Source organism: Nuphar pumila, chromosome 11, assembly GCF_984573655.1.
Source record: "Nuphar pumila chromosome 11, dmNupPumi1.hap1.1, whole genome shotgun sequence".
Classification (NCBI taxonomy): Eukaryota; Viridiplantae; Streptophyta; class Magnoliopsida; order Nymphaeales; family Nymphaeaceae; genus Nuphar; species Nuphar pumila.
In genome coordinates, this window is record NC_143259.1 from 91,385,159 (window position 1) to 91,529,337 (window position 144,179).

General features: G+C 37.6%; 3 protein-coding genes and 1 pseudogene across 10 annotated transcripts; all 4 read right to left on the reverse strand.

Annotated features, from left to right (window-relative positions):
* Nucleotides 1–6,390: 6,390 nt before the first annotated feature.
* LOC149822497 (uncharacterized) lies at nucleotides 6,391–12,512 on the reverse strand. Its single transcript, XM_089981038.1, has 6 exons — nucleotides 12,049–12,512; nucleotides 9,346–10,377; nucleotides 8,961–9,155; nucleotides 8,719–8,870; nucleotides 6,917–7,027; nucleotides 6,391–6,787 (listed from the first exon to the last, which is right to left on the reverse strand). Exons 1-6 carry the CDS (start codon nucleotides 12,166–12,168, stop codon nucleotides 6,721–6,723), a joined length of 1,677 nt encoding a protein of 558 aa, XP_089837164.1. The 5' UTR covers nucleotides 12,169–12,512; the 3' UTR covers nucleotides 6,391–6,720.
* A 9,780-nt stretch (nucleotides 12,513–22,292) lies between these two features.
* Nucleotides 22,293–40,468, reverse strand: TRM9 (RNA-binding (RRM/RBD/RNP motifs) family protein). 3 transcript variants are annotated; one of them, XM_089981044.1, is made up of 7 exons: nucleotides 40,130–40,468; nucleotides 37,785–37,886; nucleotides 37,099–37,185; nucleotides 33,238–33,363; nucleotides 28,639–28,929; nucleotides 25,034–25,099; nucleotides 22,293–22,506 (listed from the first exon to the last, which is right to left on the reverse strand). In XM_089981044.1, exons 1-7 carry the CDS (start codon nucleotides 40,427–40,429, stop codon nucleotides 22,447–22,449), a joined length of 1,032 nt encoding a protein of 343 aa, XP_089837170.1. In that variant the 5' UTR covers nucleotides 40,430–40,468; the 3' UTR covers nucleotides 22,293–22,446. The 3 variants fall into 3 exon arrangements, with proteins under 3 accessions (XP_089837170.1, XP_089837171.1, XP_089837172.1); XM_089981045.1 differs by having other exon boundaries at nucleotides 22,336–22,506; nucleotides 25,034–25,080; nucleotides 40,130–40,467; XM_089981046.1 differs by lacking the exons at nucleotides 22,293–22,506; nucleotides 25,034–25,099 and adding an exon at nucleotides 31,628–31,844 and having other exon boundaries at nucleotides 28,809–28,929; nucleotides 40,130–40,466.
* Nucleotides 40,469–47,130: 6,662 nt separating this feature from the next.
* LOC149822499 (dual specificity protein kinase YAK1 homolog) lies at nucleotides 47,131–105,206 on the reverse strand. 6 transcript variants are annotated; one of them, XM_089981581.1, is made up of 17 exons: nucleotides 104,756–105,206; nucleotides 83,102–83,301; nucleotides 82,642–82,795; nucleotides 82,450–82,559; nucleotides 82,302–82,371; nucleotides 80,480–80,562; nucleotides 80,312–80,390; nucleotides 80,153–80,193; nucleotides 79,078–79,200; nucleotides 76,973–77,123; nucleotides 76,773–76,887; nucleotides 76,530–76,612; nucleotides 76,123–76,437; nucleotides 75,835–75,909; nucleotides 74,792–75,428; nucleotides 67,736–67,911; nucleotides 66,601–66,948 (listed from the first exon to the last, which is right to left on the reverse strand). In XM_089981581.1, exons 1-13 carry the CDS (start codon nucleotides 104,933–104,935, stop codon nucleotides 76,342–76,344), a joined length of 1,485 nt encoding a protein of 494 aa, XP_089837707.1. In that variant the 5' UTR covers nucleotides 104,936–105,206; the 3' UTR covers nucleotides 66,601–66,948; nucleotides 67,736–67,911; nucleotides 74,792–75,428; nucleotides 75,835–75,909; nucleotides 76,123–76,341. The 6 variants fall into 6 exon arrangements, with proteins under 6 accessions (XP_089837709.1, XP_089837707.1, XP_089837706.1 ...); XM_089981580.1 differs by having other exon boundaries at nucleotides 75,989–76,437; XM_089981582.1 differs by having other exon boundaries at nucleotides 67,736–67,876; nucleotides 75,835–76,437.
* On the reverse strand, nucleotides 64,284–64,697 carry LOC149822500 (zinc finger A20 and AN1 domain-containing stress-associated protein 7 pseudogene; annotated as a pseudogene).
* Nucleotides 105,207–144,179: the final 38,973 nt, after the last annotated feature.

Genomic DNA, 144,179 nt, shown 5'->3' on the forward strand with positions numbered 1-144,179 from the left:
AGATCTTCGATCATCAGGGTCTCCTGCCCAGTCTGCATCACAATATACAGTAAGTTCATGCTTATCCTTGCTGCCAGATGACTGTGGTGAATATATCAATCCGTCCCCAATGGTTCTTTTCAGATATCTAAGGATCCTCTTAACCGCTTCCATATGTCCAGTACGTGGTGCATGCATAAACTGAGACACTTAATTAACTGAATAAACAATATCAGGACGAGTGAATGTGAGATACTGTAACATCCCTATTAAACTGCGATATCTGGTGGGGTCCTCATATGGGTCTCCATCATGAATGCTAAGTTTTTGGTGAAGCACACTTGGAGTTCCTAGAGGCTTGCAGTATTTCATACCTGCCTTACTGAGAACATCTACTGTATACTTGTGCTGAGTGAGAGTAAAACCATGAGCCTGCCTGTCAACTTCTACACCGAGAAAGTAACGCAAGACACCAAGATCTTTCATTTTGAACCTCTGGCCTAGCAAGATTTTTACTTCTTTGATGTGAGCTTCAGAGTTTCCTGTGATGACAATATCGTCAACATAGATTAACAGTAGGGTGGTCACATTCTGACTTCTAAAAATGAATAATGAGTGGTCCAGTAGGGAATGTGAAAATCCATGCTTTTGAATCTCAAGCGAGAAGTTGTCAAACCAAGAACGAGATGCTTGTTTTAGACCATAAATAGCTCTCTTTAGCCTGCACACATGGGTTTTACAGTTTTGTTCTTGATATCCAGGAGGTTGTTCCATATAGACCTCCTCCTTCAAATCCCCATGCAAAAACGCATTTTTTACATCAAGTTGACTCAGTTTCCATCCATGTTCAACAGCCAAGGAAAGAATGATTCGAATCGTTCTCATTCTCACCACCGGGCTAAAGGTCTCATCATAATCTTGTCCTGCTTCTTGGGTGAACCCCTTTGCCACCAGTCTTGCCTTGTATCGTTCAATGGTTCCATCTGGTTTATACTTTATTTTGTAGACCCATTTGCATCCGACAACATTTTTATCAGGTGGTCTGAGAACAATTTCAGAGGTTCCACATTCATGTAAGGATTGCATTTCATCATTCATGGCTTCTACCCATTTGGTAGAAGTAGCTGCCTGACAGTACATAATAGGTTCATCTTCCTTATATAGGGCTGTTAAAAACAACTGAAAGTCCAAGGAAAAGTTGTTGTAGCTCACCCATCTATCAATAAGATGTCGTATGCGATTTGACCTCCTAACTTCAAGGGTATGAGAAGGAGTAGGGTCGATTGCTGAGACGGGATTTAGATGACTTGATGTTCTCATTCTCTGTCTAGAATAGGAAATGCCCTTATATCTGCCCGGTACGGATGATGATACTTCTTCCTCATTCTGTGATCTCGATGTCCCGGTGGTTTCAAACATTCCTTCTTTTTGCTGTACACAATCTGGAGGGCAGTCTTCATTGGAACTGGTAAAAAGTTCTGAATTCAACCAAGGATAATAAACTTCAGTTGGGTTAGATGGCATGTCCGTTGTGTTGACTCTGTGATCAAAATTTTGCTCATCAAAGACAACATCCCTTGAGATTCTGATGCGCCTGTTGGTTGGATCATAACACCTATATCCTTTGTAGTCGTCTGCGTATCCCACAAATCTACACTTTTGAGCCTTATCCTGAAATTTATTTCTCAAGGACCGATCAATGTGCACATAACAAACACATTCGAAGGTACGCAAATCATGATAATTAGGATGAGCTCCAAAAAGACAGTAATAAGGGGACTTATTTTCCAGAACAACCATAGGCAGTCTATTTATCACATGTACGGCAGAATGAAAAGCTTCTGTCCACAAATTGATGGGAAGATTACTGTCATGAAGCATACTCATGGCACTTTCAATGATATGCCTATGTTTTCGCTCAGCAATCCCATTTTGTTGAGGGGTGTGTGGACAGGACACCCTTCTTCCTATCCCATTATTTTAAAGGAAAGAAATAAAATCACTAGAGCTGAACTCCCCACCTCCATCACATTGGAAAAATTGGATAGACTCAGAGAATTGATTTTTTACCAAGGAAAGAAAATTTCGAAACAAAAGGAAAACTTCTGACTTATTTTTTATGAAATATATCCAGGAGTATCGAGAATAGCTGTCAACAAAGATTAGGTAGTATCTGCTTCCAGATCCAGAGACAATTGGGGCTGGTCCCCATACATCAGAATAAATTATCTCAAAAGGTTTTGAAGCTCTCTTATTAATAGAATGAAAGGGCAATACATGACTTTTGCATAAAAGACAACTGGAACACTTCTGACTTTTCTCATCCCCATTGAGACTTTCTTTTGGGATGAGATTATTCGAGACAAGTTTCTCAATAAAATGACTCCCACAATGTCCTAATCGACTATGCCATAAGAAAGGCTTATTACATTCAGAAATACTAAAAACATTTGCAGAAGAGGAATAACACGACTCTAATGAAGACTTCGAATCCAGATGAGCAGGGGGGACGAAATGACATGGAGCTTCTTCAAAGACATACATATTGCCTCGTCTCTTTCCTTCAGCGAATGTTTCCCTTGTGCGAAGGTCCTTGACCTGCACAGAGAAGGGAGTGAATTCAACTGAAGCATGATTATCATCAATAAGTTTAGAAACAGAGACAATATTTTTCTTGATGTTGGGAGCATGAAGAACATCAGAAAGTTCAAGGATGGAATGTGACATGGGAATGACAGTGTTTCCAACATGAGAAACAGGATGGTGGGATCCATCGCCAGTGACAATTTTACTTTCACCAAAATAAGGAATAGGGTTGGAAAGTTTACCTGCATCACCAGTCACATGAGTTGCTGCCCCTGAGTCAACGAACCAAGCGCCTTGATCATTCTTCTTCAATTTCAATTCTGACAAGGCGGATATCAACAGGTCTTTAATCTCTCCACTGTCTCTAATATTGGTGAAATTTCTTTTGGGTTCTGTTTGTGGAGCCTTTCCTTTATTTTCTGGATTGTGCCAACAATTCGCCTTAATATGCCCCCTTTTGTTACAAAGGAAGCAAGTGGGGATGGACCTTTGTCCCTGTGCATGAGTCATCATGTTCGGAGTGGGGAGCAAACCACGTCCCCCGTGTCCACTTCGCCCTTGCCCCCCTCGTCCTCTTCCTCGGCCGTAAGTCACTCCTGTGACAAGAATTTCTTGGGAATTTGTATGAACATGAGTTTCTTCAGAAAAACCCTTCAGAGTCATTTCGTACTAAATTAATTTAGCTCGTAACTCATCAAAGGTAGGAAGAGCATGTAGACACAATAGTGAAGTAACGATCATATGGTAGTCAAATCCCAATCCACTCAGAGTTTGTTGCACCATATCACTGTCACTTACCGCACATCCTATAACTGCTAGCTGGTCTGTGATAGTCTTCATCTTGTTCAGATATTCCATGATGGTCATGAAACCCTTTTTTAGCATCTGAAATTCCCTCTTGAGAAAAACCATCCTCGCCTGTGAAACTTGTGAATACGTCTGAACCAATCTCTCCCAGAGTTGCAGGGCTGTATAATTGTCAGGAATGGCAACAAGGACCTCTTGGGACAGGGTAGAAGTGATATATGCAACCACTGACTGATCTTTCCTTTCCCAGTTGAGATACTCCACATTTTTAACATACACAATTGAACTTACCCCTTTGTCATCTTTCTCTTCTCTCGTAACAAATTCTAGTGGTACTGGAGTGGTTCCATCCAGGTGACCTAAGAGTCCTTGGCTCCTTATAAAAGGGATAATTTGTCTCTTCCAGATCAAGAAGTTTGAGGTGTTTAGCTTTTCGGAAACAAGTTGATTGAGGAAATTCGAAGAAAGGCTCGATTGAGAGGAATGCGAATCCATGAAGAGAAAGAAAAAAAATAACAATAACAATCACGAAGTGAAATACTCAGTTTGTTGCCGAGAAGGGTATTGGTCCTTTTTTTTTTTTTTTTGCTCGGCTGTCACTTTTCAAGGGATTGGCGATCTGAGTCTGTCAGACCCAAAAAAATATTCTTTTCCCCCTTTTTTAAGACTTATGTTGAAGCAATACAAAAATTAAATGAATAACAGACAAAGCATAGGTAAAATAACATGGACTGTCAACTGTTTTCCTGAATACCAAATAAGACAGTGAGAAAAAAAAAATAAAAAATGAGGATAGAGACACGGGTTAGGAATGAATTGATATTTCAGTCAAAAAAGAGGAAAAGTGCCTCAGATCTGTTGCAAAGATGCAATCAGGTCTGGGTATATCAGACGAAGAAGGAGGATTAGGGATTTCACGCGAAAAAAGGAAAAGTGCCTCAGATCTGTTGCAAAGATGCAATCAGGTCTGGGTATATCAGACGAAGAAGGAGGAGGATTAGGGATTTCACGTGAAACGTGAATCCACATAGAGGAGATGAAGGAGAGAAGCGCGATTATGAAATTGGGGATTTCACGTGAAACGTGAATCCACAGAGAAGAGATTAAACACGAGAGAGTTAAAACCTCAAACCTCTAGTTCTGGTGAAACCCTTCTTTGAGGAAGCCTCTTCGATCCTGGATCTCGACTTTGATACCATGAAAGTTCGAGAGATACCTGTAGAATGAGAAAAGAGAAGAAGAAAACAGGAGAACAAAGGGTGCGGCTGTCACGATTTCAATAATGAAATCGTGACCTAAACATGGTATTAAGAAGTGTAAATGAACAGAGGGTCCGGGTCTGGTGTAATGTCCAGACCCGAAAGACCAAAAACAAGTAGAACATACAATGGACCATACTTAAGACTCGGGTCCTAATATTCAAACTGTATATACAATAGACCCGGGTCTTAATATATATCCAGAATACACTTTTTCAGTTTTTTGGTCCTATAAACGGTTTAATCAATTAAAAGGATTAAAATGGGGTAAACGTTTCCTATAATGGGTTGTATGTACAAACAACTGGACTCTTTTTTTTTAGTCAAACTGATCACATGGATGTAATATACATGGTCCATTTAGCAGGACCGGCACTTGGATCACCAGATTCCGACACCGAAGCAGGTTTTTCCGGCGATTGAAAAATCAATGACCACAAAATCATGAAAAAACTAAAACTCAAAAAACCATATTTTTCATAAAAAAAAACACAATCCTCACTGATTCAAGCATGCTGAACGCATCTTTGACATTAAATTGAGTCAAAACAACATGCATCATCAGATTCCAACTAAATAATACAAACAAACAATTGTACCAAAAGTATATCCTCTAAAATACTCAACATTTATTTTATTAATAATTTTTTCACCAATATAGGGCGAAAAAGCGCTAAACAGGCACATGAAACAGATTATGAAAACACAAATAGTTGAATAAGATAACCAATATGACAGTTTCTTGAGATTTATAATAGTTATTATTATTATTCTACGCCACTTATAAAGGAGCAATGAGGGGCAATGGTGCACAGAAATATTTTGCTTTAGAAACTTTTCAAAATGACACATAGGTTATGTTAGGGTTCAAATGCCCTTTTAAAATTGTCAATTTATTGTCTCATAATGACCCCGTCATGCATGAGAAAGAGAGATTAGAAAAGTTACTAAAATGGGATCGGGACCTCAGAGAGAGAGAGAGAGAGAGAGAGAGAGAGAGAGAGAGAGAGAGAGAGCTACTTACATGGAGATTTCATGGGAGAAAGATTAGGAAAGATGTTTACATGGCTCCTATGGCGACATGAATGAGAGAGAGTAGGAAAGTCTAACCCCGTTGAAAGTTACCAACATGGGGATGTTAGATTTGATTACCCTCTCTCTTGGATGTAAGAATGTATTAATTATTTATAAAAGTTAGCTAAATTATATATAAGCATTTTTATTTGACGCTAAGCATGTTTGATTTTTGCATGTATGTATGCATTTACTCATCATATTTGATCTGTGTGTGCGTGTACTTAGCATCAAACATGATTACACCCCCTTCTCTCTCTTGGATGTAAGAATATATTAATTATTTATAAAAGTTAGCTAAATTATATATAAGCATTGTTATTTGATGCTAAGCATGTTTGATTTTTGCATATGTATAAATTTACTCATCATATTTGATCTGTGTGCGTGCGTGCGTTCCTCATACACCATCATCGTCACCACTGTTAATGCCAGTTATGATAGTAGTAGTTAAAATTGTGCACAGTGATGTTACCACACACACTCATGTGAATGCAAATCCAAATCCAATACGATCTAGTTCACAGAGATTTCTGAGATGACAAAGGGGCAATGAAGCTCCAGTTCCATGAGTTTAGATCACCTGAGTTGTAGTAAACAATTGCCTGCACTATCAGTTTTATATGCATGATAACACTTCGCTCTTATTAGGCAATCAGAAACCCAAACAGATATAGCATGGTGACTGAAAATAATGCTCCTTGGCACAGCTTTTCAATAAGTGGAGACAGGATGCCAAACACATGCATCATAGGATCAAAGAAAAAGAAATGGTATCCCATGTTTACATATGAAGCTAACAGCAATAACCAAGAAAGAAGAAAGGTATGCCAGCGTAAAATAAAGAACATAAATTTGTCTAAAATGGAAAATTTGAATTCAACGATCAAGAAGAAAGCTTGAAGAACATTATGGTACATAACTTTGACCACATATAACCATCATAGACAGTATTCTTGATAGGCAGGGACACGGATGAGGTATAGAGAAGAATATCCACTGTATCATTTGTACTTCAATCAACTCTCTCCTTTGGCAAAGAATCTGGCTTACAAATATTTCCTCGACAAACGGGGCACACCCTGCAGAGACCAAGGATAGCAATAAACATCAAGCTAATGAAGGTCTATTTGTCAAAGAACAAAAAAAAAGTACAGTTTTTAAAGTGATCATCAATATAAAGGGGAAATAAAAAGCAGTATGAAGAATACCTATGTACTTCTTTCAGCCATTTATCTACACATGATTGGTGAAACTTGTGGTGGCACGGGAGTATTCTCAACCGGTCTCCCTCATCATACTCCATAAGGCAAATGTAGCATCTGCACATGAAACACAAGCAGAAGATGATTACACATTTCAAGACACTTGTGGATAAGGTTCTTAAAGAAATTAATTTGATTGGTTTCTGACACCCAGGTCCCATTGAGTTCGAAGATCTGCATCTAGCCTCTTTTGACCAGGGAGGCATCATAATTGCTCCTTGTTTCTGTTAGAAGTGAGACCATAGAGTTCCTCAAAGTGTGGGAAGTCATGGGAGCCGGCCATTGAGGTAGACCATGGGATAAGTAAATCGACTCATTCACGGATCATGAGTGTTTGAAATCCATATTATGCAAGGAGACAATGATTTTTATAATTCTAATGTAACGGTGATACCAAATTGGTCTATTTCGAGTATCCTATTGGGAGAAGAAAGTTTCCAGGAAATTCTTTTGGTTTATCCAAAAGCATTATAACCTTTGTGAGGTGGTCACATGGATGCAAAGGATACTGATAAGAATAACTTCTTTAGGATGTCCTAATGCCACCTATGCTTCAATGTGTTATCTCATCTTGTCAGCAATAATTTATTCTATGTATTCAAGTACTTAAAACAATATGCTGCTATGACCAGGTCACAAGTATATAGATTATAACAAAAGTCAACCCTATCCATCATTTAACAATGTCTTTCTTCATGATAATTTCATGTGCCAGTACTGCATATTATAATGTCTACCCGTCTATGGCACCAATATAGGCAGCAGCAAAAAGAAACTGGTACTCGGTGTGGTTGAACCGTTAAGATATATGTAGCCTTTTCTTGTGTAATCATTTTTGTCTTGTATATACCAAAGTACACCTAAGTGTACTTTAGGTATTTTCTTCTTTTTATGTAGTCTTGTACTCAAAGTATACTTCAGGTATACCTTTTCATGTATGTTAGGATAAGTATATTTCAGTATACTTGTATGCTAGCTTTAGGTTTCTTTTATTTTTATTCTTTTCATTTTATTTTTTTGTATATTTGGTAGCTAGTCCAACTAGCCGTTGGACTAACTGTTGGTGTCTACTAGCAGTTAGGATGCTCTAAGGGCTAGTCAAACTAGATGTTAGACCATCCTAAGTCCTAACTGATATTTTGCTTGGCCATTTATATGAGGCTTATGCCTCATCGTGAGTTTGAGAGAGGACGACTGTACATATTGTCTGTGAGTGTTTTGTAGTGAGGTTTATATGTAATTTTTGTTTATTTTATTATTATTAAAAATTATTATTTTATTTGTTGGTGTTCTTATGAATGTATAAACATGTTATTTCTTATCTATGATCAAATGAATTATGTTCATGCTTTTGTTCCTCTTTACTTGTCTTTCGTTTGTGCCTTGGGTTCTGTGCCACTTCGTGACATGAACTTCAAAAAAGACACACACAAACTCATTATCTATCCTTGTGATTAATTTTTTACAGATAACTACGCCCACAGATGGCATTCACTGGAAGCAGATAGAGGAAAAATATTATCATATGAAATGACAAAATCAGCTACTAAGATTGTGAAAGCTAAATAGAAAAACCAGAAGTATGCATCGGAAAATATTGATAGCCACATGGTACTGACTATCTAGGTAATAGAACCCATGAGACCAATCTACATATCACAATAGTAAAAGAGCTTTTTCTTTTTTCTTGGATGGCAATAATTAACAAATACACACAAGGAACACAGATATAGGCATTGATAACTTACTGGGCGGCTTCCTCATTCTTAAGGCCAGATTTAGAGTAGATCTTGACAGGGAGGTGCTCTACAACCTCCTTTGGTGCAGGTCCAGATCCATGAGAGGAGACAGAAGGCCAAGAAGACAATACCACGGATTGTTGGTGAATTTCGTCCAGAACCTAATTAAAATAACTCAAGTATTACACTCACATATAACACATGACAAGAAAGATGGTTCAGCCATAGAATTGTTCAACAAAGTCTCTTACATCAAACAATGCCTCTGCTAACATAACAATTCTTGATATGCTTGCCCTAGCATTTGCATCATCTCCAGCAGCATCTGTCCTCATATTTGTTCGGCACAGACAACGATCCCTACGATGGTGACCAGACAAGACACAAGACCTATCATGTCCAACTAAGTTATCAAATCGACTACCCAACCTCTGAAGTGCACGAACCTGTGAAACACATGTTAGTAAAATGCTTACATCAGGTAGTTTTTGCAGGAAAAAAAAGAATGCACGGGTTTATAGTTTTTACTAATTTCTTCACTAGTCTCGGTTCCGATTCTCTAATTCAAGATATTTGGATAACATATTAATATACCACCCTAGTAGAAGTGGAAACAAGCAGGACTGCATTACTTACCTGAGACCTCACTCTCTGTCTCCGTTCAAGGAATGTCATTTGATGTGCCAAAGGATTGTCATTGCTAACATTTACTGATTGCAGATTATCCACATCAAATTGGTGGCTGGAATTGGTGGACCTAACGGAACTGTCAACACTAGCAAGATCATAACTCGAGGAAGTTTGTGGAGTTTCAGCACTTAGGTTAATCACTTCTGTCACAGAGTCCATGAGATGTACCATATTACCCTGTCTAACACCCCTGGATGCATCATCCTCCACTATCTGATTAAATGGCCCAACACATGTCGCATTTCTTTGAATAACATCACAAAGTCTCTCAACACCCAATGTCTGGCTACACTGTATTCTCATTTGCAGAGGTTCCATAGTTCCTGTCTGTCTACAAACATGCCTTGGTTCATTTTGAGTTCCAGAAGAACTCCCTAGGGAAGATTCATTTCCAGCAGGTTCAAGCATTGTAACAGAACCATGGATTGTTGTATCCTCAAAAGAAGCCATAACCTGATCCTGTCGTTGAGCTTCAGCAGCAAAATAATTTATGCCTTGAGAGCCATTTGAAGAATCCTTGCAAGTTAGCATAGGTGAACACAAGTTGCCATCTTGAAGAATGTCACTGCCACTTTCCAAACCATCCAAACAAGTATGCTCATGACAAGCTGCAGTGGGCTCTGAAATCACAAGACAACTTGACAAAAGTGAGTAAGTCTCTGAGGACCCAAGATTCGTGGATCTATTCAGTCTGATGCCAATATGATCAGGGATCAGATTCAACTGAGGATGAGAATGGCTTGAGGGGTTCAATATTTGAGTATCTGTGATTGTCACAGAGCCGCAAACAGAATCAGACTCAATAGAAGATACATTTTCTTCAACCCATCCATCGAACTCTATGCTTGAGGAGATAGAAGGCACTTGAATAGTTCCCAAGCCTTCACCTTTTATACAACTTTCACGCTTGACTTTATCTGATTCCCTTTTAATCTGAACTCCACATGGCTCTTTTTCCATCCTACCACCTTGTTTGCTCTGAAAAACAAAAGCATTACGTGAACTTTCTCTTGACATGCTAGTAAAGCCAGTTCCACTTTCATTCATACAACACAAACAAGATCATGCATCAGGAACTTACATAGGAATGCCAATAGACACGTAAAGGCAATCCTAAACAGTAAACACTATTTTCTTATATCAAATAGAAAATTAAATGACCAAAATCACCAATAGAACAAACAAATTAACTTTGATTTTCAAATAGGTAAAGGACAGAGTTTTTTTCCAGAACGCTGGAAAAGTTCATGATAATCCAAGTATCAAAGATAAATTCCTTTTCTTTCCTTTATTTTACTTCTAAACCAAACTTGAATTGAGAAAAGGAGTTACTGAAAGAAACTCATGGAAAAGGCAACAAGTAGCCACTGCCGATTTAAAACCTAATAACCGCAAAGATGATCAAGCCGGTTCTCACCGCCAATCGACATGCTACCTTTCTTCACGAAAAAAAAAGGACTGAATTTCTGGTCATATATGAAATTCTTGGTCTAAAACCTTAGTCACCGATGTCGCTGAACAGATTTGTCCATCTGTAATGGGGATCACATTGGTGGGGATATAGGTCGACAAATCTCCTGCTTGCATTTCAATAAGGGGTAACGCGGTCAAGCTACCCACACCTGTCTAGTCTGATTGTTTAGCAGCTCCTTCTAATAGATGGGAATGTAAGTAGAAAACATCCCATGGGAAAATTTTGAAAATATCTTGATATTATCGATTTTCTCAATGTCCAATATTTTCAAAATATCACCAGAACCTAAAATATCGTGATATTTTCCCAAGAAACTCAAAAAATTATTTTTCTATATATTTTAAGTATCAGTTTTCCTTTAATATTTTAAAAACTTTTCTAATTGTTTCTTTATATTTTTGCAAGAAAAATACTATAAAACCTATTATTTCTTATCTTTCTTATTATTCATAACTTCCGAGATTTTCCCAAGATAAATCACTTTTTGAAAATACCGCCAAGAAATTACCTTGAATGATACAGGTGGCTACGGACTAAACTACTAAGAGTTTTTCCTATGGCACACAAGCATCCAAGCCTAGTCCATTACTTCAACTTCAACCTGTTCACATCCCTATGTGTGGGGTCAGATTGATCAAATAAAGCTGGGATCTGATATTAACATGAATGTGTCTACTTGACATTTTTCTTGTCACTAAACAATTCTGCTAACTTATTCATTTATCTCAGATGAACTCTAAAGTGAACGGGGTTGCCATGAAAGGCTTCATCTGTACTGAGTTCACAAGAAGTTCCATTGGGTATACACATGCACACCAGGCATACACAGAAGAAAGGAAAAAACAAAAACAATGGCACATCTCTATATTTTCCCCTTTTTTCTCTCTCTAACTTAACACTGTGATTACCAGTATGAAATGGTTTCAAAATGAACATGCCCAAATAATGCAGGAGTGAAAATTGCCAAAAATTGTCAATCAATGCCCCACAATTGCAAGGTATAACCGCAAACGAACTAGAAAGACAGATTCACCAATCGAAAAAGAAACCGACATTCATCAAAACAGACAATAGGCAAGCTAAACCAAATCAGTATTGATCGAAATACATCAGAAAGAACAACCAAAAGGCGCAATAAACATTAAAAAAAAAAAAGACGACAGAATCCACGAAACCTGATCGCGATCATCATGAAGATCCGAAGAATACGAGCAACCCCCCGAGCAGAAGAAACGCAACGATGAACCTCCTGGTCCACGCAAAGTCCGGGCCTCCTTGCTACACCCCGTCCCCATCTTCCCTTTCCCCAATAACAACTTCCACCTCACAACATCACAACCACCCCATTCCTTTCCCCACAAATCATCGCAAAAATATGAAATTGAGGAAGAAAGGAAAAAGACCAATCGACTGCCCTTTCGAAATAGGAAAAAACAGCCTTTAAACCTTGTCAGTAATCAGGAATTGGGCCCAACAACAGAGGGTATAATAGAAAGGAAATATGCAAACCCTACATGCAGCACGACCACTGAGGAAGACGACCAATTTTGCAGCGAAAAATGCCTAAAAAGACAGAATCAGAAGAACAGGAGAGAGAGAGAGAGAGGACGATTTACTTGAGAACGAATCAATCGATTTTGTTGGGTAATTGTTTTTCTGGCCCATTTTTAACAAAAATTTTGCCCCCTTTTGGGTTGACAAGGTCGGTGCCGCGTCATTTTGGATAGGAGGATCTGGTGGTGGTGGTGGTGGAAGGGGTTGGCTTTTTCTTCCCCAAATTTAAATTTAAGGTGCATCGCCACCGTCCGATATCAGACCCCACTGCGTTGAAGGTGAGTGGGATGTTTTAGGACGTACGGAAGCTACGGAAACTGTTGAGCTGTACATTCAGATCCATAGTGACAAAAGTTAAAACCGGCAAAATATCGCTCGCGAGAATTCATTTTTTTTTAGAATCTCGCATTTTTTTCTGCAAAATCTTGGCAATAAAAAACAAATTAAAATATAAAAAATATATTTTACAAGGAAATATAAATAAAAATTATTAAAAAATAAAATTCACAAATTTTCCCAATGGCTGATAAAACCATAAACGGCGCATTTAAAATGTGATATTTATGTTTTTGATGAAAAACTCACGAGAAATTACAGTTTTAACTTTCCGGTAATTTCTTGCAATGTTTTTGTGAGATTTTCATAAATCTCACGAGATTTGTCACTATGTTTTGATCCACTCGATCCTACAGAGCATGGTTTGTTTGCCAAGGATCAAGTCGGACAGAAATTGATACTAAACAATGCTGATTTGGCTTATTTTTAAATAATTTTAAATATTAAATATTATTTTAGTACTTTCATTTCATCTAATAATTAAAAATTGGTCGGTTCGGTTCAGGATCGGAATCGGTCAATCCCCTGATCGTCTTGAAAATTGGTCCAGGGCAAATACCAATTCTGACAACATTGGGTATCAGCACACACAAGGCCTAAAATGTTTTCAGTTCAAATTTGAAAAATATTGAAATGAATTTCTAATAAACAATGATACAGTTTATAAATAAATTGGTATGAATGTATGAAAAGTTGAGACAAAGTATATATCTTAATCCTAAATATTATAAAAGTAGAAGTAAGGGTATTAGGAGTAAAAAATTAGATGCTTCATTATGTTTTTTTAAAATGACATTCTTCTAATGTCTTTTGACTGTGTAATTAAAAATTTGTTTGCCCATGTAGCTTTCCAAAAAAAACTAAAGGCGTTAGTATATTGTATTTTTTAACAAATGTTTAGTTCCTATTATTATAACTCTGTTTCTCTTCTTAATTGCCATGATAAAATTACTATAAAATAATAAAATAGGAAACCATATCTCTCTCTCTCTCATAGAAACAATGAAAATCTTAATCTCTAAATCTTGATAAATAGTATTTGATGACAATTTTTTTTTTGTCAATTTTTGTTAAAGCGAGGACCATATTGGCTACCGATGTTTGTAGTTTCAAATGTTTTTTTTTTCATTTATATTTTTGTTGTTTTTCATTGAACTAATCTTAAAGATGTAATCTATATGTTTTTCTTTGTGGGAATCAGCTCCTAGATTTAATGCTGGCTTTTTTAAGGCTTGCAAAAATCAACAAAGTGCAATGTTTGATACTTTCTAGGGTCATAAAATCATGTTTTCACCAAAAAAAAACATTTCATTCATGAGGTCAGATTAGATCAAAACTGAAAAAGCTATAAACATGATGGATAATCTGGATAATCACTCTCTTGTCCACAGAGAGGATTGAGCATTTTATTATATAGAAGTTCTGATTATAATAGATCTAGCAACTTTTCAGATGATTACACGTTTTGATAAACATGACAATAATTATAAAAAATGATAATTTACATACATAGCAATAATTATAAAATATTATAATTGTTTTATGATCTCACGTTAACTTCTTTGACTTATCCAAACGGTGAGATTAATCAACCTAGAAAAAGTCCAACTTTCTTCAACATTTGACGCTGGAGTTACCTGATGAGAACGATCTCTTCTAGATTGCCTTATCAGTTTCAATTGCCTTATTGTTATCCTTATAAAAAGCAACCTGTGCCATAGAGATCCATAGGCATTTGTACCTACAAAAGTTTATAATAAACATTACCTCTTTCATAAGAATGCCTACAAATTATAAAAAAACCCAGCCCTAACCATGTTTTTATAACCCACGAACGATTACAAAAACGTGGAAGGGATCTGTTATGGAATTCGATGAGTCGAGACCCGTTAATGGACACGGACTATGAGAAGTCGTGACCCATTATCATTTCCCATAACCCATTAATGAATCCAAACAATCACAAAAATTTTGGGCAAAAAGGTACTTTGGTCTTGATTAGATATGGCCCTAAAAGGCCAATTACCTGACCCGGCGGGCGGCCACGTGTGTATGGTAGTCATCTCATCCTCTTGTTCTTAGGAACAAGTGTAAGAGTTTACATGTAGGTTATAAAGCCCACAACAAACTCAAACCTCTTCAATATGGGACTATTCCACATCATTAAGTCCAAACCTTTTTTTTTCTAAAAGAAAAACAGCCCACGTCTTTTTCATTTGAATTCTCTCACCTTTCCTTCCTACATCCAACATTTCTTAACCATTTGATACTTTCATTTATGGTTTTTTAAGTGAGTTTCCTACTAGTATTTAGTATGATACACTTAATATATGATATGCTATGGTTATCAAGTTTCATTGCAACTATGTCATGTCTTTCTAATAGGAAAAAAACATGATCTTTTCAATTATAAAGTTTTTGTATAGTTACAGGAAGTGCCTCCCTAAAAGGGAAGCATGCTTCTGATGCAGCAAACACTACTCTTTGGGGAAACTTGCTTCTTATTTGCGGAAAGTGTGCTTTCCACTCACTTCTCAAATCGTTTCTTTCTTGCATCCTTTTTGTTTTCCACTCAATTTTCACTTGTTTCTCCCTTTTTCATGTTAATATTTGTTTTTTCACTCCACCTCATTTCTCATTAGTTTTCCCTTTTTTTTCCTTCATGTTTCATTTTTTTTTTTGCTTCTTAGCAATTGCTTTCAAAACAAATGTAACACCCCAAAATTTCGAACCTTATAAATTCCTTGAAATAGTTGGAAAATTCCTTTTCTTTACAGAGTTTATTTCTAAAATCAGCGGAAACGATTTCTTTTAAAAGAAAAAGGACAGGTTTGACAACCTTGGGCACGTTAGCGAAAAAACAAAGATTTACCATGGACGATCTGCAATAATACTTAAGAAACCATTTCTTCTATTTAAAGAGAGTATCAAGTTTGTACAAAATTTGGGTTTCCTCAAGGGAAAACCGTATAAAAAATCAAAATGTCCAGGAGAAGAACTACGAGCAGAAACAGTGGATCCTTAAATCATCTCGCAGTCGCGCCATCGCCTGATGCACCTAATCGTCACCTGTACCCATGAAATGGGTTAGTTTTGCGAAAAACTAGCAGGAGAGTACAAAGACAGAAAAAACTAAATTAAGCATAGATAATTTATGCAGCAGGTAGTAACGAGCAAACTAAACAGATAGACTGGAGGAATAAGCTAAGTACAACAAACTGAAAAGGGTGTGCATGCTCAATTTAGTTATTACTTGATAACCGACCATGCGGGTACATACATGGCACGTGATTCAAAACAGTCGAGTCCAAGCCGAGTGTTCATTATGTTAAGTATTTTAATATACCTCGGTTGTCTAACTGAATCCTATTCCTATGGAGACGACCGATGGTCGAGAGAGTAAGTCCCCAAGGCCTGATAGGGATGCATCCAACTTCTGCAGAAGTGTTAGGCTAACTTATGTAGCCCCTATCCCTCCCCCTAACCTCCGATGACTGGGGAAAAACGGGTCTTTTGCCCTTTTTGAAAGCCATAAATGGACTGTCCATCGGAGTTGGTACCCTTCGTCCTCTCTTTTGACGAAGCCAGGATGAATTGAGCGCGACGGGTTTTTTTAGCCGTTGCCTCATTCTTCATGCTCTAGTCCATTAGACCGAAACGAGCATCTTGCCTATGAAGGCGATCCCACTCTTATATGTGTTTTCAACAACCTGCACTAAGCATTAATCGAGGTCATAAGACTCTCTCATCCAATCGTCGTAGTACTAACATGTCTCGCATGTTTAAGAAGTACACTTACGAGGAAAGTGATACATGTCCTTAATAGGAGCCTCGGGAGTGTGTTTCACAAAGATATAATGTTTTTAAAAGCTATTTTAACATTTTAAATCTTTCGAAATGACACACAACTTGCCAAACATATGGCATGTGATTTTCTCGAATCTGACAACCGATGACGCAGTGTCTGGGTGTTATGTAAGTCACGGCACTGGTTTTGGTAAATGGGTTTCACAAATGAATCTATCACCCAACAACTTGGTCTTGCCCCAGATCAAGGGTTTTCCCAAAACATATCAGGTAGAAAGAGGAATAGGTATTCCTCCCGAATACACTGAGTCTATGGCAAGGCAAAAACAAAAGACAATAATGCGAAAAGGAAGTGCCTGGGCTCGAAGCGCGACGGCAAACAGGAACTGTGAAAGCAAGGGACAAGGATCGCGAAACCACGTCCTTGAATTAAAAGACAGTAAGTAGTAAATATGAAAGCAAAAGCCTGGGCGCAAAGCGCGACGGCAACAGAAACAGGAAGTGCGCAAGCAAAGGACAAGGACCGCGAAACCGCGTCCTTGAATTAAAAGACAATAAGCAGTAAATACGAAAGTAAAAGCCTGGGCGCAAAGTGCGACTACAAACTGAAATAGGAAATGCGAAAGCAAAGGACAAGGATCGCGAAACCACATCTTTGATTTAAAAGTGTACTTATATACGTATAAGTATATAAATATATCATTAAGTCCTTTCGATCATTAATTAGTTAAGCTTGATTTAATCATTTAAGTCCTTATGCAACTTCTCCTACCTTGGGGTATTGCGAGAATGGAGTCGTCTACAAACGTAGGTGATTGTCGGTTTAGTTCGCGGGGCTCGAACGGGCTCCGTTGCGTAAACTGCAAAAATATGTGATTTTTAGAAGGCATAAACGAGCAAAGGTGGAGAGGAGACTCGGCTTCTCCAACCTCGAAGGGAAGGGGGGCTTCCCACCCCCTTCTGTTGGCCTGTCGGAAGGCAAAAAGCGAGAGAGACGTGGTCATAGGGGCTAAATGCACACCTGCGGCCCTCGGAAGATGAGGCAGGGGCCAAATGGCCCCTGCCGAGCTTTGCTTGACAGAAAAAAGAGGCAGGGGCCAAGGGCCCCTGTCGGGTCTTAAAAAGAAAAGGGCAAGGGCCTTAGGAGGCCCTTGCTGGAATTTTTTTTTTAAAGGAAAATGGAGGGGCAGGAGCCTTCGGCTCCTGCCAGGTTTTTAAAAGAGAAAGGGGCAGGGGCCGATGGCCCCTGCCAATGAAACGAGTAGGGAGGAGGGAGCGCAGGGGCCAAAGGCCCCCTGCGGCTCAATAGGAGAGGAGGTAGGGGAGTGCAGGGGCCAAAGGCCCCTGCCGAGCCCTTGCTCGACAGAAAAAGAGACAGGGGCCTCTGGCCCCTGTCGGTTAAAAGAGGGGCAGGGGTGAGCGCAGGGGCCAAAGGCCCCCCTGCGGTTATCTAAGAGGAGGCAGGGGCCAATGGCCCCTGTTGTTCGTGGAGAAGGGAAAAACAAGGGGGGGGGGGGGGGGGCAGGGGCCGATGGCCCCTGCCGGAAGGTGAACAGAAGGAAGGGGGGCAGGGGCCGAAGGCCCCTTGCCGAAAAGGTAAGCAGAGGGGGGGGGGGGGGGGAGGGGGAGTCGCAGGGGCCTTTGGCCCCTGCCTGCCGCTATCGAGAGAGAGACACAGAGAGGGAGGAGGGGGTTACCTGGGCTGCCGTGAAGGGGGGGTTCGCCGGAGAGGGTGGCGCCGTGAAGGGGGGTTGGCCGGTGTCGGCAAAGAGAGAGAGAGTCGGGAGGTCGGGGGAAAAGAGAGCAGAGGGGAGAGAGACGAGAGATGAGAGAGAGAGTCGGGGGTCGGGGGAGGCTCGTAGGCCCTCCCCTCTCCCCTCTCGTCTTTTAATAGGGAGGGGGCGCACACAGGGCCCGCTCCCTGTGTCACCAGAGAAGCCCCCTGCCGTGGGCTGCCAGTCCCCTCGAAAAGGTTTTTCGAGGGGCTGGCACGAGTTGGATCTTTTTTTAACTGGTTTTTACAACAAATCCTACTTTCCACTTCATACTATTTTTTAACACTCACTTTCCCGCTTCCCCTTCACGTATCTCTTTTTTTATCAATTTTGCTTCCTGACAACTATGAAGTTTTTTGCATGTTATGCATAGCTGGTTTTTTGAGGTCTTAAAATGTCTACTTACATATCACAAATTTTTTGACAAAGAAAGCTGGGGTTAGGTAGAGCCCTACCAGTTATACAAATGTATACCTTTGGGATTCGAACTTTCAACGTCCCAACTCAAGGTGACGTGCACTAACTGCTCCTGCCTGACAAGTGGAGCCCTAGTTGGTATATGTCTCAACTACATGTTTCAAAACTCATCATCTATTAAGCAAATCATGTAGATTGAGTTTGTAGGGTATAGGGTATGTTTGATGCACCGTTCCTAGCGGGATTCTGACCAAAATCTCGCTAGGAACCGAGATTTTCAACAAACTATGGATGCGGCAGACGTGTTTTGCGCATCTGCCGCATCCAAAAAGTCATATAATTTTCATAACACTCCATCCCCTGTTACAAAAAGAACTGGACTCGGGGAACAGGAGGGGGTGTTACGGAAAAAAAAAAGTAAGGGGGAAGGGGTCCCCCTGACTCTGTATCTCTCTCTTGTGCAAGCCAAGTGAGGCCATCGGCGTTCGGGCACGGTTCTCCCTCTCTCTCTCTCTCCTCTCATTTTCTTCTTCATTCTTCTTTTTCATTTTTATTCTCCTTCTTTGTTCTCTCTCTGTCTCCCCCTTCTTCTTTGTTTTTCTTTGTTATTCTTTTTCTTCTTCATTGTTCTTCTTGTTCTTGATTTTTATTATTTAGGGTTTTCATTGATTAGGTTAGTTCCGATTAAAGTATGAGGGTCTCTCTTCCTTTTTTATTATGTTAGATTTGATTAGGGTCTCTCTCCCTTTTTTATTTTCTTTGGACTTCTTCTTCTTCTTGATTAAAATCTTTATTAGGGTATCCTTCTTTTTCTCCTTTTTTTTATTTTCTTTTTATTTTCTTTTTTATTTTCTTCGATCTTTTTCTTTTTTTCTTCTTCTTGATTAAAATCTTGACTAGGGTATTCTTATTCTTCTCCCTTTTTTATTTTCTTTGATTTTCATTAAACATTTCTTTAGTGTGATGGCTTGTCCATGATGTCGGAATGAACAAAACCAATGTTCTGTTCCATTCTTTTTGTTCATTTCGTCCAACCCTGGACAAGCTATCAAACATACCTTTAATGTACAAAAAAAACTAAAAAGTATATGAAAATAAGTCATTTCTACTTGGTCGTTTTGAACCTCTATTTAAACCAGATATTTGCCCTATTGAATCTAACATGGGGCTCACGTTAAAGGGTTAAGATTGACCACCCTCATACTGTACCCTTCTTCATTCATTATCATCCAAACACCTATCAAAATCATACATCCAGTCTGTCACAAAGATTCATGGACTCGAGGATATAGGATGTGGATTCAAATTGAAAGTAACTTTCTTTCAAAAATGAGACATGCCCATATCAATAAAATCTATTTTTGATAGTTTAATATTTGAAAATATAATTTATTGAAATAATATTAAAAAATAATAAAAACTATTAAAATTATTAAAATATGGTCATACAAATCCATATCCAAATTCACATGTCTGTGCGTGTCACTAAGGACATGAGGTAAAATGGTGTGTCCATGTGACATAAGATTTAGTTTAAATACAGCGCCTTGGATTTGATAAAAAAATGGACTCTAAAACACTGGTTGAGAAAATGCACATTGTAGGATATATAAAAATAGCTATTTGAATTATTTGGTTTTGACTGATATAGATGCATTTTTTAAGCTTCGCAGGGCAATGCAAATATCAATTAAGCTTCTTTAAATAGAATATACATATAACATTCATAAAGATGTTAGTAATGAGAATGTTGTATTGGTGGACAAACTAAATGTAGATCAACAACTTGAACATAATATTTATGCTAGGTTACAATTGATTTTTTTTATGGCCCAGATGAAAAAAAAATACATTGCATCTTTATTGGTATTGTTACATCACAATCACTTGATCACAGCCTCATCTTACATCTCCAGCATGGTGAATACATTTTTTAGGTTTTCTTTTTTTGGTATCTGCATCTTTCGAACTTTATTTTGTTTATTTTATAAGTGGATTTTCCCAAAAAATCAAGATTTTTTTTTTAATTTCACAAGATAAATTGCCACTTTAAACTTTTGCCACTATGATTGATTTGAAGTCCTCATCAGTGTACCATATCCCTAAACAAGGTGACTGGGCTAAATGCTTGCAAGTAGATCATGCAACTATTTGACAAAAAGGATCCTTTGATAGGATGCAATTCATCCTATGTCGATCCTAGCCGTAAAGCTGAAGCATCTGGATGGTTAAAACTAGTCCACATCCAAGTCAAAATGTGGACCAATCCTAGCCATTGATTGAACGGCTTCTATTGAATGTAGGATGGAACCCATCAACCCATCCTATATCAATTGATGGGTTTGATATGAGACTGCAATCTTAACTAGATATGCTTTTGAAGCTTTACATAGATCACTACAATGTATTATGGGATGCTACCAAAGTTTTGGAGGCCAAACTGATTATTTTTGGAGTTTTTTGCTAAAATATGGCAGAAAGAAATAGTTCACAACGTAATTATGGTAAACAGTTAAAATACTAAATTTGTGACAAAATTTACAGGCACTAGACAATAAAAAATTCTTCTTTCAGTTGTCAAAGGAACTTATTATCTATATCATGTGCTAGTGTCATTCTCATTCTAAATAAATTACTTATAGAAACCAATAATGATGCGGATGACTTCGCCCAATTGATTAATTTCGTGTAGAATGTTAAAATTTTCATGAAAAGATAAATTATCACTGGATCTTGCCACTTTTACAAGGGGCGTGAGCATCGATTTGATCAAATATGCTAGAGACTTATTTTTGGTGATGAGGCTATTTTCCTCAGTTACGACAAGTTAGAGAATGAATACAAAAAAGCTTATTGCCATAAAGAATTTTGAACACTCATTCTATTCAAGGGAGTTCCTCATAATTTGTTGTTAACAAGAGATTGCCCTCTAAATCAGATGCACAATTATTTGTAATGCTTTCAGGCAGTAGTGATGATTGAGTCAAGCACTGGTGATAATGTCTTCCTTACATATTTCCATGCATTCCTTCAATAGAAAAAAAGTGAGGCATTCTCTTCACATGGACACAATTTCCAATAAAATTGGTTTTTCAACATGGCCAACATGTGGAATAGTTTTCCCTCATGATTTACTAATAAACCAATGTGCATGATCAATTCCCTGCTACATATTGCCATACAAGTCAGAGAATCGAATAGTGTCCTTGAGTTACAGAGTTGCCAACTCAGCCTAAGCCAAAGGCAAGGGTTGGATCAGAGTAGGTCGAGGGTGGATTGAGCTCCAACCAAACCTTGCTCCTACAGGGCTTGTTTTTCACCCTGGTCAGAGGTGACGAAGGAATTGCTACTTGAATTGTGTTAAAGGATATTTGATATTATAACTGAGCAGTAAATAACCTAAAAATTGAAACTTTAATTAGAACAAGAGATATCGAAGGATTGATCACCTAGTTTAGTCTTTGCAACGAGAATAATGAAGAGAAAAACAGCGAGCAGTCCTTGTGAAATCTCTGGATGCAACTTGGAAATATTGGCAAGGTAGGATATCATATTATTGTTGACAACATAATATCCCAGCTTAACCCAACTTTTCTTTCTAGTATCAGAATGCAAATATCCATAAAAAGAAAATTGAACAGTCATTTGAAGCTTTTGTTATATTAATTTGCTCTGTTGATGACATTAGCTCCCTTGAGAATCACAATATTGCTTGAAATCACATTGGCATGGCCCCACAAGAACCTATATCATACCAAACTAAATAGAGTTAGAATAAATATGTTTATTCATCCAACAGAAAAAATGAGTCACCTATAAATAAAATTATTTGAGTTTCGAAAAGAATCAAATGCTATCTATGTCATGCAGGAAGCCTTGGGACTTATATTCACAATATCAATTGCTTCACGAATGCCTGGCAGAACTATCCAATCAATGTGGATATAATTCAAAACCTTTACAGTTGATACTGCAAGTTTCACTTTACCAGAACAAATGGTTGAGGTGGAACAATTTTGTCATGAGTATCATTTCTCATATAAGAAGGTAACAAGAAAGTACAGTTCAGTTTATAACTCCGGAAATTTCAGAAGGAATTACATGTACACGTTTCAGTCTATACAATAAAGAAGGAAAAATATATTTTATGGCTGCACCTCTTCATTTGCATTTCTCAGCAAAACACAAGGTTTGTCCCTCCAAGATGGGTCAGCAAAAGATCTCTCATGTCAAACGATTGTTAGAAGCACATGAAACAGATATTCTAGGTAGCATAACCACGAGTTTCCAGGTTTAGGTTTTGAGTACCCTCAAAGGTCAATTTGAAGGGCGAAAAAGCTCCTATAACTATTCTGCAAACCCTTCAAGCATCTAATAAATCAAGATTATCATGAACTGAATATATAAAGTTTTAACTTTTAATATAAAAATAAGATCAGGCATTTTCGCAATATAATCAAATTCAAAAGTTCAAGAATATTTTTGAAAACGATCAAGGTGGATTTTCATTATATTCAATTTAGAAGTCTAATTGCACAAGTGAAATGACGATAACAGTAAAGAATCTATCATATATCAATCAAATAATAAAATATGTATTTCTTATTATAGTTTTCCACTTATATAAATTATTTATCATGTTTTTTCATATAAAAAAGTATTTGTATTGTAAGGACAGATCTGTAACTAAAGTTTTAACGCTTTATGTGGAACAAAGGCGATTTAAAGTTAGACGTGATATGATGAAAAGAAAAGGGAGATGACACTGAGTTTATAAATTATAATAAACAGGAACATGGTGCTCTTTTGCAAGTATTTTCAGTTCCAGCTAATTTTGTGAAACTTTTAAAGACTAATAGGGTTATTTTACCATATCATCGTACCAGAATACCAAGTTCAGATTATAGAAATGCTAACCAGTGCTGTATTTAACATATCATATCATACGATAGATCAACATATTATACATGATACTGTGTAAAACACCCTAGTGCATCAAAAAATAAGGTGCATGGTGTTGCATCTGTATGTATCATTCATGCAGAAGATTAGATATATGATTCCCTTTTTCTTTTTTTTGTGGAGTGGGGAATAGGGGAAGTGGGGGAGGATGCGAAAATTGTGAGGTAAGAAACTAGATCTATATAGTGTATATTTGATATGATCATAGAGCAAACAATACAAACAATCCAGAATGGCAGATTTGTTTTTTTGTTGACAAAGGCAAGGGATGGCTTTCTGTTAAACTGAAACTCATCTTGTTGAATTGTTATCATGCAGGTGGAGACCAATTTGTAAGGGATGGAGAGAAGGAAGATCATGAGACACACTTCTAGATAACACATGCAGAAATATTACCAATCTGTAAGAAATGATGAGAAGGAAGACGGGAATTGAGCAGCAAGCAAGCTCTCAAAAAACGCAGCTTGGCATACTGTTCAGAAGCTTTAGTACATGACAGTGGTGCCCCTATGACCAATACCAAAAGTCATATTATTATTAAAGCAAGAAATACTTTTTCTGGTCAACCTCCACAACATTTTGTGTAGGTTGTGCTCACATGTGATCTGGGAAGCTGTTAACTCCCACCATTTCTTCTTCATATTGTGACTTTTTTCCCTTAAGTTGTGCATCCTCCTCACTAAGGACCTTTCTTTCTAGAAAAATTCTCTCAAATTGTACTTCTGCGGGACATCCCAATTTGGCACTCAATCCTCTACATATTGATTATTGTCTGCCCTGCAGTGAGCAGTAAAGGAAAAAGTTGCATTTCTCTAGTGCATAACCATCATGCACGTCATTTTGAAGTCAAGAACCTTAAATTGCTTTCTCTATTGAAAAAAAAAGGACTTCAATCAAGTCTAATCAATAAAAGTTCAATTTTGGCTATAGACCTCATAAAATAAATAGAAACTGGTTGAAAATTGTATTGCTTTGACTTTATAACTGTTTGCATAAAGACATTCCAAAGATAAAAAAGACACCTAGTCATTTAGGTTACTTTAGTGAATATTCAACTTCAAATAAATTACAAATTTTTTTATTTGATAGTTGCCCATTAAAGGGAGACGTTCTCGATCTTTGTTATGGCTGTTGCAGCCACCGAAGCAGCTACTGGATGAGGTATTGTTTCTTTGAGGTATCATGGCACAAAATCAACTAGTAAGACAGATAATATATGATTGTTAGAATTTTGTTCCCTAATCTAGATTACAAAATGCCATTATTTCATTAGAATACTTAATAGATGGTAAAAGTTAATGCTACAAACCTTACGAAATGTAAATGAAACCCTCCTTCTGCCTCTTTGAATTATATCTGCGCCCACAACATCAACCTATAATCAAGAATGTTAACGAGGATTATGATTATCATCAGTAAATAGATAAATTAAATATACGGCAAATGACTTTTGTGGCCAATATAGAAAATGGCTGACAACATTCCATAATCCCACAGATGGACCAAAAAAAAGGGACTTTTCCATGATCGTTTTGCCCTTTTACATGTTATTGGCACGCGGATGCCAAAGGCTTTATGTCTGTAGAATGACACAGGTTGCAGGTCTTCTCTCCCTTCAAATGACTGCCTGAAGTGTCCGTCACTTGAGTTATATTTTCCGATCACCGCAGAATCCTGAAACTAGTGTGGGGCGCAACAACAGCGTAGATACCTAAAAATCAGGGAGAGTTGATGCGGTCTACAGAATTGGATGTGGCTGGTGAAGTCTTGGATTTCTTACGATGATGATTTTGTAGCATTCATGTACAAGATAACTGTAATTGCAACACAGGGAGAGATGGCAAGTGAGAATGAGGTTTAGTTGTTGAATTTTAGTTTGAAACAATACTTTGATCCACTCATCTCCAATGTGACCCCCTATGTTCAAACCCTTCTGAATCGGGTGCCCCTTCATTTTTATCAAATCTGACGTTCATAGATGGATTGATAACGGTTGATTTAATAAGAAAAGTGAATCTCCCTTGTGTGGTAGGTTTTTGTGAAGAGCGTGTTTTATTGTCAAAAAATACAAAGTATTGTGGTTTGTGAGACAGATTTTTGAATTGCCAAAAGATCGTGCAAAGTAGTGATATTTTGGTAGATCACAAATTTTCATCAGTGAAATCACAGTGTGTTACCAAGATAGGGATGAGTGGATCTGGTCATGGTTTGGTGCACTCAAAATAAGAAAAAGTATCTGTAGTGATAACGAGTTGACTTAGTAAATGAGCGGGGAGAGAAGGCCTGAGCTCAAACCTGACTTCGTTTGCAGACAAGCCAAGCAGCCAATAATTAGGTATTTGTAGTGGCAAAACATAGTCGCTTACATTTTAAGCGAGTACCATTCACAACTATCATGGTCTCTTACTAACTGGACTAAATCAACGCGCTTAGAGACATTGCTTAGTCAGTGCGCACAATCATTACCTGTGAACTGTGAAGACAACTGGATGTTATTGTGTACACATTTCTTGCTAGTAGGAATAAGTGTATCCATGTCAAATGTGTGTCTTTTCATATTCATAAGGGCATCTTTTGAAAAGACGAGAAAGTGAAATGACTACTTGTGGAAAACAAAATTATATTGCCCCTAACGACTGTTGTGTAAAGCAAGTGAAACAAAGAGATTTAAATAAAAACTACGGGTGAAAAAAGGTATTTGAGAGGACCATATTCTCGGTAGATTTACTAATTTGACCATTTAGTGTTATAAACTGCGGAAAGTAACGATGTGTCATAATGTAGAAAAGAAATTCTTACTCGACATATGGCGGACACAAAAGTCATTTGCTGTTAAATATAATGGAAGGAAATTGATTAAACATGAAAAATAAGTACACCCATGGGGAAAGCAAATATGGTGAAAGACAAATGGACCAAACACGAAGATTAGGAAGAAACCACTTCAATAAACTAAGATTAGCGTGCCACATTATGAAAGCCAGAGAACCGAGTATGATAATGAGAAAAAACAATAAGATGCCTTCGAAAGTCAACATGTTGCATAGTAAGCTAAGTACACACATAGAGGACTTCAACTAATACAACAATTAAAATTCACTGTAACAAACAAATGGAAAGTACTGTCTACATTAATTGCATGTACTGAAATAAAGACCATTAATTGCATAGGCTGAAAATCAATCTTATCGATACCCCTCAAACACAAAAACAATGGCCAAGAAAAAAACTTGAGGCAACACACACACACACACACAGTAGGAGCACTGTCCCTTGAACCTGATAAAATAAAGAACCACTTCAAAGTACAAATCATCTGGGTTAAACATAACACACATAAAGGGCAGTTCAATATGCTAGGGAGAGATACACTAATATTGTCAGCCTTAGTTGGAGGCTTCAGTTTGTTTAAACCATATATCTTGGCACAAGTTTTCCTCAGGAGAATTCATTAATAAATGTGTTTTCTAGGAAAGTCTCAGAGATTTTTTAATCATAACAGGAAGTTTTTTAAATTTTAAAATTATATATCTATCATGATTTTTGCAAATTGAAGTCCTTTTGAAAATATTATTATATTTCCCATTTTCAAAATATTGCCGACCAAGCAAAACTCTTCAATATTCCTGGGTGCTTGTAGAATTATGAAAACGAAGACAGATAGCCAAGTAAAAGATTGGGATGGCAGGTGCAAAACAAAACTTGAGTAGGAGAGAGTGGCGAATGTTACTTGAAAAAGACAAATAGTGATGGCGGATATTGTTTGGTTATGCCAGATATCACATGTTCATCTAAAGATTTCTGCTCTCTATGGAGTATGTTGCTTCAAAAGTAATGACAGCAGGTATTGTTCAGTTATGCCAGGTATGGATGCATCTAAAGATTTCTGCTCTCAGGAGAAATTGTTCAAAGAGTCAAAGAATGTGAAATAAAGAATTTCAGTTTTTCTGACCCTTTATTTCCTTCTCTTTTCCTTCCACTTTGAAAGAAGTAATTGACGAATTGTGTTACCCTATTGTTTGAATCTAAATATGAGAGTTCCCACTAAATACAGCAGAGATGTTTTTACTAAAAATATGCAGCAAAGACTTGTTACCTGATGTGTTCATCAAAAGTTTAATCAAGATAGTAAATCTTAAAAAAGATTATTAAGTGAATAGTAGATCATAGCAATAGAAGGCTGAAGCACACTGTCAGCTGAACAATACCAATATTTTTGCACAATATGAATCACATGGAATTGTGTTCTTTAAAACAAATCATAAGATGCTAAGCAACCATCTTCTGAAACACTTGAATCACTGCAAATTGTGCAAACAAACAAAACTGGGTGCTGGTACTCATGATTGTTAGTGTGCATGCATGCACGTGCATTTGTATTGAGTGTTACTGAGCATGTTTGTATGAAATAATGAAACATAACATGATTGCATCTAGAATGGCTGATAGAGACAGCAAGCAAAGGCCTAGGGCCCATATCACATAGTGAAAGGCTACTTTTTCGTTGGACAAGAGTCACCAAGACATCCTTCCAAGACACAATTATAATGACAAATATTGGCGATATTTTGAAAACATTTCTTACAAAAAAAGTGATATTTTGCTCACCATTTTAAATGGCTAAAATATCATGATAGTATCGTTTTGACAAAAAACATCATGATTATATTGTAATATTCATGTTTTCAACAGCTATTTCTCAGGGAAAAGATTATTTATTTTTGTGTATTTTTTTCCTTTGTTACTTTTTGTTCCTAAGAAATAACAAATAGCTCAACAGCACGTATATCATTAAAAAAATAATGGTACACAGACAACTTTTGTTTGAAAAAACTGCATTCAAGTTTAAATTATGCAACAAAAATTTGATAAAAAAACAACCAAGGCTTGGAAATCAGAAAATAAATGCACTACCTTGTGATGTGGAATGTAGTGATGCCATGCATAGCGAGCCTCATCAGACAACAAAAGCATTGACCTGGGAGGAAGAAAAAGTGCCTTTCTTATGAAACTTGATCCATGGTCTGTGTCCCTTCCTTCCAAACCATGACATGTTTCTGTTGAAGCAGCCCACGCACCTTCAGGATATTTCCTGAACTCCATGATGCAGGGGCCACCTAATGAAAGGCTAAAGATGAATCCATCAAAAGCTGAATGTGTATCTATGTGAGGAGACAAGCCAACACCTGCAGGATATTCATTAACCTGCAGCACAAGATTCAAATAATGAAAAAACAAAGGAATTATGTGAAACTATAAATGAATTGCCAAGACAAGACAACAAATAGCTAAGAAATCCTCAGGCAATCAACGTGAACTTTTAATCAGCTTCAATAAACAAGAGGTATCGATGGCATGCTATCACAACATTTCAGTTAGCTTTATCCTGAAAGTAAAATCACTCATATTTCTGGAATCAAGAAAGCATGTATACAGTTTGAGATCAATAATTGGCTCTACAACCATATCATGCGAGCTTTATGTATAAGACATGATCCTACCAAGGAGTACAGAATTAAATAACAGTGAATCAGAAAGTAAGACAGAGATCCCACTTCAACAGAAGCACATGATCTAATGCAGAACATTATTGACCAGATGAAATGAAAGTCCAGTTAGTTACCCTTCTATATGGGAGACACAGGAAAAGAAAAAAATGATTAAAATGCACATAAGCAGCTCAAGAAATGCTCTAGAAGGATCATAGTTTAAGACAAGGTAAAATTTTCTTCAGAAAAACTAAAAGATCAATTCTGTGTAGCTAAGGATATCAGGTAGAGGTGAAAAGAGGCTGAATCTAAAGCATTACATGCTTAAGTCATATTTGAGAAACAAAAAAGTGCACACAGATCTGGTTTGAAACTAAGTCACACGGACTCGGCTAGGGATACACCGCACCCGAGTCGACATGCCCCGACACGGGTGCAGCTTAGGACACGGCCTGGACTCGGTCAACGACGAGTCAGACTCGGTCAATGAATCGAGGCCGAGTCCGTCCTCGTTTTGGACTCGGTCAACGTTGACCGAGTCCAAAAATGTCCATTTTTAGGGCAAAAAACAAAAAAAAAGATCTTTATATATATATATATATATATATATATATATAGCATGAGTCTCAAACATAAGCCCCCCAAAAAAATTCCGGGGAGGCCCCTGGGACCCCCCTTTCTGCAAGGGCAAAAGTACAATTTGCAAAGTTTGTAAAAACACTCATGCTGGTGCCAAACTGTAGAGGACAATATCCACATATATGCACACACTGGATATATATATATATATATATATAGCCGTGTCCCCGTGTCCAAAATTTTTGAAATTGCGCCGCACCCGTGTTGCACCCGCACCCATGTGACATAGGTTTGAAACTTGGCAGTATAGTACAAAACCTCATAAAATGCATTTCGAAAAAATCATAACTTTTCTAATTGAAAAACTGAAAGGCGAGATGTAAGATAGATCCAAGACAGATTTTGCTCAAGTTTATGGATATGACTAGGTAGACCCCAGTTAAACCTGACTATGCGAATGGAACCCACTCTTTGGTCCACACACAAAGTGTATAGGTTGGGTTTAGTTCGGTGAACTGACTGGATCCAACCAGTTAACCCCTAGACTCATGTGAACTGTGAATGGGCAATGAGCTAGTCATAGAACAAAGCCCGCAAATATCATCATATCAGCATGTCCCCATCCAACTGGCGAATGTCACTCCCTTCTTTGAAACTGGATTATTAAAATGTAGAGAGTAAACATAATTTATTTTTTAGAACACACAATTATGTTATGGACCGCCTCGGATCCGTCCAGAGAAGCTGCCCAGCCTGGAGTCCTACTCAGGTTGGGACTGTGCGAAGAGCCCAGAGGACCCGCCCAGCCTAGAGTCCCACTCAAGCTGGGACTGTGCAGGGAAACCTGCCCAGCCCGAGAGTCCTAACCGGGCTAGGATTGTGCTAGACGTCCAACCTAGAGTCCCATCTAGGCTGGACGCCCTTGTGTATTTTATCATTTTGTCTTCATGTAAATCTATATATAGATGTGCCCTGCTTAGTTTATTTTTAATGAAGTTTATTCAAAGATTTTTTTAAACTTTGTTCTTGGTTCTTGTTCTTGTTCTTGTTCTTGTTCTTTGAAGGAACGTATTTTCCCTTGCCTCTCTTCCACGTCCGTCATCGGCTCGAAGCTGTCATCTAAGTATGGGTACGGAGGGTACGACACGACAAATCCAAAAAATGTGGGTACGAGGACACAGCTATATATATTGAATATAATATAAATATATATGTTATATCTAAAATATATATTATATACGGAGAGAGAGAAAGAGAGAGTTTGGGTCTGGATTATGTATGAATCTATATTAAAAATCTTCATTTATCTTAAAAAGAGAAAAAAAGACACTTTGGGTCTGGATTATGTTAAAAAAAAATAAAAAAATATATTATCTTAAAAATTCTTTTTTTATCCATATTAAAAAGCATCTATATTAATTTTTTTTTTAACGTCATTGACCAGGTTTGGACTTGTCCAAACCTGGTCAACGAAGCCCCTTATAAAAGGGGGAAGGGCGTAACCCTAGCCCTTCCCCTTTTGTGTTCTCTCTCAGCTCTCTCTCGGTTTGTTGCAGAAAGAAGAGGAGGAGGAGAAGGTACGCCCCGCTCTCTCTGGTCTCGCTCTTCCCCCATCTCTGACCCTTGTTTCCTCTCTTTGTCTCCCTCTCTCTCTCTCATCTTCCCCTTCTCTCTCTATTCCCTCTTTGTCTCCCTCTCTCTCTCGAGGGGGGGGAAGACGAGAGAGAGAAGGAGACAAAGGGGGGGGGGAGCGAGACCAGGAAGAGAGAGAGCTTCTTCTTTTTTTTTTGGGGGGGGGGGGGGGATTTTTTGTTTTTTTCGGGTACTAGGCATACCTACATTGCGCCTGGTACTTGTACCCGTGTCGACATGGGTACGACAACGCAATGACATGTTGTGGTAACTTAGACTCAGAGGGAACGCCTTTTCTCCCTCCATTGTCGTTGAACCCCCATCCAACTCACGCTTTCCCGCGCATACCTCTCTCTGGAGTCGTGCCTCACATCCAGCTCCCCAAAATCCGTAGGACCGTCCGCCGTAGGAGTTCGGGTCCTAACAAATTATGATACAGTCAGGTTTTAAGTTTATTTTTTCAATTCATGCCAAAAATTGAGCACTTTGATGTGCATAAATAATAAGTGCTTAATATGATCCTTGTAAACATATGCTCTCAATATGAATTAAAAATACAACATATTCACAAATATGTGCTTATGTAGACATAGAAATGCAACAATAACATAAGATACTTTTGCAGTCAGTGTTACGGAATGTTGTGACTTAACCATACACACATATACTATAACACAATTTATAAAGTTTTATAAATAACCAAAAGATTTGTTCTAGAAATAATAATTAGTGGAAGGCGTTGAAGCATGCTTGCTTCCAACATTAGAATGCTGATAGAAGGTCCATCCATATTTAAGAGGAATATCAGCTTTCCTCCTATGTGCATGAAATCACCACCCAAATTCTCCAGAACCTCCCAGTTTTCATAAAGGAAAATTTCATGTGAAAATCCCAAAGGCTGATGAAAGCCTGCCCAACAGCAATGTCCTCATTTTGAAGAGATTGAAAATTGATCTTTCCTGCAAAACGTCATTAAAGAAACTTTATGTTTGGATAGATCCTTAAGATGTTACAAGTCTTCTGTAATGGATTGGATCAGGTCATCACGATCTCGTGAGTTTGGACTTTAAACCAGATTTGGGACACAATTTAGGATTTGGAACTCAAAATATTGTAATTGGGGATTGTAATGGGTCATGGGATCCAATTTGTGTAATCCGGGGTGAATATGACCAACGGATCCTTTGGGATTAACCGGATATGGGAGAACTGATGTCCAGTTCGAAATATTCACAATTGTGTATTAACTGCTTATGTTGCATGTTAACAAGTTCCACAAACTTTGTTTGCTAGTGTATTAGATGCATGCTTATGTTGAATATTAACAAGTTCCGCAAACTATGATTGCCTTGACATATTCCAAAATTACATGGTAATTCTCTGTGAATGTCACTTGTAAGAGCACTTCACAAGTTTATAAAAAAGAATAAATATACATACTAAGCTACTAACTTGTTTTTCTCTGAACTAAGGACCCATTGTTACTTAAAAATTGATTACATATGATATAATTTTAAAAGCATAGCCCTGATGGTACTATGGAGGACAAAACAGTAAAGTAGAATTATGAAATTTGTTATGGCTAATGAAAACTAGCGAACTTGTTAATATCCACCATTACATGTTAACAATACCCACTACATTCATTAGCATATATGCTAAAGTGAAAGATGGAACATCCATTCCTAAGTAATCAAGCGTGACAGCCTACATCGAAACACCTAAGCATGACAATGAAGCTCCTACTAAAATGAGAATTTTATGCAATAAAAACAACCAAGTAGATTAAGGATGCACTTAGTAGATAACATACCGTCAATTGATCAACAGTAATTTTCCTGACCACATTAAGGCAAGAAATTGATGATATCTTCTCAAGTACAGATGCGACAAATGATGGCAGTTCGCCTAAGTATTGTCTTGCATCCACATTCCTTGTCTGCAGATATAGGGAAACAAGAATATAAGCAATATCAGCTTCAAACTGTATATATATATATATATTACAAATGCTAAGACAGAAGCAAAACCAGCCTAAAAATGTAAATAGTCGTTTTCCTTCAACTAATTAATGATTCTCAAGCAAGTGGGATATCTCCTTCACGCACACATATTTGAGATTTTTTAAAGATGACATTTATATCTATATGTTTATGCCCCATTCAAAAAAATATTATATGTTTATGTATTTATGTGTATGTGCGTGAACGATTTTGAAATATAGTCTACTTGATAATCCATTATTATTATGGACGAATCTAGTTAATTCTGTCATTATGGTCGGACTTTATTACGGATTTCTAGAAATAATAGTATTAAAAAAATAGTAACAGTAAACTGTTAAAATATATAAAATATGTATATGAGTCACTAGATTATGAGAACTGGAAATATGAGAACTAATGTGTGAACCACTATTTTCATGGTTTCTTTGTTTGCTGATGATATTGTTTTGATTGATGAGTCTAGAGCTGGGGTTAATGCCAAGTTAGAATTATGGAGACAGACATTGGAAGCAAGAGGTTTTAAGTTGAGTAAGAGTAAGACAGAATATATGAAATGTCGGTTTAGTAAGCAACGAAGTAGTGATGGGAGTGTAGTGAAGCTTGGTGAGCAAGAAATACCGGTGGATGATTGTTTCAAATATTTGGGATCTATCATTCAAAAGTATGGAGAAATTGATGGAGATGTAAATCATAGGATAAAGGTTGGGTGGATGAAATGGAAAAGTGCAACTGGAGTGTTGTGCGATCGTAAAATGTCATTGCGGTTGAAGGGAAAGTTTTATAGGACGACTATTAGGCCCGCTTTACTATATGGTACAGAATGTTGGGCTGCCAAGATAAATCATATTCAAAAAATGAGTGTAGCTGAGATGCGTATGCTTAGATGGATGTGTGGAAATACAATAAAAGATAAGATTCGGAACAAGGAGATACGTAAGAAGGTAGGCGTTGCACCCATTGAAAATAAGATAAGAGAGAATCGTTTACGGTGGTTTGGACATATTAGGCGAAGGCCTAATGATGCTCCAGTTAGAAGGATGGAGAAATGGGAAAATATATTAGTTAAAAGAGGTCGGGGTAGGCCTAGGAAGACTTGGAGGGAAATGATAGGAAAGGATATGAATGCTTTGAACCTCACCGAGGACATGGCATTTGATAGAAATGATTGGAGGAGAAGGATTCATGTGGAAGACCCAAAATGATTTTCTTTGTTGGTTCATATCGCCGACCCCAATTGTTTTGGGATGAAGGCGTAGTAGTAGTTGTTGTTGTTGTTGTTGTCTCTTGAATCCAACTGTACGGATGTGATCTACATGCTTGGTTTTATAAGAACAAGCTCTTGAATCATCCTATTTTGAAGCATAAACAAGAATTTTTTAAGGCTATAAAATCAATGGCTCATAATCTTCATAAATATTCAAGCATTCAAAAATCATATTTTTTTTCATCGAAAATACACAATCCAATGGTTGTTTCCTATCAAATTCACCATGCTAAGCACGTCCACATGGTTGGATTTGCAAAAAAAGTGTTGGAAATGCCCATATTTCTAGTTCTCATATTCTAATGATTCTTATGTATATATATATATATTCTGTTATATCTTTTTGTATTGCTCACTAAGGGCATTTTAGTCTTTTTATATCCCTGTAATTAGACTGTTGGGGAGCTCCCAATGGATCTATGGTTAAAGACCAAAGAGCCCTTGGTCAAATAATAAAAGAAAAAGAAAAAATACAAAAAACCAAAACTGTCCCTAGTGGACAGTTCTAATTACAGGGGTATAAAAAGACTAACTCTATGGGAGCCCCCCCTTAGTCCCAACTTTGTATAAATAGGGCCTGTTAGCCCCCTTTGTTTCTTAAGTTTTTCTTAAGCATTTAATATATAAATTTTTATTATTATTGTGTTCTTACTCCACTTTAAGTGAGTTGTGTGTAGCCCTTTGTGGCTTCTTGTATCTTGCCAATTAGTGGCTTTTTGCTTGTGTGTGCACTCTTTGTAGACATTTGTGGCATTTCTCTTGTGCACTCTTGTTTCATTACATAAACTAGTAGGACTATCGAGTATCGACACACAAACTAAATATAAGAATAGATAAGAAGAAATTCACCCCAATCCCTTATATATTTAACCCCTTATCTCATAAAGAAACTTGCAACACCAACCTATTCGTAGCTAGGTCAATTAATCATTGATCAAAAGAATGAGCTGGTTGAGCTAATCCTTCTACACCCATAATGAATACATTTGCCTAAATAGCTGCAATTATATGACCTTTACAGGAATGTGATATTAATGTCCATTACTTGTGTGGATCTTAATAAGTTCTTTAACTTTTTACCCAAATAATTATTTAAATATCACTGTTGTGACTTCTTTTTGTGGCACCACCAAGAGTGTTTTATTACAAGAACTACATCCAACTAGTCCAAAACAATTTCAATTGACAAATATAATGCTCTGATTAAACTTACTATGAAGCATAGACATCGAGCAACTATATCACAGGGACTCGGCATAGAGGCCGCCGCACCCGCATTGATGCGATGCGGGTGCAAGTGCGGCACCCGATGCGTTCAACGTGACCCTGGGTGCGGTCAACCCACACCCAAGATTATTTAAAAATATTTAAAATTTTGTCCCAGCATCAGCCACGTATTCGGCGAAGATAAGATTCGGAACGAGGAGATAAGTAAGAAAGTAGGTGTTGCACCCATTGAAAATAAGATGAGAGAGAATCGTTTACGGTGGTTTGGACATATTCGGCGAAGGCCTAATGATGCTCCAGTTAGAAGGATGGAGAAATGGGAAAATATATTAGTTAAAAGAGGTCGGGGTAGGCCTAGGAAGACATGGATGGAGGTGATAGGAAAGGATATGAATGCTTTGAACCTCACCGAGGACATGGCATTGGATAGAAATGATTGGAGGAGAAGGATTCATGTGGAAGACCCAGAATGATTTTCTTTTTTGGTTCATATCGCCGACCCCAATTGTTTTGGGATGAAGGCGTTGTTGTTGTTGCATCAGCCACGTATTTTACAAAGTTTTTGAAACGCTATGCATTAAATGCTTTGAGTCACGTACATTCTTTTATTGTTTTTACAAAGCTTTGTCATAAAAAACTGAGCCATGTACATTCTTTTATACTTTTTACAAAGAGTCATAAAAGATGCTTTGCTTTAAAAATATTTAAAAGTTTTGTCCAAAATGTTATGCATTAAATGCTGTGAGCCATGTATATTCTTTTGTTGTTTTTACACAGAGCTGAGCCATGTATATTCTTTTATACTTTTTACAGAGCTATGTCATAAATGCATTAATAAAAAAAATGAAAACTGCATTGGAATGGATTTTTGCATTAAATGAGGAGATGTTTGCTCTAATTTCAAGCAATTATTTTATTGTTGAATGGCTGAATCCACTAGTAAACCGATTAACTAATCGGATCCTGATTCGGTATGAATTTTCTGCATCTGAATTTGGATCCTACTTTTTATTGTTTCCGGTGAAAAATAGATTTTTTCATCGGGAGCTTACTTTATGAATAAGTTATATATATATATATACCCTCCCGCACCCCTGCACCCAAGCTTTTTTAAAGTGCCAAATCGCCCCACCCGCACCAATGTGACATAGCCGAGCAATGAGTAGAAGGCACTTACTTCATAAAGGAACTCATAACCATAATGCTGAACCCTTCGCTTTGCAAGACTCTTCCAATGCCTGACATCAACAGCCGCAAGAAGTTCCTAAAAAAGCAAATAAAAACACAAACTGCCTAGATATTCAAAGAAGTATCCTGAAATGAGACCTTATCAAGAAATTAGGAAAAAAAAGAGAGGAGGGCATCCTCAAGTACACTACAAAGATAAGTGAGTGCCAAACCAGCTCAAGAACATAGTTACTACTTAACAACAGCAGCTTTCTGGCACAACATTTCTTACAAGAAATTCAAATTGTTGTCTTTGTTTTCTACCAAGAGCAGGAAATAAGAAAATGGCAAGAAAAGAAAATAAAGTAATTTCTTTGAAGAACTAAAATTTCAAAATAGAAAAGGAAAAGTTAGTAGAATTGGAAAAAGATACATGAGACTTTCAACCTACAAAAAAATTGTGAACTTTTGTGATGACTTAAGGGAAAGTCTATTGTAGGTAAAAATCCAAAAACCCATAAAGCGGTAAGAGTTTTCCAGTTTTTCTGGGAAAAGGAAAAAAATGTGGCAATAATGCTGAGATGTTATCAGTGTTTATCAATGACCAATATATCACAATAATAAGACTATGTTGAAAACACTGTCAGTACCTATCGCTACCTTAGAATGTCTTTGGTGAGACAACAATCAGAATACCTTCTCTTCCTCTCTGCTTACAAACTCGTGCCACAAGTAAATGCCAGGAATTCTCAAATCAGAGGCCACCAATGATACTAGAACTGGAATCTCTGTTTTGACCTGAAACAAAATAAACATACTTGAACTTAAACTACGCAATGTACGGATGAGGAATGATAAAGACTGCACAGTTTGTGAAACTAAACCATAGAAGCATGGCTTTAGAGCAGCTGGTCTAGGATAGTGGCAGAAAACCAATAAAAGAATTTCACTTGAATTTGTAGTTTGCTCAAAATCCGCAAATACACATCCAGGGCTGATGCACATCTGCATCTTAATCGAGTATCCTCTGTCTGCAATATCTGCATCAAAGGATGCCTGTTCTAAATTCTAAAGACCATTTATGTTCTAAAGCATTTCATACAAGTACATACACAGACTATCCTTAAATATTAAACAAAAGAATATAAAAGAAAACAACAGAAAATCAAAGCTTGAGGATACAAAAGAATGGGAGCTTTGCCAAAAATATTCCTTTCTCTAGATTCTCTCAGAAGCAAAGTATCGTGTTAACTTAAAAGTGCTATGGATAAAAGAAATTCATAATCAGAAATGCTTTATTCCGATGTATTAATAATCCAATGTGGAGTTTGGATTCTTTGAATTCAGTGTTTGTAATGTATCAAGATTGTTGCATGATCAGTCAACAGTTTTTTTCCCCCTTGCTTATCAAGGTTCTATCACCACTTTCATAATTAAGAAAGTAAAACATCTTCTGCAAACTTCTCATGGACCACGGTTCATTAGGATGTAGAATTCATAGATAACGTTATTCCACACCCTATGAAAAATTGCACGAAGTTATGGGTTTTTCTTCCTTCGGTCACCTCAGGAAATGGAGGGAAAAGGCAAATATCCTACACGAGGCCAGCATTTACCTGGGGAAGAAATGAAGAAATTGATGAACTGCAATCTACAAGTCTCTTTTTGTTCTTTCAATTAGTTTATTTCAACCACAACTGGATGTGCTCTTGGGCCATAATTACCATGACAAATTTTCATCAGGCATACAGTTCCCCCTGCAACTAACTCTGACTCTTTCTAGTTGTTTTTTCTTGAGGCTCTAGTTGAGAGATGGCAATTGGGTTAGGGTCGAACTACTCTGGCACTGACTTTTCCCCAAAAAACAAAATGCCGATATTGAGCAGGCATTCAGAGAGTTGAGGAGATAGTTTCCCTTGTATATGCACCAACAAACAAAGTTCAATTCTAAGAATGGGAGGCCTAGAAGCAAGTGAGCGCTTTCGTGCCTATCTCCTCTCTGATGCATCCCATAGAAATGAAAGGCATAAAAGAAACAAAAATGGATGATGATTTCATTTTCTTAGGCTTGTTGGGCCTGGTTCTAACATTCTTAGAAAGGGTTCATGCTCCATTTGTGCTTTGTTTGGTTCTCGGTAACCCTAAAACGTCGGCCACTCTCCTTGGAACCCCTAGCTTCAAGTGGTCCTTATGAGCTTTCTAGTTGCAATAAGGGATGTCAAGGCTTCACCGGCGTTATATATTTGCCTACAGATCACACAACTGGGTGGGTTACCATTCGGGCAGATGAAATATCCAGGCATAGCAGCGTCGTGGTGTAAAATACTTGTTCATTATTCATCAAATTTTCCTGTTAGGTTCTGTTTGGGAGACTTGCATTGAAATGGAAACACCATTTCCAGGTGTTGCCAACATATGGTTTGGACAAAATGTGGTGTCGAGGATGGAGTTACCAAAAACATCCTCTTGTGAGTGGTGCTGGGGCTGGCAACTCCATTCCCTATGCAGCGTTTTTGGCAACACCATTGTTCCCAAATAACAGAGAGCATGAGAACAATGGGAGAAACCACGACGCACCTCCGATTCAAGGCTCCCAAACAGAGCTTTAGTGGTCCTCACTTCGTTTTCTTCGTCATTCTTTTTCCGTGATTCCATCGATTTTCAAAACTCTTTTTCTTTTTTCTTTTTCATGACAAACGGGGAAACCACTCTCAGGATTAGAGACCTAGTCGCGCTGACTATGCCTGCCGTACTTACAGTCGCTTTCTCGTCAGTGACGCACCCCTTGCCTCCAGGAAGTCATCTTACTTCAGCACCAGCAAGGGACATAATGATATTGCCCCTTCTTACATGCAAGGAGCTGATGGCATGATGCTAATGAAAACGAGAATGGAACCCTAACCACCCGTCTAGTGGCCAAGTCCACCAAACCCCCTTGGGGCTAACAAAACTCTTTCTCAAGAAAAAAAAAAAACAAGAGCATGGACAATAGGAAAAACGTCACAAAAGATGAAGAATTACTCAAGCTTTTTATGCCGCACCTTGCAAGGCACCTGTTCGGAGTAAGATACGTGCAGAACGCGTCCGCCAAGACGAGGGCAAGGCGATCCATTGAGTGCTTCCAGGGCAGCTCGAGCGGAGTCAACCTCCGAGAAAGAGACGATGACGCGGGCGCCGCTGTGGTCCGCGGCCCGGACGCCGGTGACCTCGCCGAAGGCCCCGAACGCCTGCGCGATCGCATCGAAGGGGATCCCAACCCTCGGTCCGCAATTGGCGACGAAGAGATGAGGGCTTCGATCGCCGACCAGAGCCCTCGGGCGGCCGAATCTTGGCTGGTCCATGAGGGTGAGACAGGTAACTCATAAAAATACCGTTTTATGAGTATTTCAAACCTACCCCATGGTTTTGTTGAGCGTGCGTGATTCTACGAAATCTTACGTACGTGTTTTTTTTTTCAGAGAAAGCTAGGGTTAGGCAGACCCCTGCACCATTTGGGGTTCGAACTTGCAACGTCCCAACACAAAGTGACGTGCACTAACTGCTCCTGCCAGACAAGCGGAACCCCCGTTGGTAAATCTTACATACGTGTTCAAATAACATAATCCACACATCGATTTTTATTAATCCAAACACGTAAATCGCATCTGAAAGGTTAGATGTGCACAAAGTAATCACGTTTGGAAACTTTTTCATCTATTCCAAACTGAGCATTTTTTTTTAAAACAAAATTTTTTCTAAAAACTTTGATTTTTTATAAGAAAAATTCTTCCACCTAAGGGTGCAGGAATTTTTTTCTATTCAAATGTTTTGTTTTTTTAGAAAATAACTGTATTATTCATGAAATTTGACACATTCGTCCAAATAACTAATTATTCACCAAATTTCTTGGTAAATCCAAAAACATCAATTCTTGACTTTTATTGGATTAGGTGTTTTGTGGAGACATGTGACATTCTTAGAAAAATACTTTGTATCTCCTACCCAAAGTGGATTCACACTTTTACGAGGAATACCAATATATGTCTTGTTGTCAACCTATCTTTAGTGTGCATCTCCTATACGAGATTCCCAGCTTGTTTCAACACTTATGGTCAAAGTATCTTTAGTGTGCATCTCCTATATGAGATTCACAGCTTGTTTCAAGACACTTAGTCTATCAGTTTTGAATGTTGATATTTAATAAGAGGTTAATAAAAATTATTGAATCATTCTAAATTCATTCACTCGTTCACAAAAGGTTAGCAGCTATTAAATGTGTAGCTAAAAAGACTGTACATCTATTAGTTTAGGATGTAGTTGTTTTTGTATATGAGGTTAGCACATTCATTAAATCCTTATGAATTCACTCGTTAGTTCATAGCAACTATTAAAAGCATAGTTGAGGAGATACACATTTATTAATCTTAAATATAATGGTATTTAATAAGATGTTAGCGGAATCATTGCATCATTGAAACATTTGCTCAAATATCACGCGAATGACTAACATACTTAAATTAAAGAATGAGATCCGTTCAAACCAAAAAAAAATTATAGTTACTTTAAGTGTATCTACCGACATTCACACTAATACCTTGACTTACAAAATTGACACAAGTACTAATGCATTATTTGTGCAACATATAACATTTGTTGAAACAAACTGACAATTTCTTAGGAGAGATGCATACTAAATGATATGCTCGAATTAAAGAATGAGATCATGTCTATTTGTAAAGGAGATTCACAGTTACTTTACGCGTACCTACTGGTATTAAAAGAGAAGAGACTTGCAAGTATTAAAACATTATCTACGCAACATCTAACATCAGCTGAAACAAGATGCAAACCTCATAGGAGGAAATGCACATTAAAAGATATGTTGACCGACATACTTGAATTAAAGAATGAGATCATGCATGTTTGTAAACGAGATTTGTAGTTACTTTGTGTATATCTACTAACATTCATGCTAATATCTTACAAAAAAGAGACCCCACAAGTACTAAAACATTGTAAGTGCAACATCTAACGTCAGCTTAAACAAGTTAATCTCATAGCACACTAAGGGGTTGTTTGATCGCACATCTCACACGTCACACGAGATGCTGCGACCACATAGATCACATTTTTTAACAAATGTGGGATGCGTCTGACCCGTGAAACATTATCCTCCGCATTCAGAAATTGGCTTAAACACCTTTCCACCCTTTGTTACAAAATGAACAAGGATGGGGGGGGGGCAAAGTTTTAAAAAAATGAGACCCACCTCAATGGGAGTGCCCTTCTCTCTTGTTCTCTCTCTCTCATGTGCAGCATTCAGAGAGGCTAACGGTGTTTTGGCCAGGCTTAAGGGCCCACGTGGGTGAGGCAGCAGCCAAGCGAAGAGGTCGGTGGAGGTGAGGGCTGTGACGAGGCTTCGTTCCTCTCTGTCTGTCTCTCCCCCTTCCTTCTTCCTCTTCTTCTTCTTCTTTTATTTTGTTTTTGAGGTTTATATTGGGTGGGTATTAACTTCAGGTTGATATTGGACACTTATTTGTTGATTTGAGTTTTTTAGTTTTCTTTAATTAAGATTTTTTTTTTATTTTCATTGATTATGATTTTTTCTTCGATTTTCATTGATTATGATTTTTTCTTCGATTTTCATTGATTAGGGATTTTTTTTTATTGATTAGGGTTTTAGATATTTAAATTATAGTTTATTTTTCTTGTAGTTTAGTTTTTTTTTTATTTATGATTTATTTTCTTGCATTTTAGGGTTTTATGATTTATTTATAAAAAAATCCGAATATGAATTCTTATTTTTATTTTTTTGGTTTTTGGTTTTTGGTTTTTGGTTTTTGGTTTGTATATAAATATGTTGCATTTTGGTTTTTGGTATGTTTTATGAATATGAATTCTTGCATTTTGGTTTTTGGTATAAACATATGAATATGATTCATTTTCTTGCATTTTTGGTTTTTGATTTTTATATAAAATGAATATGAATATGCATTTTAGGGTTTTTGGTTTATATATAAACAATTATTATTTGTTATTTTTTCTCAAATGATCCATTTCTAAAAAAAATGAATTTTAAATTAAAGTTTTTTATAGTTATTTTGATTAAGAGTTTTTATTTTTATTTTCTATGATTAAGGCTTTGAATTACATTTGTTTAACTAGGATGTTTTTTTATTTTTTGATATTTGGATTCAAGTCAAGATCTATATTCGAGGCAACAATTCATGATTTTAGACGTGCCTTCGTAATTGGATCAATATCCAGGCCAAAATTCCATAATAAACATATTAAAATATGTAAAATGATGGGTGGATCAAGCCATATGATCCAAAACAAAGTAATTTGACCCATTATTCATGACTCTTCAAGTTGTCTTGCACATCATCATCAAACAACAAATAATTGAAACACATCATCCATTACGATCTAAACAAACGCTCGATTAAAAAAAAATTACATAATGAACAGAACTAGTATCATTTCGTTTTGTTCTTTTGTTTCATAATTTAATGGACAAGTCATTAATAATGCCCTAAATATAGACATCCGTTGGTATTCCTCGTAAAAGTGCAAATCCACTTTAAGTACACAACATTTTTTTGTGACTGTCGCAAGTCTACGCAAAACACCTACAAAGGGTAAAATGGTTCAACAAAAGTTGAGAATCAACATTTTTGGATAAGCAAAGAATTTTGGTAAATTAGTAGTTATTTGCATAAACGCACCAAATTGAATAGATAGTGCTGTCATTTTCTATTTATTTTTGCACCTTCAAAACATGTCATTCTATTGGCTGCCTCCTATGGTTCACCTCTCTCTCTCTCTCTCTCTCTCTCTCTCTCTATATATATATATATATATATATATGTATATAGTGAAATGGGTTTGGGTTAAACCCAGCTAAAGCATGCTAACCATCCACCACGTGTATTGATGGACGGTCAATGCACAAAAAAAAATGCATTGAAAATCCTTTACTGGCAAAGCGCCAGTAAAGGCCGCAAAGTTCAAACCTTTTTAAAAAATGATAGTGGTCATCCATCACTGGGCGTGATGAACAACCACTGTCCAAAAAATGCAAAAAAGATGTTAAAACGTGTTATCTACGTGTTTTACAAAAGATGTGTATGTCCCCTAAACCCAAATAGGGATGCTTTAAAGTGTCACTAAAGGTCTTGGTTCAATTGAAACCTTTAGTGACACTTCAAAAGCACCAAAGCTTAAAACTCGCATGGCCCATGATGGACGACCATGCTCATTCCACTATAGTTGGGTACCCAAGGGTTGCACAAGTACTCTCTCTCTCTCTCTATATATATATATATATAGTAATGGATCTGTGCTAAACCTCGTTAATGTTATATCAGAGCTAAAGTGCGTTGACGGTCCATCATGCACTTTGATGGACAGTCAACGCACAAAAAATTTAAAAGTCGCACCAAAAACATGATATTTGGGCAAGGGGCCAATAGAGGTCCTTGCCAAAAAAATGACATTTTTGACATGTTTTTTGCATTCCATCAACATGCGCATGGATAGTCAGTACGCTTTAGCACCAATGTGGTTTAGCACAGACCCATATATATATATATATATATATATATATATATAGATAGATAGATAGAGAGAGAGAGAGATGTGCAACCCTTAGGTGCGCAACTGCAGTGGAACGAGCATGGCTGTCCATAACGCCTGTGATGGATGGACATCGCCCAAAAAAACTCTCAAAAATGCTGTTTTTGAGAGTTTTAAGCTTTAGCAGAGGTCTCGATTCCACCAGGACCTTTAGCGACGCTTTAAAGCATCATTATTCGGGCTTAGGGGACGTACACATCTTTTGTAAAAAGATGTTTAGCGCCGCTAAAGATGCTAAAATGCAAAAACGTGTTTTTTGGAAAGTGGTCATCCATCACACCTAGTGATGGACGACCACAATCATATATATATATATATAGTAATGTGCCAAATGAAATATACTAAGTGAAACATGTTAAATGAGTTTTTTCAGATTTTTTCTTTTATTTTAAAATTATGACCGTACATATGTCATCTATGTACTTGATTTTATTGGGATAAGCTCTTGAAGTGTTTGAAAAATCAATGGTCCAAAATCTTTTTGAGGCTCCAATTATTATTATTTTCATCGAAAACACATGATTCAGGTGTTGATTCCTCATAAATCATGCCTAGCACATTTATGGGGTCGAAACTGCGAAAAAATATTAGAAGTGCATAAAACCCATTTAGCATATTTCATTTAACACTTACCAATTTTTCTCTCTCTATATATGTGTGTGAAAAGAAGGTTCAATCAATTTCTTTCTCCCAATCTTTTTTTTTTTTTGAAAGGCAAGTTGGGGTTAGGTAGACCCCTACCAGTTATACATCGATACTACTGGGATTTGAACTTGCAACATCCCAACACAAGGTGACGCGCACTAGCTGCTCCTACCAGACAAGTGGAGCCCCAGTTGGTACTTTCTCTCCATCTTCCTCTAACAAAGAGAGAGAGAGATTCTAATTAGAATTTTCTTAAAAAAAAAAAGAAAGCAAATTTTTTTTCATTTGAAAAAGTTCTTATGTCAAAACTTCTTATAGGCAACATTTTCTTTTCTTATGAAATATTTTAACTTTTTTTTATGTTAGATGTGACCTAAAAAAAATATATTACAGATTTTAACCAGGAGTTCTTTACCCACGAGGGTAACAAACTTCAACCTTTCCAAGCAATTGCTCTGATGACCTGACAAAGGCTCAACCTTTCTAACTTGAGGCAACTATAGTTTGACATGGCACAACCATAGTATACTCTCCGATGCACGTAGGGTCTTATCAATTGAAAGCCTACCAATATACCCTTAGTAATAGGGGAAGAGATTCCCTGACCTAGCCCAAGAAAAACTAAGAAAAAATAAAAAATCATTTAGCTTAAACTAGTCAATAACTAGTGATCTAAGCCATGAACAACTCATTTAGCTTAAACTATTCAATAACCATTGCCAACTTGATCGTATTTGGTTTATATAACTAGTGATCTAAGCCATGAACAACTCATTTAGCTTAAACTAGTCAATAACCAACAAAGGGTGTTAAGCTCGTGTAGCTAAAATATACAACTTTCATGTATAATATATGACAAAAAATAGTGTGTAATAGCTTGTTTGAGTAGGTGGCTCTCTTAACCTAAAGGTTCAAGGTCCAAATTTTACTGTTTTATTCTATAACACATATCATTCTTTTTACATGAGCAAGTTCATGTTTGGCTGGTTCAACTCAAGCCTCTAGGACGAGCCAAGCTTGAGGCTCTGCTAGACACGAGCAGAAGAACAAGCCCAAGCTTGGTCCAGAGATAAAGGAGCCAAGAACAAGCACCAAGTGTTTTGGTTTGTTTGGCTCGTTGACCTACCATAATGTCGAGTATGACCTGAATTCAATCTAAATCAAGAACGATAAGTCAAGTTTTATAGCAACGACACAGGTTCGCTTAGTTAAACAAGTCTGACTTACAAAAATCGTATATCATATAGATTCAATTGGTTTAAAATTTTTCATAATAAACCCATATATGACTTGAGCCACGAGTAAGATCTACTATTTTTTAATGCACTGGCGCGAACCCAAGCCCGAGCTCGGTGCAATGATAAACAAGCCAAGCCCAAACACAAAGTGTTTGCACCACAACAAAGCAGTGGATTAGCGACGACCTCATTCCGTCGCTACTCCGTCGCTAACCGGCTTAGCGACGAAGAGGCGATGGACAACTTACGTCGCGAATTTTTCGACGCTAACTGGCGGTGGAAAAACTCCGTCGCCAGTTCCGTCGCTAATTGCGACGAAATAACGAACGACGTATTCCGTCGCAAATCTGCAGGTACTAAACGACGACCTCGGCTTGGCAACGAATTTACATCTGTCGCTAAGCCGTCGCTAAATTCTATGTATAGCGACGGATATATCCGTCGCAAACTTGAAAAAAAATAAAAAAAATAATTTGAAAATTAAATATCGAGAACGCTACAATTTATATTTCCTGTAAATAAAAAGCAAAGTACACATAAAATTTCATATAAAAGGAATCTACAACAATTAATCGTTCCACTTTAAAATTAACAAGTTTAATTATTTACAATTCAACAATTATAATTTCGAAACAAAAAAAAATAGAACTTCTTCAACACATTAATCTAATCATCGTCAAGATTTTGTGCGTCTTCTTGTTCATTGCCTTGATCTGTCCCTTCAGCTCCGCTACGCTGATTATCGCTAGCAACCTACACAAGAAAAGAACAGTCAGTATTGATAAACAAAATATATTGAAATAAATTATACACTATATGTGATTCTATCATGTGCTCATATGTGTTCTAAGGCAGTAAAAAATTTTTATATGTGATTCTATCATGCTCATATGTGCTCTAAGGTAGGCAAAAAACTCTATATGTGATTCTATCATGAATGATATGTGTTCCAAGGCAGTAAAAAAACTCTATAGGTGATTATATAATACTCATATATGTTCTAAGGCAGCTAGAAAAACTCTATATGTGATTCTACTATGCTCATATGTGCTCTAAGGCAGGCAAAAAGCTATATATGTGATTCAATCATGCTCATATGTGTTCTAAGCCAGTCAAAAAATTGAATATGTGATTATAGCATGCCCATATGTGTTCTAAGGCAGTCAAAAAAACTCTATATGTGATTCTATCATGCTCATATGTGCTCTAAGGCAGGCAAAGCAAAAAACTTTATATGTGATTCTATCATGAATTATATGTGTTCTAAGGCAGTAAAAAACTCTATATGCAATTCTAGCATGCTCATATGTGTTTTAAGACAGTCAAAAAACTGAATGTGTGATTATAGCATGCTCATATGTGTTCTAAGACAGTCAAAAAAACTTTATATGTGATTCTAGCATGCTCATATGTGTTCTAAGGCAGGCAGAAAAACTCTATATGTGATTCTATCATGCTCATATATGCTCTAAGGCATGCAAAAAACTCTATATGTGATTCTACTATGCTCATATGTGCTCTAAGGCAGGCAAAAAGTTATATATATGATTCGATCATGCTCATATGTGTTCTAAGGCAGTCAGAAAAACTCTATATGTGATTTTACCATGCTCATATGTGCTCTAAGGCAGTTAAAAAGCTTTATATATGATTCTAGCATGCTCATATGTATTATACGACAGTCAAAAAACTGAATATGTGATTATAACATGCCCATATGTGTTCTAAGGCAGTCAACAAAAACTGAATATGTTAAGGCAATCAAAGTTACATGAAATCTAACGACATGCAATATATTGCATGAAACTTTCATACCTGAGAGGGACCTACAATCAAAGTTCCTCTGTTCAGCAAAAAACTGTTGAACTCATCTCAGAGAATGTCGGCGACAGTTTCATGGAAGCAGTCACGCATTTTGTCCTTAACGATCTGACGTACATCATCACCAGAAAGAATAGTCTGTTGCTTGGAGCTTATGTCGGCGAAAGAAGTCTGTGAGCCGTAACTGGAAGAAGCAATAACAGGTGAAGTGTTCATATTACTCCCAAACCCGAACACACGACCCTTTTTGGGTTCACCTGTTACAGTCACCCATGCTGCAGGATCAAATGATGGATGCTGAGTAGCGTCATCGCCATATCGCTCTACCATCTGTTGCTCATATGTCTCCTACAAAATAATGTTTAAAGTATGTATTAATAATTAATGATAACATTATGATAACTTGCATATTGCAATGATTATTAATAGAATAAATACATACCGTTGTCATTCTCGCCTTCTCTGATACGAAGTCTCTCGTGGTCTTCCGTTTATATGTTTCAACAAACACATCCTTATATGGTACAATGCCTCATTTTTCTGCTTCCTGCGAAGTTAAATGATAAATGATTTAGTTAACAAGTTTGCAAAAATACTTATAAAATTAATATTATATATTGATGAGTTACCATTTTCTTCAGGTGGCTCCTAAATGTCTTAGATTCACCTGTGTGTAGATGGGCTTCAGGCATTTTCGCTCGATTTTGTGCAGCCTTCGCAGAGCGATTTCGAAATGCATCCCCCGCTCACTTATCACGCATTCCATCCCAATAATCTCTCCTGATAGTAATAGGGCCATGGCCCTTCCACTGTAGTGGATCATCTATTTCGCCAGATATTTTTTTTGCTGCAGTCTTTATATTGTGCAACATGTCTTCAAATCGATTGACAGTCACCTTCTGTCACACCTTCCTTGTATCATTTTCCTCCACCGTAGTTGTGAAGCGATTCGAAGCCTATAAATATTTTCAGAAAGTTAGTGGACATGACTAAAAAAAATTTAAATAGGAAACACATTAACTATGAGAAACAACTGTATACCGTAAATGAGAACCACAATCTATCTATCACCTATTTTGGGTACTCTTTCCATTGAGCGACTGGTCCTGGTAGATGTTGAAGAAGTGAATTCCTAATCTCGCGTACTACTTCTTGTGGCTCAAACCTCGTGCTGCACATGAATTGGTACACAATAAATATCAATATAAAATATTTATAAGATATGCAATAATTGAAAACGAAATACTTACGGTCGATTATCGATATACACTATTCGAATGAGTCTTCTTGTGCTAGACTGAGAAGACCCTGTTTCCTGTGTTGGCTCCTGACTTGTGTGATCAACTGGTGTAGGTGGGTCGTGTACAGACGAAACATCATCTGTAAAAAAATATGTTAGAAATTCTCAGAATGCACATTTCAACTAATCAAGCATCCAATTAGTTAAATGATATACCTATCACAGAAGCCCGTGAAGATGAAGGTTGGGCCTGGCTACTACTGGATGAACGACCACTGTAACCTCTAGGAACCATATTCTAACAAATAACATATGTCATACAATACATTCAAATAATTCGCATCAAGTATTACAATACATTCAAATCATTCACATCAAGTATTGCAATACATTCAAACGATTCGCAACAAGTATTACAATGCATTCAAATAATTCAAATCATTCACATCAAGTACAATACAACTCATTCATTCGCATCAAGTATTACAATACATTCAAGTCATTCACATCAAGTATTACAATAATTCAAGTCATTCACATCAAGTATTACAATAATTCAAGTCATTCACATCAAGTATTATAATACATTCAAGTCATTCACATCAAGTATTGCAATGCATTCAAATCATTCACATCAAGTATTATAATACATTCAAGTCATTCACATCAAGTATTGCAATGCATTCAAATCATTCACGTCAAGTATTACAATACATTCAAGTCATTCACATCAAGTATTGCAATGCATTCAAATCATTCACATCAAGTATTACAATACAACTCATTTATTCGCATCAAATATTACAATACACTCAAATCATTCAAATCATTCACATCAAGTATTACAATACATTCTAGTCATTCACATCAAGTATTGCAATGCATTCAAATCATTCACATCAAGTATTACAATACATTCAAATAATTCAAATCATTCATATCAAGTATTGCAATGCATTCAAATATGTCGTATCAAGTATTACAATATATTCAAATAATTCAAATCAATCATATCAAGTATTGCAATATAACTCATTCATTCGCATCAAGTATTACAATACATTCAAATAATTCAAATCATTCACATCAAGTATTGCAATGCATTCAAATAGAGGTTTCTCTTACATGATTTTGCTCACTAGCTTGAGAATTCTTCCTCGTAACTTGTTTGACTTTCATATTCTTCTTCTTCTTCTTCTTCATTGTTTACCCATCCACTTGATACATCATTTGGATCACATTCTTCTATGAATGTTTCATCGGCCAATGGAGATATGACATGCATATCATGCGCAACATCGTGACCATAAGCGAAGTCATAGATATCATCTGATTGATAGTAATCATTGTCTTCAGCTAACTTGTCTTCTTGTAACTGATCATACTCAAGGTATAGTTTGGACTTCACCTTGCAAACTGCCCACCATTCATTTCTATCTGACTTTTTTATACTCGGATATGAAGTATAATAAACCTGTTGAGCTTGCGAGGCTAATATGAATGGTTCATATGTTCCAAACCTTGATTTATGATTCACCTCCATAATGCCTGAAGCTTTGTCGAGTCTTATTGCAGTTGGATCAAACCAATAACACTTGAATAAAGTTACCCTATTATTTATGCCTAAGTAAGTCAACTCCATTATTTTCTCTATAACACCATAGTAATCATGTTCATTTTCACCGTAGCTGCTACCCTTGACACACATGCCACTATTCATAGTTGATTTGTTTATACCGTAATCTTTTGTATGGAATCGATAACCATTAACGATGTACCTGTTGTAGCATTGCACAACTTTGGTCGGACCATTTTCTAAATCACATATTCCTTTATCTTTAACATCATCATGGAGGACCTACGCACAGACATAAATAATGATTATGATCACGACCAATTAAGTAACTTAGTGTTGTTTACAAGTACAAAATTTATGTTAGCGTCTTTATCAATTGTTTCAACCACTCCACAAACTTAGTTTCACGTTCTTTTTGTACTTCTGCATCAGTGAGATGTGAAACTTCTCTTTGCAACTCCAGATCAAATCGTCTGCAAACCACAAATACTTATATTACCGAACCATGGATGCACGTATAGAACATAAAAGGATTTATAATTGTGTTGCATCTACATATACTTACTCGATGTATGGGTCGATCACTGAGCAATTAAAAAGAATATATATGTGTGTTGCATCTTGCTCTCGATCTGTCAAGAGCCTTGATCGACAACTACCAAATGCATGGCCAAGTGGTTGAAATATCGACAGCTTGTCAGCTACAGTTACTTGTTCTTCATCATCGTTACAGGACGAGCATGTGTAACGTGTTGGAATGTGAGGTTCAAAGTACATAGATGAGAAATTTGAAATCTCTTCTAAAGTGTATGCCTCACAAATAGAGTCTTTTACTCTTGCTTTATTACGAACCTTTTTTTTGAGGTCAGACATGCATCTGGCAAAAATATACATTTCAAATTTTAAATAGTTGTCATTAAAGAGACAAATATAAAAAAAACATATACATTTCAAATGAGTACATCCATCGATATTGCACAGGGCCACCAACCCTTAGTTCATATGGCAAATGTATGATCAAATGTTCCATAACATCGAAAAATGTTGGTAGAAATATCTTTTTTAGCAGACAAACAATGGTGATGATAGAGTCCTCGAGATTCTTTACATCAGATACTACGACTTCCGATGCGCACAATGTTCTAAAAAATCCACTCAACTCAGACAATACTCCCCATATAGGTTTGTCTAACATATCATGGAATGCCAGGGGTATCAATCGTTGCATAAAGATATGACAATCATGGCTCTTCAACCCATATAACTGTCCATCGTCAATCTTCACAGTCCGAGCAATGTTAGAGACATATCCATCTGGAAATCTCAATTGTCTCAACCATTGACATGCATGTTTTATTTGATCAGGTCCAAGCATGTACTTTGCCTTTGGTTTCAGTACTTTGACATTATACTCTTTGAGTTCCAATTCTGGTCTTTTACATATTACTTTTAAATCCATACAGGCCTTCGAATTATCCTTCGTTTTCCCTTTAACATTCATTATTGTATTGAACACATTACCAAACACATTTTTCTCCACATGCATCACATCCAAATTATGTCGTATCAATAGGGTCGGCCAATACGGTAGTTCCCAAAAAATAGATTTCTTCGTCCAATTGTGATCCTTCTCAAATCCACGGAAGGGTGTAGGACTGCGGGCATCTGTTAATACATCTGGAAAGTATCGCAATCTTCTTAGAATCTCTATGCCAGACAATCTTGTGGATGGACCTTCCATTTTAGTTGTGCCTGCTTTAAACACATTCTTTTGTCGTCGGAACGGATGGTCGTTGGGTAAAAATCGACGATGACACTCAAATTAGCAAGACTTCCTTCCATGCGTCAATCTAAAAGCTTTGAAATCCTCCATGCAGTACGGACATGCCAACCTCCCATGTGTGCTCCAACCAGATAGCATACCATATGCAAGGAAGTCACTGATTGTCCATAAAACGACGACCTTCATGTTGAAATTTTGTTTTTTGTGGGCATCATACGTGGTAACACCATCATCCTACAGTACTTTTAGTTCATCAATCAATGACCTTAAATATACATCAAGATTTTGGCCAGGTGAGGTCGAACCAGGGATCAACAAAGACAAGAAAAGATTTGGATGTTTCATACACAAGCTTGGTGAAAGGTTGTATGGAGTTACAAATACTGGCCAGCATGAGTATGAAGTTGATCTACCCCCAAATGGATTAAATCCATCTGTACATAGACTGAGTCTAACATTTCACACTTCCATTGCGAAGTTCTGATGAGTACGATCAAAGTGCTTCCAAGCTTCAGCGTCAAAAAGATGCGTGACTTGTTTTCATCGTGTCAAACTTTATTTGCATGCCATCTCATGTGTTTAGCTGTCCTTGAAGACATATACAATCGTTGCAATCTAGGAATGATAGGAAAGTAGCAGAGCGACTTGTATGAAACTTCCTTTGATCTCGTGCTACCATTGCCTCTTATCTTTGGCTTGAACCGAGGATGCCCACATGACAGGCATGATATGGTGTTTTCCTGCTCCTTGAAATACATGCAGTAATTTGGACAATCATCAATCTTTTTGTACCCCATACTTAGAGCGTTGACCATAACTTTTGCATTATAGAAATTTTGTGGCAATTTCTCATCTTTGGGCAACATACTCTTCACAATCATGCACAAACGGTCAAAATATGATTGACTCAGATTATACTCGGACTTCAAATTCATTAGTTGAAGAACTGCAGACAAGATAGTGTGACTCTCGCAACCGTTCAAAAGTGGCTCATCAGCATTTCTAAGTAAATCCTAAAATCTACTAGCTGCATCGTTTGGGATTCTTCATCTACGACAGTTCTTACATCACTAAGACTCATAGCAGAACCCAATTTTGTTCCTGCGGCATCAAATATCAAATCTATATATGGATTATCGTGCACTACATTCACCCGTGCATCAAAATTGTTTCTAAATTCTTCTCCATGAAACGTCCAATTCTGATAATCACTCACAAAACCCTTCCTTTATAGGTGATGTCTAACGCCATGAGGTTCTACAAATCGATTATTCTTACAAATCTTGCAGGGACACCTAATCCGACCTGTGGGATCCACTGTACTGATACTTGCCGTTGCAAATTCAATAAAACTTTCAACACCATCCATATATTCATGCGATAACTCATTGTCCACTATCCTACGGTACATCTATTCACGGTTTGCAGTCATTTTTTTATGATGTTACGAATAATAACCTAACCAATTAAAAGAGAACTATCAGAATGCTATGATGAAGAAAATATCAAACTTATCATGCAATATATGATGTCATACAATAACAAGAATTATGATGCATGCATTGATAACTTAATATTTTCACGTGCAAACTATTAATGACACGATACAATCATTTAAAGCATGCTTTCATTATACAATTTCACATGAAAGCCATAATCAAATTGAAAGTAACTACATGCAAACATGGATACAATTACACCAAACATTGCAATACATCGTAATCATTCATATCAAATAAATGTCAGACATGTACCTGCAGCAAACACACTTCAATATTCTACTAACTACTACCATGCCTAGCATGGACTCCGTACTCAAAAAATAAGAACACTTCCATATTCATACATTAAAATCATGCTTAGCATGATCTCCAAACTCCAACAAAGCAACCCTAAATATCAACAACTAAGTGAGTGTGTGAACAATAAAGTGTTACATCTAATAAATTAAATAACATGTGATACGCTTGCATCACTTACTCACCACGGGTATTTACCCGATTTGCATTCTTTTTGTCACGTACTTACCACGGGTGGCTGAGCACAAGCTGGTTCTGTTGCGAAATCTGCACAAAAAAACACTGTTTTAAAATAAAGTCAAAAAAAAAAAAACCCGAGGCAAATGAAAACATTTTGCATAGGCCTTGAGAAGCCCAATACCCAATGACCTACAGAAACCGCAGGTAGTCAACCCCTTGCAGGAACACAGGGGGTCAACCCCCTGCCAGAAACCGCAGGGGGTCGACCCCCTGCCGGAACAGCAGGGGGTTAACCCCTTGCCGGAAAACGCAATACAACTGACCCCCTTAATACCTGTCTTCGGGCGGCGGCGAACGGCGGGGCCGGCGGACGGTGGGGCCGGCAAACGGCGAACGGCGGGAGCGGGCGAACGACGAACGACGGGAGCGAGAGCAGCGAAAGAAGAAAAGGAAAAGGGTTCTGGGATTAGGTTTATCGACAATTAGCGACAGATTAATTCCGTCGCTAAGCCGTCGTAAATCAAATTCACGGACATTTCGTCGCTAGTTAGCGACAGATTTTGCGAGAAGATATATTTCATCGCTATTTTCATAAATTCCATTGATTATAGCGACAGATGTGTTTCTCTCGTTAATCTGTCGCTAACTAGCGACGAAATTATTCTGTCGCTAAATTCCATCGCTAATCACCTATTTTCTTGTAGTGTTGGTTTGTTCAGCTCATTCATCAACCCTAATGTATTTGATCCAACCCAGTTCTGGATTATTGAAATAGGTTTGATTAGTCTTACCATTTTTTTTTGGAATTCACCAAGGTGGACTTGGGGGATGGCTGTTGTACGAGCTTTTGATAGGATATTTGGATGAAGGATCAAGCTTTGAGGGTCTGCTTCCCTAACTTATTTCTTGTCGTAATAAACCCAGATTTGACTTGAGCCTCAAATAAGATCTACACTATTTTTCAATGATATGCACCAGCCTGAGCTTGGTCCAGTGGTAAATGAGCCAAGCCTGAACATAAAGTGCGGCTCATTTACCAACCCTAATGTCGAGTATGACCTGAATTTGATCCAAATTAGTTTGATAAAGTCGGGTTCTGGAGTAGTGATAAAAGTTCGGTTAGTTAATCAAGTTGGACCTATAAAAACCGTATATTATATAGATCCATTTGGTTCAAAAATTTCATAATAAACCTAGGTTTGACTTGAGCGTAAAGTAGGATGAAATATTTTTCTATGCACGAACATGAGCACGAGGCGGAGCTCGAGCCTGGTCCAGTGGTAAACGAGCCTTGTGTTCGGTTCGTTCAGCTTGTTTACCAGCGCTAATGCTGAGTGAGACCCGAATTTGATCCAAATCAGGGTTGATAAGATCCGTTTCTGGGGTCAGACCTACAAAAACTGTATATTATATAGATCTATTTGGTTTAAAAAAATTCATAATAAACCCATATTTGACTTTAGCCTCAAGCAAGATCTACTATTTTTCAATGTAAAATATATAAAAATAAGTCTTGGCCATAACTGGTTTGTGCTATTTATCTGGTTGTGCCGAGGCTAGGTTTGGTCAGACCATATCTGAACCCACAATAATACATTAAATCGAACTAGGTTCGGTTTAAGCCCATCTAGATCCATTGCAGGTCAGATAGCGTTAACAGCCCTAGTTTTGACATTTGGAACGGCTAAATCAAATTTAACTTTTTTTAATAGACAAGCTGGGGGATAACTCCTAGGGAATTGAACCAAGACCCTCGGTTATGATAGTGTGATCCAATCGTCCATTTCATTTAACCCTCAATCAAATTTAACTTCAAAATAATAATAAAAAATAAGAGAAATGAAATTCACTTGCCCCTCAATTACGATAGCACAAGCCGTTCAGATAGCTCATTTGATACTTAAGATGAATTTAAACTACGAAAAATGACCGTGCATAAAAACTAACATGTTTACTGAAATGCCTCACAATTTTTGAAATCCTTCCCATATCCAAATTTGTAAATTTTTTTATTGTAAAAGGTCTCCAACATGTGCAAACTCTTTTTACTAAAATCGTATAAAGGGTATACGCAGGAGAACATTCACAATGAGTAAGAACATTCACATATGCAAAAGGTCAGGACATTCACAAATGTGAGAGTATTTAGTTAAAAAAGGTGCACATATTTTAGAAACATTTGCAACTCATGGTTGCAAATATCAAAAAAATGTACCGGTCTCCTTTTAATAAAATCACGTAAGGGGCACAAGTAGGTAGACATTCGCAAATGTGTGAAAGTAAATGTACATATTTGAGAGAAACATATTCAGATATTTGAAAAGAAGTTTGAATATCTTAAGAAAAATCACTTACGTGAAAGGTCAAAAGATTCTTTTATATAAAAAAAATTGTAAATTTGAACATCGAGCAGATTTCAAAAATTGTAAAACATTTCGAGAAACATATCATTTTTGTCATACAAAACAGGTTGAATATATTGAGTAAAATAAAGATATTTGAAAGCTTGGGGCCGCATATATTATAAAAGTGCATTATTGTAAGTTTTAAATTATGAGTTTGACATTAGGAATGAAAAACTGATCCAGCTTGGTAGCATCAATTTTAAGAGGTAATTCCAATATGGATACCTTCAAACAGCCTCTAAAGTAGAAGGGAATGAAGAAGAAACAGAAGAGAGAATTGTGGGACAGAAGAGGATGCTCAATGGAAAAAAAAAGTGAGGTTGAACTGCAGACGATTTTACTATGACCACTGATTGGCCTCCAGGTAGGGGTGCCAACGGGTCAAGCCTCTACCACAATTGGGTGGGTCTAGACCCAGGTCCAACTGTGTTCTGGTATTGGGTCTGGACTGGAGTCTGACCGGCTCTTTCATAGCACCTGGATCTGATAAGCCAGACTCAATGCATACCTGATAAAATAATATTTTTTAAAAATTGAGGATCTCAATCAGAACTCAGGTAGAACCCAGGTTTTGGGTAGGGTTTTTTAAACCATACCCTGCTCCGTACACTAACCAGGCCTTATAGGTCCAAACTGAATAGTTAATTCAAACCCTTTTTTTACCAAACCCTAACCTTGCCAGTCAGCCAGATCTGGTATGGGCGGGGACTAAGTCGTGCCCCCACCTATTGACACCACTATCTCCGACAATACTCCAAAAGATAGTAAAAACAATGATATAGATGACACTAAATTTTATCGTAATATCATATCTAACCACCAACTAAAAAATATAACAAACATAGCCAATTTACTATTTTCTTGACAAATTTGCTCCTTTGTTGGGTTGAAATCACGAAGTCACCTAATTTTTTCAGGCGATAACTTAGACAAATGGTTTGACCAAGGTGCCTCATTTTGTAAGTGATAAAAAGGTAAAATCATCAAGACCAAAATAGTTCACGCACACATGCATGGTAGCCTATCTCCGATTCTTCGAGAACTACCGTAACTGTTGGATCAAGGGGAAGTTGATAAGATGCCAAACTTTTGTTGGATTTTGGCTCAAAACTATTGCAAAGTTTTTGCTTTAATTTTTTTATAGGTAGTGGGTTCTCTACAAAAGTTTAGCCCTTATCCTAAACAGGTGATGCCTTAAAGTCAAGGCCCTCAAGGGCATTAGATCTTAGGCTTGCATCAATTATTCTCGAATCTTGACCTTGACCTTTTGGTTTGGGTTTGGTCTTTGACTTATCTTTTTAGTACTTGAGACAATCTTGGGCTTGTGCAAAACTTATTTTTAGATCTTGACAATACCCTTTGAATCTTGGAGTTTGGGTTTGGTCTTTCACTTATCTTTTTAGTACTTGAAACAACTATTTTGGACATTGATGACAGACCGTTTTTGCCAACCATGCTTACTTATTGTTAGCAGTTTAGACCTATTAAAGGCCTATTTATGACCTTTATGGGTGGCTTGGGGCCTATATAAACCTCAACCCTCTCTCATTTCATTGATCTCATTCTCTCCTTTCCTCCCATGAGTGCTCTATGCTCTCTTGACGAGCTTTGTTCTCTCTCTCCTCTTTTGGTTTTCAAAGTTTAAAGTTCAAATCCAAATCCAGTTGCTATCTTGATACAATTAACTTAGATTTAGTTAGCCCAAATTTGTTTGGTCCTGATCTGGTTAGCCCAAATCCAGTTAGGATCTATACTCGTATCTATACCGATTCAACCCTAATCAAGAGGTTGTTCAAGGTGGTTTGTGTCAAGGTTGTTGGGCTCACCCAGTGCAGGGCATAGTCCGATCATTCGCAAGAAGGCGAAAGCTCAGTTGTATTCTGGGAGCATAATTGCACGAGTACCCATTATACCGATGATGATTCTAAATAAGACAACTATTGCTTGAAAGACAATGAGTTTTCGTATGCTTTCGAGCTCACTGGTTCAATCTCAGTTGCCATATCCACTAAATCAGGTATAATTTCAAATAATTTTCAAGTGACAATCCTGCAAATGACGACTGTAAAGGTTAGAAACCAGGAGTTGTCAAAGTTGCCCCAGTTCGATGGCACTAATTTTAAACGATAACAATACAAGGTGTTCATCTTCCTCATGATTGCAAAAGTGGTGTACGTGCTCACGAAAGACTATCAAGAAGAACGAGAGGATAAAATCATTGTTGAAAACCGCAGGAGATTAAAGTGAAAGTAGGATGATTTCATGTGTCGCGAACACTTATGAATGCACTCTCGGACACCTTGTTTGACCTCTACTCAAAAGTCATCACAGCAAAAAAGTTGCATAAAGTACTTGAAAGCAAGTACAAAACAGAGGATGCAGGAAATCATAAGTTTTTAGTTAACAAGTATATGAATTTCAAATTCTTCGATGATAAGCCACTACTACTTCAAGTCCATGAGATGCAAATCTTGTCTAATCAGATCAAGTATGGGGGTATGAACCTTGATGAATCATTGCAGGTGGCTGCAATCATTGGTAGATTGCCCCCATCTTAAAAAGATTATCGAAATGAATTGAAACATAAGAATGAAGAGTTTACTTTAGAACAACTTCATCAATATCTTAGAATTGAAGAGGAAGCTCGATCTCGAGATAAGAAAGATGATAAGAAAGAAGTTTGTGCTAAGAATGATGACATGGTGGTTGTAGTTAGTGAAATATTCATAGTTAATTCAGATAAAGGGTGGTGCGTGAATTCTGGATCAATAATCAATTCATGTAATGATAGAAACATGTTCGAAATATACGAAACCATGAGAAAAAACTATATGATTTATATAAAAGATAAACATGAAGCTAAGATTCATGAAAAAGAGAGTGTGGAACTTCACTTCACCTTCGAAAAATGTTTAACTCTCCAAAATGTGTATCGTATACCTACCATCATAAAAAATCTTGTATCTGCCTATTTGCTTACAACTCATGGTTTCAAAGTTATATTAGAATATGACAGTATTATACTGTCGAAGAACCACAAGTTTGTAAGCAAAAGTTACACCACCAATGAGTTTTTCAAACTAAATCCGATAAATAAAGTTGATTCTACTTATGTTTATATGCTTGACTTATATGATTTATGACATGCTAGATTATAACATGTTAATTATAAGTTTTTGAGAAGCATAGGTAACATAGGACTTTTGTATTCAAGCAAAGTATGCAAAAAAGTCATTTTAGAGTGTTGAAAAAACTTCTAAATTAATAGATTTAACACACAATAATGTATATGATTTAAAAAATACTTCAACTCGTGGGGTAACAATTATTTTATAACCTCTATTAATGATTTCACAAAATATGCTTATATCTGTCTCATGAAAACAAAAGATGAATCATTTGAAAATTTCAAGATTTTTAAAGCTGAGGTTAAAAACTTTCATAATTACAAAATAAAGTCTTTTAGATTTGATGGAGATGGTGAATATCTTTCAAATGAGTTTATTGAATTTTGTAAAATTCATAGAATACATAGATAATATTGGTCCATATATTCCTCAACATAATGGTATAGATAAACGTAAAAATATGACTGATTGATATGGTTAATTCAATGTTTATTAGTTTTAGAATAGATTATAAATTGTGACTTGATGCATTGCTTAGTTCATGTCATATTTTAAAAAGAGTTCTATATTCTAAATTAAACACTACACCTTATGAAATTTGAAAAAGAAGAAAACCAATTTATATTATTTAAAATTTTGAGGTTGTATTGTTTATGTAAAACTTACTGAACCAAAATTAATCAAACTTGGTAAAAAAATCAGAACATGTGCTTTTATTGAATATTCTCAAAATAGTAAGACATATAGATTTATGGATATTGAAAGCAAAGTAATTTTAGAACTTATACAAGCCGAATTTAAAGAAGATTTAACTTTAAAATAACAAGCTCCAAAAGTCATTGACAACAATCCAAATATAAGAATTTATGAGCTAAAAAAATCTGAAATTCGAAAAAGTAAAAGCTAAAAAAAACTAGAAAAATTTTGTCATAATTTTCATCTCTACATGATAGATAGAGACCATGTTTCTTTTTCAGAAGTTATAACCTCTCATAATACTCCTTAGAAAAAGGCTATAGAGAGTGAATTAGATTTTATCATACATAATAAAAACATGAATTTTGGTTTCAAACCTTTAAGATGCAAATGAATTTCAAAAGAAAACTCCGTACCAATGGCTCTATTGAAAAGTTTAAAGCTAGACTTGTAGCTAAAAGTTTCAAACAAAAACCCATACTTAATTATTTTGACAATTATGCTCTTGTAAGTAGGATTGCATCTATTAGAACTATGATAAGTTTGGCATCGATTTATAATTTTGAAATTCATCAAATGGATGTCAAAACCGCTTTTTTAAATAGTGTCTTAGAAGAAAAACTTTATATAGAACAACATAAAGGTTATATCATCTTAGGTCAAGAAAAGAAACTTTGAAAACTGTTAAGGTCATTGTATGGTTTAAAACAATTACCTACACAATGACATGAGAAATTTGATGAAAGTAATCATTTCATATGGTTTTAGAATTCATGACTTTGATAAATGCATATATAGCAAAGTAAAAGATAATAATGCTATAATTATGTCTCTATACACATGATATGTTAATTATGAGTAATAATGTAGAATGCATAAATAATACCAAAAGTTTTTTTTCATCTAAATTCGATATAAAATACATGGGTTTAGTTAATGACATACTTGGTATTAAACTGATTAAACATGAGAATGGTTATGTACTAACTCAATTTCATTACATTGAGAAAATATAATCATTATAATTGTAAGCTTGTTGCTACTCCGATTGATCATAGTGCTAAGCTAATGACTAACATTGGAAGGAGTATATCTCAATTGGAGTATGAAAGTATTATTGGTAGTTTCATATATGTTATAAATGAAACTAAACCAGGCATAGCTTTCAGCATAAGCAAGTTGAGTTAATATACTAGTAATTCAGGACAAGAGCATTAGGATGCTATATATCGAGTCCTGGAGTACTTAAGAGGAACTCTAGAATATAGAGTATTCTATGAGAGATAACCCACTGTACTTAAAGGGTCCAATGATTCAAACTGAAATTCTGATTCAAATGGATCATTATCCACAAGTGGTTGGATATTTACCCTTGAATATGGAGCAATTGCTAGAGAATCCAAGAAGCAAACGGTGATAACTTATGCAGCAATATAAACAAAGTTGATAGCACTATCATCAACTAGTATGGAAGCTAAGTGGCTAAAGAATATCTTAATGAGAATATCATTAGGAGATAAGCATGTACCCCCCCGATAGCTATGCTTTGAGGTAGTCAAACAACTATATACAAAATGAAAAGTAATATTTATGATAAAAATCTAGACATATAAGTCTAAAGCATAATTATATGAATAGTTTACTCAAGCAAAAAGTAAACTGAATTAAATATATAAAATCTTGTCAAAACTTAACGGGTCAATTGACAAAGGGACTTTTATGAGATATCGTCTTTAAGACATCGAGGAGAATGAGGTTAAAGTTTATAAAAACAATCACTGTTGACAAAAACTCAACCACATGATAAGGGTCAAACCATGTCGAGTGGTTCAATGGGAAGAACAAGTCTCTGAGTGATTGGATTAAGCACTTAATAATTTTCCCATTTCGGATGCCAAGCGCTCGAAACCTGTGTACAAAAGTTGAGTTCAAATTAAACTCTTAATAAGTTTCATAAGTATTATGACTGGAGTGTTTCAAACATATTTACACCCTTGATGGACTTACATATATGAGTGTGAAGGTGAAGATAGTCTTTTATGGAACTTGGACTTTGTCTCTAGAGCACTCGAAACTAGAATACAATACAAGACCCTTAGGGTATGTTTGATGGCTTGTCCAGGGTTGAAAAAAATGAACAAAAATGATGAAACAAAACATTGGTTCCGTTCGTTCCGTAACAACTGTTCCAAGTCCAATGTTTGTATGGACCGTATTCAGATGCTATGTTCTAAATGTCTGTTGTTTGATAGCGACGTGCGAACAACTTGGACAGTCATGGATAATGGGTCTAATTACTTCATTTTGGATTGTGTGACCTAATTCAATTTCTATAGTATCTTCTCATAAACGTTTTTTTCCTATTTTTTTATTAATTTGAAGTTGTGCACAATGCTTTCACCAGATCCTTCATTAATATGAGGAACTCTTCTTCCATCTGAAAATTCAATCCAATTTTCACGTTAGCCGCCATTTCGATTCACTCACTTTGAGGGGGGTTTGGATGCACCCGCTTATTGAAAAAGCAGAATAATTTGGGATTTTAAACTATTCCCCTCATTGCAAATTTTCCAATTTATCCCACTTTTCCTGTAGATTCAAATTGAGCTAATGTTGGCACCAACGAGAGCAGCAAATCACTGATGTCAACAAAGGGATGAGCATAAACACGTAAAATAAAGAAATCAAAACCCATGACTTTGAATCCTCATAAAATGTCATAAAAAACATACATTACCTTACCTCACTGTTTCCTTTTCTTTCTTCTGCCCACTCCTTTTTTTCAACTCCCTTTCCCACCTCCTTTTCTTAATTGAAAAGCAACACACGACACGACAGAGGCCAATACCAGCTAGCACATCTATGCACTACCCAACAAGCCTTTTACTGTGTACGCACGGTTTATTCCATCACCAAGGAAACCACAGTTTCCACTCGGGGAAAAGCAAAAAAAAAAGGGATGAAGAAGAGGGGGGGAGATCTCTGACGCCATCATCGCAGAAGAAGAAGATAAGAGATCGATCAATTCCCATCTCTACGTTCTTTTCTTCTTCACACTTTCGGAGATTCAAATCTTCTTGCGTTTCTCTGCTTTGATTACAGGATTGGCCCTCGTGATGGCTTCCCACCCAACAGCCTTGAAGTCGAACACGCAGATGTGCTTCTTGGGCAAGCGGTGCAACGGGCAGAATGTGCTATCGCACCTGCACTTGAACCCCATCTGACCCACCCGCTTGTTGCTGTTGGAGCAGCGGTTCGACTTGCCGAAACTTGGCAACGAAGATGCCAAAGAGGAGGAGAGGGAAGAAGGGAAAGGGAGGATGACGGCCTGGTGGGATGCATCGACGTCCCAGATTTTGGCCTTTTGGGGCAATTTTTCCGCGAGGCTTAGCAATTTCTCTAACGTGGATTTCCTCAATGATGATTCCTGGGGATCCTTCAATCGAAGGACTCGGTAGCACTTGGAGCAGAGGTTCATCATCGTCGAGCTGCAGAAGAACCCACAATTGTTGGGGCAGAGGCGATGATTCTTTGGCGATCGGCACCCTGTCCTGTCTGTTGTTCCAGCTCTCCTTCGCCCGACGCCAGTGATGAACAACCACTGCCATCATCGCCCATCTAGCTCTCGCTCGTGGCGATGCGGCAAACGACGGTGATGAACAACCATCGCCTCAACTCATCCACCCACTGCACAAGAGAGAGGAGGTCGAGCACACCCATCAAGAAACGATTAAATCTGTTCCACTTGTACCTGTTATTTTCGTGAGGGGGTAAAACAAAAATAACATGTTTTTATGAACGCGGCAAATGATGTTCCACGCGTCCACTGCATCCCACGTTTGTTAAAAAAACATGTACGTTTTGTATTTTTTGTCTCATGCGACGCGCGGGGCGTGCTATCAAACATGCCCTTAATGCGCAACTTCTATATATTGATAGACACACTTTTGACTACCTGAAGTGAAAATGTGTGTTGCGGTGTCTGAAAGGTCAATTATGATTCTCAATTTAAAGTTAACGCTATTGAGGTCTCAGACTGACTAAGACTAAGTAATACTAATGTGAAGATTTAAATCAAAAAATTACCTCCACTTATGCACTAAAAATTCGCAAACAACCTCTTGAGTCTTCTTGTATAGTTTTGATAAACGTGAGAGGATTGTTGAATTTTGGCTCAAAACTATTCTAAGTTTTTCCTCTAATTTTTTTATTTTCCTAAGTTTATAGGTAGTGATTTTTTTACAAAAGTTTATTCCCACATTGAAGGATTTTGGAAAACGCTTTGGTGCCTTAAAGGGCAAGGACATTAGATCTTGGGTTTGTTCATCACTTATTATTGGACCTTGGACCTTTGATTTTGAATATTGATCTTGACCCTTGGATTTGAAATTTTTTACTACTTAAGATGAATTTAATCCCAAGTCTAAAACCGACCTTTAAAGCCTTAAAGTTGTCATTGACTTGGCATTGAGTTCTCTTCTCGATTTTATCTAGATTCGTTTAAACCTTGCCCAACGATTTTGCATAAGGCACTAAAGATTCAAAACGTTGTTAACCCAATCTTGATCGAAATTGACCTTGATAGGGTCATTTATGTCCTTGTCTGAGAACCCTCCTTAGGAGTTGTTAGGCATTGATGACTCGCCATTTTGCCCAACCATGCCCACTTATTGTTAACCGTTTGAACTCATTAAAAGCCTCCTTATGGTCTTTATAGGTAGTATGGGGCTGAGGCCTATATAAACCCCAACCATCTCTCATTTCATTCATCTCTTTCTCTCGTCTCCTCTCTAGCTCACGAGTGTTCTCTGCTCTTTCTCCACGAGCTTTGCTCTCTCTCTCTCTCCTCTTTTGGTTCTCAAAGTTCAAATCCAAGTCCAGTTGCTATCCTGATCCGATTAACCTAGATCAAGTTAGCCCAAATTCGTTTGATCCCAATCGGGTTAGCCCATATCCAATTAAGACCCAAATTCATATTCGTATCAATACATGATTCAACCCTAGTCAAGAGGTTGTTCAAGATAGTCAGTGTGAAGGTTGTTGAGCTCACACAATACAGAGTTTAGTCCGGTCATTCGTAAAAAGGTGAAAGCTCGATTGTATCCTAAGAGCATAGTTGCACAAGTATCCATTGCATCGAGTACTTGATCCTAAGGCAACTATCGCTTGAAAGACGACACATTTAAGCGTGCCTCCAAGATGACTAGTTCAATCTCAATTGTCATACCCACTAAATCAGGTATAATTTAAAACTTTTGCTTTGTTAGAACTCCACTTTCAGTCCTGTTCTGACAGTTATAATGCTAAGCACAAGCAATGATTTTGATAAGCACATTAAATTACACTAGCAGAAGATCTACAATTTGCATGTAAAGAAAACAAGATTGTGGAGAATTGTGACGTGAACTTTATTGAACATTGATAATAAACACGCATTCCTGTATCATCTCTGCTTTTTTATCCAAAATGATAGGTCAATTGATGCAAACGTTTGACATCACAGTAATTTCTCATACAAGGTAACAAGCCACACTTTAAAGTCTTATGCTTCATAACTTGCCATACTCGAAAATAGGCAAACAGAAGAATAAAAGAGAAAAAAAGTGGGAGTATTACCAAGCCCTGTCTCTCGACACCTTATTTCTTCTTCTTCTTCTTCTCCTTCTTCCATTGTTCTTTTTCATTTATCTTCCATAAGAGGACACCAAAATCAAGCATGGTAACAATATACCCTGTGGGTGACAGCTGAAATATGTGAGGAACTATGCCAGAGGAAAATTACAATATAAAAATATGTGAGGAGCACTGCCCAGGATGGACATGTGAGATACAAGTGGAAGGATGGAAATTAATACATTGGTCAGTAGAAGAATGAGGCACTTAATGGTAGTTAACCTATACAAAGGGAGAAGGTGTCGATCCTTGGAGTCATTGAATTAGGTTGGCATAAAAGGCCAACTATGCACATGACAAGCACCTTAATAGTCATTCAAATTTGCAAGTGATAATAGCAAGTTGACAAGGATTGGACCGTGTAGGTAAGAATGTTAGTGCAGGTCTTACTGTTCCAACAGGGAGAGAGAGAGGTGGAAAATCCTAGCTTTTAGAACACAAATGGTTTAAAGCAAAGATTGAGAAAGAATAAATTAAAACAAGGGAAAATTCAGAAAATTGAAAGACAAATCCAACACCCACCCAAGGCATTGATGAAACATTAGGTGCCTATCTCAAAATGTAGAAATCACAGGCAATTAAATATAAATTTGACACAGTAGGCATCTGGAAGTAAATGACTCAAAAAACAATGAGAGAGAGAGAGTTTTGTAGGTACGTGAAATCAGATACAGAAAATGTTACAAGTTGGGTGACGACTTTTAATTATTTCAAAAGGATGTATCAGAGATTAATCGAAGGAGATATCCCAACAAATCATCATAAGCAAGACAAATACATGCAGCCATACTTGCATGTCACAAGCAAGGTCAAATTATGCATTAAATGTACCTCCTACTAACATACCTGTGATCAGCCAAACTGTAAATCGAGGATACCAATGCCTGATTGCAACAACGGTTAAATATGCCCACTCCAGTGGATGGATTTGCAGAACTAGACATGTGGTTGAGATGCATGCCAATAGCATCTCCACAACATAAAGGGCTAAAATCAGAACCATCATCTTGCAAAGATCATCACTGAAACTCAAAGGGAAAAATAAATAGAATGAAAGCCTCTTTTGAAATAGAGAAAATTAAGCCCCTAAATGAACAAGCAGCCAAAATCAAGAATAAATCTCCTAATTTACAAGTAAACACTTTTAGCAGCATGTTTCACCCTGACCATGTAAAATAGGAAAAACTGTGACAATCTCTTCTCCACCTCTCTAGGTACAAAATATATTATAGCAGTTTGTTACATTGATTGGGACAATTTAAAGAAAGAAAATCACCTCTTAGGAGTTCTATGTATGGAAACAATGTCGTCTTAGCAGTAACAAGTCATAAACCTTCCTTTTCCCTTGTTCATGTTAAAATGTGTGTGTGTGTGTGTGTGTGTGTGTAGTTTTTGGTCTTGTAATAGTTAAATGCCTATAGGGGCATTTCTGTCTTTTTACATGTAATAAATATTGTTTATTAAAAACAATATTTTTCTTCTTTATTATTTTCTTTTTGTATTTTTTTACTTTTTTTAATTAGGGAGTTCCTTGAGGCGCTCTATGGTCTTTTAGACCATAGAGTCCTTGGGAGCTCCCAATGACTAATTAGGAGCTCCCCAAGGTCTCTCCCTCTCCTTTTTTGTACATAAATAGGGGTCATCTCCCTCCTATTCTTGCAATTCCAAGCATATTATCAATAAATATCTTAGTCTTTTACTTGCTTGTGTTACCCTTTGTTGACTCTTTGTATTGTCCCTTAGTAGATTTGTGTTTATGCACTTTGGTGCTTGTATTGTCTACTCTTGGACTTGTATGTGCTTTTGCACTTTGTTCTTGTAATTCCGCTTACTTCATTGCATGGTATTAGAGCTATTGGTCTTTTGGGAAAGTGTTTGTGGGTTGGTGGTGCCTGCGAAACTCAAGGTAGAAGTGTTTTTTTCATGGTCCTCCATATTTTCTCTTCCTTCTTCTATGAAATCAAAGTGGAGAATGAACAAAAAATAGATTTGTCCTTCAAATTAAATGGTTTGAACTACATGATGTGGGTGTCCGCTATGAAAAATAACTACAAAAGCAAGAAGCTTTGGGGATACGTGATGGACTTTATTCCAGCGCCTCAACTCAAACTCACTAAATTGGAAGCAAATCAAGAAAAGAAGGAGATGCTCGAATCAAAGTCATTGAAGATCATCAATCTAAGGTAGAGAATTGGGAAAGCAAACATATAAAAATTCTTGCATGGTTCATGAACAATGTTGAGCTCAAAATATGTATCAACATTGCTAAGTTCCGAAAAGCTAATGAGGCATGGTTCTTTATAAAGGGTATGTAAAACCAAAAAGACCTTACAAGACAAATTTTTCTCCAAGAAAAAATATGTACCATTAAACAAAGGAAAATGAATGTCCGTGACTACTTTAATACTCTTAGTCTTCTATGGGACGAGATATCTCTTTTTGAACCAAAATGGGTTGCTAGTGAGGATGTTAAGCTAAGAAGGGAACAAATGGAAAAAGAACACTTTTTCCAATTTTTACATGGGCTTAGACTCGAATTTGAACAAGATCTTCTCTCCTTCATTGATCTAAACCTCTTACTTTAGAAGACGCTGTTACCAAAATATGCCAAAAAGAAACTGGTTTTGGTATGATTAAGGGAGGAGATAAAGTGTTGGTTGTGTCTAAACTCGACGATCATGTGAAATCTTACAAGCCTTCACACTTTGGAAGGCAAAATAACTATAATAGTAACTACAAAAAGGATATTTGTCATCATTGCCATGAACCGAGGCACATAAGACCTAATTGCCCCAAGTGGAATGACTCCCCAAAGAACAAAGTGACTTCTGTTGAAGAATCCACACCAAAGAAGGATGCACAAAGTAAGCGAAGATACTCTTTTTTACTTGCTCAACTATCAGAGACACTTCAATAATTACTCAAATCTCCATCTATATCAGGTGCCACGATAGCTTCATCTTCTGCTTCAGGTATGTCTTCTTGGATTCTTGATTAAGAGTCTCTTTTCATATGACACCCTATGTCACATGGGTGCGGGTGCGGGCGCGGGTGCGGGTGCGGGTTCGGGTGCGGGGATTCGGCACTTCCAAAAAACCCGGGTGCGGGGGTGCGGCAGGGGAAAAAATGTAAAAAAAAAAAAAATATATATATATATATATATATATATATATATATATATATATATATATATATATATATATATATAAAGGGGGTCAGCAGCTCTGTCAGCTGTCAGCAGCTGACAGACAGCTGCTGCGGCTGACAGCAGCTGCTGCAGCTGACAGCAGCTGTCAGCAGCTGCTGCTGTCAGCAGCTGAAAGACAGCTGCTGTCAGCAGCTGACAGACAGCTGCTGTCAGCAGCTGTCAGCATTACTTTTTTTTAAAAAAAAATTCGCAGCCCATTTGGGCAATTTTTTTTTTAAAAAAATAAATCCAAAACAAGAATGGACCAAAATGATCCTGGGTGCGGTCAACGCACCCAGGATAGGGTTGACCGCACCCGGTGCCGCACCCGCACACGCACCCGCGTCGAGTCGACGCGGGTGCGGCACCCTGCTAGCCGAATCCCTGTGACATAGATGACACCTTATAAAAATGGTCTATTCGATTTATATACTAATTCAAAAACTACTTATGTTTCCACTGTCGATGGAACATCTTTGCAAATTAAAAGTATTGAAATCTTAGATTCTTTTAAAAAAAAATGTACCAAAAGTTAGAGTTGTTCTACAACTAAATTCAAATATCTTTCCCGTTTCTCAAATTTTTTATCATGGATGTAAAATCTCCGCATCTAAGGGTTGTTCTGTGCAGGATCTTCAATCCAAGAAGCAGATTAGGCAATGCTATAAGAGGGAGAGATCGCTACTTCATGAGTTATCTAAATCTTCATCGAATTTCTTTTTATAATTATGTTCAAGATAATGATATTGAAACTTGGCATAAAAGACTAGACAACCAAACTACTCATAGATGTATCTTCTTCTTTTTGGGAAAAAAAATTGTAATGAAAAGGATTTAATTTGCAAAGATTGTATCTTTGGAAAAATGAAATTCATCTTTTTTCTTAATAGAACTTTTGTCACTAAAAGACCTTTTGAATTAGCACATTCGAATGTTTTGGGACCTTCTCCCATCATATCAAAAGGAGGATATTCATATTATGTTACGTTTATCGATGATTTCACAAGATATATATGGATCTACTTCCTTAACTTCAAATATGATGTGCTTTCTTTGTTTAAAAATTTTCATATGATTGTCAAAAATCAATTTCAAAGTAGCATTTTTATTCTTAGATCTGATTTAGGTAGTGAATACTTATCAAATGAGTTTCAAAATTATCTAGAACAAAATGAGATTTATCACTAAAAGTCGTGTTCTAAAACTCTTCAACAAAATGAATTAGCCGAAAGAAAACATAAGCACGTTATAGAAACCACTAGGACACTACTTATTTCTAAAGATATTCCAAAAAACATTTGGGCCGAGGCCGCTCTAACATCAACGAATTTGATAAATAGAATGACCTTAGCATCCTTAAAAAATGTATGCCTCGTCATTCTTAAAAAAATGTATCTCCTTATGAAAAATTATTTAAAAAAACATCTGATTTCAAGCGGTTGCGAATTTTTTGTTGTAAGTGTTTTGTACTTCTATATAAAAGAGATAAATTGTCTCCAAAAGCCATTAAATGTGTATTCATGGGTTACGAAGAAAACCAAGAAGGATATAGATGTTTCGACTCTAAAAGTAACAAACTATATGTTTTCAAAGATGTAACCTTTTTGGAAATAAAAATGGTTTTGAGAGATCCAAGGGAAACAATGAAGTATATTATACTTTTCTATTTGACCTCTTGCCACAAGAAGAGTTGGCTTCTTGTGAAGATTCTTTGAATGATAATGGTGATAATACCTTCAATGATAATGAAAATGGTTATGATAATGTGCATTCAAATGATGCGAATGTGGAATCACCTATAAGAAATAATGATATTGTTGATAAACCCATACAAATATATACCCGACGTGAGAAAAAAAATCCTCTAAATGCTTTAGAAAAATATTCACAAAATTCATTTTTAGAAGAAACCTCTCTTAAAAGATCCAATCGTGTCTCCAACACACCAAGTAGGTTTGTATCTTATGACACATTGACACCAAATTATAGATCATGTTTAATAGCTTTACATTTCTATCAAGAACTATCACATTATAATGAAGTAAAAAATCTTGCACAATGGGTTGAAGCAATGGATATACAACTTAAAGCCCTTGAAAAGTCTAAAACATGGGAAATAACTTCATTACCCATAGAGAAGAAATCTATATGAATGATGTAAATGGTTTTTAAGGTTAAAACCAAGAGTAATGACACTCTAGAAAGATATAAAGCTAGGTTAGTGGTCAAAGGGTACTCTCAAGAATATGAAATTGACTATAAAGAAACTTTGGTCCCAGTAGTTAAAATGATTAGTGTTAAGACACTTATAATCGTTGCATCTATTAAAAAATGGCTCATATACTAACTAGATGTTAAAAATGTTTTTTTAAATAGTGAATTAAATGAGAAAGTTTACATGGATCCTCCGCCACGGTTTTGTATTGAAAAAGGAAAAATCTTTAAACTTAAGAAAGCTTTGTATGGTCTTAAACAAGCTCCTAAAGCTTGGCATGATAACTTTAGTAATGCAATGACTCATTTGGGTATTCATTCTCTTTTTGTCAAAAGTAAAGGTTCTAAAAGTGTTATTCTTCTATTTTATGTAGATGATATGATAATCACTGGAAGTAACACGCAGAGAGTTAGTGATATTAAGAAAATTTTAAAAGAAAATTTTGATATGTCTGACTTAGGTTTTTTAAGATATTTCTTAAGCATTGAAATTGTGAAATCTCTCAAAAAGTACATTCTTTCTCAAATGAAACTTGTTGATATTTGTACTAAGTCTGGTATTTCAGATGACAAGAAGATAGAAACTTCTGAAGTGATTAATGCTAAATTAAGGCTGAAAGATAGGACTCTGCTCGAAAATCCTATACCTTGTCACTAATTTGTTAGACCTCTCACCTACTTGACTATCACTCGGCTATATATAACTCATGCAGTTCACTCTGTTAGCCAGTTTTAGCATGCTCTAACCACTATGTACATGGGTGTTGTATTAATAATTGTCAGATATATCAAGAACAATCTTCTTCATTGGATTTACATGCTTATATTGATGCTAGTTAAGGAGAAAATCCTAATGATAAAGTCTCAACTATGGGTTTTTGTGCATTTTTATGTGATTATTTGATTTCGTGAAGATGCAAGAAGCAGCAAAAAGTATCCCTATCTTCAACAGAAGTTGAATATCGTGTGATGGCTACGACAACTATAGAGCTTTTATGGCTAAAAAACCTTCTCAGAGATATGGGGATAATAATCTCAAAACCTTCGAAGAAGTGCTGCGATAATAAGAGTGCAATTTATATTGCAAGCAACCACATCTTCCATGAACGAACAAAACACGTTGAGATGGATTGTCATTATTGTTGATTTTCACTATTTTTATATTAATTTTTTGGTCTTGTAATAGTTAAATGCCTATAGGGGCATTTCTGTCTTTTTACATGTAATAAATATTGTTTATTGAAAACAATATTTTTCTTCTTTATTATTTTCTTTTTATATTTTTTACTTTTTGTAATTAGGGAGTTCCTTGAGGGGCTCTATGGTCTTTCAGACCAACCAGTCCAATTGAGAGATCCCCAAGGTCGCTCCCTCTCCTTTTTTGTGTATAAATAGGGGTTATCTCCCCCTTATTCTTGCAATGCTTTTCCAAACATATTATCAATGAATCTCTTATTCTTTTACTGGCTTGTGTTGCCCATTGTTGTCTTTTTGTATCGTCTCTTACTGGACTTGTGCTTATGCACTTTGGTGCATGTATTGTCCACTATTGGACTTGTATGTGCTTTTGCACTTTGTTCTTGTAATTCCACTTCATTACATTTCATTATGTTGTGTGTATAAAAAAGTAGGCAGAAAGGTATAACAAGAATGCTTAATGCATTCACACGGTCCAATGAATGGACAAGCACAAACCCACAATGGGAAATATAGAAATAGTCCACTAAGGGACAACACAAGAAGCCTTTAAAGAGGCAACACAAAAAATATATGAAATTTATTGAATAAGCGCTTAAAAAGCCATCCTTTACAAGAGGGAGAGCCCTCTATTTTATAGAGAAAAAGAAGAGTGAGAGAGGGACCACATGGGGCCCCTCCCTTCTAGTCGTTGGGAGCCCCAACGGTCACATTAATGACCGTTGTTGGGGCCCCAACGACTAGATGGGAGGGGCCCCATGTGGTCCTATTACATATTTAAATAAAAAGAAAAAAAAGAAAAAAGAAATAAAAGAAAAACCTAAAAACAAAATGGTACAAGAAAATTACCAAAATACCCCTAACGGGTTTTTTGATGTACAATAAAGAAAAGAGAAGTATATATATATATATTTTAACAGTGTGAACATCAGAGCAAAGTATATTGGCCTAAGAGTCCAAGAGAATAGCCTTTAAAAGAACAACAGACTGCAAATGAAAAAAATATACTAATATGAATCTGCAAAAATATATTGCCAAATGTTCGATACTATTCACTTGATTGTCCAAAAAGGGGAAAATAAATATGCTTCCTTAGAAGAAATAAAGATTATCCGCACTATCGAAACCAGACCATTTTTCAAAGAAGCATAAAAAATAATTATTTGCAAGGAAGAAACATGATTCTATTTACTATTTTGCTCAGGCAGAATAAGGACATGGATTTGATAACATTTAACTGTGACCTGGTAAAGGATCCAATCACATTATTAGCTTATTGATCACATGAACATATAGATACACACCTGCAATTGGGAACCCAGACTCCTGGATCAGGTATTGATGAACTGCACTCTAGTTTATCAGAGGCCGACTCCATGAAAGGAGTGAAAACACCATGTGAATTAGGTGCAGAAGAAAATGAAGAAGTTTGATGAATGGAAGAAGTGGATGCATTAAGAGGGTCACTCCCTGTCCTTTGATAGGTCCAGCATAGAGGACTGCAAGATAAATGCACATTGCACACTATAGGGAGAGCCTTTATGCTCCCCGAGGTTTGTATTCAATGTGATTACAGGTGACCCTATCACTGCAATGCCCCAGATATTGATGAGATGGTGTTTATACTTGAGATGCCATGGGCATCAATCCATGTTGACCTAAACTTCTTCTCATGTTGTATTGACAAACTGTAAGCTGCTTTTCCCAAAGGTGATCCATTGAACACCACCTCTTGCTCAAGAAGCAATACGTCCCAGGAGAGCCAGCTGATATTGGAATTTGGGTGCTTGAAGGAGTCAGCTGCGAAGGACCAACTCCCAGGAATATTAACCTGAAATTTCCACAGGATGGACTAATATCTAAGCCATTTCCATGAGAACGGTGAGGCACTCTCCGCCAAACATCAGGACTAGTTCCAAGGATTGCAACCCCTTCCTGTGCCTGGATGTTTAATACAGATGTTCCCATATTAGAATAATAAGAATTAAAACCAATAAATGCATGCTTTTCAATCTGCCTACAAGACCAGTAACATCATTATAGCTGCAATAGCTGCCAATGCTACCACAGCTACTCACATATGAAAAGGGACCCACTTGCATGAAGAATCTATTCTGTGGTGAGATGGGCTTATTCATGTTTGGGACCTCTTTCAACCTGTAATGACATTATCCTTCAAGATTGACAGCTACAGATTACAGATAATGATATAGCCTTTTAGGATTAGACAAAACAAAATGGAAATCTCAAAAATTAGTGATTTTTTCTTCCCTCAGAAAAGTGTCCAGCCAACAAGTATTGTAGGGATGGATACTGACAAAGAAATCAAATTATCAACAAAACCAACCTGAGGAAAGAGGCCAGCAACACACCAATTCCCTGATCGAGGACTATGATTAAGTGTCAGAGGCTGACAAACAGGCTGAAACAGATGAAGAGCATCAGTGATTATTATATGGCAAAAATTGACCAACTCCACCATCAAACGAATAAAAATGTACATGGATCTTCTTTTGGCAAGATGTTGTGGTCAACTTCTACTATTCCATCAATATGTTTTCGCCATATATCAATTATAAGCATAAATCTCTATGTCATCAAGGCATGTCAGGAAAAAAATGTCCATTTTACCCACATGAACCAGAAGCAGATTCATATCCTTCATTCAGCAAGTCAACAGTACACAGAATGTGTTCATGTCCGGCTTAGTTGTTTGTCAGTCAAAAGTCATGAGGCAAATGTTGGCATTGATTGTCCAGCCAACAAAGAAGACCTTTACGAAGGCAATGACTTAAGCAGGAGGACCATGTATTATCAGAAAAATAGACGAAATTTAGCAGCCATAGGGTATAACTCATGATAGAGAGGCACACATGACAAAAGGTGTTTCTGGAGCAGGCTCATATGGGTGTATGAATGGTTCATCAGTAATAAATGGATGGAGCATAGCCTGAAAAGAGAGAAATCAGGGGAGAAAAACATATCAATCAATCTTCACAAAGCACCCATCACATTTCAAGGAAAATGCATAAAGCAGAAAACCTGAGATGGAGTCCATCGTTTCACTGGATCAAAGTGAATGAGACCTCTCAAGAAATCAATCAGCACTAACCGAGTTCGATTTTCTGTAGTACATGAAGGAGAATCATTATCTAAGATCTGAAATAAATTGAACATCATCCTACTCAAATATCTGAAACTTTTTCAGTGAAAATCAAAAGAATCAACTTTAGTTGCAAATTAGCACCATGTGCTCTTTATACTCTAATACAAATCTCAGATTACCTTTACATATTTCTTCCTCAGAAAGGTTCTTCCTATGAGGATAATTTGAAACAATATCCTCAAGCTTCACATATTTGAAATAGCGCTTTCCAATGACAGGTTTTCGCGATTCTCTCTGAAAGAAAACATAAGCAGAATGTAAAGAACAAGGCAAATAAGCAAAGTGTAATCCATAAATGATACAATAAGATATATGTTACCACTTCATACTCTCCTTCCGTTAAGAATTGATAAGCACTTTGGTTTCCATTGCCAGATTCATCATCATCCAAGCAGTGGATGCTACCAACGTGCTTGAAGAACTTACTTGCTTTTTTAGCATCTCTTAACATATAATCTGGGGGCTGTCCACTACACAGTAGAATAAGAAAAGGACAAATTAAAAGCAGTAAGTATGCCTAGCTAAATAGCTGAAATTGGACGAACATCTTACAAGATATATGGCTCTAACTTAAGTCCACAATAAAGCACAACCTTATTTTTGTATGGGACATAAGAAACACACAATGCAAGTAAAGCATTCACTTACATGGTCAAAGGAATGTCTGAAATGAAGAATAAAATTTGCAAGTGAAATGGGTTCAGCAAAAGAGTGTAAAACTGCAATATAGGCATCTTTAAAGCCATAGCAAAGAGGACATAGGATATCGTTGACCAATTTGTAGCAGGCGTTGTCATTTCCAAAAGCCTTTACATGTTACTAACAGAAAATGAGATCATAACCGACAAAAAAATGGAAAAATAATGTTAGGATTTATCAATCACTGCCTCTATTGGAGTATACTTCAAGTTGCACCTAGCATCTGTCTGTTATCTTCTTGCCCTTCTTCTTTTATTTAACTTTTTCATACTGTAAGTCCAAGCGTGCTTTCAAATTGAGACACTTGGAACATTGTGATTCTTCCACATGTTAATCACTTGAGATTGATGTGCACATTGACAGATCAAGTAAAGTCTCACAATACCTCAGTTTATTACAAAATCAAAGAGCAATGGCAAAGGGAAGACAAAGTGTTTGCTTGATTCCACCTACGATAAAAGTATTTCAAATGATCAAGGTACTATTCAATGGATTCAATTCACATGCCGAGAGGACATTCTGAGATATGACAAAGTTACTACTGCCACCCAACTGAATTTTCTGGAGTTGTTTAGCTCCAAGAAGGATAAAGATCCTACTCGAATTACTTGGCAAGCATCAAGGGAACACCTAATCAGCTTGTTATAATGTGATATCCTTGAATGAGACAGACAAGGATAAGAAAGTTTCATAACAACCATTTGACCTAGTCAAAGTATTGCACCATTTGTTGAGTTATGACCAATGCAAATACCACATGAGACTTTTGTTAAAAAATGTAATATCTTAATGTAATATCATTTCTTTTAGTTCTTTTTACTTTAGTTATGTATTCTAGTTAGAAACTAGTTAGGATAGTTTTTTTAGTTTATTTTTTGGACTGTTTTGGACTCTTTACTTTTTGACCAAAGTCAAAAAGCAAAGAGTACCAGAGAGTCGTTGGACTCCCAACGGCTGTATTTAGAGCCGTTGGGAGCCCAACGACTCCCTCTAGTCGCCCTCTTTGTGTGTTATAAATATGGAGCTATTCCTCCCTTGTAAACCAGATGAGCCAAATGAGAAGTGCAAGTCGCAAAACTTTGAAAGATCCTGCTAGGTTGCTCAAATGCCCATTCAACCCCAGCCAAGAAAGCTGCTGCGCAACCAAAATCTTAAAGTTTGCTTATTCACAAAACTGATGAGTGTGTCATGTTTAATCAGGGAGAATCAGAAAAAGAGATTCTGGGATGTGACAAAGTGCACTCTGCGATGATAAAAACATGATGAAAGTTTCAAGAATGAGCATAAGTTTGAGAGTTCATCTTTGAACTTTCAATCTATATCCATACTGAACAAGAGAAACCATCAATTCTAGGGACAAAACAACAGAAAGATTCGTTGTTAATGAAATCTTTTATGCAATCTGCAGAATAACAATTGTTAATGATTTGGGATGGCATTTATGAACATAGTTATGAAAATTAAGAAGTCTGAATAACAATTTCTTAATGACTTGGGATGCATTTATGGACACGATTATGAAAATTAAGAAGCTCCAAACACAGATTGCACTAGATATGACCAGAGAATAACTATCAAGGAACAGGTTTAGCTGCACTTTCCATACTTATGATACAAGATTCTCACAGTCGACATCATTACTCCAGAGAATTGATGACAACAATCACATTAAGAGTTTGGATATTCTACACATACGCATACTTGGTGATGTAATAGAATGCTTACCCAAGTGTTTCGCTCATCCGATGAATAAGATCGAATTCTGACGCACCAGGAAATAAAGGAATCCCTAGAAACAGCTCAGCTATTATACAACCAATGGACCACATATCAATAGCCGTGGTATAACTGAGAAATAGTCAAGCAGAACATGAAACCCAACTAAGATTCACATGTGAAATTCAGTTGCCTTGAAACAAAATAAAATCAGTATCCAGCCCAGAATTTTCCAACACAATATAAGTCTCCTTAGATTGCTCATATGAAAACATACTGACTCTGTCCAAGAATAGAAATTTGCCTCTTCTTCCATCTTATTAATGATTAGGCCAGGTGCCTAGCAAGCTCTTCGGCTCTCTCTATTGTTAAGGCTACTGTCTCAATTGTGTATCGCATACGTCGTAGGAACTCGATAACCCATAGAGCATCAAGTTTGGGCCTGGACACACTAGATCCAACCTTGGGCTAACCAACCAAACTAATGTTCTTAGGGCCTTTAATTCTTAGAAAGAAATTGTATGGCCACCCATCAGGATAAAGGTACATTCAGGTTTTCCCCCTTCCGACCGTTACCTTTTCCACCAAAAATAGGTTCTCAAGGTCAAGTCCCTGAGTGATAGCAAATTCAAACATCAAAGGATCACTATAAGGGCTGACGGATGACTAACTGCTTCTCAAGCAGGCCTACAAAAGCAAGCCTGACTCTGATGCCCATCCAAGATCAAGCCAGAATAAACCAGAGAGGAAATCACATAAAGCCTATCAACTTCAGCTTTCACTTGTTGGGTGCTAAGGCAAGTTGGTTTCAGATGGGGACTACCTGAACTGAACCTAGTCCAAAACTTAAATGGGTCCACATCTCGAGCCCATATCCAACCCTATCAGGATGAAGGGCCAGCTGATGGGTCCAAGTCAGTACCCTTTTAGTAACAAATGGAAAATATCATAAAAGATAGGAGGTCACGATAGGGAAGTATGTTAAACTGCCAAGTGCCCACTAGGTGCAGATAGAAAGTAGCTTATATTCTCTAACTCAAAATGGATTGCACCAAGATGTTATAAATCTTAACGGCAAGGATACGGATAGCCAAGTAGAACTTCTGGAGATCTGTAATGACGACTCTGCAGAATAAAACAAAAAAGACCATGAAAAATGTAACACAGGTTACTAACCCACAATAACATGATGGAGACAGCAAGCAATTCAACCTATGGAGTATGGATACACAAAAGCACTGACCTGAATGTAAGAATAGACAGTTCGTTTCTCCATGCAGGCAGATCCAAAGTCAATTATCTTGATTTCTGCTGATTGGAAACTACACAATTGAAGATGCAACCACTTAAAGACTACAAAAACAAAGGAAATCTCAACAACAAAATATCCAATTCATTATTAGTAGCTCACCTCCAACAAATAAGAATATTTTCCGGCTTCAAATCACAGTGTATGATACTAGCATGTTTCAGAAAAACCAATGCATCTAACATCTAAAAAAAGAAAACCAGAGTATGCCATAAGGAGATTATTTTGACAGGATACTAGTAAATAATGAAGTAGGACAAAGGCAATAATTTTGTAAAACATATCATGGTTAACAAAGTGGCCTAATTAATGCTATAAAGAAAAAAAATGGAAATGCTCAATCATAAAATGAATATGTATGATATGTGTTGTACACTTTGATCTTTTCTATGAAAAACTTAAGAGTTCACAGCCTTTTGATTTTGCAACCATTTTTCTAGGTTTCTTTAGAGAAATAGGATCATATATTTTATTTACTACTAAAATGCAAAAACTACGCAACCCCTTTCCCTTCTCTAAGGTTCTCAGCATTCCTATGCACAATATTTTAATTACATTGGGAAACTTGTCAAACAGAGAAAGTTTCCCCAAAAATAGGTGGACTTGATAGTTTTTCCAAAACTCAGCAAAAATGGAGAAAACTTGTCCAGGTAAATTTATCCAAAAACCACTTTTTCTGGAGAAAAAAGTCTTCATTTATCTCCATGTATTCTTAAAAAATAAATTTTGTTGATCTACATCAAACACATCAAAAGTTAGACAAAAAATAATGGACAAATTTGTCTCCTGCACAAATTTCTCCAAGGAAAAACTCCGTCTAAGCAATCAATTGGCCCCTAAACACCAGAGTATTCCTTCATTTCACCTTAAGTCATCTTAAAATCCTCTGGGAAAAGGTTAGTTGAAGGAATGGAAAGCACTTCTTTTGATCATTCCTATTCAGTGCTTATTGAAGAAAAGAAGAGGGTTTGTTTTAACTTTTAACTTTCTATACTTTTAATGACAAATTTTCCAATCAGAATGCCCTTGAAAGAGGCATTGCCAAAAAATCCATGATGGAAACATCAAAACATATGTTGGAATCTATCTGATCAGTCCAACTTCGGATACTATCATTACATTCAAGGACATGTCAAATTAAGTCCACATCCAATTATCGAACTTTACCTTGCTCATTTGGCAAGCAACTATTGATTACATGGTTATATTAATTCAGCTCCTTCACTTGTTAATAGATTTCATTTTCATATTGTTGATAACAAGGTTTTTTCTATTCATAACTTGTGAGGAGCAGCAGGTATTTCAGTTCTAACTGAAAAGTGCATCTTCCTCATGTTACATCTTTAGCAGTTTGATATCAGATCTATGAATTTCAGTTAATCATAGCTATAGCTTATCAACGGGAGGTAAGAGTGGGAGTAACTTGATATAGAGATTATAAATTAACAAAATGCCATATGACATGGATTTGGTAGTTAACAATTTTTGGTGGTGTAATATGAGAATCAAATGAAGCCTGTCTATACAAACTAGAGGCTATATGCTTTCCATTCTTTTTAGACATATCTATCTATTTTGTAATGCTTACCACATCATTAGATTTATTATTGATGAAAAGCAATATCCAAGTTATTCTTCATTACTCTACTATCATCTAAATAAACAACAAGTAAATCATATATAAATATAATATAGAATCTAGATTCTAGAATCTACATCCAAACCCCGGTTATCATGTCCTGCAGCAAGAAGTATGTTACCAATGGTGGAACTAATGGATTAAAAGCTGGCATGATGTAAAATATTGCATCATACTAACGCAAAATCTTTCAAGAAGTGATAGGAAGCAGAACACTGGCTTAAATAGCAGCACAAAATAAGCTATTTGCATTTCAGGACGGAAGACAAGACAATGGGAAGCCACCTGTTTGGAGAATACACGGATAAGGTTAGTAGACAACCCTTTGAATTGGTTTAACCTGATAAGTTCAAACCTGTAAGCATGGTTAGTCCACAACCAGAGAAATTTTGAGCAGCATAGATGGATAAGCAAAAGGAAATGAAAAACTTACAAATTAACGCCAAGCAATTCAAACGAAATGCATAGATGGTTGTGAAACAAGAAATGATGAAGCATGCGTACAATATGATGTTTATCCTCAGGATCAAACTTCTGATTCAGCTGCATCACAGTGTAGAGTTCAGCTAATGAAATACAAACTTTTGCAAATAACCTTAGGGTTCAAGGCAAAGAAGGCTCATACTGCATTCAGAATAGACACTTCAATAAGTGCTTGATGATAGTATGCAGGTTGGTTCTTTATTATCTTAACAGCAACAAGTCTATTACACTCTAAATGCAAGCATTTCACCACTTGCCCGAAAGCCCCTTGGCCAAGCATGTCTTTGACCACATACCTAATGCATAGCAACACAATATCAAGCAATCAATTACTTCAACATAAAGTTCCAGAAAAAAGGTTTTATGTCTATTTTGATCATTTTTAAACCAGAAACAAATATTATGCCAATTGTGTGGTGAATTTCAAATACAATGCCTTATTGCGTCTTTATTTTATTGAGATGACCAAAACAGAAATTCAGTAAAATAGAAGTAAAATGATAGGACATGGAAAAAGATGAAAGTAGAAAAACATTGAGCTAAAGAAAAATCCCTTTGTCCCAAATGTGCACATTAAGATTAGGAAGGGTAAAGATCCAAACCTTTGCTTGTTTATGGAGTTGACCAGCACCATATTTACACTCAAGATAAGATCTGAATTTTCATTATCAAAGCCATCATTCAGGACAGGTGCAGATGGATTTGTAAGGAACTGCTTCTGATAAACAGATTCAGAATACTTGAACTCGGGGTTACATATTTGATATGTCTCAACTAGGTCTTTTGTTAACCTCGCCACCAGCTACACACATAAAAAAAAAACAATTAGTAGATCATTTAGATAACTTAGTATGAAGAAGAAAAACTAAAACTATTGAGCTGAAGGAAAGTAAAAATCAAAATGGGAAGAGATAACTCATTAAGGAGATAGTACTAGAACCTAACATTTTGGCATACAAAAATTTAATGCAACTTTCTTTGAGGAAAAGGCAACCATACTCACCATCATCGATGTTTTCAAAACATCACATTTTAAAAGGTTCACACACACACACACACACACACACACACACACACACACACACACACACACATATATATATATATATATAAGGTGGTAGCAGCTAACCACTTTTCTAGCTAACCACCGTGCTAACCAGGCTTTCAAATAGTTTTTCCCGTGTATTCCTTAAATCTGACAGTACAGATGTGTTCGGCACGGTTGATTTACTAGAAAATGATACTTGGATCATGTTTTTTTTTTTCGATGAAAAACATGATCTTTTAAGCCTTAAATATTTAGGAAAATCTTAGATCGTCGATTTTTTAAACCTTACAAAAACCTACCTGCATATCAGAATCGGATGATCCAAGAGCCGATTCCTATAAAATCAAGCATGTAAAACTCATCTGTATGGTTAGATTTAAGGAAAACATAGAAAACGCCTTTGAAAGTCTGCTTAGCACGGCGGCTAGCTAGAAAAGTGGTCAGCAGCTCTCTCTCTCTCTCTCTCTCTCTCTCTCTCTATATATATATATATATATATATATATATATATATATATATATATACAGTGATGCAAACATGAGAAATGAGGTTTTCAAGATTTTATTTTTTAATTGTGTCCACATAGATGTGATCTATGTACTTGATTTTATAGGGATCATCTCTCGGAGAGTTCCATTCCAACACATGGGTGGGTCTTTATAAGGTTCGAAAAAATAACGGTCTGAAACCTTTGTAAATTTTTGAGGCTCCAAATATTATTTTTTCATCAAAAACACATGATCCGAGTGTCAATTCCTAATAAATCAACCATTCCAAACACATCTAAAGGGACAGAATCATGAAAAAAAACACCGGGAAAACTGAAAAACCCATTTAACATGTTTGCATCTCTCTCTCGCTCTCTCTCTCTCTCTCTCTCTCTCTCTCTCTCTCTCTATATATATATATATATATATATATATATATGATAGTAATTGCAACCATCGTGGGTAAGGAGCCCCCAAGTTGGAACTCATGGGATGAGGTTGATTTGAGCAAATCTGACCTCATGGATGTGTTCGGCACGATCAAAATAGTAGGAATCAACCCTTGGATCATAGTTTTTTTACTTAAAATTGTGTTTTTTTTTTTGAGGTTTGAAAATTTAGTACATTGTAAGCCGTTGATTCTTCAACCCTCATAAAAATCTGATATATACGGCAGAAAAACATGATCCAAGGGTCAGTTTCTACTAAACTTAATATGTAGATCACATCTGGAGGGACAGATATGCAAAAATACTGAAATAAAAATATTACATTTTTTCACTAGGGGGACCCACGAGGGTAGCAAACATTACCCTTTCATTTTTGTTTAATACACTTGTATAGCAAAATTTTCCCAAGATTTTTAGAAAAACCTATAATATCTCAAGAAACAGCCTCACCAACATAGCACTGAGATTGAAATACTATGCCTAGAACAACAATAGGAGCTGAGCTTTACACTTATTTTGCCATGGCTTCAATGTAAATAAGCGAACAAGATAATAAATGTGCTCATCTATTTTCTTGTTGGACATGTATGTCATTTAAGTGCAAATTCTTTCCAATGTAAGGGCAAGAAGGGCTCATATGGACCAGCCTGAAATGTGATTAAGCAGTAATGGATCCCATCATATCTTTCAGATCTCCACAGTTGGTTCTGCCCCAATTTCTTTCGAGTCAACAATGCTAAAAGAGGCTAGTTTAGTATAAATCAATTTCCAAATCCAAATCCAACAATGTATGGGGCTCACTTAGAGCTGCAAAATACAATCACAGTGTCATGATCTTGGAAGGAAATACACAATCCATATACATCTGTTGCATATATTTTCCACCTGCATAACGTGTTTAGCTTTAGTTATCTAAAATGCATTATGTTGCGACATAAACACGTGGTGGGATAAGTTCACAGTATCATGATCTTGGAAGGAAATACGCAATCCAATTGTGTGATATCATGTAACTATATATCTATTGCTTATATTTTGCAACTGCATAATGTGTTTAGCTTTAGTTATCTAAAATATATTATGTTATGTTGTAAACACATGGTGGGATAAGTTTGGTGTGAGTACTCCCACATTTGAATTATTCACTCAGCACATCTTAAGGCATTAATGCAGAAGCAGCACAACTGGGTGCTAGATTATAAATTCGAAATCTTCTTCCTGAAGGACCTTTAATTTGTTTTATCATCCATATAGAAATTAGTTATCTTTCAACCGTAAACATTTTAGTTTTTTTATGTTTAACTTGAACATTTTCTCCTAGATCCGGCAAACTGGAGGAACTTTTTGTGGAGGTGTTGGTTTCTCATTGCATGGTGGGCTTTTTGGAAAGAGAGAATCATTCAATTTGTTTTATATAAGACTGAATCAAGATAGACATTAGTTATCTTTCACCCATAAATGTTTTAGCTCTTTAAGTTTAACTTGAACATTTTCTCAAGGGCCCAGAAAATAGGAGGACAAGACCAGAGTTACCAGAAGTGCCTAGCCTAGTGGGGAAGCGCGCTTCCCCGAAGTGCATTTCGGAAGCGCGAAACGTCGCGCTTCCGAAACACGCTGGGAAGCGCCAATTTTTTTTGGGAAGCGCACTTCCCCCTCGCTTCCCCTTTTTTTCATTTTTTTTATATTTAGATTTTTATTTTTATTTTTATTTTATTTTTTTTCGCTTCCCCTCACTTCCTAGGTTGCTTCCGGTTCGATTCCTAGGTCGTTTCCGAGACGATTCTTGATTCGCTTTTAAATCGTCCCACGCTTCTCGCTTCCTAAAATTTTGAAAGTACCACGCTTCTCGCTTCCTAAACTTGTGAAAGTACCACGCTTTCCGCTTTCGCTTCCCGTATCGCTTCCTGCTTCCTCTTCCTCGACTAACAACCATGGACAAGACCGAAGCTTTTGTGGAAGTGTTGGGTTCTCACTGCATAGTGGCTGTTGAGAAAGAGAGGAACAATCACATCCTTTAGGGACTGCTTTAGAAGGTGGAGGTCATTCAGAGGATAATAAGAGCAGATGTTTTCTTGTGTACGGTTGCCCACTGGACAGGAACTAACTTTAATTGGCTGGGCGTCCATTCTGTTATAATCTGAATAATCTTCTTATCAGGCTGGGTGACTCCTTTTTGCGATCCGACTAAATGACTCCTGCTGCGATACGACTAAACATTATGTATACTGAACAGTATTATAATAATAAAACTTTTCCTTCTCAAAAAAAACTTGGAAAATTTCTAGTATCAAATTAAATATATATATATATAGACTGCTACAGACGATTGTACATACAAAACACCATCTTTTTCTTACGTTTTCTCCACCTTTTTTTTTATATCTAACCTTATAGATGTGATCTACATAGTTTCTTTTGTAGAAAACAGGGTTTGGATCATGGTTTTGCAACATGCAAGCTCATTTTCAAAGGGCTTCACAAATCAATGGGCAACAATATACCAAGATCTCATGTCTCAAAAAATCATATTTTTAAGTTAGAAAAGAGGATCCAGAGTGTGATTCCTACCAAACAAACATGTTGAACACATCTATGGGGTTAGATTGAGTGGATACAACTTGCACCTAAGTCTTCCAACTAGATTGTAGCACAGTAGACAGCAACACACACACACACACACACTGTAATAACCACGATTTTTTTTAAAACTTATGTGATTTGGGCCTGGGATCCAAGTCGCGGATCCGGGACCCATAAAGGGGTCTTTATATATATATTTATCTCGTAAAACATATATGCACTTACATAAGTGCAAAAATTTTAATTAGGCGAATTATTCAAGAGATAACTACGTATTTAATGTATATATGGGCTTGGGATCCACATTTCGGATCCAATACCCATATAGGATCCATATGGATATAGGTAAAATACCCTATATATTCATATACAAAATTAAATATATATAAAAATATATATTATATGAGTAATTTTAGGGGATCCACAATTGGATCCATGTGGATCCAATCTGTGGATCCATACCAAATGGGAGGCAAGGGTCCAAAGTTGCGGTAGGGTTTGGATTTCGAGCCGCAGGTCGCAGACCCGGACCCGACCCTCTCGATTAAAAGGGGGGAAGGTTGGGTTTTATTAAGGCAACCCGATAAGGGTTGCCCGATATTGTTAGCAGGCGAACCCTAACCCCGATCACGATCAAGAAAGGGGCAGGGGGGGGGGGGGGGTTACGCAGGGCGTAACCGATCTCCCCCCATCTCGGCATGGAGGGGGGGGGGGTGACTTGGCCAATAAAAGGGAGTGGAGAGGGGGCCCTTTTCACTCGTCCCTCTCTCTTTCTGTCTGTGTGCGTGCGCCGGAGGGTAGAAGGTCGCCGGCGAGCTACAGCAACCCACACCCACCATCGTCGACCTCCAGCGAGCTCCCTGTCACGGCAGCAGCAAGGAGCAACCCCAACCGGCCCTACCCACGCGACTGCAGCCTTCAATCGCCAGAAAGATCGCCGGAAAAACTTAAAAAGGTACGGGTTTTTCTTTTGGGTTAAGTGAGGAAAACGAACATGGATTCGATTTCCATGAAGTATTTTAGGGTGGAAGCATGTGGGTGAGTAAATCCAAGCATTTATTCTAGGATCCATGGATGAAATCCATGTGTATTCATTTTTTTTATGCTATTGCGGAATAATAATCGTGTAGTGGTGTTTTTACATTAAAACAGAAGGTTTGATCCATAAAAATAAAAATAAATTGACTTTCTTATGTATGTGCAGGCTAGTAGTTCTGATCCTTATGAAAAACCCATATTAGGGATTATTAATGCTTGTAAATCTGGAAATAAAGCCAAAAACATGGGCGAACGTAAGTTATGAACTTTATAAACCTAAGTATGTTTGAGTTATGCAAGCATAGCTGCTGTTCTGCAAATTTTTGGGATTTTGGTATGCTGTCAGCAATAATAGAAAAAAAAAACAGAGTTAATAAATTTTTATGAATAGGGCCCAGGTATGAAGTCGGCTGGGCTGTGTACTAGACCCAGCCAACTGGGTCGGCTGGGTGGGTCTGGCGGTGTGCTAGACCCAGTTGTGGCTGAGGCAGTTGTTCAAAATTTTAATATACATGTGGTGTTTCCTAAATTTCCAGATTTCATTAACTGGGTGTATTTCAAAGCATGTAATTAAATTGATTTCGAACTTTTGGTTATGGCTATATATACTGACGGGGAATTTTGGGGGGGTTTAATAAAGTTTACTCCAAATTTATTATAGCAATCTGAATCAGTTATTTGAACCTGATTTGTTAGAACGAATCGAGATTTCATCCATTTTAAACTCTGATATGTCTTGGTTAACTAAATAATGTATTGAAATTTTGTTTTTTAGTTTAGAAACTGTTAAAGCTTATTCATTTTAGACATTTAATTAAACCTGAAGCTAATAGGGGCTGAGCCTGGTGGTTGTGGAGCCTCAGCCGAGTGCATTAGGCTGGGCATTTTCGGCCTTAGCCCCAGCTGATTACATGTCGGCTGGACAATGATTTTTGGGCTCGGTGTGTCTTCATTTTGGGTTGGGTGCAGTTAACATATTGCTTTTGTTGTAATGGGTATGGCAGGCTGCACTGTTACGGAGGAAATTGTCTAATAGGAATAGTCCTTGCGTTGGATCGAATCTGAAACAAAAGACCCACTTAGCATGCAAATTCCAGAATTTGCTTTCTTGTATTAAACCAGCCATCTACAGGCTAAAGAATGGATTATTGTTCAGATGCATTTACTTGACATAATATGTTGAATTAAATTAATATCACAAGGCTGCATCTTATGCATGTGTGTACATTGCATCATGGTTCACTTGGTTATTTGAGAAGATTCATGAATAGAGGCATTTAATTGGCATGATTATGTGATCACATGCATATGAAGCTTAGAGTTCATAACTCAAAAGTTTGCATACACAAATATGCATCGCGAAACATGGGAAGTGAATGCTTGTTCTAAATTATTGTTGTAAGAGAGTGTACTTGTGCATAGACCCATATGGAATTTAGATGCTTTTGCAGGGTCAAAATGGCATGGTTGTTCGTATGTTTTAATTTGATCGATTCATGAATGAACTCTTGCATTTGACATGAGTATGTGCATGTCATGAAAACATGCATATAACGTGGGTGTGTGAATTTATGCGTATGCTATGAAATTTTTGCTTCATACACAACTTGCATACATAATGCGCATTGAAAAGCATGTGAAAAGAATGCATAAATGGCATACTCTTTATGATTTTTGCTTATGAATGTAGTAATGATCAAATTGGATCATTAGGGGTTGGGTGAGCCTCGAGAACCAGTTGTTCTCTGTTTTAGTTATTTTGATACATTGCAACAAATCAAATGTGATATTATTGTTTTACCGCACTGTTCTATGTTGTCACGAGCTGTGGACCCGTGAAAAGCTTAGCATGCTGATGTGCAAGCTTATATTATTAATTCTGCATGTAAATTTGCAAATGTAAGAGAGATGAATTAATAACCAGATAAAAGAGAATAAAGAACAGTGTAATTCACTTTCTCCTTGATGTCCCTGCTTTGGCGTGGGAATCTTGGATGTTGCGGTTTGGGGAAAACCGTGAGGATACAAAAACTCCGTGTGCGTTGTTGCCCCTGAACCCGATATTGAGGTTCTTCTCCTGACCACGGTTTTAGGGAGAGTCCGCCACTATTCCTGAGGGTGGTGTGTTTTGACACAACTGTTGTTGTTTGGTATACCAAGAAAGTGGCTCCAGTGGATGTTGTTTTCCCTGGTGTCCCCGATTTTGGATGTTGTTTTCCAAGGTTCCGATGGATGGTGTTATTTCCTGATATCGGTCGAGGGCTAAGTTTGGAACCCGGTAATAAAATACAAATTGTGTGTGAAGTTACCCCGGAAACCCTACTTGACCTCGGGGATTGTACCCGTTTGGTGTATCCGCGGGCAATGATAAGTTAAAAATAGTAACTTAAGGATTGTGTGCATTTAATAGGTCATGCATATGGAAAGAGGGGATCTTAAATGAAAGATAATAAGGGTCCATGCATCGCACATAAATCATGCATATTCTTGCTATGCATGTTTACCTATTCACTTGGTTGTTTATGTTGATCATTGCATGATGTTGATCTCTTTTGCATTTAATTGCCCTATTGATTAAATTGTGATCAATGTTACTTATTTCGTGTTCCCTCATGCTTAATGTTTAGTTTAATTCTGTATGAATGGTTAATTGTCTTATAAATTGATTACAACTGTATTCCTCAAAATATTATATGGATCTTATTTATGTTCTTTTTCTTATTTGATTCATTAGAGAAACCTGTACGCAGAATTCTTCGGATTTCTGACCCTCTTCTTTTATTGGTTTTTCCCAGATACAGGTGATCAGTGAAACTGACTCGCTCTGAAGAGACACGAGGGTCACATTTGCTTCAGATTGCTTCACTTACGGACATAGTGGCTCTACTGTTATTTTCTTTTAGTTCTTTATATTTTCTGCAAGTTGTTATTTCACTTTTAACATTGAATATGAGACTCTTATTGATTAATGAATAAAAAAGTTCAGTTGGTTGGTTATGAATAATAAATGTAAGTTTGTTTGTGGTGTGTAGTTATCCAACTGAAATTGGAACTGTAAGGACCCCAGGTCTCTGGGAAGTTTTCCGCAACTCTTAGAAAAAAAAATTCTGCATTTTCAAAGGGGATGAGTTGGGGTCGTTACACACACATGTATGCATGTATGTAAGTATGCACATATGAATGCATGTTAGTTATCATCATGATTTCTGAAAGCTCATAATAATAGAGACTAAAGACTTCTTTTTCTTTGTTATTCAATGGTATGTGTAACTTATCACACTCTGTAACCTAGTTGTTCAAGTTGTGCTTTATTTTTAGTTATAATTTTATATATGGTTTAGTTTGTCACTTTCTTGAAATTGTGTGCATATCCCTATGAAACATGTTCTTAATTGTTGTAGGACTATGTTCTTTCAAACAAAAAATTGTTGTAGGACTATGAATTATGGTTTCCGTATTGTTGATATCATATAAATATAAATATATATGTAGATATATATATATATATATAGCTTTTTGTTATATGTTTTTTTGCCTCTTTAGGATCAAATCATTTTTTTCACTTTCTTTGAAAATTTGTGCTGGGCTATGTTATGGCTGCATAAGATGGGTACTTCTAGAATGCTAACATACCCATGTTGACAATGCAATACAAGTACTTGGACAGTGATGCAGTGGGGAGGGTCAGCTGCGAAGCACCTGCTTGGCACGACCCTCACGATCGTGCGATGTGCGGTAATAAGAGGAAAAGCCACCAAAAAATGTGGGTGCTGTTTTGTTTTGTTTTATTTCAATGGAACGTCAACTAAACAAATGATGAAACAGTTGGAAAGGAAGAAATAAAAGGACGTGAATGAAAACCAAGCCAAACAAAATAAGGAATAAAAGAATATCAAAAGGCAAAAACTGTTGAAGGAAGGCTGCTGCAATCTTCAATGATCTCCCTCACGTAACCCTAGGAAAGGGTTTTTAAAGGTTGTGAGTGGACCCGGGTCTCGGATCCAGCCCTGGATCCGAGTCGTGATCCGGGTCGCCTTCTCGTTGAGGCTGGACTTGAGACGCTCGGGCCCGGGCTCGTCTGGAGTAGGTATGCAGGGGTGCCTCATCCCTGCGCCATGGTACCACGATCTGGGTCGGATCCCCTGCATGGGTTTGATCTTCAATCCCCTCGCGCAAATTCGGTTCCCTGCCTGGGGCAGGCTGTATGGATCTGGGTCGATCCTGCTCTGCATCATTCTCCCCTGGTTGGGAAGAAGTCGGCTCTGACGACTTGTTGTCTCCACAATAAGCATATAGATCAGACACATTGAAGATAGGCGAAATGTGTCAATCCTGAGGCAGTTCAAGGAGGTAGGCATTCGGACCCAATGGTTGAAGGATCTTAAAAGGGTCATATTTCTTAGGGCTCAACTTGCCATAAGTACCAACTGGAAAACGCTCAGGACGCAGGTAAACCCAGACTAGCTGACCGACTTGAAACTGGACATCACGACGACCCTAGTCTACTAAAGCCTTGTAGGCTTCATAGCTTTCAACAAGTTTGGCTCGGACCTGTCGGTGGATATCACGCATATACTCAATGGCATCAAATGCGTCTGGGGCTGGATCTGGGAGACATGATACAGGTGCTAGGTCTACTACATGGGTGGGTGACCGACCATAAATCACTTGAAAATGAGACTTGCCTGTGGACCGGTTGATGGAGCTGTTATATGCGAACTCGGCTTGAGGCAATACTAGGTCCCAAGTTTTGACATTTTCCCCCACTAGACTCCATAGCAAGTTCCCTAGGGTGCGATTCACAACTTCGGTTTGGCCATCGGTTTGTGTGTGGTACGCACTACTGAACTAGAGCTTGGTTTTCAATAAGGCCCATAACGATTTCCAGAAATGACTCATAAAGCGCGTATCACGAGTGATCGTGTGGGGCAATCCATGAAAGCGGGCCACGTCCTTGAAGTAGTATGAAGCTACTAACGAGGCGTCGATAGTTCGCTTACACGGGACAAAGATAGCCATCTTGGAAAATCGGTCAACCACAACTAAAATGGAATCAAAACGATGCGGGGTTTTGGGAAGACCTACAATAAAATCCACGAACACATGTTCCCATGGCCGTTCAGGGATGGGTAAAGGAGTATACAAACCACTGTTCTGGCGTCAACCCTTGGACACTTGACACACTCGACAACTTTGGACAAACTTGACATCTTTGCGCATTTTGAACCAAAAATAGCGTTCATCTAACAGAGCGAACGTCTTATCATGTCCAAAATGCCCAGCTAGTCTCCCTTCATGTAATTCGAAAATCAACTGGAGTCTAAGAGAGAATGCAAGCACACATAACTTATTACCTCAAAAAAGGTAACCGTTATGTATATTAAAACGTGGGTCAACTGTGCTATCAGAGGAGATGCACCCTTCCCAGACCTGCTGGAAATCAGGATCCGTCGGGTACAACTCCTTGCACAGCTCGAACCCAATGACCTGCACTGACATAGTCATCAAAAGGTTGTTCTTCCTGCTAAGAGCGTCAGCTACCTTGTTCAGAGTACCAGATTGATGGTGAATCGTGAAGGTGTATTCTTGCAAGAAACTGACCCACTTGGCATGACGAGCACTCAACTTCTTTTGACTATTCAGATACTTCAATACCTCATGATCCGTGTACAAGACAAACTCCTTATAAATAAGATAATGCCTCCAATAACGAAGGGCTTGTACCACGGCATAAAACTCAACATCATAAGTGGAGTACTGGCACCTGGCTTGAGTCATTTTTTCACTAAAGAAAGCAATGGGTCTGCGGTTCTGACTCAAGATTGCACAAATTCCCACTTTAGAGGCATCACACTCAACCTCAAAGACTGCGCTAAAATCAAGAAGGGCTAAGATAGGGGCACTAGTCATTTTCTCTTTGATGAGCGTAAAGGCCTTTCCCGCAGTAGGCGTCCAATGGAAACTAGTACCCTTTAGGCACTCTGTGACGAGGGCCATGAGAGTGCTAAAGATTCTCACAAAACGTCGATAAAAAGTGGCTAACCAGTGAAAACTACGAATCTCTCCTATAGTCTTTGGGGTAGGACAATCTACGATCGCACGAACTTTCGCAGGATCTACCTTAACTCCATCAGACGACACAATAGAACCTAAGAACACGACACTTGACGTCATAAACTCACACTTTTTGGCATTGACATACAATTTTTCCCTCCTTAAAATCTCTAAGACTTGACGCAGATGACTCAAATGATCAGACAAAGATGAACTATAAATTAAAATATCATCAAAGTAAACAATGACAAACTTCCTTATACAAAGACGCAACACTTGGGTCATCATGTTCATGAAAGTACTCGGGGCATTTGATAACCCAAATGACATGACTAACCACTCATACAATCCATCACGTGTCTTGAATGCCGACTTTCACTCATCCCCCTCCCGGATACGGATTTGGTGGTACCCACTTTTTAAATCAATTTTGGAGAAAATAAAGGCATCAGCCAACATGTCAAACATATCGTCCAAACGAGGGATGGGAAAACGGTATTTGACAGTGATGCGATTGATCGCTCAACTATCTACACACATGCGCATGGACCCATCTTTCTTGGGGGTGGGCAGGGCGGGTACTGTGCATGGGCTCACACTCTCGCGGATAAATCCCTTTTGCAGTAACTCCTGGACCTGCCTCAACAACTCAGCATGCTCGGATGGGTTCATGTGATACGCGGGGAGGTTAGGGAGACTCGACCCTGGAACAAAATCAATCGCATGTTGTACCACTCGCGTGCCGACTGGAAGGTCGTCTGGCATAATGTCGAGAAACTCCTCGATAAGGGGCGCGATGTCCGCGGGAACGGGTAGAGGCGTACTCATCGACGACTTAGCCACCAAGGCATAACAATAACCTTCCTCCCAACAATGACTCAAGAAAGACCGGTAGGATAGACCTGCGAGCCGGGAAACTCGCTCAGGCTTATCCACTGTGAGAAAATCGGTCTCCTTGATGGGGAAAAGGACTATCTTATGGCCCTTAAAAACAAAGGATTACGTGTTCCTACGTCCATCATGAATAGTCTTGCGGTCAAACTGCCAGGGACGTCCCAAAAGGATGTGACATGCGTTCATAGGGGCTACATCACACCACACCCCATCGTGGTAATGCTCTCTCATGGAGAACCGAACTAGACAACGTTGGGTGATAGGGACCTCGTTTCCTTTCTTGAACCATGCCATCTTATAAGGTTGGGACAATTTTTCCGTTTTTAAGTTAAAGGTGGACACGACACTCTCGGACACCATATTCTCACAAGCACCAGTGTCGATAATAACGTCACATGTGTGACCCTCACAGTCACCAGGTTCTAAAAATGTTGTTCCGCAACCATTTTGCAGGGGTCGACTCTCGGGGTGCGGTCAAAACATGATGAATGGATAATAAGTTTTCGACGTTGTCGTCAAACTCTACAACTTCCCTCTCGTCATCTCTTTCAACAAATGACTCGCCCCCGCTTTCACTATCTGACGCTGACTCAACAATACCCTCGGCGAAATGGGTGTTCTTGCTCATGGTGGGGCATTTGGACGTAATATGGCCTAACTCCTGACACCTAAAACAATGAATGGTAGACTCACTAGGCTTGGCTTTGGATCTGGTATGGTATGCGGGTCTGGTTTAGTCAAGTTTGCTAGGCTTTACTCTAGGTGTGGACTTGGAATCTTCCTTCCTAGGGGAGCTTGCTCCCCTGGTTGGGAAATTCGACTTTGGTCGACTAGACTGGTCACTACGGGAGGTCCTATATTCCTGCCTCCTTTTCAGCTTTTCCTCCACATTCATGGCATAACTACTTGCCTGATCTAATAAATCGTCTCTGATACAATTAAAATCGTCAGAAATAGCAGGACGGAAACCATAAATATACCTCATGACCTGCTGGTGGGCGGTCTCCTCGATCTGCACTCACAGGGATAGACGATGGAACTCAGCAGTGTACTCTGCCACGGTACAGGTACCTTGACGCAGGATCAGGTACTCCTTGTAGGCTCTCTCAACGTGATCTGACGGCACGAACTTGGACTGCATCAACCTCTGTATCTTCTCCCATGTCTGCACGCGCTCTAGTCCTTGCTGCTCCCTCGACCTCTGCAACTCAACCCAGCATGCTTGTGCTAGGCCCCTCAACCGGGTGGACGCTAGAGAAACACGACGGTGCTCAACTACAGTGTGGTAGTCGAAGAAAAACTGAACGACATAGGCCCAGTCGAAGAACTGCTCCGCATCGAATCGTCCTGCGAACTCCGGAAGGTCTAGCTTCACCCCGTAGGTGGAGGGATGCTATGGCGCTCTCTGCTGACGGGTCTCCACTATTCTTGCAGGATACTCGTTCCAAAATGTGTCATCATCCAACACTGCTTCATCACCCTCTTCACGGTACTACTCACCTGGATGCTGGTGCTGACAAACTCCAATGACGTGTGGTCAGCGCTCTGGTCGCACTGGTCCCTGCTGGTTCTGTCTCGGTCTGGCTTGCCCGTGGGCGAGAGCCATTTGTGGCCGGCATTGTGGCACCGGTATGACAGGAGGTCCTACAAAAGGTGGACGGACTTGCCGGGTATCGGGCTCTAGGTGGGTAGGAACAGGATAACATGGGTCTAGGTTATGGGTTGGATTAGGGTAGAGATAGTGGATCGGGTATGATACGGGGTTCTGGATCGGGGATGGGTTGGTTCATGTTTGGGTTTTGGTAAGGGTATTTGATGCAAAGCAGGTCCGGAACGTCCCAGACGTCACAGACCCAACAGCAGTATGAAGACGATCCAGGTCCCAGACTGGACCCGAGACCCGGATCCACCAACAGCTATAAAAACCCTCTCCTAGGGTTGCGTGCGCAGCTTTGAAGTTTCAAAATACGTCATTTACTATTGCCTTCCTGCAGTTTTTTTTCTTTATTTTTGATTTCTTCTCTGTCACGTCAGTTTTGGAGCAGTCTTTATTGCTTGTTTATTTCTTTATCCCTTTTCAGTCATTTTGTTTAATCTCTGTTAAGCACTGTTTCCTTTTCATGCTATATTGAACTGTTATTGAAATAAAGCCAACCACGGTTCAGCCAACGGTGGTTTTTTTGTTAGCATTTGTAGCATATTGCATGACTGCATCAGTTGTGAATCTCATCTTTGCAGCACCAACGTTCATCGTTACCAGCAACCTTCGTTGTGTTACGTGCAACCCGATCTCCTCACTGCATCATGTCGGCACCCATTAACGTGGGTTGTGTGCTGACCGAGTAGCATCAACGTCAACCCCATTAGCGTCTCAGCGTCGACCCCTTTCGCTGCACCAAAAGCGCGTCAACACCGGTACCCATTACGTGAAACCGAGCCTTTCATTGCTTCACGTTGTTTTTGCGTTATTATATGTTGCACGACTGCGCATTGAAAGGAGCAGCCACCGGCAGCCTGTTAACGGGACGACACTGATTCCTTCACTGCACCAACGTCCCTCATGTTGGTACTCATCAAAGCTAAGGTTGCGGTTCTCTCGCTGCATCAAAATGGTATCAGAGCCCAGCCCCTCTTCCTTGGTCAATGGCATGTCGCAAGAAGCGAGGGACGATCCTACGAGCGGGAAGGCGTGAGAGGAGACCGACAACGAAAATCCGATGATGCAGATTATGGACATGTTGACAAAGATCCAAGAAGATCTGCTATGCCTAGACAAGGATGTAGCCGAACTGTCAAAACATATGGATGGACTTGAAGATCGGCTTGTGGTCCTCGAGTCGTCGGGGAAGGCGCACGCAACGTCCACGTTGAAAACGAGTGGTGGATTGGGCGTCAATGTTGTTGGCCTCCCGAGTGCGACGGCGATCGAACCAGTCCAACCGAACGTCCGACAAGCTGCCATGCAACCGAATGACATTCAGGCGGGCCTACACAGGGATGTCGACTGCGCGACCATCCAGCAGATGGTGTCATATCCATCATGGTTTCTTGATGCATTCAATTATGCCATTGCAACAAATATGGATGTCTTAAATTTGCGTATTGGTAGACCTGATTACTTAGACCTTCCATTTGTCGAAACAGTTTGGGAGTTGACAGCAAATAATATTATTATGGTTTCGACAATTGAGAATGACAGGCCTCTTTACGGAACATTAAACATTCCAGCAATAATTGATCTTTTGAAGCCGTTTGGGGTTGCTTTTGGGAACAAGATCCTGAACGGGGATTTCTCTATGGACGGTGAGCAGCGCCACTATGCATCCGGGACAGATATAGTGAAGTTTCCAGAAGGTGGTCCAGTTTTTGGTAAGCATGCTTGTATCGTTGGTATTTTAGTGCTTCAAAACCAATCTACAGGCTTTGATTTGTAGACGTCCAGGAATATCGATACATGTTGCCTATCTTCAGTGTTTGATTTATATGCTTACTGAGGAGACACCAAGTCGTCAGAGCCAACTTCTTCCCAACCAGGGGAGAATGATGCAGAGCAGGTCCGAAATGTCCCAGACGTCACAGACCCAACAGCAGTATAAAGACGATCCGGGTCCCAGACTGGACCCGAGACCCGGATCCACCAGCAGCTATAAAAATCCTCTCCTAGGGTTGCGTGTGACAACCTTGAAGTTTCATAATAAGTTGTTTACTATTGCCTTCCTGCAGGGTTTTTTTCTTTATTTTTGATTTCTTCTCTGTCACTTCAGTTTTGCAGTAGTCTTTATTGCTTGTTTATTTCTTTATCCCTTTTCAGTCATTCTGTTTAATCTCTGTTAGGCACTGTTTCCTTTCCATGTTATATTGAACTGTTATTGAAATAAAGCCAACCACGGTTCAGCCAACGGTGGTTTTTTTGTTAGCATTCGCAGCATACTGCACGACTGCAGCAGTCGTGAATCTCATCTCTTCAGCACCAACATGCATCGTTACCAGCAACCTTCATTGCGTCACGTGCAATCTGATCTCCTCATTGCATCACGTCGACACCCATTAACGTGGGTTGTGTGCTGACCGAGTAGCATCAACGTCAGCCTCATTAGTGTCTCAGCGTTGACCCCTTTCGCTGCACCGAAAGTGCGTCAACACCGGTACCCATTACGTGAAATCGAGCCTTTCTTTGCTTCACGTTGTTTCTGCATTATTATATGATGCACAACTGTGCATTAAAAGGAGCAGCCAACGACAACCTGTTAACGGGACGACACTGATTCCTTCACTGCACCAATGCCCCTCACGTCGATATTCATCAAAGCTAAGGTTGTGGTTCTCTCGCTGCATCAGTATTGGGTCTGGTTTGGGTAGTATTGGGATGATTCACCTGATTGGATCTGGATCGGGTCAAGTCCAAAACTACTCGTCGAACCTAGAATGGGATAGGTAGGATCATGGATCAAGTTGTGGTGTAAAGAGGTCTGGTTCGAGCTCGATCCTTGATCCATAACAAGATGGGTCTGATTTTGACCCCATTCAAATTCAAACTGGAGCTCCGTCCGGGTCTGATATGGGTTTGGGTCAATATGGGATCCATTTTGAGGTTCAAAAGTAGCGGGTTGGGTCGGATTCGAAGCGAACCGCGAACCGAACCCAACTGGGTAGGCTGGGTATGGGGCTGCTAGACCCGGATCCGCTCCCGGGGACCCAAAGGGTGGTCCTCGGTAGCCGGGTCTGGACCCTATTAGTATTGGTTCCTGACCGGACCCTGTGGATTCAGGTCCGATCCACAAGGGATCAATCCCCCTTGCTCGCGAGTGGGCTGCGACCGAGCTCCCACGCACGGGCGTTGGGAGGGTCGATAGGCCAACCCCGGCCCGGGCTGACGATAGCGCGACTGCTGCCTGACCCTGCGTCACACTCGGGCCCTGCAGGTCGTGTCTGGCCTACAGCCCCTGCTGCGTGGGTCGGTGCCAGGCCTGCGCACCCCGGCTGACGCTAGGAGGTCCTTCTCTATCCACCCGAGTGGCAGTCGTGCCAAGGGTCAGAGATAGTACTCCCTGCTGGAGCGTCACGTGGCTGGCATCCCTGCGCAGATCCCTCCCAGTGCTCTCCGGTTGCACGGCAGGCTGACGGGTCTGTTGGCCTGGGTCAAACATTGCAGCTTCGACGAGGACGACAACACCGTCGCCCACTCCCATACCCATTTGCTGTGTAGACGTCGTGTGCGGCTCCGTCAGCGACTCGATGGCCACGATCCGATTTTCGACCCCATCTAGTTGTTTCGACATGCTGGACATGTCCCTGCTGACATGCAGCATGTTTTCTTGCAATTTTGTCATCATTTCCATCATTCGCAATATCGGATCTTCGTTGTCGGCTTCCTTCCACTCTTTTCCACTCACCGGATCGCTCCTCGCCTCTTGAACCATGTCGCTGATGGAGGAAACACTGGGCTCTGATACCACTTTGATGTAGTGGGGAGGGTCGGTTGCGAAGCACCTGTTTGTTGAAATGGTTGGCACGACCCTAACGATCGTGCGATGTGCAGTAATAAGAGGAAAAGCCACCCAAAAATGTGGGTGTTGTTTTGTTTTCTTTTATTTCAATGGAACGTCAACTAAACAAATGATGCAACAGTTGGAAAGGAAGAAATAACAAGACGTGAATGAAAACCAAGCCAAACAAAATAAGGAATAAAAGAATATCAAAAGGCAAAAATTGTTGAAGGAAGGTTGTTGCAATCTTCAATGATCTCCCTCACGTAACCCTAGGAAAGGGTTTTTAAAGGTTGCGGGTGGACCCGGGTCTCAAATCCAGCCCTGGATCCGAGTCGCCTTCTCGTTGAGGCTGGACTTGAGACGCTTGGGCCCATGCTCGTCTGGAGTAGGTACACAGGGGTGCCTCATCCCTGCGCCTTGGTACCACGATCTGGGTCGGATCCCCTACATGGGTCTGATCTTCAATGCCCTCGTGCAGATCTGGTTCCCTGCCTGGGGCAGACTGTATGGATCTAGGTCGATCCTGGTCTGCATCAGACAGGACGCACTCTGGTATCAGTCAGCACAATGGAAAGTGTATTCAACATGCACCCAGCTATTGTTGTCATTTCCTAATCTTGCTCCATATGACTTGGTCGTTTTTATTCCATTTTTTGGGGTTTATAACAACTTTGTGTGCTTGTGTGCATGAATGTGTGTTGAACATGCTCCTTGTTAGAGGATGCAGCACGAAAGAAAGTCTAGGGGCATTTTCATAATTTTACCATTGTTGTGTCATGCAGTTTGAAGCATTTCCAACTCAGTATTGGTGGTGAAATTGTATTTTGTGCAGACTGCTTGTTTGTAGATTACATATTAGAGTAGATGCATTGTTGCAACTGTAGTGAAATACACACATACACATGAAAAATATTGGCTACCCCCGACTAGACCACACCCTCCAGGAAAAACACCTTGTTCCATCACATTTTCTTGATTTTTTTTGTAGATCCAAGTTCTACGGATATAATTTATATGGTTTGTTTAGTTAAAAACATGTTTTAGATTGTCCAAACACATTGTATAAGCAGATTTTTTAAGGGCTTCAAAATTCAATGGTCGACAATGAGAAATGAGAAATCATGTTTTTACATCAAAACAACTTGGTCAAAGGTGCATTACCTAGTAAATGGACCGTGTTGAATGCAATTGTAGTCAAATTGATCAAATAAACTTGCACCTATGAGTTTTAGCTAGAGAGTATGGTACTCTAGAGTGTAACCAATATTTTATATATTTATTTATTTTTATGATTATAGGGAAAAGGTACATCAAGAATACCTAGAGGAAGGATTCCCTTTCTCTGACAGCAAAACAAGTTCTCTCTCTACTTTCTCCTCTCATGTTTATTGCATATTTATATTATGTTTTTTATATGTTTGTATGTGTGTGTGACTTTACATGCACATACTTTTATCTAACATTAGCAATGCTCAATTGATTGAAATGACCGGAGCACTCATAAAAGCAATTGCAAGGCCACCAACTTAAGCAAGCAGCCCCTTACATACACATACACATACACATACACATACATATACATATATATATATATATATATATGTATATTTATATGTATATGTATATGTATATATATATATATATACATATTTATTTATAAAGGTCTCATCAAGATGAGTTGAAAAGAAATTTAGAATCCTTCTACACCAATTAGGATCCTCAAGTTCCTTTTAAAAGAAGCTCTAAACAATATGTAAAGCTATGTAACACAAAGTCTTCTTACAGGGCACCGCACCAACATCGCACCCATGTTGGTGCGACACTTGGACACGACTTCCTTTGTGTCAGGTGAAGTCAACCACACTGAGGTTCATTTATGTCCAAAAGTAGATTAAGTTAACCCTAACCAAGTCCATTTTTATCTATATTATATATACAAATACATAAATACACACATACATATAGTGTTAACTTAAAACTGTTAATATATATATATATATACACCCTCCCTGCACCCAAACTTTTTTAAAATGCCGCATCGCCGCATCCACACCCGTATCCGCACCCGCACCTATGTGACATAGATGTAAAGAGAAAATAAATGCGGACATGTAATAGAAACTCTCCTCAAAAAGTAAGATGGTACGCGGTCAAATATTTCAGGAAGCACTTTAAAACATGGGTGTTGAAATAATGAATAAAAATTACTACATAGTTCAAGTCATGAGAGAAGGACGCAGGGCCTCCTTGGCTAGTAACTCGCTATTGAATTCCCTCATATATACAACAAGATGCCATATCTTGCATTACTTGAATGGTCCACGCATACAAAAAGATGAAGAATCCAAGCAGTTCCTTTCAATAGGATTATTGAGCGGATGGGAGATGGACAAGTGGTGTACTCATTCCACTCCCAATTTCTCATTTATCCCTTCTTTGAATAAAATCATAGGGATGGAAACTAGGAAGCACAAATCCTGGCCTTTATCTGATTCCTTATAGATAGGTGGTGGACTCATTCCTCTCCCAGTTCCTCACCTACCCCTTCTTTGAATACAAGCATAGGGATGGAAACTAGGAAACACAAGTCCAGGCCTTTATCTGATTCCTCATGGATAGGTGGTGGAGGACTAATTCCTCTCCCGGTTTCTCATTTAGCCCTTCTTTGAATACAATAATAGGGATGGAAACTAGGAAACACAATTCCTGGCCTTTATCTGATTCCTTATGGATAGGTGGTGGAGGACTCACCTCTCCCAGTTTCTCATTTAGCCCTTCTTTGAATACAATAATAGGGATGGAAACTAGGAATCACAATTCCCTGGCCTTTATCTGATTCCTTCATGTTCACTTGGTTCAGAATAAACCCTCTTAACACTATATCACCAATAATCATCAAAAAAAAAAAAGGCACATTCATAAAATAAGACTTTGTACACAGAAAAATCGGAGTGCGCATGAAGGAGGATTGATATGTAGAATAGAATGGTGAGCACATTAACCACTCAAAAAATATTTTGGAAAAGAAAGTTGTTGAAAGAAGCCAGAATTCAGATACTGCAACTACAGACACTGTATTAGGAGCAGAATTGAAGTATATACCATAGAAAAAACTAATACTTCTTGAAATAGTAAAGCATGCCAATGCTGACCGATGGGAAATGATGGACTCCATAGAAACCAAACTTTTCTAGAGGAGCAAAGATCAAAGGAAGCAGCTATGCTTGATTCAAACATCAGTTAATCCGCTTTTTATCTTTGCAAAAACAGATGTATTTGTGCAGAAAGCATCCCTAGTTGTAAAATCTTCTATATATGTCTGATAGTCCAAAGTTAAATGGACAAGTATGGCATCTCCTTAGAGTAGAAGAGTTGCACAGTTTTGGTCATTACCTATGACATTTGACAATTTTTCTTGAATTGCTAAGGGCTTACCCTTAACACAGACATCTAAAATTGAACTAGCATATACTCTCACGAAATATTACTATTGCTTGGTTGGTGCACACGATAGATCTTACCTATACAAAAACAAAACAACAATTGCAATCCAAGAAAAATTATAACGGTTTCAATTTCCCACGCATTTAAAACTTACAAAACCAAGAGTCAAAAGCCTCATTATTCACATACTAGGGATGTCAATTGGCAAGGCAGTCGCCAACTTTGTGCAAGAACATTTGATATTGTTTCTCATGCATTATGGACTAAGAGTTGTTCAGGCGCACATTTTGAGAAATTTCCACAGGGAATAGACTTCACCAAGATCATGGACTTCAGCATGGATTTTTTTTTCCATGATGGCACTAACTATAGACAATGGCAATGAATACCACAAGAGCCTCTTTAGAGCAGCCATTTTGCGCAATTCAATCCCCAGTTTAGGATAACTACACGACACGCTAAAACACCATATTCCCCAAAAGGACTTCCGAGCATTCCATATATAACCATAAAAATTATGCAGACCAAATGGGAGCTAATTGCATGTCTGAGATAGTATTAAACACACGTGTGAATGCCAACCAACTAAAAGGAAAACAAAAGGAATGACGGGCACTATTCAATTCCCTAATGGAAGAAGATTGTTTCAGAATCGAGAACCGCGCCTCTCGATTAAGAATTTCCGATCAAAGCGAAGGGCGATCACAAAATTACCTGAAGGAATTGACATCAATAAAACACATAGGTACGGGATAGACAAAGAAGAACGTACCGGTCTCTTCGCAATCGCCCTCGGGCAACCGGATTCCCGAGTGGTTCTCATCGGCAGAGGACAAGAGTACGGCCTGAACCGCGCTTTACAAGGATTCCAAGGCGATGACGAATCAGAGGGGCGTCCCTTTGCCCGTCGGAGGCTCGTGCTCGGCTCGTCCATGGTTCGTCCCTCCGTCATTCAGGCCAGCGAGAAGAAGAGCGTTCCGATGATCACCATCGATTCAGATAACACGATCTTCCGATCGCTTCCCCGGAAACGCAACTCTCCGGACGATCTCGATCCTATTTATCTCCCTTCCTCAGACGTCATCGTGCCGTGGACCGGAGATCTGATCCTCATTGCCGGCGAGGAGGGCAAGGTCGGCTGGCGGAGATCGCCGGTGGCGGGAAGGAGAGTCCTCTCTCTCTCTCTCTCTCTCTCTCTCTCCTAATAATTCGATGACTCCGCCAGCCGTCTATTGCCCGTCCTTTTATAGCGCCCCAAAACCTTTTAACCGCGGTTAATGCCTAACGCACCCTGGTCATCCGCATTTCCCTTACGGGGTCTCCGAGGGTTATCTAAGCCGGTCGGATTCATTGAATCTTAAATTCCCAACCTAAATCGGTTACTTAGGCTGATGATCAGGTTTTACATTCGGAATAACCTCGTATCATTCCTCCTCCAAAACGGGGAATTACTTTTTGACCAAAAACAAGTTACTATTTTACCTGTGGTGACTTTTAAAGTGACAAACTATAAAAAACGAATAACAAAATTTTTTTTTTCGGATAATCCAAGTAAAATCCCCTTCATCATGGCTGGGCTCAGGTCAGTAAAACCCTTAAGGTCCCTCTGCCCATTCCAACTTGTGTTGTCTTGTCAACATTCACAAGTCGCCCCTACCACATGAGCAGAGCCCTTGTGGACAACCAGCTGAGATTAGACAGACCCTACCAGTTATTATTCAATTGAGTTTTGAACCTACAATGTCCCACCACAGGAAGACTTGCACTGACAGCTCATACCAACCACGCGGAGCCCTGTTGGTGCATTTTTTTAATTCTTGCAAAAAAATTACTATCCATCTTGCTTTGCATCAAGCTACCCATCTAACCTACATAGCAAGTTGGAGCTTTTAGAGCTGGTAAACAAGTCCAACGAACTGAACTCATCGGGTGCTCTCAAGCTTGGCTCGTTTCTTGTGGCTAGTCGAGCTGAGCTTCAGCTCATGAAAAAACTGAGATAAATGAGCCAAGCAGAAGCAAGCTCAATTAAAAAAATATTTTTTTAAAAAGATGTTTTGAGCGAGAGAAAATTTTCATTAATTCATAGTATGTAACAGTAACAGTCACATTTTAAAAAAAAAAAAAGCAAGCTGGTGTGTTAGGCAAACCACAAGTTATTATTCAAACGTACCGCTGGGTTTTGAACCTGCAATGTAGCACCACAAAGAGACTTGCACTGATAGCTCCTACCAACCACGCCAAGCCCCGTTGGTACAGCTACATTTGGCTGGTAAAGAGATCAGCCAACAAAGAATCACAAAATCAGGAGCATTCTTTAAAATAAGATGCAACCCAGCTTCATCCGATTGCCTAGACCGGCCCAAAATCAGATGAAATACATCCAGTGCTGAACTACAATTGCAAAGGACATGTGCATTCCACTTGGTTGGTAGGAGCAGTTAGTACACGTTAGTTTGTGTTGAGACGTTGCAAGTTCGAAACCCAATGGTCCAGCTTGCTTATAAAAAAAAAAAAGTAAACCACCATGCAACAATCAACTCTGTATGTCACATCCAACACCATCTGAAAAGAAGATCACGCCCAAAAGAAGCTTCCCTCATGACCGGGTTTAGTACTGATTGCAGCTGAGCTGATTTACGAGAGTTCAGTTGGACCACTAAGCCTAATAACCAAACCCTCCAAATGCGACCAACAATTTGGGGCTGACCAGGCTGCGTTCACAATTTGGTTTTTTGTGATGCATGTCTTCTTCAAATTTTCATAATAACAACCACATAAATCAAGAATTACCATGTGTAACACCCCCAATAATTTGGACGTGAAATTTTGAATAAAATTTTTTTTTTTTAAATAGCGAAAGTGACAAGTTCAAGTGGCGGGCGAGTTACAGGGTAAGACAAACAAATACTCATTCATTCATTCATTAAAGCATTAAATACATCTCATAAATGGAAATACAATTCTCAAAATCACTGGAAAATTGAGATCTCTTGATTACTTTCATATGTGATGCCCACGATGCTCCAATTTATTCATTACCTGAAAATATTTAAAGCAGAAGGGTCAGACTCATCTATCTGTGTAAAAAGCATTATATTTATATGTGGTGCACAGTGTCCCGTGTACAAATATATGCGACATTTACAGTTATAGCTAACATGTAATTTACACTATTATAAGAAAAGTGATCATGCTTTCTACTTCATGATATAGTACAAAAAATACCCGAATTAAAAGTACATCTATTTATACTAGCATAAGTTGTAGTTCTACAAGTTCTAACAATGTCACATCAACAATTCATAATTTCTCATGAATATAATTTCAATGAACTCGAATTATTTAAGGTTTACCTTACTCTTACTCTTACCTTGTGGGTACGCACCGACATAGACCTCGTAGTGAACTGAGACCATACGGGAGTGTGTTAGTTAATAACCAGTATGACTAGCCATACGGATATCCAAAGGGGATGGTCTGTGACCGAGAGAGAACTTTCTAGTAGCTTTCACAAGTATTAGGATGCACCATGTGACACTTCTGCAGAAGACTTGGATCTACCACCTAGGACACATTGGTTGTAAAACCAATGAATTTTAAAGAATTTTGAATGAAATAAAAACATGTGTTTATGTGAAATAATATGATTTATGAAATATTCAATGTGATTTTGAGGATTTTGGGCCAGTAGAGCGAACCCGGTAACGGATACTAGAAAGGGTACTTGGATCCAGACTTTAGCGAGATCCGATGATCCGACCCGATTCACGAGGCCAAGTGGAGAAATCCGATGGTTTTGAGATAATAGCATGAGATCCGAAGCACATTTATGGTGAGAGAGTGTAAGTTTAGAACCAACGGGTGAAAAATCCACTTGAAAATGAAAGAAATCCATCAACAAGGAAAAACGTTCAAATATGACATAAAAAGAATTTTCTTACAAAAGTAACACCAAGTGATGGTGTGGTGTAGTGGTAGGGCACACAGTTGCTTGGAGCCACAACCCAAGTTCAAAACTCATGGTCCGCTCACGTAGAAGTGAAAAGTATGCTCACGTAGAAGTGAAAAGTATTATGTTTTTTTTATGAAATCTGAAACGAAACTGAAAGGGTTATATACAATTTAATTCACACCTTTTGCAACAAAAAGTAACATAGCACAAGTGGTGGGGCTCGTTACCCCTTAAGTTGAAGACCTCAGTTTAAAACTCCCTGTGCATGGATTTTTCCTTTTTGCACAAGAAAAGTGATAATTTTTACTTTGGTGAAAAAAGAAGAAGGTAAAAACGTGAGATCTTGGCCAAGCCTATTTCTGTGGCTTTTTCATCTCACTTTACCAAAAAGTAAGGGGAATCCCACCAATTAGGGAGATGGGTACCACTAAAGCAACAAGTATAGATGGTTGAGATAATTTTGCTAAAGAGAGGAAGGGGTGATTTTGGAAATTCCAAGCACCCACTAAAAACGTGGGCTGAAGGTTAGGTTTTTGAAAATCAAAACTCCCCTAAGTGGGGAAGAAAATTAAATGGTTGAAAAAGGGGAAAAACGGCTGGACTTCTCTCTCTCTCTCTCTCTCTCTCTCTCTCTCTCTCTCTCTTTGGTGATCGGCTGCCATTGCTGGAAGGTGCAGCTACTTCTCCTTGCAACGACGTGCAGCTCCTTCGCGAAAAAGAAACGTTGCCTCACTCGCTTGAAGCTCCAACAAGAGGTAAGGGGTATTGTTTTTATATGCAGGTGCTTACTGCCCTGTGGTATGCGTATGTGGGATCCCACCTTTCTCATTTTTGAGGGAAAAGTGTGCCCACTACGGTGGTCACGAGCCACTACCATGGCCTCTGATTGATATTGGGTCAAAGACTTGTTGTGTGGTTAGTTGGGAACCATCGTAATGGGTTTTTAACCACCTAGTGTTGTGCACCTTTTTACGAGTTGCAACCCTACAATGATGAATGCCTACAACATCAACCTCATGACATCTGAGCCTGAGATGGTGGGTCATTTAATCAAGGCCGATCTTCATTGAGGTCGATGCAAGGGGTCACATGCGGCTGCGACCAGCATACACACTGGTTCGTGTTATGCTGCATAAAAAAAACAGAAGTGTTAAATTACGCTGTCGAAATTTCTGTTTAACATGGGATCGAAATGTTATAATGGGATAGAAATGTTATAACTCTGATTTAGGAAATTTTGATAGGGCACATTTAGTTTCTGTTTATTTCTAGGAGGAAAAGCTGAGTTATTCAAACCATTTCCTGAATGACACTAGATTTTTGTTTATATCTTCAATTGTGAAACATCTGTACCGAGTAGGTTCAAATTCTGCCTGCCTTACTGTTGAATTGCAATTTTATTACTATTAATTTGATGGCTGGGAAGTTAGATTGTGATATTACAAAGAAAAAAATTATTACAAAAAAAAAACACATGACCATGATCCAGCGTTTTGGTGTGGGTCTCGATTGGGTGCTTTATGTGCATAGGCGTAAACCCGCTTGCCTCGTCCTTTTTATGGAGTTAAACATTCTATAGCATGTACACGTTGGGTTCATTATTCTGTAGCAAACGTGTAGCATGATGATCCTGAAATAATGTTAGGTGACATCTCATTTACGCACAACCTGATGCATGCTAGACAATAGTTATTAATGTAGTACACAAGAATTAGAACAATAGTGGACTGAAAACGTCATTACATGCCATCATGTAACCAAATGAATGTTGAAAAAAAAAACTGATACACATACAACATGTATGTACTCTGGAGTACCAGGGTAAAAACATTTAAGTTTTTAGTTGATTTCAAGCCTAGCAATTTTATGGGATAACGTGGTTACTTGGTATGTATGGTAGCAAAAACTTTTTTTGGAAATTTGTTATTTTGTCACCTAATGCCTCACACATATACAGGAGGAAAGGTCCTTAGTTAACAAAATTAAAGTTTTATCAAGTGTGTGAGTGTTCTGAAACAAAAAAAAATGAACTAAGGTTACTCTAAGCCTCAACCACGTTCATTACTGGTAAGGGATGTCTGAACAGAACTGACCCATTCCGTTCTGTATGTTCCCCGGTCATTTGGGTTGAACCATGTTGGTGCAGCGGGTTATCACCGGCCCTTAACAGGGTTGCTCTGCCACTTTTGGCAGCAGACCATTGACAAGGCTAGAGGGATTACCATCGCCAGCATGCAGGTTATGCACATTGGGCCAGCACTTGGTATGGCTCGCAATATGCTGGCCAGACCAGCATCTTGCCAACATAGCTGGACACCACTAGTTCGGCATGAGCTGCGGGTCCTGATGGTGTCGCGGGGCTACAACCATGAAACCATGGTCCACGATGGTACTTCATAGATCTACTGGGATCTAATTGAGCCCAGAAAACTCCCTCTTGTCAGACGGTAGTAGGGGCTACCTTCATGCAAACCTAGTTGGCTGAATCGAAGGGTTCAGTCCTTCTTTAGTCTTAGGATTCAAGAATGTTGTAGTGGTGGCGCTGGCCACTGCCCATGATGGTGGGCGGGCTCCTCAAGGAGCGATAGCGACGGCTAACACTTTTTGTTGATGGCATCACCTGGAAGTGGCAGCCATAAAGCCATGACATGAGTGGGCTCATGACAACCTGACTTGTTGCGACAAGTCTCTGTGACCTTAGTAAGAGCACTTTTGGATATATATATTATATATATATTATAAATCAAACAAACCATGCCACATGAATGGCATGGTTAGTGGGTACGAATGTGTATGCCATAACTTAGAAAAAGAATGTTTAATTATGGGCTTTGAGTAGAGCCATATTTTGAGAAATGTTACTTTGTGATGGTGCTTTTGGCACCCTGGTCCTATAATGCATATAAGGTGTGAACCCTGAGTCGGGTTGAGATTTTGAGAATCCCCTGTAGTATGACGACTCACACGAGAAAATAAACAAAAATGAAAGTGTATGCAACATCACAAAGTTTTGAGGCTCTAGGTACACCTGAAAGACGGTGTATGTTACCGGACTCCTCGTTGTGCGATGACTCACACCTGGTTTTAAAGAAATGTTAAATGTATACATAAATATAAAAACCTTTGAGAGTCTGGGCACACCTGAAAGAAGGTGTATGTTACTGGATTCTTCGGGCTCTGGGTACACCTGAGAGAACGGTGTATGTTACCGGACCCATGGTCTACCTTGGAGAGGGTCGGATACGATGTCGAATGCCTATGCGTACCCATAGAGAAATTAAAAGATAAACATAAAAAGTTTACATTGTTCTCATAGATATTTGTGAGTATTTTATGTTGTAATCCTTGTAGTAGATCTTGTAAATGCTAAAATCATATAATGCGTGTAAGAATGAACACACACCTGGTATTTTTTTTGTTTCATAGCAAAGTAGAAAACATGCCTATTTCAGTGGATTTTTTTCTTCTTAGCAAGTTATATTGCCTAGAACTTTACAATTATGATATATGCAAATGTTGCACATATTTGTACACAGGACACTGAGCACAACATATAAATGTAATACTTCTTACGCAGACAGGGGAGTCTGACCCTTCTGCATTAAAATTTTTCAGGTAACGCATAATTGGAGCATCGTGGCGTCGTATTTGGAAGTAGTCAAGAGATCTCAGTTTTTCAGTGTTTCCTGTTTAAACTCTGAATAGTTAGATTTGTATTTCCATTTATGAGATATACTTAATGCTTTAATAAATGAATGAAATAATTTCAGTACTTCTCTGTTTTACCCTGTAATGCGCCCAACTCTTGTTTTCACACTTTTGCTATTTCAAAAAAGAAATTTACTCCAAAATTTTTACTATAAAAAGTTGGGGCGTTACATTGGTAGTCTTGGTCCCCCAACTCCGTGGACTTGAGACCCGGTGAGACGCCTAGCTCTCACTAAAAACAAGAACGTCCATGAAGCTTGTACCGCCTACTCTCTCCAAGGTAGACCATGAGTCCAGTAACATATACAGTCTTTCAGGTATACTCAGAGCCCGAAGAATCTGTTACATATATCGCCTTTTAGGTATACCTAGAATCTCGAAAGTTTTATGTTTATGCAATCATTTAACATCTTCTTTATAATCATGGGCGAATCATCGCGTCACGAGAGGTTCGGTAACATATATTGTCTCTCAGGTATACCCAGAACCCAGCAAACCTCATGATTAGGCATACATTTTTATTTTTCAATTATGTTCACGTGCGAGCCCTCGCACCACGGGGATTTCTAAAATCCCGAACCCGACTCGGGTTCCTAGCCTTGTATGCATTATAGAATTAGAGTGCCCTAAGCACCATCAAAATAGCATTTCTCAGAACATGGCTTGACTCGAAGCCCACAGTTTTATCTAAGTATTGAGCGAGGGTGTATGCACCTGCATCCCACGTACCAAGCCACCTTATATATATTTTTACGTACGCCCATAGTGAAGTCACATGGACTTCACCCAACATATCTATTGTCATAAGCCTAATTAGTACCGACATGGGTCTCGACCCCGCACCAACGACACTGGTACAATACTACCACTGACCCAGTGGTTGTGGTAACCCCTATGGTTGACACGACATAGTAGCCTGTGCCACTATTCGTTTCAACATTGCAACCTCGTAAGACAAGAACGTCCACAAGTGTCAACAGTGCAGTTGTGGCAGTGGGTTAGGGTTTGCTGCCCCACCAGAAGGGTCCCAAACCTGGCCAGACTCGGCGACTCATGCTGGTCTCATCCAGGTTCATTTGACAGACAACAACAACCAAGCCACGGTTGGAACCAAATCAGGCCCCAACCGAGCGTTGGGTGCCATACAACGCCAGCAATAATTGGTCTAGACAGCAGGTAATGAGACCAACTAGGTGCAAGCCCAACGTGCTCAACCCGCACACTGGCACCGGTACTTCCTACTAGCCGCGGTGGATCGTTGTCGCCGCCAGACTGGACCCAAACCCAACACTGAGTATTGAGGTCCCACTATTCAGTCAGTCGATGCATATGAGAATGAAATAAATGAGAGAAAAGGGTAGAGGTCACCTGATCCACACTATGGAACCTTACCTGATACGACATGTGAATGACTCTGCATAGGTTTCACCTGTCTCACAGTTTACAACTCATAGAGATATGCAAAAGAATATAATGCATACATGATCTAGGCATGATGCTCATAAAGAAAAACTACCTAAAAAACAGAAAAATATTAAAGCTACTAATGGTATATCACAAATATGGGTTGCCTCCCATAAAGTGCTAAGTATTACGTCCTCAGCCAGACGGATCTCTGGAAGAATCATTCATCGTCCATGAGACAATGGACATGAAGTCTCGCTCAATTGGGCTCTCTATGAAAAAGAGTGTCATTTGTGACACTGCGCAGTGTATTTCCGCCCACTTGACCCCTAAAAGTAAAATCATGACTCTCGCTACATGAAGAACTGAGGTTAGTCTCCTCTAGGAGACTACTCTCAAAAGGAGAGTCTAGGACCGATCGACTATCGATATATGCAACCTTAAACAAGTGGTGGTCATGATCCTGCTTGAGTAGGTCAAGCATCTTTTGCATTTACACCTCTTGCTTGCTAAAAGCAATCGGTGGTCTAAATGCCTGAGAGACTGGGGCTCGGTAAATATATGATGATAATGCAAGTTGTGGGCCTTACCCCTTCTCCTGAGGCCTAATGGAAGAAATCGACTCGTCAGTGGGTATGACATTGGGCTCCTCAGTCGATTCCTGAATGGGGTGATATACCTCCCCATTCTGAAGGAATGTAACAGATTTGACCTACTCATGGTGTGAATCTGTAGGGTACAAGACAAATAACATGGAATCTTTTCCTTTAGGTTGACAACAGACCGACTAGATAGGTGCCCCTCATTTTGCCTACTGAAGGTCTCAGCCAACAGTCTCATTTGAGTCTCCAGCTTGGCTATTGACTGCGTGTGGGAACAGAGAGTGGCCTTAATATCAGAAAAGGCCTCTAACATCTTCTCCTAAAATGACGTGCTCGATGTGGGCTCCCGAGGAGAAAGCAAACTATATTGAGGGTGAACCTGTGGAACTATGGGACGCAAGTAACTTTGTGAAAAGTTACTCTGTCTATGCTGTGTCTGGGAGGGCTGATGGGGTAGTTTCGTCATCCCAGGTTATAAGTGATTGCAAATGAATCATGCATGGGCCTAGCGAAACCTTGGGCAACATTCACCTGTTCCTGAACAAATTCAGGATATAGCGGCGCTGCCAGACATTAAAAAACACAGTGTGCAGGGCTAGCACATAGCTCGCACACTCTTCCTACAGGACTTCGCGAAGAATTAGCTAGGAATTGATCTAATTTCCTAGTCAACTGGTCAACCTTGGTTTGCAAATCTCGCTCGGACCCTACTTCAAAAATCTCTATTTTCTAGGACCACTAGGCACAAATGTGGTCCTATATAGCCATGAAGATAAGGCATGATGCATCGTGTTCTCACTCAAGGTCTCAAATAAAGACCAAGCCTCGTCCTCACTCTTGAGCATAAAAGTGTCCCCACATGACGAATCAACCATTTAACGGTTCTTCTCAGTAAGATCGTCATAGAAATATTGCACTAGCTGCCAGTGAGGCACTTGGTGGTGGGGACACTTGCGGAAAAGATCTTTCATCTTCTCCCAAGTCTCGTGAAACATTCCTCTCTCTATTTGTGAAAAGCTGGTGATGGCCTTTTGATACTGATTTGTCTTATCAATTGGGAAATATTTCTTTAAGAACTCCCTTTACATATCTTCCCAAGTGGTAATCCGAACTGTCTCAAGAGCCTTTAGTCAGTGCTTGGCTTTATCTTTGAGGGAGAATGAAAACAACGTTAACCTTAACGCGTCATCTCCAAAGTTGTTGATTCGCACAATCGAGCAAATCTCGAGGAATTAATTAAGATGACGGTAGGGGTCTTCGTTGCTAAGGCCATAAAACGAAGGTAGCATTTGGATAACGCTGGCCTTGATCTCAAAGTGGTTCGCTCCTATATCAGGTCTTGTGATGCAGGAGACGGGAGTATAAGTGTTGGGCATGAAGTACTCCCTAAGGGGACGAGTCATCTGCTGATTCTCAGTCATGGTTGCAGATCTCTAGGCTCTACTAATAAGGGAATTTGGGTCCTCAATCGGCTCTACTAACTCAGGGTCAAGTGAGCATCGCCCTTGCATACACCTCGAAGTAGATCGGTGTAGCACACATCCTAATGTGAGTTTTTTTTTAACTAACGTGCTAGCGGCCAAACCACAAAGCGAATAAACTAAAAACAATAAAAATTAAACAAACACCACGGAGTTGCACACAGTAGAGATTATGTAAAGAAAATATGAAATCTATGTGTACGGTATCAATCGTACACAGTCACCTCTAAGGGGACCCTAGTGGGTGGGTTGTGCAGAAAAGTAAGTTTGTCTCTATGGTATGCACATACGTAGTTCTAAAACCTAAATGCAAAACAAACACTAGGCAAAAAAGTGAATACTCGTATTTCGGCGTTCCCCGGCAACGACGCCAAAATTTGGGGTGAGTTTTATGAAAACCCTTTTCAAAACAATATTTTTAATGAAAACCCAGTGAAAGCCAGACACCAAAAATAAAAACTGGCTCTCACTAATGGTAGAGATCGGGTCGAACTCAGGGAACGAGAATATTTCGTATTCAAACAAACAACTAAACTATTCTTTATTGCCGAAAATGAAAAGTACGAGAAAAGTAAATTACTTGGCTATTACAATGAATGAATACCCTACGCAGAGGGCTTAAAAGACTTTATTTACAAACCCAAAATTAAATTCCTAATTCTAAAATAAAAGCAAACGGTGTCTTCTGCGCTCGTGCCTCATGTCACGTGTCAGGCGCGTGTCACTCCGTATCTCGCTCTCTTGCCTTCGCTTTGTGCTTTCCTGCAAAATACGAACACACAAAGTAGAAAGACGAAACACATAGTACTATACTAAAAAAATGTAAAATACTATAAGAATGTGCGGAATAAAAGAATGTAATATGTAAAAACTAAAATGACTGAAATACCTAAAAATGCCTAAAATGTACACAATGATATAGCTAAAGTAAAACTAAATGCAAAACGTAAAATGAAACTAAAATGCATTGTTTGAAGTGCAAAATAAAATATGAAATAAAATGATATGCCTAAGATGAAAATCACGTAAAAATCAAAGTAAAAAAAACTAATAAAAATAAAATGATATACTCAATGAAACTAATGAAATTAAAATGCTAATGAAACTAATGACATGCCGTGACATGAATAATTGCATATGTTGCGAAAATGCTGAAATAAAAATCAAAATGAAACAGCCTAAAATGATTTGTCCTAGAAACCTAAATGAAAAAAAAATGCCTTAAATGCGGTCATGAAAAATGCAATCCATGAAATGCAAATTGCTAATGTCATGAGAAATGTTAAAAACAAGCTGCCATTAAAAACAATTTTTAAAAACACAGCTGCCTTGAAAAAGGGTTTAAAAAACACTCTGTCGTGTATGAACTTTAAAACAACAATGCAGTGAATGAACCCCCTTTTTTTTTGAATGAACTTTAAAAACAACAATGTTGTCAAGATGTTCACATCAAATAGAAACAGCCATGAAAAACAATTTTAATAACAAAATTGTCGTGAAAAACGATTTGAAAACAAGCACCGTGAAAATGTTTTTCGCGGCTGAACAAAAGAAGTGAGTTTTCACAGTGGGCTGCACCGATCGGCTTTCACGGTGGGTTGCCGGAGAGTGCCGAGATTTTGGTGGATTGGCTCACGGCAACATGATGCTGGTGAAGATGAAGGATCAGAGAAAGGTTGTCGTTAAAGTGCAGGTGCCGAAAATGGAGCACAGAACCTCATGGCAAATATGGGTTTTCCAATCTAGCAGAAGAAGGGGGATCCGACTAGTAAACGCAGGCACATTCGGTAGATTTTCGTCAAATGCATAATGAATCTGGTAGATCCAGAGGGCTCAGGCAAGAGGGTGTCGAATTCCTGATTTAACAGTGAATGTGAAGGGAATCCGACTGAAGTAGATTGGGATTCTGACTAGTAGGAGACGAATCTTACAATTGATCTCTGGAAGAGATCATAAATCCTGTAAATCGCAAATCTTCGGCAGAGACTGGTTTCATGGTGACGTACAAATGCTTTTTTCTTTTGAAATTCCAACAAATCTGCCACACATTCGACAATATCAACTACAGAGTGGAATCCTGTAGATTCAGAGGACGAATCCGGTGAATCAAGAAGAATCCTACCAGATCTGAACCTCACAGCAGCTAGTTCTTTGTGAACTCAAAAGATTTCACAGTGAATAAGCAACTTATGATTATGCTATGCATTAATGCTTATGATACTAAGGTAAAATGCCATTGAATTACACACTAAAAAAAAACTAAATAGAAATCATGAGATGAAGGGGATTGAAGATTGATGCAGATGCAATGAAATAAAAAACTATATGTAGAAACAGGAAACAGGAAAATGAAATGTTGAAATATGCAGTAATGCGATGATGAGAAGAAAAAAAACTACAAACGAAGAAAATAGAGAATGAGATGGAGATCGATAATGCAGAAATCTAAAAACGATGTCGATAAACAAATTGCAAAAGAAATATGAAATGCAAAAATCTAAATGCACAAAATACATATTAAACAGATGGAGAGAGAAGAGAACTTACGTGTGACCGGAAGGGTTGAGAAAGTGAGGTTGACCTCCACTATTGTTGTCGCCAGGCTGATTGTCTCCACCGAACAGAAGAAAGAAGAAGATGAGGAAAAAAGAGAGAAAAGGAGAAGAAGAGGTGGAGAGGAAGGGGAAGAGAAGAGGGCTTCAAGCAATTCGTGAAAGGCCCCTTTTCTCAAACCCTACGTATGGGATTTTAAAGAAAACAATATTTCATGAAAGACCTATTATTTTTAAAAAAATCATAAAACCTGTCTTCTAAAAAGAAATAATCTAACGAACCTATTTTATTCGTTAAAACTACAACTAATACTAATTTCAAACATTTTTTATTAATTTTCTAATTTTAGCTACTCAATTAACTAAAAATACTAAACTATGCCATAAAATGCAAAACTAAACTTATTTTTGATGCATTCTCTATTTTTTTATCATTTTAGTACGTTTACTCGAAACTAACATAAATTTGGTTTTTTTTTAAACATTTTCTCATGAAATCATGCATATTTTATGATAAAATAAACTCTAAATATATGCATGATCAATATAGTTCGACTTCTTCAAGCGTAAGTGCATGCATTTTTAACTGCTCATGAATATTTAAGTGAATGCTTTAGTTGAGAGAACATTATAAATATATGTTTGAATGTCCTGTAAAGAATTTTATACATGTATTTTTGGTATGCTTAATCATGTTTGGGTGTGTGAATATTAGATTAATTCATGTTTACTTGTTTTAATTTATGTTTATTGAATAGCTTCGCTCTACTAAGGACTTAATTATCTAACCCTATTAAATTGAATGTCTTTAGGTAGCGAATGAGGTACTAAGCGATGATGATAGGTTGCGACGGGGACCGAGCCAAGCCTTTCTCACTTTTTAAATTGTTTTAGATTGTGAATATTTACAAATGCTCAAGACTCTAATATTATTTTAATTTGAAAGGATTGTTATTATTTAAATTCGATGTGTAATGAATAATTCATTAATTTTGAACGTTTAATTTTAAATTTGATCTGTATTTGAAAAAAAATGTAATTGAGAAGTAATACGCCAAAGTTTTTATTTTGTATAAATTTTCACTATAATTTTATAAAACCATTTAAAAAAAATACATGAATTTTGGGATAAAAAATTTGGGGTGTTACACTAAGCTCTTCCTATTTTATATTTTTAATAAAAATGAGTTTACTTGCTCTAAAAAAAAATTGGTGGTTTGCACCATGTCTGATTTATGTAATGCTTATAAGACATGGGTTTGGTTTTCCCTATAGTCGTAGATGTGGTCAGACTAGGTCTAAACTTGATACTAGTATATCAGAGTAGAATGTGGGCTTGGACCTATTCAACAACTAGAGAAACATCCCAAGAAGACATATAGGAAATTTTCTTGCGAAATCAAACAACAAGGGGGTGGAGGTGTGGTGTTGTGGTAGGATGCACGGTTGTGCGAAGCCACAACCCGAGTTCAAAACCCAAGGTGCGCCTACGTAGAAATGAAAATTGTTGCCTTTTTGCATAAAGCCCGAAACTGAACAATAAGGGTTAAATACAATAAGGCTCACACACTTTGCAACGAAATTGACACTAGCACAAGTGGTGGGGTTCGTTGCCCCTTTGGTGGAAGACCCCGGTTCAAAAACCCTTGTGCACAGATTATCTTTTTGCACAAAAAAGTGATGATTTTTACCACAGTGAAAAAAAGAAGAAGGAAGGGAGCAAAATCGTGGGCTAGTAAAACCCCCCTATCTCCTAACCCACCTCCCACAATAAACATGTGGGAGTTGGCTTTTGGTTTCCCCTTTTCCAAAAAAACATGGGGAATCCCACCAATGGGGATGAAGGGTACCCATAAAGCAACTGGTTGAGGAAGTTAGAGAGAATTGTGCTAAAGGGAGGAGAGGGCGATGTTGGAAAAAATAATTGCACCCACCAAAAACGTGGGATGGGGGTGGAGATTTGAAGTTTTGAAAATTAATAACTCCCCTAAGTAAGAGGAGTTAAAATAGGGTAGCACACTTTAGACGTCCCATATTCTCTCTCTCTCTCTCTCTCTTCCAACGTTTCCTATTCCTCCTTCTCTCCCACTGTCAGGGTCGACCTCCATTGCTGGTCGTGTGGACCTCTATTGCTGTACGGCTGGACCTCCATTGGTGATATGGTGTGCCGCTTCAACGAAAAAAAGTACGGTTGTTGTCGTCGCGAGACTCCAAAGAGGTAAGGAGTATTATATTGTATGTAGTGGTCGATGGCCTATAGCACAACTATGCTGCAACACCATCACGATGGATTGAGTCTACACCGTCGACTTGGGCTGGCGGCAGGATAGTTAGGTCGCTTAAGGATTGGACCGAGTCACCTCAAGAAAAATTGTTGTAAGAGCCTAAGGGGCCATTCTTTATCATTGGTATAAAAACAAGGGATTGTAGAGTTGAAATTTGTGAGTACCATGTAGAGAATCATGAGCGCTGCCAGCCTCAATTCTGGAAAAAAAAATTAGGGTTTGATGTGCCTTTTTAAACATAGTAGTATGGTCACAGGGAAAATTATGGTAAAAGTGTGCATAAAATCATGCAATTCCTTTTTCTTGAAAGAGAGGGAAAAGAGAGATAAGGTGAATCAATGATGATATGCAAAATCCTTGATGCATACAAAAAGGATGTAAAATTAAATAAAGGGTGAAAATAAGAAGAAAGAACAAAAAAAAAAGGTAGAGCAGGAAACAAAGTAAAAATCAGGATCAAGAAAAATGTCTTATTGGAAAACCTATACTTATTCATTTGATCCATTATAATTCACACGAGTATTTGTTTGTTCCTCTCGTACTTTTCAATCATTTTAATTGTTCTTGTTAGGAAAGATCTTTTCCTCATGGCATACGCCTCTTACTCCACCTTGTTTCGTTTGACCAGATCTCCTCATCCTTCTCCCATGCCTTAAAATATTTTTTTTAGTGCCCAATCATGAGGACCATTGCTAGAAGTTACACTTTAGTGTTATGTACATGGCATGAAATTTCCACACTCTCTTGCATTGATGATGTAAATGGTCAAGTTTGGGTTTAAATATAGGTATTGCCAAATTCAACCTGATCAGATGTAGCATACTCAGATATGGACTTGGACTCAAAATTATATAGATCTGGATTCAAGTAACTATTAGTTTTTTTTAGATGTAAGTTTACATCTAAAATTTATTTGGATTCTCATTGGTTGTGTTATGGAAACCTGAAAACAAATCCATCAATTTAGCATATCATATCTAGAAAGGGAAGATTTTTATTAATACTTTGATACCTCTTGCTACTTGATCTTACAGGGATGTTTCTTGTACAAGAGGCTTTATTGGTTGGTGGATTATCACCAAGGGCAAATGGGTTGCATATATGTCAGAAAGCCTCCAATGAAAATGATAGCTATTAGCAAGCATATGTGTGCAATGCGATGAGGATCATGGGAATGGGGTACTAGGTTGCATAGAGAAAGGTACAACCATGGTCACCATGGTTATGATATGGGTTGTTCGGTGTCAATCCCTAGGTGACTAAAAGCACAGTTTTGTTGAGATATGATTGTTTGAATTCCAAACTGTATAGGCATGGCATGAATCGGGACACCATGTGTGAGTGTCCAGATATGACCTGGTAGCAATTCCTCACCGAACAGGCATCCAGTGATGACCCTGCGCATGGGGCAAAGCATTCATGCAAGCATGGGGGAGTGCTACTAAGAACAATGTCACTCAAGCATGGGGGAGGATGTAGTTGGCACACCCAAATTTTTTCTGTCTTAGTACTTGCAATTTTGATGACAACTCATAAAAATTGGGCTTTTAAGTAGCGAGTTTGAACTTATATGAATGTTTTACATAATCTAATATTTTTAGAGAATTTTTAAGCCCCACGAAAAACTTATTCTGACATGGATATAAAAAATCATGGTTGTTTATGTGGATTTCAAAGAAATGGTGGTAGACGCATGTTAGAGTTTATTTTGAATCACAAGTATGATGCACAGTTTTATTTTTTTGAAAAACTAAGCAAATGAACAATATTGCATTTATGAGGTCAAAAAGTAAAAAAGAACATACGTTTAGTTGTTTGATATCTTCGTACTCCCTAGTAGCTGGGCTTAGACACAAGTTGAAGTGTTTGAGTTCCATGTCGAAAAGGTTAACGAAGGAAGTCAATTCTTTGTCTATGTTGATATCTGTGACCTATTTTGTTCGAGCAAGTAGAGCCTGAGGGGTGTTTACGCCTGGTGCCCTAAAGCCATCTAGTTTGGGAGCTATCGACCCGAAAGGCCATTACATGGACTTTATAGAGAGCCTAATAGATATTGACATTGCACATGACAGAGAACTAGACTATACGCAAGCTATAAAAAATTGAAGGTCCAGTGACTTGAGCAATTAAGTTTGAGGGATACTTTGTATCTGGTGCCCTAAGGTCGTCTGACCTGGGAGTCACTGACCCAAAGCTCATTACACGGATCATGAAAACTGAAAATTTGATATAGTGCTCAATAAAAGAAAGAAAAAAAATTTGTGTGAAAAAATGAAAATCAAGAAAAAGAAAAGAGTGAAAAAGAGAAAAAGTTTACTGCTTAAAAGCAAATATTGAGAAAACCTGTGTAGAACACATATGAGTGAGGATAAGTAAATAATAACATATATATATTTGATTTTCTGTGAATGAAACATAAATGATTATGCTATTTAGAAAAGTTAAAGAAAATGTTTTATTCTGTGGTGGCACGTAGAAGACTCTAATCATGTTTTGATAATGCAATGGCATGAAATATTTGTGAAAACAAACTCCTTGACTGCCTAATGATTTTTAAAGTTGAATTTTATGCATACATGATAGAGATGTTTGTGGGTAGCATCACTGCAAACCCTCACGAGACCTTACTCGTCCACTGGGGTAACCCAAGGGTTGAAAGGGCTTGTTGCATGTGCTAAATACAACCATGATTCCTACGAAAGTGAATTAGTGATAGTTTAGTTGCTTGCAATTTTCTAGTTTGCTCGAGGACTAGCAAAACATAAGCATGGGGGTATTTGATCATACAAATATTTAGAGTTTATTTTATCATAAAATATGCATGATTTCATGAGAAAATGTTTTAAAAAAACCCAATTTTATGTTAGTTTTGAGTAAATGTACTAAAATGATAAAAAAATAGAAAATGCATGAAAAATAAGTTTAGTTTTGCATTTTATGGCATAGTTTAGTATTTTTAGTTAATTGAGTAGGTTAAATTAGAAAAGTAATAAAAAATGTTTGAAATTAGTATTAGTTGTAGTTTTAATTAATAGAATAGGTTTGTTAGATTATTTCTTTTAAGAAGATAGGTTTTTAGATTTTTATAAAAATAATAGGTTTTTCATGAAATATTGTTTTCTTTAAAATCCCATACGTAGGGTTTGAGAAAAGGGCTTTTCACGAATTGCTTGAAGCCCTCTTCTCTTTTCCTTCCTCTCCATCCTTCCTCCTCTTCTTCTCCTTCTCTCTCCTTTTTTCTCATATTCTTCTTTCTTTTGTTCGGTGGAGACAATCAGCCTGGTGGCAGCAATAGTGGAGGTCAACCTCTCTTTCTCAACCCTTTTAGTCACACATAAGTTCTCTTTTCTCTCCATCTGTTTAATCTATATTTTATGCATTTAGATTTTTGCATTTTATATTTCTTTTGCAATTTGTTTATCAGCATCATTTTTAGATTTCTGCATTATCGATCTCCATCTCATTCTCTATTTCCTTCGTTTGTAGTTTTTTTTTTTCTTATCATCGCATTACTGCATATTTCAGCATTTCATTTTCCTGTTTCCTATTTCTGCATATAGTTTTTGATTTCATTGCATCTGCATCAATCTTCATTCCCCTTCATCTCACAATTTCTATTTTTTTTTAGTGTGTAATTCAATGGCATTTTACCTTAGTATCATAAGCATTAATGCATAGCATAATCATAAGCTACTTATTCACTGTGAAATCTTTTGAGTTCACAGAGAACTAGCTGCTGTGAGGTTCAGATCTAGTAGGATTCTTCTTGATTCACCAGATTTGTCCTCTGCATCTACCGGATTCCACTCTGTAGTTGCTATTGCCGGATGTGTGGCAGATTTGTTGGAATTTCAAAAGAAAAAGCATTTGTACGTCACCGTGAAACTGGTCTCTGCCGGAGATTTGTGATTTGCAGGATTTATGATCTCTTCCAGAGATCAACTGTAAGATTCGTCTCCTACTGGTCAAAATCCCGATCTGCTTCAGCCGAATTCCCTTCACATTCACTGTGAAATCAGGAATTCGACACCCTTTTGCCTGAGCCCTCTGGATCTACCAGATTCATTCAACATTTGACGGAAATCTACCTAATGTGCCTGCGTTTACTAGTCGGATCCCCTTTCTTCTGCTGGATTGGAAAATCCATATTTGCCATGAGGTTCTGTGCTGCATTTCCGGCACCTGCACTTTAACGTCAACATTTGTCCGATCTTTCATCTTCACCAGCATCCTGTTGCCGTGAGCCAATCCACCAAAATCTCGGCACTCTTCGACAACCCACCGTGAAAGCCGATCGGTGCAGCCCACTGTGAAAACTCACTTCTTTTGTTCAGCCGTGAAAAACATTTTCACGGTGCTTGTTTTCAAATCGTTTTTCACGGCAATTTTGTTATTAAAATCATTTTTCATGGTTGTTTCTATTTGCTGTGAACATCTTGACAACATTGTTGTTTTTAAAGTTCATTCAAAAAAAAAGAAGGGTTCATTCACTGCACTGTTGTTTTAAAGTTCATACACGACAGAGTGTTTTTTAAACCCTTTTTCAAGGCAGCTGTGTTTTTAAAAATTGTTTTTAATGGCAGCTTGTTTTTAACATTTCTCACATTAGCAATTTGCATTTCATGGATTGCATTTTTCATGACCGCATTTAAGGCATTTTTTTTTCATTTAGGTTTCTAGGACAAATCATTTTAGGCTGTTTCATTTTGATTTTTATTTTAGCATTTTCGCAACATATGCAATTATTCATGTCAGGGCATGTCATTAGTTTCATTAGCATTTTAATTTCATTAGTTTCATTGAGTATATCATTTTATTTTTATTAGTTTTTTTTACTTTGATTTTTACGTGATTTTCATCTTAGGCATATCATTTTATTTCATATTTTATTTTGCACTTCAAACAATGCATTTTAGTTTCATTTTACGTTTTGCATTTAGTTTTACTTTAGCTATATCATTGTGTACATTTCAGGCATTTTTAGGTATTTCAGTCATTTTAGTTTTTACATATTACATTCTTTTATTCCGCACATTCTTATAGTATTTTACATTTTTTAGTATAGTACTATGTGTTTCGTCTTTCTACTTTGTGTGTTCGTATTTTGCAGGAAAGCACAAAGCGAAGGCAAGAGAGCGAGATACGGAGTGGCGCGCGCCCGACACGTGACATGAGGCACGAGCGCAGAAGACACCGTTTGCTTTTATTTTAGAATTATGAATTTAATTTTGGGTTTGTAAATAAAGTCTTTTAAGCCCTCTGCGTAGGGTATTCATTCATTGTAATAGCCAAGTAATTTACTTTTCTCGTACTTTTCATTTTCGGCAATAAAGAATAGTTTAGTTGTTTGTTTGAATACGAAATATTCTCGTTCCCTGAGTTCGACCCGATCTCTACCATTAGTGAGAGCCAGTTTTTATTGTTGGTGTTTGGCTTTCACTGGGTTTTCATTAAAAATATTGTTTTGAAAAAGGGTTTTCATAAAAATCTTGTTTATTGGTAAATAGCCACGAAGGCAAGCCAGTGCATAAAGACTTTATTCAATGTGTGACTTATTTTTGACACTTAATTCCTGTAGAAAACTTATCTTAGCAGTTCATATACAATATGTTGTCCATTGGCAAAAGCGCACTTGAAAACTACATAGAAATCGTAAGTTTCTGTTAACCGGGCCTTTAACTGGTTTAAAACTTGTTGAAACACAATTTTATCTAACTGTTACAACTATCACAGAAAAATGTACAGTCGTCAGACAAAGCCAAAATTTTTACAAGTTACAGATAATTCCGTCATCTTTCTAATGCCACAAACCTTTCGTAAACATTTCTCCAGATAAAGGAGATACGACTGGTTTAGTGCACACCTGTACTTTTTTGTTCCAACTGTTATGATTTAGTGCTCAGTCTGAAAATAGAACTCAAAATTTCACAAAAAGCTATGAAATTTTATTTTCTTTCCAACACAACAAACTGTTCATAAAAACTCCTTCAAAAGAAAGAGATACAAATGATTCATCGATCGGATGTTAGGCCAAAAATATGTAATAGTGGGTTATATGCATTCAGGTGAGCAGAAATAAGCCACCCAAATTCATATTTTTATTTTTTTTCACATAAATACTTCAAACAAAACCTCTAAAATAACATCACATATTTTTTATATAATCTACTATAGACAAATCTCCTTTTCGCAGCTGTTAGGCCAAAAAATCGATTTGTCTCTCTAAACCTTATTTTTTCAAGAATATATTCGGTATTTTTGCAATAACAAGCATAACAATGCATATTTTTCTATGACAAAAATAATAAAAACATGCTAAGAACCATAGAAGATGTACTTGAGCATTAAACTATGATTTCTAACTAAAAATTTTGCAAGAAATCAATAAACTTTATACTATATTCAAGTAAATATGATTTTTGTTTATGATAAGTCCATAACATGCATTACAAAATTTTGTTCATTTTTATTTTCAATAGTTTGATCACTTTAGGGGTGGAATCAATTTCACCTTGAGGGAATCAGAATCAACCCCCCTTCATTAAATCAAAATTTAGATCTTACAAAAACTTTTCCTTATGACAATATGTTAATTCGAACAAAAACATATGATTTTGTCAAAACAATTTTCCAATTTAATTGAATTGCATTTTCCATTCTAATTAATTTTTTTCCAAATTAATTATTTTGGATTTAAATTCTTTCAAAACTAGAATTTAAATGGAATGACTCTAAATGCAACTCAAATTATTTTTAAATGTATGTAAATTTATCTAAACCAAAATTTGGCTAGCTTAATTATATATATATATATATATTAACAATTCCAATTTTTCAAAAATATATTTCAAAAAATAATTTTTACTAGAATCGATAGGACCTATTGACATTTTGGATTTATTTTATTTTATTATTATTTTTTCAAGTCTTATTTTAAGACCTAATCTATGCATATTATCATTATCAAATTATCACAAATGGGATTATTCACGAAAATTCCTCCAAAAAATCATGGGTATTACACTTAGGGCAGTAAGGTATCGACCCCCAGCTTTACAAGAAGAGCAAGGCAGCCTGTGAAGATTGGGTGAATCCACTCCAAATATTGTGTCAGCAACTTGATAGCAACCATGTGAAATACATAAAAAAAGATAAGAGTGAGTAGTGTGGATAGAGGTTTAACCCATTCCTCAAATGTGTTATGGTCAGAATTTCAGAAGATGGTGCAATATCAAGCTCTAAGATCCAGACACCACACCCAAGCCCGATGAGGGTCCACCAACATTTTGTGGGTCCTAAGTTGATGACAAGGTAATTGACATTGGTTCTCTAATGGGTGACAAGTTAGAGATCCAGAGTATAAGGCAGAAGAAGGAGAAAGATGACATGTATCAAGCAGAGGAGGCAAGCCAATTAAGGAGTGAGGTCCACCGAGGGAGTGTGCCATACTGGAGAGTCTTAAGGGGCGTCCCCCTATTCTAGAAGCTAATTAAATTTAAGCAAGTAGTTAATTAATTATGGAAGAGTCCTTAGTTGATTTGTTCTTTTGAGAAGTCATTTTTAAAAGTCTTGTAAGAGAAAGGACTCTAGAGTTCTTAGTCTTTATTTTTCAATAGGAGTCTTTATATTTTACGATAGGGTGATTGGATATGGACTTTATCTCAAGCATTACATCTATAAATAGAGCTTCAAGGTTCTTCTTTATGTATTATAGAATGAAGTTAAGTTCTCAAATCCCTTTCCTTGTCACCCCCATCCCCTCTCTAATGTCTTAATTACTTTTCTCTCTTTCTTGTTTCTTTCTCTACTCTCTCTCCTAACTCACGACCCCACTGGTCACCCTGGTCATCAACGAACCAGGCTTACAAGGGTTGGACATTCAACCCTTCTCTGGAGCTCGAGCTCCACCCATAATCCCAGAACATGCATTTTGCTATCCTAGCGAGACGAGCAACATCTCTGTGTTGCAAATCGTGTGTATCCCTACTATATCATGGTAAAACCTTATATAAGATTGCTATTTTAGATTGTATCACGAGATAAATTCATGGATCACACCCATTTTCTATGATCCTATGCAGCTTAAAAAAAAATAATAATAAGAAAATGACCATACTCTATGATAAAAATGATGTGTTTTTCTAAAAATCCCATAATTTGCCAAAATTCACTCGATGACCAAAACCATAAATAGTCTGATGTAAAAAGATCATTTTAACTTTCACATATGCAAATTTTCTTTAGATATGCAAATTTCCTCCCAAATATGTCCCTAAGTATAGCATCTAAGATCTGTAACAGACTTTGTCACTTATCTTTTACCTAGAAAATAAAGGATTTCAGAAAAATACAAAAAACTAAAACAAAGAAACTAGACAGAAATACCTTTTCAATAATACCTGATTCGTTGAAAAATGATGAACAATTGCTGAGATACAACCTCAACAATGTTCCTAAAATAGAAAATGAACATTCATAGTTGCACCAATCCTGATTATTCAATATTATTTTCTAGCCACCTGAGTAAAAAATCTAAAAAATAATAAAAAAGATAAATACATATCAGGGTGTTAGCTTTCCAATGCCATTAAGACTACCTTGATTTGATGAGCGGTTGAGAAAAAATGTCCTCTAAAAGATAAATTATTCGGTTGTTTCTGTCTGCAAAGTATGTTTTTTATTCGGTCTTAGAACTCAAAAATGAAAACCCTAAAGGGGTTTTCAATTTTGACTAAGTAAAGTTATTAACCTATGTCTCAGTTTTTCAACAATGATAAAAACATAGGTTTTCAATGCCCAATCGAAGAGATACATATCTAAGAATATAAATTATTATGCAGAAAATATGCAAATATGCGAATTTCCTCATATATGCGAAGTTCCTCTTATATATGTGGATTTCCTCCTAAATATGAGAATTCCATCATATATATGCAGCTTTTCCCCTAAATATATGTGAAGTTTCACTTATATATGTAGATTTTCCCTTAAATATATGTGAAGTTTCTCTTATATATGCAAATTTCCTTCTAAACATTTGAATTTTCTCATAAAATATGCAAATATACAAATTTTCTCATATATATGTGATTTTTATCCTAAACATGTGAATTTTCTCATATATATATATATATGTATATAAATTTTCTCTTAAATATATATGAAGTTCCTCATATATGAATTTTCTCCTAAACATACAAATTTTCTTATGTATGCATATTTTCTCTTAAATATATGCGAAGTTTCTCATATATATATGGATATATGGATTTCTTCCTAAACATGCAGATTTTCTCTTAAAATATGTGAATATAATTTCCTCATATATATATACAATTTTTTTTTCTGAACATGTAAATTTTCTCCTAAATATATATGCAGATTTCTTATGTTTAGAAGAAAATCCACATGTATAGGAAGAACTTAGCATATATTTAAGAAAAAAATTGCATATATATATAAGAATTTACGCGTTGAGGAGAAAATTTGCATATATAAGAGGAACTTCGCATATATATGAGAAAATTATCATATTCACATATTTTCTATATGTTTTTTGATCTGTATCTCACTGATTCGACGTCCAAAACCTACATTTTTACAGTCGTTGAAAAAATGAAACATAGACCTATAACTTTATTGTTTTAAGTGAGAACTGAAAACCCTTCTAGGATTTCTGTTTTTGAGTTTTAAGACCGGAACAAAACAAGTTATGAAGACATGAACAACCGAACAATATATTTTTTAGAGAACGTTTCTTCCCAACTACTCAACAAATCAAAGTGATCTTGATGGCGTTGAAAAGTTAACGTCCTAACCTATCTTTATCTTTTTTATTATTTTTTTAAATTTCTGAAGCAGGCGGCTAAAAAATAGTATAAAATAATTATGATAAGCGCAACTGTTTCTGATCTTTTCCTGTTTTAGGAACACTGTCAGGGTTGTATCTCAATGCCACTTCATTGTTTTACAACGAATCAGATATCATTAAAAATATTTTTTTGTCTAGTTTCTTTATTTATTTTTTGAATTTTTTCAGGATCCTTTATTTTCTGAGATGAAAATCAATGACAGTATATCACAAATCTTGGATGCAATACTTAGACACATATTTAAAAGTAAATTCGCATATCTGAAGAAAATTCGCACATGCAAAGGTTAATAAAAATGGCTATTTTTGCAATTTTGGTTATTAGGTAAATTTTGGCAAATTAAAGATTTTCAAGAAAACACATCATTTTTACCATATTCTATGATCATTTTTCTATTTTTTGCCATGGATAAAGTTTTAAGGTCTCCTCTCATCTCAATCAAGTTGGGGCACGACGTCAGAAAGACAATTAAGAAAGTCAAAAATCAAAATTTACGTAATTTTTAGCCCCCCATGTGCAAGTGGTCAAGGTCATTGTGAGCATATCTTTGGAGACACCTTGTTGGCAAGGGTTCTCTATCCTCCATAAGGCACACCCTTGAATGATGAGCTTTTACCTAGGGCTGCCAATGGGTACCCAACCCGAACCCGATTATCAGGCATGGGCATGAAAAGTGTCAACCCAAATAATATTTTGGTCAACTCAAACTCGACCCGAGCAATATGCAGGCCAGGTTTGGGTTATGATATGTACCCTGGGTAACCGACCCAAGTATTATATATATATATATATATATATATATATATATATTCAGTAAAAATAAAATTTTGAAATTATCTGGATTCGGGTTTGGGATTCTATTTTTATGACATGACAAAACCTGAACCCATTCATTAATTATATGGGCAGATCCAAGTCGACCATGACCAAACTCGTTGACAGCTCTACCCTTGCCAATAATAAACCCATCAAAGAATCCATTTTTAGCAAATGCCCTTAACTGGTGGCTGCCTAAAGGCACGTATGGAAGCGAGAAAGATGTAAGAAAAGTGATGCAAAATGAAAAATCTATATGGATTTCCGACCTTTTCAAACGAGAGAGACTTTTTGGTTAAAAGTTTTTTTAAAAAGTACACTTTTTGATAGAAAACATTCCTCCATTGGGAGGTAGTGAAGGAATGCTTCTTACCAAGAGAAATTTTATTTTTACACTGCCCACCACCCATCTTACCACATCTCACCACCACTACCCACCATCTCACCACCACCCTCCTCCTCTCTCATTTTTTCACATTTTCCCACTATATTTTTCTCATGCTACACAACCAAGCAAAAAACTTTCTTTTGAAAAACTTCTCATATAAAAAACTTCCATAGGCAAAACTTTCTTTTCCTATGAGAGTTTTTCTCTCTTACAAACAAGCCCTAAGGGTTTGGGTGTTGATGACACCACCCGGGATTTACATAGCAAGGTGCTGGGCCTATTAAGTGACCCAATTCTCGGCAAGGGTTTTTCTTTATCCAAAAAAAAGGAAGAAGATGAACGCAAGCATTTCTCTGTGTTTGTCTCAGGAGGCCAGACAGAAACAGGCAAACACGCCCTACAGAAAGGGCAAGACAAGTTTTCTGGATAGCCTGCTAAAGTTACCTAGAAGGCTACAGCATCAGATACGCTGATAGCCATTAAAGTTTTTTTCTTTTTTTTGACAAAGAAAGCTGGTGTTAGGCAGACCCCCCACCAGTTATACAACTCATACCATTTGGGCTTTGAACTTGCATCGTCCCAACACAAGGTGACATGCACTAACTGTTCCTACCAAACAAGCTGAGCCAACCGTTGGTTGCTAGTCACTAAAGCTACCTAGAACTAAAGAGAGCCCGTGACACTAAGACTGCACAAATGGATTAAAATCCCTTTAGGAAAAGGGGTGTGCAGCCAAAAGAAAGTTCAAGTCATGCAATCCAGGAGGCTGCTTTTTTTCCTGTAGGAAACTGGCAGCCGTTTCATAGCAACAAACTATGATGTATGAATTTTTCCCATCAAAAGCAGGTGATAGGGAGTATATTTGACAGACAATAGTTGCCATAGCAGAGCAGATGGCTTTTGATGACAGTAAAAGAGACAATATAAAAAAATGGGAGTCGACAACTTTGTAAAACTAAACCCAAGAAATGTGAAACATCCACTGTTTGAAAAGAGCAAAGAGCATAGGATGCCGTGGTGGTCTAGGAAATAAGAAAAGGCAAAACCAAAAGTATCCAAACGATGTAAAAAGTATATGGCCCCACGACGGCCGAGCAATCAGGCCAAAATTCCTTTCTGAATGTCATAGCAAAATCTAGACGTCAATGAAGTCTGCAACTAGAAGGTGACAAAGATAACCTACAGAGAGAGAGAGAGACCTCTCTCTAGAAGGTGTTACATTTCACAACCTTGAACTACTAGAGGATTTTCTAATTTTTTGCACTGCCGTTTCATGAATTTAGAAACCTTACAACTGTGAACACTTGGGTCACTGCTTTGATGGGTGGGTGCTTCATGACAAAAAACAGAAAACTTTTACAGCTTTTCTTAGAAAGTAACTACAGCAGCCATGTACGTTACGTATTTAAAGACTTTCACTCACAATGAGTTTGTAAATAGGCACAAGTGAGACTATAAAAGATAAACAGTAAACTATTTGTCTCAAATAATTTCAAGGATTAAACCATCTTAAAGATATTTTTGACCTGGGATGATAGGATTATCATGAAAATAAAAATAAACAAACTCGAACATTAAAAAGATGGAGAGTTACATACTAAAAGGCAAGTCATTGACAATAATACATGCAGCTGATGTACATAAAGGTAGATAACAAGCATCAAACGATTCTTAGCAACGGCGTGCCATCTTACAACAACTCCATTCCTTCCAGTCGCTTGGATATAGTAAGACTCTAAACTAGTGTTACATCTCTAATGGCTGCATCTTGGACTTCAAAACTTCGGCTCACTTAATTAGTGACCCAGACAATATATAAGAACCCTAGAATGTGTGACAGACTGACAGTGGTCTGTAAATCATGGATCAAAAGATCAGCCAGGGTTCCACCCTAACTTTCCATCTCAAGCCCACAGAGGCCAGCCAAGATTAACCATTAAAAGCATGCACACGTGCATGTGCATGTGTATATATATGCATGCACATGTTATATAAGAGACTAGAGAATAGTTTCACTAAAATGCACAACCTCGAATCAATAACAGACTAGTAATCAGTCTAATTACAACCTTACTTCACAAACATGCCCATCATAGCCAAACAAGATAACCATCAAACATTTTTGTGTGTGTGTGTGTGTGTGTGTGTGTGTGTGTGTGCACTAATAGAGATGCAAACTCTCTCTCTCTCTCTAACCAACAAATATAGCCACCATATATTCAACCCATTAGCTGCTATTATAAGATTAAGAGACCAAAAGTTTGATTGGAAACTAATGAAAAAGTAATTAACAAGCCAATGAATAACATATAAGCAATATATATATATATATATATATATATATATATATATATATATATTTTTTCATTAAGAAATAAAAAATAATAATTGCAATATCAAACGGTTGAAAGTTTTTTTTTACTATAAAAAAGCAAAATAAAGACTCAAGTCCTTTAATGTTGTTTTGGTGCTAAATTGAAATCTAGCAGTAAAAAATGCAACTCTTTTCTGCAATTTGCCTAAAGCACACATAAAAGGGAAATATTCCATTTTTGCATTTTTCCTGTGTCCTTCAACTAAATGGAAAGTATATAAATTGCAATAAAATGTATAAACAGGTTACAGAAGATAGGAGGGAAGGGGAAGAAACATTTTTGTCTTGTGGACTAGAAGTTTTTTGCAAATACAACATGGGAAGACCATTTTCTGCACCTGGATTTCCCGTGAGCAGAAAATGGAAATTCTGGACTACTGCATCTCCAAACATGCCTTGAAAAAGTAAAAATAGAAGGTGTAGAGATTGAAATAGAACCTTCTAGTTTTGAGATTACTAGGACCTGAGATCCTCAGTTTTGAGATTCTCAAAAGGGCCCTAAATATGTGGGTCATCACAGATCCTAGGATCTTATATCACCTTGGATCCGAGGCAATCAAATGCACCCTAAAGATTAACGTCCTCTTTGTATAATTCAAATAGAGTTCTTATAATGGGACCATAATTGGAGAACATTTTCATTTTTCTCAAACAGAGAAATGCCTAAAACAGACATTAAAAGTAGAACTCGAACATGCAATTCTCAAGAGTGACAAATATTAAATCCCATGCATTTCTAACTTAAAAGGTACCAATCCAATGCAAATTACAGTTCCATCATAACCTACAGATGCAAGAAAGTTAACAAGAGGGATACGTGGAATCAACTGACTCCAGATAATATAATGTTCCTAGAAAGAGATCTTAAATATGATTCAATTAGAGCTATAGTGAAGCTTATTGACCTGCAAACCAGATGGATCTCAAAATTACAAACTTTAGCCAAATATTGGTAATGAAATTAGAATGATAAATATGATAATCAAATATAATCAGGCAGGAAGAGCAGTCAACAAGGACTGCCTTCCATCCAGCACAGCTACATGCTTGTGCATGCCAAGATAAAAATCAGTATCTACAGAAAAACCAGGTGTTTCCTAACGGAATACATAAGAAGGCTCGGTATTCCAGCATGGGGTGGAAAAAAGAAGTGGAGAACAGAGCATTGACTGCTATATATATATATATATATATATATATATATATATATATATATATAGAGAGAGAGAGAGAGAGAGAGAGAGAGAGAGAGAGATGTGAACATGTTAAATGGGCACGTTGCTAAATGAAACATGCTATTGGATTTCCTGTGTTTTTTTTCGAAATTCCAACCTCATAGATGTGTTCAGTACGATTGATTTATTAGAAATGACACTTGGATCATGAATTTTGGATGGAAAAAATGGTTTGGAGCCTCTAAAGTTTACCAAAATTGTAGGCAGTTGATTTTTAAAACCTTATAAAAACCTATCCATGCATCGGAATCAAATGCTCCAAGAAGTTATTCCTATAAAAACAAGCATATAGATCACATCTGTACTGCCAGAATTTCGAAAAAAGAACCAGAAGTCCAATAGCATGTTTCATTTAGCACCATACACATTTAGTAGGTTCCCATTTCTCTCTCTCATATATATATATATATATGAGAGAGAGAGAGCACATTAAACCATGAAAAAGAAAATTCATAATCCTGGGCTCTTAACAAAAGTGAAATTAATCAGATTCTTCACAAGAATCATTCGAGTGAGATCTAATGCAAAGAGATATCGCTCGTCAAATTGCATATATAAAGTAAGAAAATCATAGATTTAGGTTGTTTGCTTAATCTGAACTTACAGATGCATTCTATTATTGATATAACTAAGTAGAAAGCATGCATTAGATGAGGTATTTAAAATGTTTCAAATGTGTTTTTGGAAAGATAAAAAATAAACAGTTAATATTGCACAGAAACTCGAGCTAAAGCAAGGTTTTTAGTAAACAAACAATGATAAAAACATCCTCAGGTTAAGATTAAGTAGAAAACACCTTCATCCATGTTGTTCTCAAGTGGTTAGGATTGTTAGGCGACATTTCGATGACATACACTAGCTAATACAATCCAAACACTAGACGAATTTGGTGTACGAAACCCAATCGAGGCTTTAAAAGGAAGAAACCTGCCTAATATCGAAAAAATCACAGATTTCAGAAAATCTCATGCACTAAAGTCGAAAAAAAAAACTAGATCCCTATCAAACGAGATTTTTCAAACATCAACCAAACAAAACCACAAATCGAGCAGAAGCACCTGGTATCTCCGCATCAATCGGGATCCACACCAAAACACAATTGAAAATCAACTGACAGAACAATCAGAAAAAGAGGAATATCAGACCTTTCCTTTCCGGAAAAGCCCTAATCCAGCAGGCATCGATCCGAACCCTTCGTCACCGTCGTCTCCGATTCAATTGATGCAAGGCGGGAATCCAACCCTCCCCCCCCCCCCCCCCCACCCGGCGGTGAAAACCGAGACGAAAGTCGCGCAAGGGGAGGGCGCATTCCCGACCTGCACCAAGCGAACCAGAGACGCTAGTGAGCTAGCGAGACTACGCGCACAGAGAAGGAGGGGTGGTGGGGAGAAACCCTACAGCCGGAGGACTCAGGATGTGAGGGAGAGGGACCGTCGTATTTATAGTGCACGCAAAACGCATGAGTTCGGTATTTCTCGTGAAATCGAGGGCATATCGCGGAACACGAAATACACGATTTTTGACATCATAAGTTTCCTTTCGCGGATGACCATATCACCCTCTGCCTCGATAGATTTTCCTTACAAATAGCAACGTGCATCCTTCGCCCGCTCAAGCGCGTGTGCGGATGACGTCATAGATATCGCCCATAAATTCGAGATATTTTTCAGACACGAATCTAAGGCCCAAAAAAACGCAATCTTTAAAAATATTGTATATTTTGAAAATATCGCACTCTTGTTGGATGTTAATACAACAGAAACCAGCTTTGTAATGCTCTCATCAATGTTGTTATATGTTTACTGACTCAAAGTGTTATTGGATTCAGGACGTGTTAAGCACTCTAATTTTCACAATATCTTGATCAGGCCTTATCTCTTTAGTGGGGTTGTTCTAATGCAATGATCAATCTTTGCCTATCAGATTTTACTTGGAAAATTCTAAGAGAGAATTGAGACATCGACGCACATAAGCAGCATATAAGAATTAGAATCAATAGCTAGCTTTAACATAGTGCATTTAGCAACAAACAAAACATTTAAGGTGTGGTTATATGCCATGCAATTCAACTTTAGATCTACGAACGCATTGATCAAGGCAAGGAGCTCACACCTTGATCCAATTTTCATCAGACAGGGGATCCCATTTTATGAGTATTTGGCCCTCAAAAAAGGCAAAATCCAGGATCCTAGGATTTAGATGATAAAGATTTCTAACCCAACCCTCTCCTCCAGATTCAGAGAAGGAAACCGAGATAAGAAGTGCACAGGAGGAGGGCACATTCATGTCTTGCATAGGGATGGCAGTGGATTGGGTAGGGGGACAAGGTCTCCACCCCTGCCCCCTCTCAAAATCCTGCCCTTCATCCCGGTTTTGATTTTAACCACCATCCCCGTTTCATGTCCTCCATCCCCGGTCCAAACAGGGCGAGGCGGGGCAGGGCCCCATTTCCCCTGGGTCCATTGCCATCCCTAAAGATGGATTGGGGACAGGGTGGGCCGGGGCAAGGCGGGGATCGGGACGGGGATAGAGCGGGCCAGGAGAAGCATAAGTCCATCCATGCCTCCATCCCAACACAGGTTTTGATTTTAACCTCCATCCCCGATCCAAACGGGGCGAAGCGAGGCGGGGTCCTGTTTTTCCTTGGTACATTGCCATCCCTAAAGAAGGATTGAGGACAGAGCGGGGCCGGGCAAGGCGGGGATGGGGACGGGAATGGGGCAGGGTGGGAGAAAGCATAAGTCCATCCACGCCTTCATCCTGCACGACTTTTGATTTTAACCTCCATTATCGTTTCCTGTCCTCCATCTCCGGTCTAAACGGGGCAAGGCAGGGCAGGGCTCCGTTTTCCCCAAGTCCATTGCCATCCCTAGTCTTGCACAAAAAAGGCAATAAGTGAGCGAGAAGATGCACACACATACACATATATATATATATATATATATATATATATATATAGAGAGAGAGAGAGAGAGAGAGAGAGAGAGAGAGAGAGAGTCATACCACCGAGGGATGAGAGCAGATGGTATGAAACGTTCAATGTCACCTAATAGTCAGAACCGTTAATCTCACTCAGTTCAAGTAGGACCCAGCTAGGGCGGGATTAACGGTTCTGGCTGCTAATGTCACCTAGTGTTATATACGATCTGCTTTCATCGAGGGATATATGAGAATCATTGTCTTTATAGTGCAGCCTACACTTATGAGATTTGTTGTTTCTTGCCACTAAATACGCAATCAACATCATAAGTTTCCTTTTCCAAATGACCATCTCACTGTTAGATTGAACAGGGTTACCTATAAGGCTTTGTTTGAGAGCAAAGATGAGAGGAGAGAATGAGGATTTGACAAATACCACCTATGTTTTAGGAGAAGAAAATGGTGTTAGGAGTGGAGATGAGTCATTTTTCAATTACATCATCACAAGAATGTTGATGTAAGGCTATATGGCCATAAGGTGACTATTGGGAGGCTATCCCAATAGTGTCTATGCTTAAAATGCAAAGAGACGTGTCTCTTGGGGCTGAAGGGATTTCTCTCAGGAATGTGTCCTAAACTTGAACTCTTTACAAAGTTACAAATGCAGAATAGTATTAAAACATACGGTTACAAGAACTAAGGTACTCAATTGTAAGAGAGTTGAGAGTGTGGATCTCCTTGTCGATTTTGAGCGCAATAACGTATACTTCACCTTGCAGAAATTTTGCACTTGCGCATTCAAGTGCCTACATTGGTAGCAGAGTGAGGTTCATCAGTGATCATATGCACCAGTCAAAATCACGTGCAACACTACAAATCAAAAAATTCAAAACAAAGAGCAAAAATGTCAGTTTTATTTTTTTCTGTTTTGAGCAAATCGATGAACCAAGGGTTCCCGATTGTGAAAACTCAAAAGAAAAAGAGGGGACATTGACTCTTGCCGAAAATCGGCAAGTAGTCACCGACGTGCAAAAATCCCATATGGTGTAAAATACCAACATAAAAAAAGGGAACCAGGTGTCGTCTGGTGCAGCGTGTTGCCGCTGGACTGATCGTCAGGTTTCGCCTAGTGTGTGGCCTCATCACCGAAAAAGGGAACCTGCAAGGCCTTTTTCGAACCCTTCTTCTCTCATTACTTAAAATAAAATAAAAATTTAATTTTCATCTTAAATCCATATATTTTACTTAATTTCTTTTAGGACCTCTCTGGAATTTCTGCTCAAAGGGCCTATTTTCTAAAAATTTCAAAAAGAGGTTTACTTTTTTATTTTTAACAAAAGAAGCCTTTGCTTATCAATTTTTGCATAAATAGGCTTTTGGTTTTCTGAAATTACAGAAAGAGGGTTGAATCTTTCTATTTAACTTAGAAAATTTTTAGTTTAAAGTTTTTATTTTTTATTTTTGCTTAGAAAGACTTCTATTTTTCTGAAAATTGCAGAAAGGTGATTCATCTTTTCTGATAAACTAAAAAAATTTAGAAAGTGTTATGCTTTATTAAATTTTTGCAGAATAAAGTATTTAATCTTTTTTGATATTACAGAAAGAGGGTAAAAAACTTTTTTGATATTATAGAAAGTTGCAGAAAGAGGTTTATGTGCTTTTGCTTACATAAGCCTCTTTTTTTGTTTTATGAAATTTCAGAAAAGTGGTCTTGAGTTTTTGAAAACCACCTAGTACTTGTTTTTGTTAAAAGTATTTAGAATTTAGCATTTTTGTGCATATTCTTGCATATTTAAGTATCTTATTACGTGCTAAACTTGTTTAGAAGAATCAAAACTAGTTACATTTATAAATATTAGTTGAAATAAGCTTTATTAATTCTAATATTTGTTTATAACTAATAAAATGGCAAATCGAGTAGTCATGGTTGAGTTGTCTAAAATCAAAAAACTCAATGGGATGAATTTTGGAATGTTGAGAAGGAAGATAAAATAAGAAGAGAAGAAAACTCATATTAAGTTTATCGAAGATGATCAACTTGTTCGAGCAACTCTTCTAACATTTATGTAAGATGACCTCATCCGAGTATTTGAAGACTTTGACACTACAAAGAAAATGATAGAAGAAGTTAGAAGTATGATATGACTTCAGAAACCCACATTCAACTTCTTCTGAAGCAATACAACTCATGCAAGATGAAAGAGTTAGACAATGTAGTTGATTATGTGAATCGAATACTGATAATGGCTAAGGATTTAGCTATAATTGAAAATGATATTTCTGAGCGAATGTAAATCTCCACCATACTAAACAACCTTTGTCCAACATGGAAGATGGTATCAATTGTCATTAAGTTAAACCAGAAAAGTTTGTCTCTAACTGAGTTCCCTCTACAATTAGCTCTTGAGTAAGAACATATGTCAAAAGAAAGAAATGGAGAAATCATGAATACTCAAGAATCTTTTCCTGCAACCTCTCATAGGTTCAAGCCTAAAGGCACATTCTTTAAGAAATTCAAGAAGAATAAATTCAACAAGAAGCATCTAGTGCAAACCAAGAACTCCAAGACTGCAATCAAGGGAGCATGTTTTTCTTGTGGAAAGATTGGGCATTTAAAAAATAATTGACCAAATAGAACCAAAAAAGAGAATCAAGAAAAACAAGTAAATGGAGAACGATAAATAATATGCAGTGTCTGAATCATTGATGGCAGATAGTGATCTCTAAGGATGGTGGATTGATTCAGGGGCGACACAACATGTGTGTAAGTCAAAGGAAGGACTTGTAGAGTTGAAGGAGCTACATCCTCGAGATCACAAGGTGTATATAAGAAATAACACCTACATGCTCCAAATAGAAGGGACCATTTTTCTACTGACAATTATACTTTATGTACCTTTCATGAGAAGAAATCTTTTAGCAGTAGGAGATTTTGTTAAAAAGGGCTTCAAAATCCGCTTTTGAGGTAACAAGGTTACTATTGAGAAAGATGAAAAAGTGAAGCTCAAGGGTCGCTATGATGTTGACCATGGTCTCTTCCGTTTAAATATAACTCCTTCTATAAATAATGTAATAAATAGTTTTTGTTATATTGATTATGCATTTAATGTTGATACATATTTATGTCATTTAAGATTAGGACATGTAAATGTTAATAAAATAAAAAGAATAATTAGTATGAAATTATTACTTTCTCTTAAAAATATAAAATTTGAAAGATGTGAGAAAAAATAACTAAAAAACCTTTTCCTAAGGAAAGTAGGTCATGTGACTTACTAGTTTTGTTGCACACAGATATTTGTGGACTCTTAACAGTAGAAACATATAAAAAAAATTATATTTCATCACACATGAAAAAAAATCATATTTTATCACATTTATAAATGATTACTTAAGGTATATATACATATACCTAATCTCTAATAAATCTGAAACTCTAAAAAAGTTTAAAGCATATAAACATAAAGTTGAAGGATTACTAAGGAGAAAAACATTAGATCTGATAGATGAGGTGAATATAACTCTGAAGAGTTTAAGACTTTTTGTACTAATAATAACATAACTCCTCATATAACTATGCCTTATATACCTCAACAAAATGATATAGTAGAAAGAAAGAATATAACTCTAATGGATGTGACAAGGTCTATGTTGGCACATGTAAATCTTTTCAAGAAATTTCAGAGAAAAGCAATTTGCACTGTCATGTATATCTTAAATAAGGTTCCTTCTAAGGCTGTAGAGCTTACACCCTATGAACTATGGACTGATAGGAAGCTAGATTTGAGTCATTTGCGAAAGTGAGGGTCACCTGCTCATGTGTTGATTCCTAGTCAGATGATAGACAAGTTAGATAACAAGACTATTAAATGCATCTTCATGGGATACCCAAAAGGATGAAAGGGATACCGTCTATATAATCTCGAAAAGGGATTCATATAGAGTAGAGAAGTAGAGTTCCTGAAAACCAAATAAAGTAATTTTGATCCTGAAGATGATGGTGTCCTTCTAGACATCATAAATGATTTTGAGGTACCTACTCAAGAGTTACATCATAATGATCTAGTTGTGAATAATGAGCAAACTTCATAATTAATAATTAAATAGAAAATAACAAGAACTCATCAATCTTATCTGAATGATTATTATACATTCTTGAGTGAGAAATTATGTTATTCCATGGATCTCGATGAAACTATTAACAACCTGAGTTTTGAAGATGCAATTGACTCAAAAAAATCTGAACTATAAAAAGAAACAATGAAAGATGAGTTAAACTCCATAGAAAAGAATGAAGTTTGGGAACTAGTCACATTGCCTAATGGATATAGAGCAATTGGAAGTAAGTGGGTTTTCAAGAAAAAACTCAAGTGAGATGGATCTATTGATAAATTTAAGGCAAGATTAGTAGCAAAAGACTATTCTCAACGAGAAGATATTGATTATGAAGAAACTTACTCTCCTGTAGCCAAATTGGCATCTATTCGTATTATTTTGCCATTGGTAGCTTATTTTGATTTCGACCTATATCAAATGGATGTGAAAACAACATTCTTAAATGCTGAACTAAATAAAATTATTTTCATACAACAACAAGAAGGTTTTGAAATTAAAGGTCAAAAAGATAAATTATACAAGTTGAATAAATTCTTATATGGACTTAAGCAGTCACCAAGACAGTGATATTTGACTTTTCATAATGTTATATAACCAATTTGGGTTATCAGACAAATAGTCTGGACCACTGTGTATATGCCAAGAATATTGAGAGTAAGTTTACTGTGTTATCCATCTATGTAGATGATATATTAATTGCAGGAAATGACATAAACATGATAAATATGACTAAATCATGGTTAAGTTTTTGATTTGAAATAAAGAATATGGGTGAAGTTTCATATATCCTTGGAATTAAGATATAGCAAAATAGAAAATCGAGATTGCTATGTCTAAGTCAAGAAAAATATCTTGACCACATTCTAAAGAAATTTAGAATAGAAAGTACTAAGGCAAAGGGTACTTTTGTAGTAAAAGGTCTAAAACTTAGTAATAATGATTGTTCAAAAGATGGACAAGAAAAGTTGAATATTTCTTATGATCAGGCAATTAGAAACTTGATGTATGCAATGCTTTGATTTAAGTTTTGTTGTAAGTTTAGTGAGTAGATATCAAAGTAATCTTAGACTCTCCCACTGGGAAGGAGTGAAAAGAATTTTTCGATATCTAAGGAGAACTAAGAAACTCATGCTATGCTATATGTTAGATAGTTTAAAGCTTGTAAGTTATTAATATGTTGACTTTGTTGGTGATAGAGATGAAGCAAAGTCCATATCTAATTATGTATTTATGTTAGGACGTGAGGCAATTTCATGGTCATGCAAGAAATAAGGGTGTGTGGTACAACATACCCAAGAAGTTGAGTATATTGCATATAATATAGCAACTACATTTGGAGTGTGGATAAATCGCTTCCTAGATGAGTTGAAATTGGATATTCCAAAAAATTTAATTCAACTTTATTGTAACAATAAAGTTGCTATAAGATTAATATAAACAGGAGTTGATAGCTCTAAAAATAAGCATATTGAAGTTAAATATTAATATATTCATGATATGCTTATGAAAAATGAAATAACAGTGGACTATATTCCTTTAAGTGACATGGTAGCAAATCCGCTAACCAAAGCGACTGAGGATATTTTTACTAGACATGTGAGTCAAATGAGACTCAGATATGTCTAAGTGGTGAGTGAGTAAAGATCACCCAAAAAGTATGCATGCAAGGTTCTGATTGAGAACAAGCATAGAAACACAGGATATCCCTTATAGCCAAGTGGGAGATGTAAGGCTATATGGCCATAAGGTGACTGTTGGGAGGCTCACTATGCTTAAAATGCAAAGAGGCGTGTCTCTTGGGCTGAATGGATTTCTCTCTGAGATGTGTCCCAAACTTGAATTCTTTACAAAGTTATAAATACATAACAATAGTATAAAAACATACGATTACAAGAACTAAGGCATTCAATTGTAAGAGAGTTAAGAGTATGGATCTCCCTGACGATTTCGAGCGTAATAGTGTATACTTTACCCTGCAGAAATTCTGCACTTGCGCATTCAAGTGCCTACAGTTGACAACTCCACCCTTATCTATTTTCTTCTCCACTCTCATTGTCCATCTCATCTCTTTCCAACACCGGCTCCCAAACAAAGCCTAAATAGTGATGTGTCCCGCAAGCGTGTACAAATGTTAACCCAAAGCTAGGGCCAGTAACGAGCCAAATGAACCAAACAAGCTTGTTCAGGCCCAACTCATTTACAGACTCATTTACAAACACTTGTGTTCACGATCAGCTCATCCGACTTGTGCGAGCAGAGCCAAGCTGAGCTCATGCTGGCCTAAGCCAAATGAGGCAAGTTTGAAGTGGCTCGTTTGAATATAAAACTATATTTTTATGATGGCTACAACCAATTAAGCTATCATGAGCTGTCATCCCTTTTTTTTTTAGCATTTATGATACACAAGATATTTGAATGAGCCTATACGAACCAAGATGAACACTCTTTGTTCATGCTCAGTTGCATAACTTATGTTGAACAAGCTGGTGCTC

Coding starts and splice junctions, on each gene's coding strand:
- LOC149822497 (XM_089981038.1), bottom strand. CDS start 12,168: ATGGGGACGGGGTGTAGCAAGGAGGCCCGGACTTTGCGTGGACCAGGA. Junction 10,378..12,048: donor TTCATGATGATCGCGATCAG/GTTTCGTGGATT, acceptor TTTGTTTTTCAG/AGCAAACAAGGTGGTAGGAT. Junction 7,028..8,718: donor AAGAATGAGGAAGCCGCCCA/GTAAGTTATCAA, acceptor TTTCATGTGCAG/ATGCTACATTTGCCTTATGG.
- TRM9 (XM_089981044.1), bottom strand. CDS start 40,429: ATGGACCAGCCAAGATTCGGCCGCCCGAGGGCTCTGGTCGGCGATCGA. Junction 33,364..37,098: donor GTTATGAGTTCCTTTATGAA/GTAAGTGCCTTC, acceptor CTATATCTGCAG/ACAAGGAATGTGGATGCAAG. Junction 22,507..25,033: donor TTTCATTTACATTTCGTAAG/GTTTGTAGCATT, acceptor GGTATGATATAG/GTTCTTGTGGGGCCATGCCA.
- LOC149822499 (XM_089981583.1), bottom strand. CDS start 104,935: ATGACGGAGGGACGAACCATGGACGAGCCGAGCACGAGCCTCCGACGG. Junction 83,302..104,755: donor GGGCGATTGCGAAGAGACCG/GTACGTTCTTCT, acceptor TTATGTGTGTAG/CTGGTGGCGAGGTTAACAAA. Junction 77,124..79,077: donor CGGATGAGCGAAACACTTGG/GTAAGCATTCTA, acceptor TCTACTGTGTAG/TGGACAGCCCCCAGATTATA.